The 144,179-nt window shown below is 40.5% G+C and overlaps 3 protein-coding genes across 7 annotated transcripts; 2 read left to right on the plus strand and 1 right to left on the minus strand.

Moving 5' to 3' along the window:
* Positions 1 to 28,581: 28,581 nt before the first annotated feature.
* PLEK (pleckstrin) lies at positions 28,582 to 60,737 on the plus strand. Of its 2 annotated transcripts, XM_089523221.1 has the most exons (10): positions 28,582 to 28,631; positions 31,527 to 31,640; positions 42,841 to 42,996; positions 46,348 to 46,529; positions 47,455 to 47,546; positions 49,084 to 49,268; positions 51,972 to 52,076; positions 54,802 to 54,885; positions 58,096 to 58,165; positions 60,202 to 60,737. In XM_089523221.1, the coding sequence occupies exons 2-10, from the start codon at positions 31,578 to 31,580 to the stop codon at positions 60,339 to 60,341; spliced, it is 1,077 nt and encodes a 358-aa protein (XP_089379347.1). In that variant the 5' UTR covers positions 28,582 to 28,631; positions 31,527 to 31,577; the 3' UTR covers positions 60,342 to 60,737. The 2 variants fall into 2 exon arrangements, with proteins under 2 accessions (XP_089379347.1, XP_089379348.1); XM_089523222.1 differs by lacking the exon at positions 31,527 to 31,640.
* A 9,552-nt stretch (positions 60,738 to 70,289) lies between these two features.
* FBXO48 (F-box protein 48) lies at positions 70,290 to 77,252 on the minus strand. Of its 3 annotated transcripts, none has more exons than XM_089519219.1 (3): positions 77,057 to 77,252; positions 74,549 to 74,904; positions 70,290 to 70,911 (listed from the first exon to the last, which is right to left on the minus strand). In XM_089519219.1, the coding sequence occupies exons 2-3, from the start codon at positions 74,873 to 74,875 to the stop codon at positions 70,717 to 70,719; spliced, it is 522 nt and encodes a 173-aa protein (XP_089375345.1). In that variant the 5' UTR covers positions 74,876 to 74,904; positions 77,057 to 77,252; the 3' UTR covers positions 70,290 to 70,716. The 3 variants fall into 3 exon arrangements, with proteins under 3 accessions (XP_089375345.1, XP_089375346.1, XP_089375347.1); XM_089519220.1 differs by lacking the exon at positions 77,057 to 77,252 and adding an exon at positions 76,877 to 76,927; XM_089519221.1 differs by lacking the exon at positions 77,057 to 77,252 and adding an exon at positions 76,342 to 76,870.
* On the plus strand, positions 77,119 to 117,329 carry APLF (aprataxin and PNKP like factor). Of its 2 annotated transcripts, XM_089519217.1 has the most exons (11): positions 77,123 to 77,402; positions 88,431 to 88,502; positions 90,298 to 90,461; positions 92,072 to 92,243; positions 93,192 to 93,315; positions 98,714 to 98,793; positions 104,113 to 104,519; positions 107,911 to 108,036; positions 108,779 to 108,825; positions 111,826 to 111,867; positions 113,924 to 117,329. In XM_089519217.1, exons 1-11 carry the CDS (start codon positions 77,310 to 77,312, stop codon positions 114,130 to 114,132), a joined length of 1,536 nt encoding a protein of 511 aa, XP_089375343.1. In that variant the 5' UTR covers positions 77,123 to 77,309; the 3' UTR covers positions 114,133 to 117,329. The 2 variants fall into 2 exon arrangements, with proteins under 2 accessions (XP_089375344.1, XP_089375343.1); XM_089519218.1 differs by lacking the exon at positions 111,826 to 111,867 and having other exon boundaries at positions 77,119 to 77,402.
* The last annotated feature ends 26,850 nt before the right edge of the window (positions 117,330 to 144,179 follow it).

A 144,179-nucleotide genomic window follows, 5' to 3' on the forward strand; every position in this document is an offset into this window, starting at 1 on the left:
AATACTCCCAGACTGCGAACTTTGTCCTTTAGGGGGAGCGTAACTCCGTCCAGGACTGGATGACAGATTTTCCTGTCTGGACTTGGGGTACCTATCACAAGTACCTCTGTTTTCTCTGGATTCAGCCTGAGTTTGTTTTCCCTCATCCAGCCCATTACTGACCCCAGGCAGGTATCCAGAGGAGAGATGCCTTCCTTAGTCACTGTATCAGTCGCAAATGATCTTTTGTGAGTTGGGTGTCATCCGCGTACGGATAACACCGTGCTCCATGGTTCCAGATGATCTCTCCCAGCGGCTTCATGTAGATGTTAAACAGCATGGGGGACAGAATGGCGCCCTGAGGGACGCCCGATGTAAGCTCTTTTTTATGAAAGCAACTGTCCCCCAGCCTCACCATCTGGAACCTCCCCGAGAGATAGGACCGGAACCACTGGAGCGCAGTGCCCCCGATACCCAATTCTCTTAGGCGTTCCAGAAGGATACCATGGTTGATGGTATCGAAAGCCGCTGAGATGTCCAAGAGCACTAACAGGGTTTCACTATCCCTGTCAGTAGCCAGACGGAGATCATTGACTAAGGCGACCATAGCAGTCTCAACTCCGTATCCCGCCCTGAAGCCAGTTTGAAATGGGTCCAGATAATCAGTTTCCTCCAAGACAGCCTGGAGTTGAAATACAACCGCCCTCTCGATCACCTTGCCCAAAAATGGTAGCAAGGAAACTGGTCTATAATTGTTTCTCAACAAGGGATCAAGGGAGGGTTTTTTCAGAATTGGTTTTACTATTGCCTGCTTTAAGGCGGTTGGGAATATAAACTCCCAAAGAGATGCATTGAGAATAAGATGTAACGATGTTTTCATTGCATCTCCTCTCTGGACATTATTTTGAATTAAGGTACAGCACTCGCACTGACCCATGGATAAGTCCACCCAGGTTCTTGGGGTCAATTTTTTTTAACTCAAATTTCTAGACTTATACATGAGTATATTCAGTAATTTGTGTTTTGTATTTTAATAAGTTGTATGTTGTCTTGAGCCGAGGTGGGAAAGAAATATTTTATTGTTATTGTTGCTATCATCATCATCATCATCATCCAAGGCCTCCTGCCTAAGCAATCAGTTCTCAAAGGCCCATTGAAACAAAAGAGTCTTTATCTGTGTGCAGAGAGAAAGTAGGGAGGGTGTCAATATAACAGGGAGGGTGTCAATCTGTCCTTTCCAAGAAGTTCAAAATTTTGGGGAAAGTCACTGAGAAGGCCTCTTCTATGTTCCGACCATTCAGGGTGGGGGTTTGAAATTGTGGAAAGTTGGGGGGCAATTTTAACTCTCATAACCCACTAGGATTGGCATCACACACACCCTGCCCCCCATTGACTTCCTTCCATATTGCCTGGGCTATAGCAAAAAGAAGGATGAGGGTGGGAGGTGGATGCCACGGCCGAAGATTTCTGGGTTCACCCAAGCCCAAATCTAGGTGGCATCATGGGATACCAAGAAAAAGCTATTGTACATGGAAACAGTGTTCCTAGGTTTTGTTGCCGCTTGCCATGCAATACATGGAGCCTTCAGGACTTCGATCACATGCAGCACCCTCAAACCATACTGCATTTTAGTTAAAACTGTGGTCCGTGTTCCCTATGTGGTGAATATCCCACATACTCAAGCTTTTATACCTCAGCGTGAATTCAACTGGAATAATTGCACCTTGGCTTTTTGAGGATTTCTTTATAGACTCCAGCCTTGGCAAGAATCCCAACTTCCAACATAGGAAAAGCTGAAAGAATGATGGGGAGGGAGAATGCAAGAAGACCAGGGCCAGCCCTGCCATGAGGTAGAGAGGGGATGAGAACATGGAACTTTCCAGATGTTGGATTACACATCCCATAATCCCTCACCACTGGCCACGCTGGTTTACAGTTGCTGGGAATTCCAGTCTGGCAACATCTTGGAGGGCTGCACTGTCCCTCACACTTGTAGATAGAGACCACTTTCTCATACAACAGGGGATGGATTGTGTGGAGCTGCAGTGAAGGAGAACTGCAATGATACAGGCCAGAGATGTGCGCTTCGTGCAACCCCCTTGCACCCCCATTGTTGTTGTTGTTGTTGGCCTTCAAGTCAATTCCAATTTATGGCGACCCTAAGGTGAACCTATAATGGGTTTTGCTTGGGAAGTTTCTTCTGAGGAGGTTTGCCATTGCCATCCTTTTGAGACTGAGAGACAGTGACTCACCCAAGGCCAACCAGTGGGTTTACATGGCAGATCTAGGATTCAAACCCTGGTCTCTCGAGTCCTAATCCAACACTCCCACCACTACAATTCCTTCCTACCTCTTTAGCTATGTGGCTGTCATTTTTAGGAATTAGAATAGTCAGCTCTGGTCAATTAAGGGATTGATTTTTGGCTGTTTGTGGTGGCATAGAGAAACAGCATTGTAAGACAAAATGTCACCCTCTAAAGACGTATTTTTTCCATCTGTAAACCCATTTTTCCAATCAAAATTTGGCAGAGAGAGACCCGTCGGCGGCATGTGTCCCCTGTACCACATTCAGCCCATGGGCTGCATCATTCCCAGCCTCCTGCCCATAGTCTTATTCTTTGCTTGGTCAGCAAAATAACTTGAGCCAGTCCCACAAGAAGGCATAGCAGCTCTTTATTTTGTATGCATGTGCAAATTAAAGGAATCAGGCCTTGTTCGGCAGTATGCTAAGACATGAATCCTATTGTAAGCTCCAACAAGAGGACAGCCATACAATCAATTAAACTTACATTCAAGTGAATGCACCAATTAACATTGATTCAATAGGTCTGCTACAGTTGGGATTAACAGGATTTAGGCCTAAATCTTCCCTCCCCAAAATCTAGGTTGGGGCTAGTAATATTTGAAGCAGGGAGTTGGAAAATATGGGATTCTTCTGGCCGACTGTCGTCTTCATTCCATCATGCTCTGTTTTGAACAGTATTCTTAATTAGGTGGTGGACTGGTGCAGACGCCTTCTGAGCTGTTATCATATCAGCCTGCAGTAGGAGATAGGTTTTTAACCACACCACCACCAGTGAAATAGTTATTTGCATATAGTAATATGAACATTGGAAGAAAGGGTTAGCATAAATATGTCCTTGTTATGCCAAGAGCTTTTGATGAATAAGACTATACTGATTCTACACACTAACACAGGTATATCTTTTACTACTTGTACTACTAATAATAAATCATAGTTATTTTTATTAAAATAATACTAATTCATTATTGTTATTGCCTGAGTCTAAAAGGTGCTACATGATTTCTCTGCATACTGATTCTACAGAATAACACAGATATATCTTGTAATCAGCATAAGATTAAAAGTAATAAACCACTGATAACACAGGTATATCTTTTAATAAGAATAAGAATAATAAATCATTGTTTTGTAATAATAATAATAATATCATTGATACTAATTCATTAGGGTTATTTCCTCAATCTCAAAGGTTCTGCAAGATCTCTCCCAATACCGAGTCTACAGACTAAATCAGGTATATTTTATAAGAAGACTAAGAAAAAGAATAATAATTAATTGTTGCTGTTATAAAAATACTAATTCATTACTATTATTTCTTCTGTCTTAAAGGTGCTACAAGATATCTCTCAATACTGATTCCACAGACTAACACAGGTATATCTTATAATAAGAATAAGAGTAATAAATCATTGTATTTGTAATAATAATAATAATAATAATAATAATTCATTATTTTTATTTGCTCTGTCTCAAAAGTGCAACAAGATCTGTCTGCATACTGTTTCTACAGACTAACACAGGTACATCTTTAAATAAGAATAAGAGTAATAAATCATTGTTCTTGTTTCAAAATAATAATAATAATAATAATAATTCATTACTGTTACTTCTTCAGTCTCAAAGGTGCGACAAGATATGTCTGCAAACTGATTCTACAGACTAACACAGGTATATCTAATAATAAGCATAAGAAAAAGAATAATTAATTGTTCTTGTTATAATAATACTAATTTATTACTGTTATTTCCTCAGTCTTAAAGGTGATACAAGATATCTCTGCACATTTAATGTACAGAGTAACACAGGTATATCTTATAATAAGAATAACAGTAATAAATAATTGTGTAATAATAATAATAATAATAATAATAATTCATTATTGTTTTTTCCTCAGTCTAAAAGGTGCTACAAGACCGGTCTGCATACTGATTCTACAGACTAAACCAGGTATGTCTTATCATAAGACTAGGAAAAGGAATAGTTAAGGATGGCTCTAGTGTGACTCAAAATATTTAAACATTACCATTCCTTCTTCCCTCTTAGAAGGTGCTACAAGAGATCTCTCCATGCTGATGCTGCAGGAAACAACAGGTACGTCTTATCCTAAGACTGGGCAAAAGAATATTTAAGGATGGCTCTTGTTTGACTCCTAATATTAATGCATTACCGTTCCTTTTTCCCTCTTAGAAGGTGCTACAAGAGATCTCTCCATGCTGATGCTCCAGGCTACACCAGGTACGTCTTATCCAAAGACTGGGCAAAAGATTAGTTAAGGGTAGCCCTTGTTAGACTCCTCACATTAATGCATTACTGTTCCTTCTTCCCCTTTAGAAGGTGCTACAAGAGATCTCTCCATGCTGATGCTCCAGTCTACACCAGGTACGTCTTATCCTAAGAATTGGCAAAATAATAGTTAAGGGTAGCGCTTGTTTGACTCCAAATATTGATGCATTACCATTCCTTTTTCCCTCTTAGAAGGTGCTACAAGAGATTTCTCCATGCTGATGCTCCAGGCTACACCAGGTACGTCTTATCCTAAGACTGGGCAAAAGAATATTTAAGGATGGCTCTTGTTTGACTCCTAATATTAATGCATTACCGTTCCTTTTTTCCTCTTAGAAGGTGCTACAAGAGATTTCTCCATGCTGATGCTCCAGGCTACACCAGGTACGTCTTATCCAAAGACTGGGCAAAACAAAAGTTAAGGATGGCTCTTGTTTCACTCTTCATATTAATGTACTACCATTCCTTCTTCCCCGTTAGAAGGTGCTACAAGAGATCTCTCCATGCTGATGCTCCAGTCTACACCAGGTACGTCTTATGCTAAGAATGGGTAAAAGAATAGTTAAGGGTAGCACTTGTTTGACTCCTAATATTAACGCATTACTGTTCCTTCTTTCCTCTTAGAAGGTGCTAGAAGAGATCTCTCCATGATGATGTTCCAGGCTACACCAGGTATGTCTTACCCTAAGACTGGGCAAAATAATAGTTAAGGGTAGCTCTTGTTAGACTACTCATATTAATGCATTACCGTTCCTTCTTCGCTCTTAGAAGGTGCTACAAGAGATGTCTCCATGCTGATGCTCCAGGCTACACCAGGTACGTCTTATCCTAAGACTGGGCAAAAGAAAAGTTAAAGGTGGCCCTTGTTTGACTCCTAATATTAATTCATTACCGTTCTTTCTTCCCTCTTAGAAGGTGCTACAAGAGATCTCTCCATGCTGATGCTCCAGGAAAAACAGGTACGTCTTATCCTAAGAGTGGGCAAAAGAATAGTTAAGGGTGGCCCTTGTTTTACTCTTCACATTAATGCATTACTGTTGCTTCTTCACTATTAGAAGGTGCTACAAGAGATTTCTCCATGCTGATGCTCCAGGAAAAAACAGGTATGTCTTATCCTAAGACTGGGCAAAAGAATTGTTAAGGGTGGCCCTTGTTTTACTCCTCACATTAATGCATTACCGTTCCTTCTTCGCTCTTAGAAGGTGCTACAAGAGATCTCTCCATGCTGATGCTCCAGGAAACAACAGGTACGTCTTATCCTAAGACTGGGCAAAAGAAAAGTTAAAGGTGAACCTTGTTTGACTCCTAATATTAATTCATTACTGTTCCTTCTTCCCGCTTAGAAGGTGCTACAAGAGATCTCTCCATGCTGATGCTCCAGGAAAAAACAGGTATGTCTTATCCTAAGACTGGGCAAAAGAATTGTTCAGGGTGGCCCTTGTTTTACTCCTCACATTAATGCATTACCGTTCCTTCTTCCCCGTTAGAAGGTGCTACAAGAGATCTCTCCATGGTGATGCTCCAGTCTACACCAGGTACGTCTTATCCTAAGAATGGGTAAAAGAATAGTTAAGGGTAGCGCTTGTTTGACTCCTAATATTAACGCATTACTGTTCCTTCTTTCCTCTTAGAAGGTGCTACAAGAGATCTCTCCATACTGATGCTCCAGGCTACACCAGGTACGTCTTATCATAAGACTGGGCAAAAGATTAGTTAAGGGTAGCCCTTGTTAGACTTCTCACATCAATGCATTACTGTTCCTTCTTCGCTCTTAGAAGGTGCTACAAGAGATTTCTCCATGCTGATGCTCCAGGAAAAAACAGGTATGTCTTATGCTAAGACTGGGCAAAAGAATTGTTCAGGGTGGCCCTTGTTTTACTCCTCACATTAATGCATTATCGTTCCGTCTTCGCTCTTAGAAGATGCTACAAGAGATTTCTCCATGCTGATGCTCCAGGAAACAACAGGTACGTCTTATCCTAAGACTGGGCAAAAGAAAAGTTAAAGGTGGCCCTTGTTTGACTCCTCATATTAACGCATTACCGTTCCTTCTTCCCTGTTAGAAGGTGCTACAAGAGATCTCTCCATGCTGATGCTCCAGTCTACACCAGGTACGTCTTATGCTAAGAATGGGTAAAAGAATAGTTAAGGGTAGCACTTGTTTGACTCCTAATATTAACGCATTACTGTTCCTTCTTTCCTCTTAGAAGGTGCTAGAAGAGATCTCTCCATGATGATGTTCCAGGCTACACCAGGTATGTCTTACCCTAAGACTGGGCAAAATAATAGTTAAGGGTAGCTCTTGTTAGACTACTCATATTAATGCATTACCGTTCCTTCTTCGCTCTTAGAAGGTGCTACAAGAGATGTCTCCATGCTGATGCTCCAGGCTACACCAGGTACGTCTTATCCTAAGACTGGGCAAAAGAAAAGTTAAAGGTGGCCCTTGTTTGACTCCTAATATTAATTCATTACCGTTCTTTCTTCCCTCTTAGAAGGTGCTACAAGAGATCTCTCCATGCTGATGCTCCAGGAAAAACAGGTACGTCTTATCCTAAGAGTGGGCAAAAGAATAGTTAAGGGTGGCCCTTGTTTTACTCTTCACATTAATGCATTACTGTTGCTTCTTCACTATTAGAAGGTGCTACAAGAGATTTCTCCATGCTGATGCTCCAGGAAAAAACAGGTATGTCTTATCCTAAGACTGGGCAAAAGAATTGTTAAGGGTGGCCCTTGTTTTACTCCTCACATTAATGCATTACCATTCCTTCTTCGCTCTTAGAAGGTGCTACAAGAGATCTCTCCATGCTGATGCTCCAGGAAACAACAGGTACGTCTTATCCTAAGACTGGGCAAAAGAAAAGTTAAAGGTGAACCTTGTTTGACTCCTAATATTAATTCATTACTGTTCCTTCTTCCCGCTTAGAAGGTGCTACAAGAGATCTCTCCATGCTGATGCTCCAGGAAAAAACAGGTATGTCTTATCCTAAGACTGGGCAAAAGAATTGTTCAGGGTGGCCCTTGTTTTACTCCTCACATTAATGCATTACCGTTCCTTCTTCCCCGTTAGAAGGTGCTACAAGAGATCTCTCCATGCTGATGCTCCAGTCTACACCAGGTACGTCTTATCCTAAGAATGGGTAAAAGAATAGTTAAGGGTCGCGCTTGTTTGACTCCTAATATTAACGCATTACTGTTCCTTCTTTCCTCTTAGAAGGTGCTACAAGAGATCTCTCCATACTGATGCTCCAGGCTACACCAGGTACGTCTTATCATAAGACTGGGCAAAAGATTAGTTAAGGGTAGCCCTTGTTAGACTTCTCACATCAATGCATTACTGTTCCTTCTTCGCTCTTAGAAGGTGCTACAAGAGATTTCTCCATGCTGATGCTCCAGGAAAAAACAGGTATGTCTTATCCTAAGACTGGGCAAAAGAATTGTTCAGGGTGGCCCTTGTTTTACTCCTCACATTAATGCATTACCGTTCCGTCTTCGCTCTTAGAAGATGCTACAAGAGATTTCTCCATGCTGATGCTCCAGGAAACAACAGGTACGTCTTATCCTAAGACTGGGCAAAAGAAAAGTTAAAGGTGGCCCTTGTTTGACTCCTCATATTAACGCATTACCGTTCCTTCTTCCCCGTTAGAAGGTGCTACAAGAGATCTCTCCATGCTGATGCTCCAGTCTACACCAGGTACGTCTTATCCTAAGAAAGGGTAAAAGAATAGTTAAGGGTAGCGCTTGTTTGACTCCTAATATTAACGCATTACTGTTCCTTCTTTCCTCTTAGAAGGTGCTAGAAGGGATCTCTCCATGATGATGTTCCAGGCTACACCAGGTACGTCTTACCCTAAGACTGGGCAAAATAATAGTTAAGGGTAGCTCTTGTTAGACTCCTCATATTAATGCATTACCGTTCCTTCTTCGCTCTTAGAAGGTGCTACAAGAGATCTCTCCATGCTGATGCTCCAGGCTACACCAGGTACGTCTTATCCTAAGACTGGGCAAAAGAAAAGTTAAAGGTGGCCCTTGTTTTACTCCTCACATTAATGCATTACCGTTTCTTCTTCGCTCTTAGAAGGTGCTACAAGAGATTTCTCCATGCTGATGCTCCAGGCTAGACCGGGTACGTCTTATCCTAAGACTGGGCAAAAGAAAAGTTAAAGGTGAACCTTGTTTGACTCCTAATATTAATTCATTACTGTTCCTTCTTCCCGCTTAGAAGGTGCTACAAGAGATCTCTCCATGCTGATGCTCCAGTCTACACCAGGTACGTCTTATCCTAAGAATGGGCAAAAGAATAGTTAAGGGTAGGGCTTGTTTGACTCCTAATATTGATGCATTACCATTCCTTCTTTACTCTTAGAAGGTGCTACAAGAGATCTCTCCATGCTGATGTTCCAGGAAAAAAAAAGGTACGTCTTATCCTAAGACTGGGCAAAAGAATAGTTAAGGGTGGCCCATGTTTTACTCCTCACATTAATGCATTACCGTTTCTTCTTCGCTCTTAGAAGGTGCTACAAGAGATTTCTCCATGCTGATGCTCCAGGAAAAAACAGGTATGTCTTATCCTAAGACTGGGCAAAAGAATTGTTAAGGATGGCCCTTGTTTTACTCCTCACATTAATGCATTACCGTTCCTTCTTCGCTCTTAGAAGGTGCTACAAGAGATTTCTCCATGCTGATGCTCCAGGAAACAACCGGTACGTCTTATCCTAAGACTGGGCAAAAGAAAAGTTAAAGGTGGCCCTTGTTTGACTCCTCATATGAACGCATTACCGTTCCTTCTTCCCCGTTAGAAGGTGCTACAAGAGATCTCTCCATGCTGATGCTCCAGGCTACACCAGGTACGTCTTATCCTAAGACTGGGCAAAAGATTAGTTAAGGGTAGCCCTTGTTAGACTTCTCACATCAATGCATTACCGTTCCTTCTTCCCCGTTAGAAGGTGCTACAAGAGATCTCTCCATGCTGATGCTCCAGGCTACACCAGGTACGTCTTATCCAAAGACTGGGCAAAAGAATAGTTAAGGGTGGCCCTTGTTTTACTCCTCACATTAATGCATTACCGTTCCTTCTTCGCTCATAGAAGATGCTACAAGAGATTTCTCCATGCTGATGCTCCAGGAAACAACAGGTACGTCTTATCCTAAGACTGGGCAAAAGAAAAGTTAAAGGTGGCCCTTGTTTGACTCCTCATATTAACGCATTACCGTTCCTTCTTCACTGTTAGAAGGTGCTACAAGAGATCTCTCCATGCTGATGCTCCAGGTTACACCAGGTACGTCTTATCCAAAGAATGGGCAAAACAAAAGTTAAGGATGGCTCTTGTTTCACTCTTCATATTAATGTATTACCGTTCCTTCTTCCCCATTAGAAGGTGCTACAAGAGATCTCTCCATGGTGATGCTCCAGTCTACACCAGGTACGTCTTATCCTAAGAATGGGTAAAAGAATAGTTAAGGGTAGCGCTTGTTTGACTCCTAATATTAACGCATTACTGTTCCTTCTTTCCTCTTAGAAGGTGCTAGAAGGGATCTCTCCATGATGATGTTCCAGGCTACACCAGGTACGTCTTACCCTAAGACTGGGCAAATAAAAGTTAAGGGTAGCTCTTGTTAGACTCCTCATATTAATGCATTACCGTTCCTTCTTCGCTCTTAGAAGGTGCTACAAGAGATCTCTCCATGCTGATGCTCCAGGCTACACCAGGTACGTCTTATCCTAAGACTGGGCAAAAGAAAAGTTAAAGGTGGCCCTTGTTTGACTCCTAATATTAATCCATTACCGTTCCTTCTTCCCTCTTAGAAGGTGCTACAAGAGATCTCTTCATGCTGATGCTCCAGGAAAAACAGGTACGTCTTATCCTAAGAGTGGGCAAAAGAATAGTTAAGCGTGGCCCTTGTTTTACTCCTCACATTAATGCATTACCGTTCCTTCTTCGCTCTTAGAATGTGCTACAAGAGATTTCTCCATGCTGATGCTCCAGGAAACAACGGGTACGTCTTACCCTAAGACTGGGCAAAAGAAAAGTTAAAGGTGTCCCTTGTTTGACTCCTCATATGAACGCATTACCGTTCCTTCTTCCCCGTTAGAAGGTGCTACAAGAGATCTCTCCACGCTGATGCTCCAGGCTACACCAGGTACGTCTTATTCTAAGACTGGGCAAAAGATTAGTTAAGGGTAGCCCTTGTTAGACTTCTCACATTAATGCATTACCGTTCCTTCTTCCCCGTTAGAAGGTACTACAAGAGATCTCTCCATGCTGATGCTCCAGTCAACACCAGGTACGTCATATCCTAAGAATTGGCAAAAGAATAGTTAAGGGTAGCGCTTCTTTGACTCCTAATATTGATGCATTACCATTCCTTCTTTACTCTTAGAAGGTGCTACAAGAGATCTCTCCATGCTGATGCTCCAGGAAAAAACAGGTACGTCTTATCCTAAGACTGGGCAAAAGAATATTTAAGAATGGCTCTTGTTTGACTCCTAATATTAATGAATTACCGTTCCTTCTTCCCTCTTAGAAGGTGCTACAAGAGATTTCTCCATGCTGATGCTCCAGGCTACACCAGGTACGTCTTATCCAAAGACGGGGCAAAACAAAAGTTAAGGATGGCTCTTGTTTCACTCTTCATATTAATGCATTACCGTTCCTTCTTCCACGTTAGAAGGTGCTACAAGAGATCTCTCCATGCTGATGCTCCAGTCTACACCAGGTACGTCTTATCCTAAGAATGGGTAAAAGAATTGTTACGGGTAGCGCTTGTTTGACTCCTAATATTAACGCATTACTGTTCCTTCTTTCCTCTTAGAAGGTGCTACAAGAGATCTCTCCATGCTGATGCTCCAGGCTACACCAGGTATGTCTTATCCTAAGACTGGGCAAAAGATTAGTTAAGGTTAGCCCTTGTTAGACTTCTCACATCAATGCATTACCGTTCCTTCTTCCCCGTTAGAAGGTGCTACAAGAGATCTCTCCATGCTGATGCTCCAGGCTACACCAGGTACGTCTTATCCAAAGACTGGGCAAAAGAATAGTTAAGGGTGGCCCTTGTTTTACTCCTCACATTAATGCATTACCGTTCCTTCTTCGCTCTTAGAAGGTGCTACAAGAGATTTCTCCATGCTGATGCTCCAGGAAAAAACAGGTATGTGTTATCCTAAGACTGGGCAAAAGAATTGTTCAGGGTGGCCCTTGTTTTACTCCTCACATTAATGCATTACCGTTCCTTCTTCGCTCTTAGAAGATGCTACAAGAGATTTCTCCATGCTGATGCTCCAGGAAACAACAGGTACGTCTTATCCTAAGACTGGGCAAAAGAAAAGTTAAAGGTGGCCCTTGTTTGACTCCTCATATTAACGCATTACCGTTCCTTCTTCCCTGTTAGAAGGTGCTACAAGAGATCTCTCCATGCTGATGCTCCAGGTTACACCAGGTACGTCTTATCCAAAGAATGGGCAAAACAAAAGTTAAGGATGGCTCTTGTTTCACTCTTCATATTAATGTATTACCGTTCCTTCTTCCCCGTTAGAAGGTGCTACAAGAGATCTCTCCATGGTGATGCTCCAGTTTACACCAGGTACGTCTTATCCTAAGAATGGGTAAAAGAATAGTTAAGGGTAGCGCTTGTTTGACTCCTAATATTAACGCATTACTGTTCCTTCTTTCCTCTTAGAAGGTGCTAGAAGGGATCTCTCCATGATGATGTTCCAGGCTACACCAGGTACGTCTTACCCTAAGACTGGGCAAATAATAGTTAAGGGTAGCTCTTGTTAGACTCCTCATATTAATGCATTACCGTTCCTTCTTCGCTCTTAGAAGGTGCTACAAGAGATCTCTCCATGCTGATGCTCCAGGCTACACCAGGTACGTCTTATCCTAAGACTGGGCAAAAGAAAAGTTAAAGGTGGCCCTTGTTTGACTCCTAATATTAATCCATTACCGTTCCTTCTTCCCTCTTAGAAGGTGCTACAAGAGATCTCTTCATGCTGATGCTCCAGGAAAAACAGGTACGTCTTATCCTAAGAGTGGGCAAAAGAATAGTTAAGCGTGGCCCTTGTTTTACTCCTCACATTAATGCATTACCGTTCCTTCTTCGCTCTTAGAAGGTGCTACAAGAGATTTCTCCATGCTGATGCTCCAGGAAAAAACAGGTATGTCTTATCCTAAGACTGGGCAAAAGAATTGTTAAGGGTGGCCCTTGTTTTACTCCTCACATTAATGCATTACCGTTTCTTCTTCGCTCTTAGAAGGTGCTACAAGAGATCTCTCCATGCTGATGCTCCAGTCTACACCAGGTACGTCTTATCCTAAGAATGGGCAAAAGAATAGTTAAGGGTAGCGCTTGTTTGACTCCTAATATTGATGCATTACCATTCCTTCTTTACTCTTAGAAGGTGCTACAAGAGATCTCTCCATGCTGATGCTCCAGGAAAAAACAGGTACGTCCCAACATCAGGGACAGCCTGAAGGAAGAGGCCCCTCCCTCCTCAACTGTCATCTCGGCCTCAGAGGGAGCCATCAGGCAGACCCAGCAACATCAGGGACTGCCTGAAGGAAGAGGCCCCTCCCTCCTCAACTGTCATCTCGGCCTCAGAGGGAGCCATCAGGCAGACCCAGTAACATCAGGGACTGCCTGAAGGAAGAGGCCCCTCCCTCCTCAACTGTCATCTCGGCCTCAGAGGGAGTCATCAGGCAGACCAGCAACATCTTGGACTGCCTGAAGGAAGAGGCCACTCCCTCCTCAACTGTCATCTCGGCCTCAGAGGGAGCCATCAGGCAGACCAGCAACATCAGGGACAGCCTGAAGGAAGAGGCCCCTCCCTCCTCAACTGTCATCTCGGCCTCAGAGGGAGCCATCAGGCAGACCCAGCAACATCAGGGACAGCCTGAAGGAAGAGGCCCCTCCCTCCTCAACTGTCATCTCGGCCTCAGAGGGAGCCATCAGGCAGACCCAGCAACATCAGGGACTGCCTGAAGGAAGAGGCCCCTCCCTCCTCAACTGTCATCTCGGCCTCAGAGGGAGCCATCAGGCAGACCAGCAACATCAGGGACAGCCTGAAGGAAGAGGCCCCTCCCTACTCAACTGTCATCTCGGCCTCAGAGGGAGCCATCAGGCAGACCCAGCAACATCAGGGACTGCCTGAAGGAAGAGGCCCCTCCCTCCTCAACTGTCATCTCGGCCTCAGAGGGAGCCATCAGGCAGACCAGCAACATCAGGGACAGCCTGAAGGAAGAGGCCCCTCCCTCCTCAACTGTCATCTCGGCCTCAGAGGGAGCCATCAGGCAGACCCAGCAACATCAGGGACAGCCTGAAGGAAGAGGCCCCTCCCTCCTCAACTGTCATCTCGGCCTCAGAGGGAGCCATCAGGCAGACCCAGCAACATCAGGGACTGCCTGAAGGAAGAGGCCCCTCCCTCCTCAACTGTCATCTCGGCCTCAGAGGGAGCCATCAGGCAGACCAGCAACATCAGGGACAGCCTGAAGGAAGAGGCCCCTCCCTCCTCAACTGTCATCTCGGCCTCAGAGGGAGCCATCAGGCAGACCAAGCAACATCAGGGACTGCCTGAAGGAAGAGGCCCCTCCCTCCTCAACTGTCATCTCGGCCTCAGAGGGAGCCATCAGGCAGACCAGCAGCATCTTGGACTGCCTGAAGGAAGAGGCTCCTCCCTCCTTTAACTGTATTTTGTATTGTATTACGATTTTACTGTACACCGCTATGATCATCGCGGAATAGCGTTCTATAAATAAAACATACTATTATTATTATTATTATTATTATTATTATTATTATTATTCTAAGACTGGGCAAAAGAATAGTTAAGGGTGGCCCTTGTTTTACTCCTCACATTAATGCATTACCGTTCCTTCTTCGCTCTTAGAAGGTGCTACAAGGGATTTCTCCATGCTGATGCTCCAGGAAAAAACAGGTACGTCTTAACCTAAGACTGGGCAAAAGAAAAGTTAAAGGTGGCCCTTCTTTGACTCCTCATATGAACGCATTACCGTTCCTTCTTCGCTCTTAGAAGGTGCTACAAGAGATCTCCACATGCTGATGCTCCAGGCTACACCAGGTACGTCTTATCCTAAGACTGGACAAAAGAATAGTTAAGGGTAGCTCTTGTTAGACTCCTCATATTAATGCATTACCATTCGTTCTTCGCTCTTAGAAGGTGCTACAAGAGATCTCTCCATGCTGATGCTCCAGTTCACACCAGGTACGTCTTAGCCTAAGAATGGGCAAAAGAATAGTTAAGGGTAGCGCTTGTTTGACTCCTAATATTGATGCATTACCATTCCTTCTTTCCTCTTAGAAGGTGCTACAAGAGATCTCTCCATGCTGATGCTCCAGGAAAAAACAGGTACGTCCCAACATCAGGGACAGCCTGAAGGAAGAGGCCCCTCCCTCCTCAACTGTCATCTCGGCCTCAGAGGGAGCCATCAGGCAGACCCAGCAACATCAGGGACTGCCTGAAGGAAGAGGCCCCTCCCTCCTCAACTGTCATCTCGGCCTCAGAGGGAGCCATCAGGCAGACCCAGCAACATCAGGGACTGCCTGAAGGAAGAGGCCCCTCCCTCCTCAACTGTCATCTCGGCCTCAGAGGGAGCCATCAGGCAGACCCAGTAACATCAGGGACTGCCTGAAGGAAGAGGCCCCTCCCTCCTCAACTGTCATCTCGGCCTCAGAGGGAGTCATCAGGCAGACCAGCAACATCTTGGACTGCCTGAAGGAAGAGGCCCCTCCCTCCTCAACTGTCATCTCGGCCTCAGAGGGAGCCATCAGGCAGACCAGCAACATCAGGGACAGCCTGAAGGAAGAGGCCCCTCCCTCCTCAACTGTCATCTCGGCCTCAGAGGGAGCCATCAGGCAGACCCAGCAACATCAGGGACAGCCTGAAGGAAGAGGCCCCTCCCTCCTCAACTGTCATCTCGGCCTCAGAGGGAGCCATCAGGCAGACCCAGCAACATCAGGGACTGCCTGAAGGAAGAGGCCCCTCCCTCCTCAACTGTCATCTCGGCCTCAGAGGGAGCCATCAGGCAGACCAGCAACATCAGGGAAAGCCTGAAGGAAGAGGCCCCTCCCTCCTCAACTGTCATCTCGGCCTCAGAGGGAGCCATCAGGCAGACCCAGCAACATCAGTGACTGCCTGAAGGAAGAGGCCCCTCCCTCCTCAACTGTCATCTCGGCCTCAGAGGGAGCCATCAGGCAGACCAGCAACATCAGGGACAGCCTGAAGGAAGAGGCCCCTCCCTCCTCAACTGTCATCTCGGCCTCAGAGGGAGCCATCAGGCAGACCCAGCAACATCAGGGACAGCCTGAAGGAAGAGGCCCCTCCCTCCTCAACTGTCATCTCGGCCTCAGAGGGAGCCATCAGGCAGACCCAGCAACATCAGGGACTGCCTGAAGGAAGAGGCCCCTCCCTCCTCAACTGTCATCTCGGCCTCAGAGGGAGCCATCAGGCAGACCCAGCAACATCAGGGACAGCCTGAAGGAAGAGGCCCCTCCCTCCTCAACTGTCATCTCGGCCTCAGAGGGAGCCATCAGGCAGACCCAGCAACATCAGGGACAGCCTGAAGGAAGAGGCCCCTCCCTCCTCAACTGTCATCTCGGCCTCAGAGGGAGCCATCAGGCAGACCCAGCAACATCAGGGACTGCCTGAAGGAAGAGGCCCCTCCCTCCTCAACTGTCATCTCGGCCTCAGAGGGAGCCATCAGGCAGACCAGCAACATCAGGGACAGCCTGAAGGAAGAGGCCCCTCCCTCCTCAACTGTCATCTCGGCCTCAGAGGGAGCCATCAGGCAGACCCAGCAACATCAGGGACAGCCTGAAGGAAGAGGCCCCTCCCTCCTCAACTGTCATCTCGGCCTCAGAGGGAGCCATCAGGCAGACCCAGCAACATCAGGGACTGCCTGAAGGAAGAGGCCCCTCCCTCCTCAACTGTCATCTCGGCCTCAGAGGGAGCCATCAGGCAGACCAGCAACATCTTGGACTGCCTGAAGGAAGAGACTTCTCCCTCCTTTAACTGTATTTTGTATTGTATTACGATTTTACTGTACACCGCTATGATCATCGCGGAATAGCGGTCTATAAATAAAACATATTATTATTATTATTATTATTATTATTATTATTATTATTATTATTATCCTAAGACTGGGCAAAAGAATAGTTAAGGGTGGCCCTTGTTTTACTCCTCACATTAATGCATTACCGTTCCTTCTTCGCTCTTAGAAGGTGCTACAAGAGATTTCTCCATGCTGATGCTCCAGGAAAAAACAGGTATGTCTTATCCTAAGACTGGGCAAAAGAATTGTTAAGGGTGGCCCTTGTTTTACTCCTCACATTAATGCATTACCGTTCCTTCTTCGCTCTTAGAAGGTGCTACAAGAGATTTCTCCATGCTGATGCTCCAGGAAACAACAGGTACATCTTAACCTAAGACTGGGCAAAAGAAAAGTTAAAGGTGGCCCTTCTTTGACTCCTCATATGAACGCATTACCATTCGTTCTTCGCTCTTAGAAGGTGCTACAAGAGATCTCTCCATACTGATGGTCCATTCTACACCAGGTACGTCTTAGGCTAAGAATGGGCAAAAGAATAGTTAAGGGTAGCGCTTGTTTGACTCCTAATATTAACGCATTACCGTTCCTTCTTTCCTCTTAGAAGGTGCTACAAGAGATCATTCCATGCTGATGCTCCAGGCTACACCAGGTACGTCTTATCCTAAGAATGGGCAAAACAAAAGTTCAGGATGTCTCTTGTTTGACTCCTCATATTAAGGCATTATCCTTCCTTCTTCCCCGTTAGAAGGTGCTACAAGAGATCTCTCCATGCTGATGCTCCCATCTACAGCAGGTACGTCTTATCCTAAGAATGGATGAAAGAATAGTTAAGGGTAGCGCTTGTTTGACTCCTAATAGTAACTCATTACCGTTCCTTCGTTCCTCTTAGAAGGTGATACAAGAGATCTCTCCATGCTGATGCTCCAGGAAACAACAGGTACACTCGTCCCCCGGGTTACGAAATTAATTCGTTCCGGCGCCATTTTCGTAACCCGGGGGACTTTCGTTAGCCGAATCCCCATAGGCGCTAATGGGGAAAAGCCGCGGCTCCGCCGCGGCTCCATTTAAAACAGCGCCGGCTTTTTTTCGCAAGCCGGGGAAACCTTCGTAACCCGGAAATAATTAATTAATTTTTTTTTTTTCGTATCCCGGGATTTTCGTATCGCGGCGCGTTCGTATCCCGGGGTACCAGTGTACGTCTTAGCCTAAGACTGGGCAAAAGAATAGTTAAGGGTGGCCCTTTTTGGACTCCTCATATTAATGCATTACTGTTCCTTCTTAACTCTTAGAAGGTGCTACAAGATATCTCTCCATGCTGATGCTCCAAGCTACACCAGGTACGTCTTATCCTAAGACTGGGCAAAAGAAAAGTTAAAGGTGGCCCTTGTTTGACTCCTAATATTAATTCATTACCGTTCCTTTTTCCCTCTTAGAAGGTGCTACAAGATATCTCACCATGCTGATGCTCCAGGCTACTCCAGGTCCGTCTTATCCTAAGACTGGGCAAAAGAAAAGTTAAAGGTGAACCTTGTTTGACCCCTAATATTAATTCATTACTGTTCATTCTTCCCGCTTAGAAGGTGCTACAAGAGATCTCTTCATGCTGATGCTCCAGGAAAAACAGGTACGTCTTATCCTAAGAGTGGGCAAAAGAATAGTTAAGGGTGGCCCTTGTTTTACTCCTCACATTAATGCATTACCATTCCTCCTTCGCTCTTAGAAGGTGCTACAAGAGATTTCTCCATGCTGATGCTCCAGGAAAAAACAGGTATGTCTTATCCTAAGACTGGGCAAAAGAATTGTTAAGGGTGGCCCTTGTTTTACTCCTCACATTAATGCATTACCGTTTCTTCTTCGCTCTTAGAAGGTGCTACAAGAGATTTCTCCATGATGATGATCCAGTCTACACCAGGTACGTCTTATCCTAAGAATGGGCAAAAGAATAGTTAAGGGTAGCGCTTGTTTGACTCCTAATATTGATGCATTACCATTCCTTCTTTACTCTTAGAAGGTGCTACAAGAGATCTCTCCATGCTGAAGCTCCAGGAAAAAACAGGTACGTCCCAACATCAGGGACAGCCTGAAGGAAGAGGCCCCTCCCTCCTCAACTGTCATCTCGGCCTCAGAGGGAGCCATCAGGCAGACCCAGCAACATCAGGGACTGCCTGAAGGAAGAGGCCCCTCCCTCCTCAACTGTCATCTCGGCCTCAGAGGGAGCCGTCAGGCAGACCCAGTAACATCAGGGACTCCCTGAAGGAAGAGGCCCCTCCCTCCTCAACTGTCATCTCGGCCTCAGAGGGAGTCATCAGGCAGACCAGCAACATCTTGGACTGCCTGAAGGAAGAGGCCCCTCCCTCCTCAACTGTCATCTCGGCCTCAGAGGGAGCCATCAGGCAGACCAGCAACATCAGGGACAGCCTGAAGGAAGAGGCCCCTCCCTCCTCAACTGTCATCTCGGCCTCAGAGGGAGCCATCAGGCAGACCCAGCAACATCAGGGACAGCCTGAAGGAAGAGGCCCCTCCCTCCTCAACTGTCATCTCGGCCTCAGAGGGAGCCATCAGGCAGACCCAGCAACGTCAGGGACTGCCTGAAGGAAGAGGCCCCTCCCTCCTCAACTGTCATCTCGGCCTCAGAGGGAGCCATCAGGCAGAACAGCAACATCAGGGACAGCCTGAAGGAAGAGGCCCCTCCCTCCTCAACTGTCATCTCGGCCTCAGAGGGAGCCATCAGGCAGACCCAGCAACATCAGGGACTGCCTGAAGGAAGAGGCCCCTCCCTCCTAAACTGTCATCTCGGCCTCAGAGGGAGCCATCAGGCAGACCAGCAACATCTTGGACTGCCTGAAGGAAGAGACTTCTCCCTCCTTTAACTGTATTTTGTATTGTATTACGATTTTACTGTACACCGCTATGATCATCGCGGAATAGCGGTCTATAAATAAAACATATTATTATTATTATTATTATTATTATTATCATTATCCTAAGACTGGGCAAAAGAATAGTTAAGGGTGGCCCTTGTTTTACTCCTCACATTAATGCATTACCGTTCCTTCTTCGCTCTTAGAAGGTGCTACAAGAGATTTCTCCATGCTGATGCTCCAGGAAAAAACAGGTATGTCTTTTCCTAAGACTGGGCAAAAGAATTGTTAAGGGTGGCCCTTGTTTTACTCCTCACATTAATGCATTACCGTACCTTCTTCCCCGTTAGAAGGTGCTACAAGAGATCTCTCTATGCTGATGCTCCAGGCTACACCAGGTACGTCTTATTCTAAGACTGGGCAAAAGATTAGTTAAGGGTAGCCCTTGTTAGACTTCTCACATTAATGCATTACCGTTCCTTCTTCCCCGTTAGAAGGTACTAAAAGAGATCTCTCCATGCTGATGCTCCAGGCTACACCAGGTAAGTCTTATCCAAAGACTGGGCAAAAGATTAGTTAAGGGTAGCCCTTGTTAGACTCCTCACATTAATGCATTACTGTTCCTTCTTCCCCGTTAGAAGGTGCTACAAGAGATCTCCACATGCTGATGCTCCAGGCTACACCAGGTACGTCTTATCCTAAGACTGGACAAAAGAATAGTTAAGGGTAGCTCTTGTTAGACTCCTCATATTAATGCATTACCATTCGTTCTTCGCTCTTAGAAGGTGCTACAAGAGATCTCTCCATGCTGATGCTCCAGTTCACACCAGGTACGTCTTAGCCTAAGAATGGGCAAAAGAATAGTTAAGGGTAGCTCTTGTTTGACTCCTAATATTAACGCATTACCGTTCCTTCTTTCCTCTTAGAAGGTGCTACAAGAGATCTCTCCATGCTGATGCTCCAGGCTACACCAGGTACGTCTTATCCTAAGACTGGGCAAAACAACAGTTCAGGATGGCTCTTGTTTGACTCCTCATATTAAGGCATTACCGTTCCTTCTTCCCCGTTAGAAGGTGCTACAAGAGATCTCTCCATGCTGATGCTCCCATCTACAGCAGGTACGTCTTATCCTAAGAATGGATGAAAGAATAGTTAAGGGTAGCGCTTGTTTGAGTCCTAATAGTAACTCATTACCGTTCCTTCGTTCCTCTTAGAAGGTGCTACAAGAGATCTCTCCATGCTGATGCTCCAAGCTACACCAGGTACGTCTTATCCTAAGACTGGGCAAAAGATTAGTTAAGGGTAGCCCTTGTTAGACTCCTCACATTAATGCATTACCGTTCCTTCTTCCCCATTAGAAGGTGCTACAAGAGATGTCTCCATGCTGATGCTCAAGGCTACACCAGGCACGTCTTATCCAAAGACTGGGCAAAAGAATAGTTAAGGATGGCCCTTGTTTGACTCCTGATATTAATGCATTACCGTTCCTTCTTCGCTCTTAGAAGGTGCTACAAGAGATCTCCACATGCTGATGCTCCAGGCTACACCAGGTACGTCTTATCCTAAGACTGGGCAAAAGAATAGTTAAGGGTAGCTCTTGTTAGACTCCTCATACTAATGCATTACCGTTCCTTCTTCGCTTTTAGAAGGTGCTACAAGAGATCTCTCCATGCTGATGCTCCAGTTCACACCAGGTACGTCTTAGCCTAAGAATGGGCAAAAGAATAGTTAAGGTTAGCGCTTGTTAATATTAACGCATTACCGTTCCTTCTTTCCTCTTAGAAGGTGCTACGAGAGATCTCCACATGCTGCTACTCCAGGCTACACCAGGTATGTCTTATCCTAAGAGTGGGCAAAAGAATAGTTAAGGATGGCCCTTGTTTCACTCCTGATATTAATGCATTACCGTTCCTTCTTCGCTCTTAGAAGGTTCTACGAGAGATCTCCACGTGCTGATGCTCCAGGCTACACCCGGTACGTCTTATCCTAAGACTGGGTAAAAGAATAGTTCAGGGTAGCTCTTGTTAGACTCCTGATATTAATGCATTACCGTTCCTTCTTCGCTTTTAGAAGGTGCTACAAGAGATCTCTCCATGCTGATGCTCCAGTCTACACCAGGTACGTCTTAGCCTAAGAATGGGCAAAAGAATAGTTAATGGTAGCGCTTGTTTGACTCCTAATACGCATTACCGTTCCTTCTTTCCTCTTAGAAGGTGCTACAAGAGATTTCTCCATGCTGATGCTCCAGGCTACACCAGGTACGTCTTACCCTAAGACTGGGCAAAATAATAGTTAAGGGTAGCTCTTGTTAGACTCCTCATATTAATGCATTACCGTTCCTTCTTCGCTCTTAGAAGGTGCTACAAGAGATCTCTCCATGCTGATGCTCCAGACTACACCAGGTACATCTTATCCTAAGACTGAGCAAAAGAAAAGTTAAAGGTGGCCCTTGTTTTTACTCCTCACATTAATGCATTACCGTTCCTTCTTTGCTCTTAGAAGGTGCTCCAAGAGATCTCTCCATGCTGATGCTCCAGGAAAAAAAGGTATGTCTTATCCTAAGACTGGGCAAAAGAATTGTTAAGGGTGGCCCTTGTTTTACTCCTCACATTAATGCATTACCGTTCCTTCTTCGCTCTTAGAAGGTGCTACAAGAGATTTCTCCATGCTGATGCTCCAGGCTACACCAGGTACGTCTTATCCTAAGACTGGGCAAAAGAAAAGTTAAAGGTGAACCTTGTTTGACTCCTAATATTAATTCATTACTGATCCTTCTTCCCGCTTAGAAGGTGCTACAAGAGATCTCTCCATGCTGATGCTCCAGTCTACACCAGTTACGTCTTATCCTAAGAATGGGCAAAAGAATAGTTAAGGGTAGCGCTTGTTTGACTCCTAATATTGATGCATTACCATTCCTTCTTTACTCGTAGAAGGTGCTACAAGAGATCTCTCCTTGCTGATGCTCCAGGAAAAAACAGGTACGTCTTATCCTAAGACTGGGCAAAAGAATTGTTAAGGGTGGCCCTTGTTTTACTCCTCACATTAATGCATTACCGTTCCTTCTTCGCTCTTAGAAGGTGCTACAAGAGATTTCTCCATGCTGATGCTCCAGGAAACAACAGGTACGTCTTATCCTAAGACTGGGCAAAACAAAAGTTCAGGATGGCTCTTGTTTGACTCCTCATATTAAGGCATTACCGTTCCTTCTTCCCCGTTAGAAGGTGCTACAAGAGATCTCTCCATGCTGATGCTCCCATCGACAGCAGGTACGTCTTATCCTAAGAATGGATGAAAGAATAGTTAAGGGTAGCGCTTGTTTGACTCCTAATAGTAACTCATTACCGTTCCTTCGTTCCTCTTAGAAGGTGCTACAAGAGATCTCTCCATGCTGATGCTCCAAGCTACACCAGGTACGTCTTATCCTAAGACTGGGCAAAAGATTAGTTAAGGGTAGCCCTTGTTAGACTCCTCACATTAATGCATTACCGTTCCTTCTTCCCCATTAGAAGGTGCTACAAGAGATGTCTCCATGCTGATGCTCAAGGCTACACCAGGCACGTGTTATCCAAAGACTGGGCAAAAGAATAGTTAAGGATGGCCCTTGTTTGACTCCTGATATTAATGCATTACCGTTCCTTCTTCGCTCTTAGAAGGTGCTACAAGAGATCTCCACATGCTGATGCTCCAGGCTACACCAGGTACGTCTTATCCTAAGACTGGGCAAAAGAATAGTTAAGGGTAGCTCTTGTTAGACTCCTCATACTAATGCATTACCGTTCCTTCTTCGCTTTTAGAAGGTGCTACAAGAGATCTCTCCATGCTGATGCTCCAGTTCACACCAGGTACGTCTTAGCCTAAGAATGGGCAAAAGAATAGTTAAGGTTAGCGCTTGTTAATATTAACGCATTACCGTTCCTTCTTTCCTCTTAGAAGGTGCTACGAGAGATCTCCACATGCTGCTACTCCAGGCTACACCAGGTATGTCTTATCCTAAGAGTGGGCAAAAGAATAGTTAAGGATGGCTCTTGTTTGACTCCTAATATTAATGCATTACCGTTCCTTCTTCGCTCTTAGAAGGTTCTACGAGAGATCTCCACATGCTGATGCTCCATGCTACACCCGGTACGTCTTATCCTAAGACTGGGCAAAAGAATAGTACAGGGTAGCTCTTGTTAGACTCCTGATATTAATGCATTACCGTTCCTTCTTCGCTTTTAGAAGGTGCTACAAGAGATCTCTCCATGCTGATGCTCCAGTCTACACCAGGTACGTCTTAGCCTAAGAATGGGCAAAAGAATAGTTAATGGTAGCGCTTGTTTGACTCCTAATACGCATTACCGTTCCTTCTTTCCTCTTAGAAGGTGCTACAAGAGATTTCTCCATGCTGATGCTCCAGGCTACACCAGGTACGTCTTATCCTAAGACTGGGCAAAACAAAAGTTCAGGATGGCTCTTGTTTGACTCCTCATATTAAGGCATTACCGTTCCTTCTTCCCCGTTAGAAGGTGCTACAAGAGATCTCTCCATGCTGATGCTCCCATCGACAGCAGGTACGTCTTATCCTAAGACTGAGCAAAAGAAAAGTTAAAGGTGGCCCTTGTTTTTACTCCTCACATTAATGCATTACCGTTCCTTCTTCGCTCTTAGAAGGTGCTCCAAGAGATCTCTCCATGCTGATGCTCCAGGAAAAAACAGGTATGTCTTATCCTGAGACTGGGCAAAAGAATTGTTAAGGGTGGCCCTTGTTTTACTCCTCACATTAATGCATTACCGTTCCTTCTTCGCTCTTAGAAGGTGCTACAAGAGATTTCTCCATGCTGATGCTCCAGGCTACACCAGGTACGTCTTATCCTAAGACTGGGCAAAAGAAAAGGTAAAGGTGAACCTTGTTTGACTCCTAATATTAATTCATTACTGTTCCTTCTTCCCGCTTAGAAGGTGCTACAAGAGATCTCTCCATGCTGATGCTCCAGTCTACACCAGTTACGTCTTATCCTAAGAATGGGCAAAAGAATAGTTAAGGGTAGCGCTTGTTTGACTCCTAATATTGATGCATTACCATTCCTTCTTTACTCGTAGAAGGTGCTACAAGAGATCTCTCCTTGCTGATGCTCCAGGAAAAAACAGGTACGTCTTATCCTAAGACTGGGCAAAAGAATTGTTAAGGGTGGCCCTTGTTTTACTCCTCACATTAATGCATTACCGTTCCTTCTTCGCTCTTAGAAGGTGCTACAAGAGATTTCTCCATGCTGATGCTCCAGGAAACAACAGGTACGTCTTATCCAAAGACTGGGCAAAAGAAAAGTTAAAGGTGGCCCTTGTTTGACTCCTCATATGAACGCATTACCGTTCCTTCTTCCCCGTTAGAAGGTGCTACAAGAGATCTCTCCATGCTGATGCTCCAGGCTACACCAGGTACGTCTTATTCTAAGACTGGGCAAAAGATTAGTTAAGGGTAGCCCTTGTTAGACTTCTCACATTAATGCATTACCGTTCCTTCTTCCCCGTTAGAAGGTACTACAAGAGATCTCTCCATGCTCATGCTCCAGGCTACACCAGGTACGTCTTATCCAAAGAGTGGGCAAAAGATTAGTTAAGGGTAGCCCTTGTTAGACTCCTCACATTAATGCATTACTGTTCCTTCTTCCCCGTTAGAAGGTGCTACAAGAGATCTCTCCATGCTGATGCTCCAGGCTACACCAGGTACGTCTTATCCTAAGAATTGGCAAAAGAATAGTTAAGGGTAGCTCTTGTTTGACTCCTCATATTAATGCATTACCGTTCCTTCTTCGCTCTTAGAAGGTGCTACAAGAGATCTCCACATGCTGATGCTCCAGGCTACACCAGGTACGTCTTATTCTAAGACTGGGCAAAATAATAGTTAAGGGTAGCTCTTGTTAGACTCCTCGTATTAATGCATTACCGTTCCTTCTTCGCTCTTAGAAGGTGCTACAAGAGATCTCTCCATGCTGATGCTCCAGTCTACATCAGGTACGTCTTGGCCTAAGAATGGGCAAAAGAATAGTTAAGGGTAGCGCTTGTTTGACTCCTAATATTAACGCATTACCGTTCCTTCTTTCCTCTTAGAAGGTGCTACAAGAGATCTCTCTATGCTGATGCTCCAGGCTACACCAGGTACGTCTTATCCTAAGACTGGGCAAAACAAAAGTTAAGGATGGCTCTTGTTTGACTCCTCATATTAAGGTATTACCGTTCCTTCTTCCCTGTTAGAAGGTGCTACAAGAGATCTCTCCATGCTGATGCTCAAGGCTACACCAGGTACGTCTTATCCAAAGACTGGGCAAAAGAATAGTTAAGGATGGCCCTTGTTTGACTCCTGATATTAATGCATTACCGTTCCTTCTTCGCTCTTAGAAGGTGCTACAAGAGATCTCCACATGCTGATGCTCCAGGCTACACCAGGTACGTCTTATCCTAAGACTGGGCAAAAGAATAGTTAAGGGTAGCTCTTGTTAGACTCCTCATACTAATGCATTACCGTTCCTTCTTCGCTTTTAGAAGGTGCTAGAAGAGATCTCTCCATGCTGATGCTCCAGTCCACACCAGGTACGTCTTAGCCTAAGAATGGGCAAAAGAATAGTTAAGGTTAGCCCTTGTTAATATTAACGCATTAGCGTTCCTTCTTTCCTCTTAGAAGGTGTTACGAGAGATCTCCACATGCTGATGCTCCAGGCTACACCAGGTACATCTTATACTAAGAGTGGGCAAAAGAATAGTTAAGGATGGCCCTTGTTTGACTCCTCATACTAATGCATTACCGTTCCTTCTTCGCTCTTAGAAGGTGCTACAAGAGATTTCTCCATGCTGATACTCCAGGCTACACCAGGTACGTCTTATCCTAAGACTGGGCAAAACAAAAGTTAAGGATGGCTCTTGTTTGACTCCTCATATTAAGGCATTACCGTTCCTTCTTCCCCGTTAGAAGGTGCTACAAGAGATCTCTCCATGCTGATGCTCCCACCTACAACAGGTACGTCTTATCCTAAGAATGGACGAAAGAATAGTTAAGGGTAGCGCTTGTTTGACTCCTAATTGTAACGCATTACCGTTCCTTCGTTCCTCTTAGAAGGTGATACAAGAGATCTCTCCATGCTGATCCTCCAGGAAACAACAGGTACGTCTTAGCCTAAGACTGGGCAAAAGAATAGTTAAGGGTGGCCCTTTTTGGACTCCTCATATTAATGCATTACTGTTCCTTCTTAACTCTTAGAAGGTGCTACAAGAGATCTCTCCATGCTGATGCTCCAAGCTACACCAGGTACGTCTTATCCTAAGACTGGGCAAAAGGTTAGTTAAGGGTCGCCCTTGTTAGACTCCTCACATTAATGCATTACCGTTCCTTCTTCCCCGTTAGAAGGTGCTACAAGAGATCTCTCCATGCTGATGCTCAAGGCTACACCAGGTACGTCTTATCCAAAGACTGGGCAAAAGAATAGTTAAGGATGGCCCTTGTTTGACTCCTGATATTAATGCATTACCGTTCCTTCTTCGCTCTTAGAAGGTGCTACAAGAGATCTCCACATGCTGATGCTCCAGGCTACACCAGGTACGTCTTATCCTAAGACTGGGCAAAAGAATAGTTAAGGGTAGCTCTAGTTAGACTCCTCATACTAATGCATTACCGTTCCTTCTTCGCTTTTAGAAGGTGCTACAAGAGATCTGTCCATGCTGATGCTCCAGTCCACACCAGGTACGTCTTAGCCTAAGAATGGGCAAAAGAATAGTTAAGGTTAGCCCTTGTTAATATTAATGCATTACCGTTCCTTCTTTCCTCTTAGAAGGTCCTACGAGAGATCTCCACATGCTGATGCTCCAGGGTACACCAGGTATGTCTTATCCTAAGAGTGGGCAAAAGAATAGTTAAGGATGGCCCTTGTTTGACTCCTGATATTAATGCATTACCGTTCCTTCTTCGCTTTTAGAAGGTGCTACAAGAGATCTCTCCATGCTGATGCTCCAGTCTACACCAGGTACGTCTTAGCCTAAGAATGGGCAAAAGAATAGTTAAGGGTAGCGCTTGTTTGACTCCTAATACGCATTACCGTTCCTTCTTTCCTCTTAGAAGGTGCTACAAGAGATCTCTCCATGCTGATGCTCCAGGCTACACCAGGTACGTCTTATCCTTAGACTGGGCAAAAGAAAAGTTAAGGGTAGCGGTTGTTTGACTCCTAATATTAATGCATTACCGTTCCTTCTTTCCTCTTAGAAGGTGCTACAAGAGATCTCTGCATGCTGATGCTCCAGGCTACTCCAGGTCCGTCTTATCCTAAGACTGGGCAAAAGAAAAGTTAAGGATGGCTCTTGTTTGTCTCCTGATATTAACGCATTACCGTTCCTTCTTTCCTCTTAGAAGGTGCTACAAGAGATCTCTCCATGCTGATGCTCCAGGAAACAAGAGGTACGTCTTATCCTTAGACTGGGCAAAAGAATAGTTAAGGGTAGCTCTTGTTATGCTCCTCATATTAATGCATTACCGTTCTTTCTTCCGTCTTGGAAGGTGCTACAAGAGATCTCTCCATGCTGATGCTCCAGGCTACACCAGGTACATCTTATCCTAAGACTGGGCAAAAGAATAGGCAAGGATAGCTCTTGTTTGACAACTAATATTAATGCATTACCATTCCTTCTTTCCTCTTAGATGGTGCTACAAGAGATCTCTCCATGCTGATGCTCCAGGAAACAACAGGTACGTCTTATCCTAAGACTGGGCAAAAGAATAGTTAAGGCTGGCCCTTTTTGACACCTCATATTAATGCATTGCTGTTCCTTCTTCCCCGTTAGAAGGTGCTACAAGAGATCTCTCCATGCTGATGCTCCAGGCTACACCAGGCACGGCTTATCCTAACACTGGATAAAAGAATAGTTAAGGGTAGCTCTTGTTTGACTCCTAATATTGATGCATTACCGTTCTTTCTTCCCCGTTAGAAGGTGCTAGAAGAGATCTCTCCATGCTGAAACTCCAGGCTACACCAGGTACGTCTTATCCTAAGATTCGGCAAAAGAATAGTTAAGGATGGCTATTGTTTGTCTCCTCATATTAATGCATTACTCTTCCTTCTTCCCCGTTAGAAGGTGCTACAAGAGAACTCTCCATGCTGATGCTCCAGGCTACACGAGGTATGTCTTATCCTAAGACTGGGCAAAAGAATAGTTAAAGGTAGCCCTTGTTTGACTCCTCATATTAATGCATTGCTGTTCCTTCTTCCCTCTTAGAAGGTGCTACAAGAAATCTCTCCATTCTGATGCTCCAAAAAACCTAGCATTCGAAGTTCACAATAGAAATTCACTGGCTGACCTTGGGCAATTGACATGCTCTCAGCTTCAACTCCAACTCCTAGGTATTCTTTCATGGTAGAAGAGCGAGCGTGGTTGGATGGCCCCTTGGAATCCCTTCGAATGCTAGGTTTTATCCATCATGACAGAATTCCTGCCATTGCACCTTACCCTGCCCCTTCTCTTTTTTGAGGGTCACACTCTCTCAGCCTCAGAGGCAGGGCAGGACCAACTCTCTCTATGCACCTCTCCCATGGTGATGCTAAGGTCATGCAATAATAATAATAATAATAATTGGCAAGGAGAGTGCACATTATCTCAGCCTCAGAGGTAGGGCATGACAAACCTCTCTCTCCAGCTCTCTCAAGGTGATGCTAAGGTAAACCTACTTTTTTTTTTTGCATTGTATTTTCGATAGATATATATATTTATTTGGCAAGGAGAGTTCAAAATATCCATGAATAAGAGAGTGTGGTTTATCCAAAAATGGGGTTGGATGAGATGACCCTTGGAATCCCAAGTTCCAATGCTAGGATTTCAGCCTTCTTCTCTTCTGTGAGAATTTGAATGGCAGAGCATGGCATAAAGGGCAGAAGGCCTCCCCGTTTGTTCTCGTTTGTTTTTCAAAGCAAAGCTGTGAGTGAGCAAAGATGGGGGGGGGGGATCACCCTAACAAAGGAAATAGCCTCTGGTAAAACCCAGGATGAATGGCAGCTTTTTTTACGCAAAATACCCAAGTTCTGGCCATCGAATTGTCAGCTGAAAGTCTCGTCTCTTCATTTCATTTGGAAATCATTAAAAATCAAAATTCTTACTCATTGATCGAGAAGTGATCAGAATTTCTTCTCTCTAAAATGCTTTCGAAATTTTCAAATTAGACATATTTCTACTAATTTTCGAATTTTGGAGAATATTCTTTACATCACTAATTGTCCCTGTGACAGCCCATCCCTCATTGAGACTGCTCTGGTTTTTTTGAAAAATTACATAGGATTACATAGGATTGATCCTGGTATGAAGGACATCTGTTTCCAGAAAGAACTGAGATTCAGTGAAGGCTAATAGTGGAGACTGTGTGTGAGTGAGGGACCCACATAGACACATCTCAGGCTGCTCCAGGGGCTTCTTTGGCCCCCAGGACAGCTTTACAGTGGACAATGAGAAGTGCGAAATTGCTTCCCTCCCCTTCTTCTAGCAAAAGCATTATGGTTATGAAGTTGGATGGAACCAGGCCATAATATGTTATGACTTAATGGCCAGAGTTTTACGTTGTTGTACTACTGAGGTATGGGAACACCCATACAGCCTTTCAAAAACAGCAGATAATGTATTTTCATTCTGTAGCCAAGTCTTGTTCATTCCGTGGTTCTCTGATATGTCTAAAAAAAGATAACACCACCACCTACTATTTTTATGGTGCTGTCACCAGAGGATTCAAAGTGCTTCATGCACATCATTATACTGTGATTTTTATAACAACCCACAAAGAGCAAAATCTCTACTCTACTGTTATGTTATTTTCTTCTAGTGTATTGAGTTTCATTGCTATGCTGCATTTCCTGTAGTGGAAACTCTGGCCCTTTGGAAGTTTTGGGACAGCAAACCTACAATCCTATTGGTAGTGCTGGTTAGGGATGATGGGAACAGTAGTCAAAAACATTCAGAGGAGCACTGCTGTCTGTCCCAGCTACATATGCTTGTTGCTGTTGTGTGTATTGTGTGACATTACATCATTTCTAAGTTATGACACGCCTAAGGCCATGGGGTTTCATGGGGATTTCTTGACAAGATTTATTCAGAGGAGATTTGACATCTTCTTGTGAAGCTGAGAGGGTGTGACTTGTCCAAGGTCACCCAGTGAATTTCCATGGCTGAGCAGGAATTGAACCCTGGTCTCCAGAGTCACAGTCCAACATTCAAACCACTACGCCACTGGCTCTCAGTGTTCTGTTGCTGTTATTATATTTCAAACATTGTATTGCAAAATGTTGTAAAAAGGAGGCATACAGATTTTCTAAATAACAAAGGTAAGTTATATAGGGTTAAGAAAATGAGAATAAGATAAGCCATGTTGGCTGAGAAGTGGAGTATAAAGACTCTGAGAGTAGGGTATCACTACTCTTAAGTAAATAAATACATGGGAACATCCGTGTTAGTGTGATACTTCATTATGCAACCATAAGGGTGTAAACAAGTGTGTAAGCTTTCCAGATCCCCAGAGTTCTTCATTAGGCAAGATGTTATAAAGAAAATGAGAGAGGGAGGAGAAGGAAGGAGGGGGAAGAATGATGTTATATTTTTCATAACTGTATTATATAGTGTCCTGAGAATGATGCAGAGATCTGGAGATTTTGAAAGTTTGCATTAATGTATGTACACAAAGTTTGGACTTTCCCCCCTTATGCCTTTCATGACTACCTATGCTTTTCCTTGAAATATATGTTCCTATACATTATTTATTCATTAACAAGAGAATCTCTTTTCTTCCTGAACCCTGGAAGAAATTCAAACATTTAACCAAGTGTTTATTTATTCTTTTCCATTTATTTTCCCCAGATGACTCAGGGCTGATAATATTACTAATATTATGGAGTTTCTTCTAAGATCAAAAAGCACTTAACATTTACATTTAGTTCTGCATTTCCTTCTTCCGGAAAGGGGAAATGAGTGTGCTTTCATGTGATTGACAATCAGAGGAACTTGTGAAAGTGACAACTGTATAAATTCTGCTCGCCACAGCCTGAAGTGTCAGTTGTGTCTGAACTGGGCTGGGCCAGAAAGAAAGGCAGAATGATGAACCAAGAACCCGAGCGAGAACCGAGGCTCATAAGAGAAGGATACCTAGTAAAGAAGGTAAGCATGCACAATTTTCAATTGGCAGAAAATATATTTTACAGCAAACTGAAATGTTGAGCTTGCTGTTCTTGGCTGAACCTGTGAAGCAGAGAGAACCATAACCTTCATGTCGTGGGAAGGTGCATTTATATGGCATTTATTTACGTTGCAGAGCTTTAGAATGTTTAGAACCTGGAGTGATATATATTCTCTGGCAGCTCCCAGTGGTTCAAAGCTGCATCGGTTAAATACAACTATGCTAATGTTATTCCCATCAAGTTTTTTTTAGCATAGATGTTGTAGGAGTAGTGTATGCCTCATGCATTCCATGTTTAGTTTGGCAAGAAATACCTAGAGGTGGTGTGCCATTGCTGCCTTCTGAATATAACCTACAGCACCTGGTGTTTCCTGGCAGTCTCCTTTCCAAACACTAATATTTTTGGCTAAAATTTCTAGACTTACACATGAGTATACAGTATACAGTAAGTAGGAGCAATTAATACTGTTTTACTCTTTGTTAACTGACTGCAGTGGCATCACTAGGGTTGGTGTCACCTGATGTCACTAGGGTTGGTGTCACTCATGATGTCATCTCCCCATGCAACTCCTCCCATACCACACCATACAGAATGCTTAGTAATTTTTTTTGTACTAATGTGACTCATAAATCCTGTATATCACTGAATGTAATGACAATGGTTTAGCCAAGTTAAAGTTGTACATTTAAATTGCAATATCATATGCACAGCCCAAATGAATGTACATGTACATTATTTCATGTGGTTAAAGTGAAGATATGGTAAGGTGAGATGTTTTTTAAAGAAAATGTTAAAATAATTTAAATTTTATATACACACAGACACACACACACACACCCCTGGGACCTCTTCTTTCTCTTTCCACTGAGTCGCACCCTACTCACACCATCTCCTTACTGTTTTCAAGGGATGGAGGCCAACACCACAACTCATTTCTGTCAAAGGACAAATGTTTGAGGAACAGTGGTGTCACCCCCCTTTAGGATGTCACCTGGTGTGGCTCGAACCCCTCTAGTGATGCTCCTAACTGACCTTGAATACCTCAAAGATCCATAATTTCACTGATGTGGGTAGTCCCCTTACCAATGGATCCCACAAGTACTTCATGCTATTCTTGAGTTCATGACTGATCAGTGCCTCACCTGGAAGCCAGCCTTCCAGTGATGAGCCTCTCTCCATTCAACAAGGATGGTCCTTGGATGGCAGACATGAGGCAGGGTGAAAGTAGGATTTTGTAAAGAGCCTATTGCTTCTCAATAAAAATAAGCAAAAAGGAACAACCAAAGTCTGGTTTAAATTGGACATAAATGGTTATTCCTAGGACATATGCTTCTATGATGATTAAGCATTAGATTCTGTGCATTTCTTCATGTGGAATAAACTGAGAGCCTAACTACATGTGACACTGGCAATCAAACCATATGTTTTTCCAAACTGAATAGCAGGCACAATGGGGATGAGTGGGAGGTTATTATAAAGGTTGCTTCACTTTTCAGGCACAGTATCTAGAAAATCACCCCTTCCTTACATGGCAATTATTATTCAAAGAAATAAAACAACTCCAACCTGTACTAATGGGAAACCGCCCCCCCCCCAACACTAGTAGCTGTGGGGAGGGGGGCTCCCATTAGTACAGGCTGGGGTTGTTTTATGGATGTGTGTAATAGAGAGAGTAGCTATAGAGAGAAGGTTTAACTCTCCCCATCCCACACAAACTTTATAACATTTACCTTCCTTCCTTTCATTTCAAAAGACATATATAATTGCTGGTCATATCATTACCATCATCTTGCTGTTGATATCGTATGTGTTTAGACTCTGATATACTCTAATCCTGATAGTTATTAAGTACAGCCAGTGTGAAGTGGTTTGAGCATTGGATTATGACTCTGGAGTAGAGAGTTTGAATCCTGATTTAGCCATGGAAACCCACTGGGTGACCCTGGGCAAGTCACACCTTCTCAGCCTCACAGTATGGCAACAAGAAACCCCCTCTGAAGAAAGTTTCCAAGAAAAATCCATTATAGATTTGCCTTAGGGTTGCCATAAGTCAGAAACGACTTGAAGGTAACAACTACAAAATAAGAAGAATTTTTTCCGCAACTGATGGGGTGAATGCAGCTCTGTTGATCCCAAATTTGTTGACAGGGTTTTGGGTTAAGCACCAGGATTCTGTACAAGTCTCCATCACATGCACTTTCCCACTAGTAATACAAATGATCAGAATCTTGTAGCTGCGATGAAGTTGCTTCCAGGTAGACATATAGCCAAATGTGTCCACAGGTTCTCAGTTATCTTCATTAAGGAGACCATATTTGATATTCCAGGGAACATTTCCCATGGTTTTCATTCTCAAAAGGAGAACATAGGAACCACTGTGTGTACAGAACTCTGAATTGCATTCACTCAATGCAATGAACAGTGAAATTAAAATGAAACCCATTAGTGAGAAATGGGACAATTAAAAATAATATATAAAAATAATATTCCATATCTACAACACAAGATAAATGGAATGTTTGATGAGTAGCCTATATCTAAAAAGGAGCACAGGAAATGCTCACAGAACAAGAGCAACTGCACTGGGCATGGGAGGAACTAAAACAGGGTTCTGAAATACTGCTAAGACACTTCCAAAGCAGAAGCAATTCTGGGTGGAAATTTTAAGATTAGTAAATGAGAGCAAACTATGTGAAAGTCATATCCTTTTTCTCCTCTAAAGTTTTGCTTGTTGGTGCATTTGCTTGTTGGGTAATTACCAACCTTTGCACAATAAAATGAAATTCGTGGCCGCTTGCAGTACAAATTTAAATTACAAAAAGAAAATAACGACAGCAAAAAATAAACAATAAATAAACAATAAACAAACTCTCACAAAATAAATCCAATGATACAGGAAACAGTAGCCAAACAGAATGATAAATACTGTAATAAAAGCTCTATCTCAAACAACAGTAGACTTAAAGCCTATCAAAGGCTCGGCGAAAATAAACTCATAGGAATAAATAACCTTTAAAAGTGGGCAAGACAGAGGAGCTTGTCAAAGAAGGGAAATTGGAAGTATAATTCCTCCCGTGTGATAAACTACCTTTGGGATCTGTTTAGCTGGCATAATGGAAGAAGTCCTCTTCCTTGCACCAGCTAGCTGTACTTCAAGTTAAAAAAAGGAATGATAAGAAGAGCCTTGGTGATGGAGCACAGATCTTGGGCAACTTCATATAGAAATAGGCAGTACCCAAGGGGACTTGGTCTCAGGCTGTTTGGGGTCTTAAACACAAAGTCAACATCTTGAAGTGGGAAAAAAACAACCCTGAAAGTCAATGGGACTGGCACAAAATAAGTCGTGTGTGGTCCACATTTCCAGCCTCAGAAAAAACTGTGTTATTGCAAACCAGTGGCATCATATGGACTGTCTTCAAGGGTTGCTCCACAAAGACTGAATTATAATAAGCCAACCCTGAAGGGACTAATTGTGCAATCCTAGTTATGTCTGCTGAAGTTAGTCTGTTTCAGTGCAGTGGTACTTATTCTCAAGTAACTGGGCATAACACTGCAGCTAAGGCATGAGCGACTGAGGCTAGGTTTTGAGCATAGTTGTCGAAAAGCTTTGGCAGATGTCTCGTGCAACCTGTGGGTTTGACTTAACCAGCAGAATATATGTGGTAAGAATTTCTATGCCCAACAGCTGGGGAAACCATTATTTCTAGGCATGCGGTATAACAGACAGAAAAGAAAGGAGAAGTAGCTTTTTAGGGAAGTTGCATGGCAGCCACTTTATATTCATTCCTCCCACTCTACCTCCCCCTTTGAAAAAGCATCAATTGTGTGGCAAGAAAATTCAAAGAACGTCTGCCATCTTGGCTTTGCTTTTTGACCAAGTTAAAGACTTTGCTTCAGCCTCAAGTGAGAATTCAGTGAAATCTATTCGGTTTCAACTACCTGGAAATTCCCAGAGCAAATTAGAAAAAACCCAAACTAAAACAAAAGCAGCTGTGCTAGTCCAAAGCATCTACAATGTAGAAATAATGCAGTTTGGCACCACTTTAACTGCTGTAGCTCCATTCCAGTGGCATCACTAGGGTTGGTGTGTCACCCAGTGGAGTAACTCCTTGTGTCACTCCCCCATTGACCTCTCCCATTTCACACCATACAGAATCCTTAGTAATGCTTTTTTGTACTAACGTTACTCATAAATTGTAAATCCCATATAGCACTAAATGTAATGCTAATAGTAGTGACATAAACAACTATCAAAATTATAATTATACCTTCAAATTACAATATCGTACGCACAACCTAAATGTATTTACATATACATAGTGAAGGTTTGGTTGAAATGTGTTTTTAAAGAAATTTTTTTAAAAAAAAACTAAATTTTAATTTTGTTTTAAAAAATTAAAATTTTGAAATTTGAAATTTTAATTTTAAAAATTTATGGGGCTTTTCCTTTCTCCTCCCATTGAGCTTCACCCCACCCCCACTATCTCTTAAATGCCCCATCTTGGTATTGATAGTGTGCCATCTGAACTATCCTTTGTTCTGCAGAACTTCAAACCTTCCACACTTTTGTGGCATTTTGGTTGGCCCTAATAGGTTGGCCCTATACTTCTTTACACAGAGCATAGTTAAAACAATGAAATTCAATTCTACAGTATGTGGCAGCGACCACTGACTTTGGGCCAGAATACCCGGTCCTGGGAGAGCAATGTTTATATGCCGCATGCTCCCAAGCTGCCCTGAAGCCATCTGCAAGTCGACCGGCTGGCTGGCCAGACATTGGCAACTTCAAGACACTGTAGCAAGATGGTTTACATGCTGCATGCCACTGGAGCATCTTGAAGCCGGCTTTGGGCTGTGGCAGGGCTGGGAAAGCCACCTATTTACTGGCCCAAAAAGGATCAGATCTTTTCTGTTCATTTTCGGGCTGGGTTCAAAGTGTGTGTTTGCCATGGCCCCAAAGCTCTCAGTAGCTATTTTGTTGATGATGCTAATTGCTCTCAAGTTGACTCCAACTCATGGTCACCTTGTGGATGAGACACCTCCAGTGTCCCCCCCGGTCATCCATTGCTCTGCTTAATTCCTACAAATTCATTCCTGTGACCTCCCTGATTGAATCCATCCATCTCGTGTGTGGTCTTCCTCTATTTCTACTACCCAATGGCATCACTGGGTTTGGTGTCACCTGGTGTGGGGGTGGCTGAGTGGGGTGAACTGCCTTGCATTGGCTTTTTGACCATGAATATTGTTGTCTCAGGTTTAGCTTATGGTCTACTAAAATCCTTTTGACACATACTGCTTTCAAGCCAGGTGTCACTCATCCTATGTTTGCACATTTCATTTTTCATGCCTGGAAAAATGTACCTTATATTTCTCCCTGTTGAAATTCTTTTTCTTAGTTTTGGCTCAGTTCTTCAACGTGTCAAAGTCATTTTGAATCGTCATCCTGTGCCCTGGGTATTAGCAACCCCTTCTAATTTGGTGTCATCGGCACGTTGGATAAGTGTGTCCTCTATTCCATCATTCAAGTCACTTATAAAGATCTTGTATAGCACCAGCCCCAGAGCAGAACCTGAATCGTCTCAGTAACCACTTCTCTCTAATATGACAAAGAACCATTGGGGAGCACTCTTGGAGTTTGGTCAGGTCAGGAGTAGTTGTTGACACTTCTCTGGTTTGTTAGAAGGCAGCTGTGGGCTAGTTGGCTGACCAGTTTGAAATCTCCTGGCCAGAACCTGTGGTTTTGTTTCTTATGGACCAGTCATATTTGTTGAGACATACCCATACCAGACTAATCCAGACAAAGCATCCTTCCTCCCATTATGCAGTCATAATGTAACTCATGGTCTTCCCTCACACTGCAGTTTCCTGAGGAAATGTGATGACAAACCAGTAAATGCACTCTGGTCAATGGCAAAAGGACTAAATGTCAATTGGATAGTCAATTAAAGTCAATCTAAGCCAATTTTATGTTAAATTTTGTATATTGGCCTGACTCCTGTTGTGCAGTTATAATTGCATAACCTAGAGTTACACACTTGTGACAGTTTCATATTTATGATCCTTGCATAGCCCTTGTTTAGGAACTATGTAGTAACTATGAAAGTCTGATCAATACGGGTTTGTTCCACTATCAGGAAGCAGCTGGCTGGCAAGCTGCCCCCATCACGTGGCCAATCTCCACCGCAAGGGACAGTTGCCCCCCCCCCCTGCACTGTATGACACCAACCTCAGGATGTGAGAAACAGTATGTCTTCAAGCCACTGGTATTTTAATATAGATTAAATTAATTTATAGACTACTGCATTTATGCATGTTCAAGGATACCTAGTTTACTGAAAGGGAAGGTGTGAATGAGCTAGCCATTTATTCATACAGGATATGCATCATAATCCACATAGTGGGGGAGTACCTTGTGGTTTTCTTTCTCAGGCACTTCATCAAAATATGCATTACTTTAGATGTGTAGCATGGGGCTGAGATTAGGGTTTCCCCCTCAGAACTCCAGCACTCAGGTGGTGGTGTGCGTTGTGCCTAGCATTTGCAGATGAGGGAGGGTTAAACCAGCAGGATTTCCCCCTATATTTCTTGCACAAGGCACTCTCTCTCTCTCTCTCTCTGTGTGTGTGTGTGTGTGTGTTTGTGTGCGAAATGACTTCACTGATGCCTATGACATTTTGTTCTTTTAAAAATCTCCCATTGGGAGAATGGTTTATTTATTTGGTGGGGGAGAGCCAATTTAAGAAAATTAAGCGTATTATATTTACCCACTTATGTGAAAGTAAAAAAGAAAGCCATTCTCAGCTGCTTGCTGCACATTTTAATATAACTGAGCCCAGAGTTTATATGATGAGGAGTGTGTGGGCTACTGCCTAACCTTGTGGGGAAATAATATTATTTCCTTGTAAATTCTGCTTCTTAATCATATCTAAATACACTTGTGGTCAACCCGAGGTGGGCACTGCATAAACACTTAGAAGCAGTTTTCTGAAAGCATTCCTTAGTGAATAAAAATATTAGAAAGAAAGAAAGAGAGAGAGAGAGAGAGAGAGAAATCATTTCTCAGAACTCCATCCTAGTATTGGAAACTGATCTTGGACATGACATGGAGAGAACATAGACATATCTCTAACTTCTGCCTTTCCCTTCGTTTTAAGTGTTTCGATTAATCAGTAAATCCTCCAATAATGTAAAAGAGTAGTTCTCTTTCAAATGTAGTAATTTATTCTTATCACTGTTTCTCCTGGGCTCTTCTGTTATTCCTTTCACTTCCCTTCTTCTTCTAAATTCCATCCTTTGGAAGTCATTTGAGATAAGCAAATAACGTTTACTATTTACAAGGGTCTCTGAACTGGGCCTATAATATAATTTAAAACCATAATCCTAAATTAAAACTATTATTTACAAAATGCAGTTTGGAAGTCAATGAACTGAGTTTCTTTTTAACTGAGTTCTATTTGTTTTTTAACTGCTTTATGATGTGGTATGATGAAACTGGCCACCTCCACATTGTATGCCAGAGGTGGGCAAGGGTGGCTTTCCAGATCGTGTTGGATTACAACTCACATCAGCCCTCTGAAAAAGGCATGGCTTACCACCCCAATATCTTAGAGTGAGGGATTAATCATCTTTGCCACTTGTCAGATAATTCTGGGTTCTGTCTGGGGTCACCTTTATCAACTTCCGACCTGTGATAATGGTTAAACCAGACAGGTCAGATCAACACTCAAATCTTCTCTAGTCTTGGGGTTCCAGGTTATTTACATGGGAAGGAACAGACTCCTTTGGTACTATTTTAGGGTACTTATTATAAGTATTCATTGATAAATACATACACATACATTCCTTTCAGGGAGAATCAAAGATATATAGAAATTTCTTGACCCCAGAAACCTGAGTCAACTTATCTTTAATGTAAATACTGCACTTTAACTCATATATATATATGAGAATCATCCCCTGGTGAAAGGCAAGAGTGTAATCTATCCTGGAAGCACCGACCCTCCTTCTATTCTCTCATCCATCCAGCCTTTAGGGTGAATGCAAACTGTTATGCCTGCAGCGATTTTGTAAATTTTTTGGCATTGCTTTCCTTTGTTTCATCCTTTAGATCCATGGTTACATGCCCTTAAGTTTTACCCTCAATTTATTCATGGGTCATATCAAAACCCATAATTTTGGTCCCCAAACCTGCCCTTGACTTATACATGAGGTTGATTCATAGTTGAGTATATACAGTAATTACATGGCTCCGCCTTAGCTCTTTTCTTCTCTCCTGACACCTACTCAGTGTATCAGATATTCAATCAGAGGTTTACTACTTATCTTTTTGTTCAGCACACTAGAGTCTAGTGCACACTCCACTTTTAGAATCCCCTACTACCTATTGTCAAGTATCTCTAATATACTAAGTCGCAGGGTAACCTGAGATTAATCTTTGCAGCTTTTGTTTGCTTTCTTTAAAGGAACATTTGGCATTCTTCCCAGATTTGAAATGTGAACAAGCATTTCCCTTCTTTTATTACAGGATAGAATATAGGCAGAGACTATCATGGATCTTAGGCTCTATATTTTACCATTTATAGGTATGAACAAGTTATATGCAATTTAATTATATGATGTATAAACATTTTATACCAACTAGAATTCATCTGGTCTGTAACACCTCACTACTGGCTGTACTGACTAGGACTTCTGGGCATTGCAGTCCAACAAGATCTGGTGATCCATACATTTTTCACCCCTGCTATTGGACCTATAAAAATAGGCCACAAGTGTGTATATGCTAAATTAACCTGATAACACATAATAACCAACTTCTGTCTTAAAAGCAGAATATATGCTGGTTCGAAACCACTACTGTAAAGCTATGGTGCTGAGTGTGCATGTTTCCTTAATATGCCCATGAGAAAGCTCTCATTTCTCTGAGAAAATTCAAGTGCTAGATGGTGTGAGAATTTATGCAGCCAAGCCAATTGCTGCACAGAGCATACAGAACTGTGAAATTGAAGGAGACCACAAACTCTGTTCCAGTACAACACCATATTAACACCCTTCCCCCACCTCCCTCCTCTTTTTTCTTCTGCTGTTCTTCAGACATATTTACTGCATTGAACAATTACAGAAGAAAGTCAAGGAAGAAAGTGCAATGGCAGGTTTACAGTTGAACATTAGGAAAGCAAAAATAATGAGCAAAGATGATTTGTATAACTTTAAAGTAGATGATGAAGAGACATTGAAACACTTCAAGATCGTCCATCTCGTCCAAAATGAAGATTGCAGTCAAGAAACAAAACAAAACAAAAACCCCTAAGGCTGCATCTACACTGAAGAATTAATGCAACTTAACATTGCCTTGGCTCAATGCTGTGGAATTCTGGGATCTGTAGTTTTGTGAGATATGTGGCCTTCTCTATCAAATACCTCTGGTACAACAGCAAATCACAAATTTCAGAATTCCATAGTTAAAGTGATGTCAAACTGTATTAACTGTGCAGTGTAGATGCAGATAGTACTAGGAAGGGAAATTATGATGTAACTAGACAAGATCCTTAAGCTTAAAGATATATAATTAAATTGTAAAGTTAGGCTTCTCCATGCCATTGTATTTCCAGTTTCTATGTAGAGTTGTGAAAGCTGGACAGTGAATAAAGCTAATAGGAAGAATATCAACTCATTTGAAATGTGGTGCTGGAGAAGAGTTCTACAGGTACCATGGATTGGTAAAAGGACAAATAAATGGCTCATAGAGAAAATTAAACCTGAACTCTTCCTAGAAGCCAAGATGACTAAACTGAGACTTTCGTACTTAGGCCAAATCATGAGAAGACATGATTGACTAGAAAAAACAATAATGCTTACTAAAGTAGAAGGCAGTACGAAAAGAGGAAGACCGTATTCCAGATGGACACTCAATCAACGAAGCCACAACCCTGATTCTGCAAGACCTGAGCAGGGCGGTTGGGGATAGGGGGACTTGGAGGTCTCCAATTCATAGGGTCGCCATAAGTCAAAGTCAGCCTGATGGCAATGAACAACAACAACAATTTATTGCAAACATTATGTATTGTTCAAGATCTTAAAATACTGAATGGGTGAAGTTTCTCTTTTAATTTTAGGATAGACAACACATTCTGAATAGTACAGGATTTTTTATCTTTTTCACCAGCACCTGTTAAAATGGAATGCACAGTATAATCTATATGATACAATAGCCCATTCCTGAAAGCTATGGATGTTAAAAATCCTGTAAATTTCTATTTTTGATTTTTCTTTTATTATTTCAGTTTTCTGCTTCAGTGTAATTCACAGTCAGTACTAAGTTCTATTGAGTTCAATGGGACATTACTCGCAAGTAAATTGGTATAAAATTGCAGCCTATACATTTATTTACTTGTAGGATTCTTAAATCCTCTCTTTCTGTATAAAACACCAAGATTACATATATCTGTCTTGCAAGTAAATTGGTATAGAATTGGAGCCTATGCATTTATTTGTTTGTAGGATTCTTAAATCCCCTCTTTCTGTATAAAACACCAAGATTACATATATCTGTCTGTCTGTGTAGCAGACAGCTAACAATAAAAACAACTACATGGAGACATCAACTTCCACAATAAACATCCAATCAACATATTATAGCATAGCAGGGCTACTAAAACATTTTAAAAGACTAAGTTAAAATGACATTTCTTTAAGAGCAGAGAGACTTTGAAGTTCCAAGTCGGAACTGACTATAGTTCTGAGAAGAAACCTTCTTGCATTTATCTCCGAAGTGAGCCTATGCAAGTGATAGTATTTTTAGAAGGAACCCCTCCTCCACAACTTAATAACTAGAGACCCAGGTCCTAAGCCATGTTTTACTTTATAGGTTAAAATCAACATCATAAAACCAATCTAGAAAACAACCAGTGACCAGCGCAGATCTTTCCGTTGGAGTGCTGACACTGGAGAAACTCTCTTTTAGGAGTAGAAAAGTTTGCTTAAGAGATGTTGGGTTTTGCCCTGTATCATTTTTCAGAATCTGTTTTCAAGCCTATTTGGGAGTCCTTTGGGAGTGAAAGGTTATCACTTGGCATGCTATGCATAAATATTTATTTAGATACCATTTCATTTAAAGCTGCTTCCTTTTATGCTATCACAGGATGTGTGGACTGATATTATCCCAATTGTTTTGAATACAGGGAAGCATGTTTAACACCTGGAAACCTATGTGGTTTGTGCTGTCAGAAGATGCCATTGAATTCTTTAAGAAGAAGACTGACAGTAGCCCTAAAGGAATGGTTCCTCTAAAAGGAAGCACTTTGACAAGCCCTTGCCAGGATTTTGGTAAAAGGATGGTGAGTATGCATGTCTTCTATAGAACATTGAAGGAAATAGGCAGACCAAGGCAAGAAAGTGAGAAAAGCTATGCTAGAACAAGCTAGAGAATTCTCTGGCCAAATCTTCTATTGGTTGCTGGGTTGCCCAGGGGAATTCCACAGACGGGACAGAAACACAATAGTAGGTGGTATTGAGAAACATACTGCTCCTGTTATACAGCTCAGAAAGAAAAGAAAACACCTTACCTCTACTGACTAGACACTACAAAACAAACACAGGTAATGTAGGTTATAAAAGCTGTGTCCTCAAGCCAGGGGACCTGGAAGCAGTGGTACATGTGCTGGTAACCTCATGACTTGACTTCTGTAATGCACTCTACATGGGGCTACCCTTTTGCCTAGTCCGGAAACTTCAGTTATAACACCAGTTCTAAAATCTCTTCACTGGCTGCCCATTAGTTTCCAGGCACAGTACAAGGTGTTGGTGATGACTTTTAAAGCCCTTCATGGCCTGGATCCAGCCTACTTGGTGGATCGCCTTCTTCCATATAACCCACACTTAGGTCCTCTGGGAATAATTTACTACAGCCAACAGAGACTAGGTTGACTGTGGTTACCCAGAGGCCCTTTTCATCTGCCGCTCCCAAATTATGGAATGGCCTGTTGGAAGAGATCCAACATATTACCAATCTTGATGGCTTTAAAAAGGCCATCAAGATGGATCTCTTTCGACAGGCCTTCCCTGAAAAATTCACTCGGTCACTCCGCTGATATGGACCATCCTACTGATTACCCCAAGATGTCCTGTTTTTCTGTCTCTAATTGTTTGAATTATTGTTTTAATGATCTTAATTGTATTTTATTTTTGTTATGGTGGAATGATTGTGTAGTTTGTTTAAGGAAGGAGGGGATAGTAGGATTTATTTTTATATTGTATGAATTTTATTATTGCTGTAAGCCGCCTCAATCTTATTGGAGAGGCGGGATAGAAATAAATTATTATTATTATTATTATTATTATTGATAAGCAATACAGTAGACATTATATTGAGGAACAAAATGAGTTGAGATATTGTTTGAAACCAACATGAAACATACATAGAAACAAACTTGCAAAAATTTCAGAGGAAGTGCCCAGCAAAATAGTCCAATTATGAAGCTGTCTTTGGTGTATTTTTAACTATGTGTATTTTTATAATTTTGTTGTAAGCTGTTTTGAAAAAGTCAGGATATATAACACTACTAATACTAATATCAGGTGACAATCAGCTCACATCAATTCTGAACAACACCTCCTGTTCCAACAGAAAGTGTTTCATTAGAGTAATGTTACTGCCATCATCAAACACTGAGCTTTGCAGGCAGGGATGTGCCAAAGTCTTGATCAGGGTCTGAAGCAATCAGAGATGGCACATTCTTGGGCTTTATTCCTTTGTTGGTCATTCTGAACTACCCACAAGCCTCTCTAGAAGACTGGGTGGAGGGAAAGCCAAAGAGAAGGTATAGCAATTCTGTGACTGTCGCTTCCAATAGACTGCAAGGAAAGCACTTTAAGTAACAATGCTACCTGTAAGGCAAGAGTACAGAAAGTGCTGCCATGGACTATATGTGGCCCTTGGATCCTACTTTGTGTCCCCAAAGTGCCCCACTGGTTTTCCAAGGCCTCCCAACTCACCAATATATATATATTGTTGCCACTGTAGTGCCACTGTATTCTGCTCTGGTCAGGCCCCACCTGGAGTATTGTGTCCCGTTCTGGGCACCACAATCCAAAAAGGACATTGAAAAACTGGAGTGTGTCCAAAGGAGGGTGACTAAAATGGTGAAGAGTCTGGAAACTATGCCCTATGAAGAACGACTGAGAGAGGTGGGGATGTTTAGCCTGGAGAAAAGAAGGTTAAGAGGTGATATGATAGCCCTGTTTAAATATTTGAAGGGGTGTCACATTGAGGAGGGAGCAAGCTTGTTTTCTGCTGCTCCAGAGAACAGGACCCAGAACAACGGATACAAGCTCCAAGAAAAGAGATTCCACCTCAACATTAGGAGGAACTTCCTGACAGCAAAGGGCTGTTCGACAGTGGAACAAACTCCCTCGGAGTGTAGTGGAATCTCTTTCCTTGGATGTCTTTAAACAAAGGTTGGATGGCCATCTGTCAGGTATGCTTTGATTGAGAGTTCCTGCATGACAGAACGAGGTTGGACTGGATGACCGTTGTGGTCTCTTCCAACACTCACTCTCTCTCTCTCTCTCTCTCTCTCTCTCTCTATATATATATATATATACATTTGTTTGATTTGGGGTCATTTTTGTCCAGTCTCCACACAGAAAGTACTTGAATGTTCAAAAATGGGTGACACACATCCCCCAATAAATACTACTGTTTTTGTTGGAGTTCCTCTCAAAATGGTGATAGGAACATGTCACTTACAGTCAACTTTTTGAAGGGGACACTGGAAAGAGACATTTTGGCTCCTTGGTCCACATGAGGCCTGGGAGGGGGACCTGAAGCCACACGGTCACTCCTGCTTTAAGATAGTATTTTCCCCCCAGATAATGAAAAATACACATATACATTATTTTTCTAAAAGCACAGTATAAAAATGTTATCTTTTTGATGACAGCACACCAAAGCACCCCCCCCCCCCCAATCATGGCTGGGGGATCCAGTGAGCTGTAGTCCAAACTAGCATGACAATTAAAGTGGTGTCAGATTGGATTATTTCTGCAGTGCAGATTCAGCCTCAATCACCAAGTCTGTTCAAGGTTGCTCCACTGGAACAGACCTGTTACATTCAATATAAGGATCATAGTTTTCTTCAGTAGTGAGTGGATTGTGTTAATTCCCCATGCTAAGGAAATTAAAGCTTCTACCATAAACCCACTTTTTTACATTAATAATGAACAAAATTTAGTGTTTTCTGTTTATTCCAATATCACACATTCAGCACTGAAATAATCTGTTGTGATGTAAAATGTTCTCTCCATATGACTAGACAGTCAGGTCCAATGTTGCTGGTTTGGAAGCTTGTTTCAGGCACTATTATTTTGTTACTTAGACTGCAATCCTCTACCCATCTACCCAGGAATAGTGCTGTAGGCTATATTTCAGAGAAGGGAACTGGCAAAACCATCTCTGAGTATTCCTGGCCTAGGAAAATCCTATGAAATTCATGGGGCTGCCAGAGGTCAACAGCAACTAGAAGGCACATACTCATAGGCACTGTTGAACTCAATTGGACTTAAATCTGAGTAGACATGTGCAGCTTTTCACTGCTAATTACTTGTTGTCATGGCCTATACTATGAACAATATCCCTAGTCACACAAGAAATAAATGCTAACCATTACAGAAATCCATTTCTATTACAGTTTGTCTTCAAACTCACAACCGCCAAACAGCAGGATCACTTCTTCCAAGCCTCTCATCTTGAGGAGAGAGATATGTGGGTGAAAGACATCAAGAAGGCCATTAAGTGCATTTTGGCCGGCCAACGATTTTCCAGGAAATCAACCAGGAAGTCTATCAAGCTTCCCACTACAATCAATCTGAGGTTTGCTAAAACTGTATTGTAGTTAATTCCAGGAGCAGAGAATTGGGCTGTTGGGTTCATAAGTGAACAGGGAAGGAGTGGCATTCTACACTTAGGAGGCAATTACACACAACCTATAACTCTGATGTCTTTGTGGTTGCATTTAATGAAGAGAAGCAACCACAAAGACATCCACAAAAATAGCATCAGAGTTATAGATTGTGTGCACTATTCTAGAACACCACTAGATCATTTCAAATATCCATCTCCTGGAATAGTACTTAATTCCACCCCAACTTCTCTCTTCTAAATCACCTCCAAGCTCTCTCTGTATGTTCAAAATTAATACTGAAACCATATGTAAAGAGAAGCTTAAAAGCCCATACTTTTTCAGTTTCAAATCCCCCATGCCCAAAAGTGGTTCAAAAAGGGGGGAAATTGTTGGAGCAATATTGTCTGTATTTGTATTTCATATGTTTAGCTTTGGCTTCTTTGGGTCCAGGCTACTTGAAGGACCATATTCTCCCATATGAACCTGCCTGTGTTTCGAAATCTTTTTGGGAGGCCCTTCTCTCTATCCCACCTTCTTTCCAAATGCATCTGCTGGGAACATAGTAGTCTGTCTTCTTGGTGCCTCTTCCAAGGCTTTGAAATTCTCTTCCTAGACGGTCATAATTTGCAAGTATGGTTACTGACTTACATAACAGTGAAGAAATTCTATTGTTGGAAGAAAACAATTGCAGGGATTATGCATTTTGCATAATGTCAGTTTTGCTATATTCATTAAGCATTGAAGATGACAGAATCCTTTTGATGCATTTGCAGAAGGAAACTAGATCTTTAAATAATTTGTTAAAATTTGTAGGAATGAGGTCCAATGAGATTTATAATTATTTCCTAATTTAATATTCTTTTACAACTATTCATCATTTCTACCCCTTCACAGTACCTTGTATGTTTCAATGAAAGACCCTGACAAAGGAATACGAGAAATGACATTGGAAAAAGACAAGAAAATTTTCAATCACTGCTTTACAGGTAAAGAACTCTGGGCTGTTTCTTTTAAAAATAATCAACTGAATAACACAGAAAAGTAATGGGATTATCTTTCAAGGTTCCAGTCAGATGCTTTGTGGGATTCATACACATCTGTCCTGACGTATGAGAAAGAAAAATGGAGGGAACTTTCAATTGTCATTACAAAATACTCAAAATTATGGAGGCTTGGAAATTGTAGAAACCCAAAAAGTTGTGTCTATAGATGGGATCATCACTGAATGATGACCAAAGTGACCAAAGAAATGAAACCTCATCTTTATGTTTGGCATGCCATAAAGGAATAAGCTGAGATGCATGATTCTGGTGTCAAAACCTATGCTGTGGGATTCCTAACTTGGCCTAAAACAAAAGACCTGGGAAGAGACTTCACAGTAACTGCTCTCAAGTTGTGGCAATCTCTTCTACAAGGGGCCTAGTTGTCCCCCTGCCTGGTGTTTTTTCTATCAACAGGCTAATACATTATTATTTTTAAAGCCAGGCATTTGGTTTTTACCTTTTGTTTTTGAAGCACATTTTGCCACACTTGGGTGGTCAGTGTACAAGATGTCCTTCCAAAAACAAGCTTGGCCCAAAGGTGGAGCAAAATGAGATATATCGTTATTGATCCTCAACGAATGTGTGTGTCTTTTTTTTGTCCGGATCTGTTCTTGAAGAAATAGGAAAGATTTTCTCACAACCATGTGTTCCAGACCAGTTTTCAATTCCCCATCTTCCAGCATCTCACAATTTCAGTTCTAGCTGCAGAGGTTAGGAATATGATGAGTCTCTGGTGTTTGGCTTTGCTGAAGATTGATAACAATAATAAGGCTGGACAAAACTTCACTGGTTGTTTTATAATGTCAGATATTTGCATAAGCATTGTATTCCAAAAAGCATTGATCCTAGGACATTCAAGCCACATATGTGTGTAAGAACCTTGAACGTTATAGCCTCTCCAACAGAATGGTGAAATATTCTTATGGTAAAAGTAATTCTGCCACAATAACATGGCAGTTAGATTTAAAGATGGATATATCAGAGGAGACCTGGGCAAGCATTTATACATAAATCACGATCGACAGCTGCAAAGGAGAGTGTTTATTTAACACCTGTGAAACTCTCAAAGATATTGCCCCCCCCCTTTTTTTAAAAAAGAACTGCTTTTAAATTTGATGTCTTAAATGTTTTTAATGTCATTGATAGTTTAATTCAGGTTTAATGCTAATCTTTTGTATGTTTCAACTATATTAAATTATTTATTTTAATTTGTAGATTGTAATGAGTCCCAGTTATAGGGAAAAGGCAGGATATAAATAACAAGGATGCTTTGATTGTGATTTCCTGCATGGCAGGGGGTTAGACTGGATGGCCCTTGTGGTCTTTTCCAACTCTACAATTCTATGATTCTATGAAAACAAAATAAAGAAATAAAACTATTGTGAGGATGACAGACAGCAGGCGATTAGTGCTTTCTAATTGATCCTGAGAGATCTACTGCTTTTTGCTGATACTCCTTGCTTTATCTCTTTGCTGCTAGGCAGTTGTGTAATTGACTGGCTTCTGTCCAGTAATACCATCCAAAATCGCCAAGAGGGTGTCATGGTGGCATCTGCCCTCTTGAATGAAGGTTATTTTCAGGCTGCTGGGGATATATCCAAAAGTGCATCCGAAGGCCTGTCGGAAACTCCTTTCCTTGACCACGAGGATGCTTATTATTACTTTGTAAGTGTTGAAGCATAAGGTGTCTCTGCAGCAGAGGTGGGCAACTATGGAGGCGGCAAGGACCAGGAACCCATTTCCTCCACCCCATCCCTCCAGTGGGCCACACCATCACATTTATGCCTTCCCTTCTGGCTGCCACTTTCACTGTTTTTGCAGCTGGAGGCATAATAAACCACTGCATTTGTGACCCATTTAAGCCATTTCCCCCCAGTTTCAGGCAAAAAATTAATTAAAAAATCATACACAAATCAGCACAGGAAAAATGTAAATGGAGATGATTTCAGAGATTCTGGGAGGTTTCAGGAGCTGACCTTTCCCTCAACAGCCTGTGGTCTCTCTTATCCACCCCTGCTTTACAGAGTCACCATAAAATCTGGAAATAAGGTTTTATGGCACAGTGCAGGATTAAGGTCTGATGAAATGTATTGCTATGTATGTTTCTTCTGCTTTTCACCTCTGTGTATATGATAGAACACTGGATATATATCTCTGTATCTTTCCAAGTACCACATATGTGTAGTTTCCACAAACATGTGCCTCAGAGTCCTTGCTTGTTGTTGCTTAATGAAGATGAATTACCCTACACACTGGCCATGTGAGGCCACAGCTGAAGAGTAGCCTGTTTCAGGGAAATTTCCTTGGAAATGGAAGCTTCAAATTGCATTCAAAATTGGCATCATGATGCTGACCTTATGAGCTGTGTTTGCTTTAAATTAACAGTTAAAATCCTTTCTGATATCTCAAAGGGAATATTCATCCAGGAAGAATCTTCTCCTCCATTAGGGATGTACTTTGATTTTGATCTGCTACAGCTTGATCTATTTAAACCCACCACAGTTTAATTCTTAGCTGATCTAGGATGACTTAGGCCTGAGACAGACAGCCGAGAAGCGGTGTGCCTGCACCGATTCTAGGGTTCAGGAATGAGCGGCAACTGCATGCTCCGGAGCCCTAGAATGTGCTGCCGCTGCCATCATACTCGCCTCCTATCCATACAGGGCATACGTCCATGACGCAAGCGTGGCACTGCGTCCGCACCTCAGTGCGCCACACTTGCATCATGGACGTATTACAGTGCACCAATGGCACACTGATGACATCATCTGCACACGCCAAGAAGAACATGGAGGGACACCGCATGGTTTGGCTGCTGTGGCGTCCCTCCGGAGGAAAACTAGGTGCCTCCAGCCCGCCCTTTGGGGGCAGTCTGGAGAGCCCCTTAGGTTGCATCTGCTCTGCAGACTGAATGCAGTTTGACTGCTTTAACTACCATGACTCAGTATTATGGAATCTTAGAATTTGTAGTCTGTCAGAGCTCTCTGACAAAGAAGACTAAATGTCTCACAAAACTACAAATCTCAGGATTCCATAGCATTGAGCCATGGCAGTTAAAATAGTTTCAGACTGCATCATTTCTGCAGTGCAGATTAGGCTTTAGTAACATCTCTAAATTAATCTGTACTTCAAATTGTAAATCTATACATAGTTTCTAAGGAGTAAGGTCCATTGAAAAAGGGAATATTCAATTTCATTCTGAGTAGACACGCACAGGATTATGTAGTTAATCAAATAATCTGTTCTATTTATATGCCATGTAGATGCACTTTCCTGCCTTTGTTTGATCGTAAAGTATTCCATGGCTTCTTCTGGCAAGTCAGTGTCTTGGAAAGTTAGAAACTATGAGTCACTGCAGTATAGAGATTGTCCCAATTAGCTGTCATTGGATAGGAAAATATTTATGTTGATCTATAAATGCCTTATACTTATTCTCTCTCTCTGTGTTTTTGCCCTGGACATTTGACCACATATGAGCCCAAGCCCTTACATAGGCTTCTCAGTAATGTAGCCAGTAAAACCAGCTCTCACATCTTGGTGCATCAGTTTAGAATGCATGCTTTCTTTTCAAGGTCCAAACCAGCTGTATACGTTTGCTAACCACACATTTCCTGGTTTGGCTAAAAAGTGGGGCCATGGGACAAGTTCTATCACAAAATGGAGTAGTCCTCTCATCACTTTGGATTTCAGAGATGGGCAAGGGGTGGGTTAAACCTCAGAGTATGGAGAAAAAATACTCTGTTGATTTTACTTTCATCTCCTACATTAGTGTAACATTTGGATCCTTTGCAACCCCTCTCTTCTGCCAAACCATCAAACACATATTTAGAAAACATGTACACAATTGGTTTGCCCCTAAAATTGTATTTCTCATTGCTCTGCAAGCATTAGCTAAAAAACCTAGTACACAAGCAAATGCTATGTAAGTAAATACTATGGGATAGTATAGATACTATGGGATATGGAAAAATCTATCCTGAGATTCCACCGCCCTTCCCATTATTTGCCACATTTTGTTGCCCTGCTTCTGCCCTCTACCTCACTGTCTTCTCTCCACTATGAGCAGCTACCATGGCTTTGACAGGTCTTCCCCTTCCTCATATCCATCCCATTTCCTCTGACCTTGGCATGCATGCACTTGGAAGCAGCCCAGAAAAGTGAATGTTTTGTCAAAAAAGTGTCTTAAATGCAAAATAAGCCTAAAGTGCAGGAGAATATTTTTTCCATGGGCTGTTAGTTGCCCTTTGCTGCTCTACCAAAATGTATGTTTTTGAACCTTGAGATTCTGGTTTTATTTGCCGGTGTACAATAGCAGGCTGAGCTCAGGAGGTGTTCAGCAATACAAGCTCTTCAATGTCTTTTGAACAGGCAGACAGTGGATTCTTCTGTGAAGGAAATTCCAGTGACGATGACATGGTCTTCAAGGAGGAGTTCAGGGGCGTAGTGATCAAACAGGGATGTCTACTGAAACAGGTCAGTATCTCTTAATCCTGTTCGTTGGGATGGCATGGAAAGGAAACCCATCTAATGCAAATCTATAGATCTATCTAAAGTTAACCGAGGAGAACCAAGCCGAACTTTCTCGTGACTTTCTCTGCTGTGTTTTGCATCTGTGATGGGTCTTTGTGAACTGTGTATACAAGAAAGAATAATTTTGTCATCTTCCACTGGACTGTGGGGATAGTTGTTGGAGTTTTCAAACACTATTTGCAGTTTGAGTCTTATTCTGTGCACAAAAAATGCTCTTTCGTGTGTAGAGAAAATGTTTTTGTATAGAAAACAAATTTCCTGCACAAAAAAACAAGCACTTTTCATGCAGAATAAGTCCTGAATTGCTAAGTTTCTTGCTTGACTTGTATTCTCCTTGTCAGCACATCCAAAGTGCCAGAAGAGCATATTCTTTCCATCCCTGCCCTGTGGCATCACGCTTTGTGTTGCTAGGATGCAGTTGGCTGCTAATAGGTGAGTGCAGCTAAAACACAGTGGAAGCCTTTCCATTTGTCTGGAGCAAACTCACCCAGCCCATTCTTGTCTACAATGCATGTAAAAAAAATACTCAGCACAAAAAAGAGAAAGACTGAAATCCTTGCAGGTTGCTTGAGGCTGGTGTCACACTGCAGAAATAAAAGAATTTGTCACCATTTTAACTGCTATGGCTTAGTGCGATGGAATTTTGGGATTTGTAGTTGTGAGATACTGTATTTAGCTTTCCCTGTCAGAGATTTCATAGCATTGAGCCATGGAAGTTAAACTGGTAGTAAACTGTTTTACTTCTTTATTTCCGCAGTGTGATAGCTTGCACGCATATGTGTCAATATAAGAAGGATGAATATTCCATGTGGACAGTTCTTCATGCAGGGACGTAGCCAAGGGGGGGGGGGGTCCTTGGGGTCCTGACCCCCCCCTTCCATTAGAAAAATGAATGGTGCATGCTTCTGCACCGCCGCACCCAAGCCCCATTATAATGGTGGCATTTAGTCTGGACCCCCCCCCCCCCTTCCTAAAATCCTGGCTACATCCCTGCTTCATGGGCTGCTTCCATGCTGCATTCCCACCCCATTTTTAATTTTTAAATTTACTTTAGTGGAGGAAATTAACTTGTAATGTCCCCTCCATCAACTTATGGTTTACTTCCTGATTTTAAAAAGTCCTTTTTTGGCAAGCCCTCTTGCATTTTTCCCACCCTGATGTATTGTAACCTGCACTGGAGATAGTGTTGGAAAGAAAAGTTGAATAGGACAGAAAGATCAGAAGGTCACATATCTCTGTGTAAGGAATCAAAATGTGCTTCCTGTTATGGCTGTACAAAATATAACATCCTTCAGATGTCTTTTGGTGATCTGTTGATGGATGTGGCTTTGCACAATTCCAGCAGAATGATCACACTGGTATCACGTACAGAGCATACGGAGTGTTTAACATCACACGACTGCTAAAGATTGCCACATGCCGCATGGTAGCCTAGCATGTAACTGAGAAGTGGTATCATTCACAGGAAATGTTACACACTGAACCCACTGCAAAACTTTGATAATCGATTCTGAGTCACCAATTATGGGGAAGTGGGGTACTATTTACTCCTTAATATCAGATAGATCAGTCTGACTCAGAAAAAAAAAAGGAATTTAAGACAAATTATAATAAAAGAATTTAAGACCTGTTATGGCATACAAACATTAACCTCAAACAGGAAACACTATTTCTTTAGAAACTCTGGTACACTCTTCTTCATGTTATCCTTTTTGCTTTTGACTTGCTTCCATCAGGGATGTAGCCAGGATTTTAGGAAGGGGGGGGGGTTCCAGACTAAGTGCCACCATTATAATGGGGTTTGGGCGTGGCGGTGCAGCAGCACGCACCATTCATTTTTCTACGTCCCTGCTTCCATATAAAAACAAGTTTCTTTGGACATTAGTAAGATAGAAGAATGTATCAAAAATAATGTGAAAGAAAGTATGTCAAGCTTGAAATACAGATATCATATGTGGAATGTTCTTATATTTAAAAACAGGATGACTAAAAATAAACATGAGATTTTTACATTAAAACATATTATATTTTTGACAGAGTGAAATTAAATATTCAGTTTTTAACAAATATGGTATCCAGCTTTCTGAAGATTTTGGTTTATAAAGAATAATTCTGAATCTATTTTTTCTCAGAAAAATTATTTGCAAACGTACTGTCAAAATAGTGACACGTGTTGATTGAACAAATGATGTTGAGTTGCTACCTTCTCCTGCTCAAATCTTAATGTCATGGCCAAACTTCTTGTAGTGTGCCTTCAAGTCATTTTCAGTCTATGATGATGCTAAGGTGAACCTGTCATGTTTTTTGGGAGGGGACAAGATTTGCCTTTGCCTTCATCTGAGACTGAGAAATTGTGACCCAGTGGACTTTCATGGCTGAGCAGGGATTTGGACCCTGGCCTCAAGAGCCATAGCCCAATGCTCAAACCACTAGCTCACACCATGAGCAACCTAGATATAATGAATTGTAAGGCCATGTCTTTGCTGAAGCAATAATAGTATTCCATGAATGCGGAGTGACTCCAGTTTAACAAATGTAAACATTGTGATTTACTAGGCAGGTGGATATCATAACAGTCTTACTCAACTTTAACTGTGTAGCTCAGATACTTCTATTTCTGAAAGACAAGAAATTAAACTAATTTATTCATTCATTAAATTAAATGTAGGGGCACAGGAGGAAAAACTGGAAAGTGCGAAAGTTTGTGCTAAGAGAGGACCCTGCCTACATGCACTACTATGACCCTGCTGGGGTAAGCCCATCTCTCTATGGTTTTGCTGGAGCATGTTCTGAAAGAGTTTTAGAAAGGAAATCACCTTCCATAGAATGTTTAAATGACATTGTTGTTGGTATAAGTTGTTTTTCATTGGGCATCTTTAAGTATGCCTGTGCCCTTTCACTGTATTAATGTTGATTCAGTGCTGCCATCATCTTTTCTCCAAAAAAAAGTAGTAGAATAGACTTCATGGTACTGGCATCCATCTATTCCATTGTAGTTGTAGTTCTTACATTTATTTATATCTCACCCTTTCCCCAATCTTGGGCTCCATGTGGCATGTGTGTGCACCTTCAAACTGCCTGTTGACTTATGGTGGCCCCATGAACTTCATAGGGTTTTCTTAGGCAAGGGGTATTCAGAGATGGTTTTGCCAGTTCCTCTGCACTATAACATCTATCACACATAGAATCATAGAATCATAGAGTTGGAAGAGACCACAAGGGTCATCCAGTCCAACCCCCTGCCATGCAGGAACTCTCAATCAAAGCATACCCGACAGATGGCCATCCAGTCTGTTTAAAGACCTCCAAGGAAGGAGACTGCACCACACTCCGAGGGAGTGTGTTCCACTGTCAAACAGCCCTGACTGTCAGGAAGTTCCTCCTGATGTTGAGGTGGAATCTCCTTTCCTGGAACTTGCAGCCGTTGCTCCGGGTCCTAGTCTCTGGAGCATCAGAAAACAAGCTTACTCCCTCCTCAATATGATATCCCTTCAGATATTTAAACAAGGCTATCATATCACCTCTTAACCGTCTCTTCTCCAGGCTAAACATCCCAAGCTCCCTAAGTCATTTCTCATAGGGCATGGTTTCCAGACCCTTCACCATTTTAGTTGCCTTCTTTTGGCCATGCTCCAGTTTCTCATCATCCTTTTTGAGTTGTGGTGCCCAGAACTGGACACAGCATTCCAGGTGGGTTCTAACCAAAGCAGAATAGGGTGACATTATTACTTCCTTTGATCTAGACCCTATATTTCTATTGATGCAGCCTAAAATCGTATTGTCCTTGTTAGCTGCTGCATCGCATTGTTGACTCATGTTCAACTTGTGGTCTACTTGGACTCCTAGATCTCTTTGACATGCCCAGTTCCTAATAGATAGTGGGAGGCAAAAACAACAGTTCTTTAACTTAACAACAACCTGGTTAGCTTCTAGGTTAGGGATGTAAAGAATGTTTACATCCAAAGCAAAGAATGGATGTATTGACCAATAGAACATCTTATTGAGAAAATGTGAACACAGCAAGATTCTTTTGTAGTTTTCCATGCAAATTTCATTTCCCCTTAACCATATGGGTTTTGTTGTTGTTCAAAAAACATGGTTTGCTGTGCAGGAAACATATCTCTATGCAGAAAACACAATTTTATCTGTGCATGCAAACCAAATTTCCTAATATATATATATATATATATATATATATATATATATATATACATACACACACACACACACACACACACACACACACACACACACAAGGTTTCCTACACAGGAAATGACATTTTCTGTGGAAAAAGAGGGTTTTTTTAAATGCCGATATAGGTGCTTTACACACCGCCATTTAGTATGCGCTCCGTGTGTACTAGGGTTAGAAAGAGGTGTGCTAGGGTTAGGAAGGGTCTTACCTTCCTAACCGGCCCTGTCCCTAGTACGCACGGAGCGCATAGTAAATGGCGGTGCCTGTCCACACGGGCGCCACCATATTTACGTCTCGGACGCATAGGAGGAAGTGATGCTGCGAGTGCGTGCCTCGCAGCGCCACTTCTAGGGGCCAAAAAAGGAGCGCCATTTCGGCGCTCCTTTTTAGCTGCGCTGGGAAGCCTCGCGGTCTGGCCGCTGGGGCTTCTCTGCGTAGCTAATGACAGTGGTGGCAGACCGCCCGCTTTAGGGCGGTCTGTAACGTGCCAAAGTGTTCATTTGGAAAAAGTCATTAACCCCCTATACATACCGGCCTTAAAAGCTGGGTTGGGGGCGGAGTTGGGGCGTAGCGTCTATATGTTGTACGACCAGGCTCTGCCCACAGGTTAGCATGATGCTATGCACCGCACCACACAGCATGTGGCGTCATGGTGCTCCTCTGGAACTGCATCTGCATAATATAGCACTGAAGGAGCGCTGCCAAGCCACAGCAACGCAGCTATGGCACCCTTTCCGGGGCACAAAAAGGAGCTGCAAAAAGCAGCTCCTTTTTGCAGTGTGGTTGCCGTGGCCCAGATCTGGGTGAAAAAGGGGCGGCTGCATGCCGCGCCTTTGGGGCTGCCTGTATAGCCCCTCACTGTTAATAATCTTCGAAGTGTGTGCCATTTTCTCCAGCAGAGAGGAGAAAACTGCTGAAATTATTTATATTTGCTTGCAAGAATAAAATAAGTGAAAAATCAACACCCCTTGTCTAGGCAAAGGCTAGGTACCTATGTTTAAAGTACTTCCTTGGCTGGGAGTACCATGCCTTAGGAATCACCTTTCCTGTGACATGGCCACCTGCACTAGTCTGAAATGCATGATGCAATACAGTTCCTCCCTCCTCCGCACCTTAAATCTCTTCTAGTTAAGTCCTGATATGAACTTGCAAGTTTTCTGCAGGCCCAGCCTAGCAGCCCTTCATTGGTTGAAGGTAGGGTATCAGTTGTAAGGTTGAGGGCCTTTTGTGTAATTGTCCACAGTTCCAAAATGATCTCCCAGAGGAGGAGGAGAGGTTATCTTATTCCGTGGCATTTTGAAGCGTGCCTGTCTGTCAAAAAGACACCTATATCAGAAAGAGTTTGACAATGTGTTTCAATCCTGTAACAGAATGTTCCAACCCCTCTTCCATTGTAATTTTTTTTTTTTTGGGGGGGGGAGTTATGTTAACACATTTCCCCCCTTCCCATCTGTCCTGACCTTACTGTTATTACACTTATAACATTTAGTTCTAAAACTGCCAGGGGTGAGGAAATCTGTTCATTTTCTCTCCACAGTTACTAATTTTGTAACTTTCCATCAAACCTCTTTCCCTTTGCCTCTCTTCCCAATTAAGCTGTTTACGTTTCACCTTTTCGTCACTAATTTCCTCACAGTCTTGGTCAACGTACACAACATTGAGCCAACATTCCTTCCAGTTCATTAATTCCAGCTCACAGATAAAAGGAATTTCCAGAAATGAGTTTTTAAAGGAGGTAAACATAGTTGGGTTTGGAATTGCTTTCAGGGAGAAGAACCACTTGGAGCCATTCACTTGAGGGGCTGTGTGGTGACAGCAGTTGAAGATGCACCTGATGGTAAGCACTAAGCAGGAGTACATAGACTATCATACTAACAGTGTGTGTTTATTCATCTGCAAGCATTCATAAACCGTTCACAGCCTGGAAGCAAATGGTCAAACATAGAGCTTTCAGAAGTTATCTTTTGGACTACAACTCCCAACTCCTTGCCAGCTGGAGGATTCTGGAAGTTGTTTTCTAAAACATAATTAAAACATAATAGTCTGAAACATAACTCTAAACTTTACCTACTGATAAGAAATCCACTCTCACCTGAGTAGGCACAGGAGGTTGTTGTAGGAGGCCATAGGATTTATGGCAAGGTGCCTTATACTGTGTCAGACTATTGCTTAATCTACCATAGCGTTGTGTGGCAGAGACTCTCCAGGGTTTTAGGTAGGAGTCTATCCTAATTCTAAATGGAGATCCCTAATATTCTTTGGATCATCTTTCATCCAAGTACGAACCAGAAGGAAGCTGCGGGTGGAGAACAGATCACAAAAAATAAATGGGGTAGGATTTGGAGATTTCTCTGCAACGGTAAATGAGGTTCCTAATAAAGTGATACATTGTTGGTATCTGTGCCCCTTAAGACTATACAGAATTAATAATTTGTCAGAAGGATGTTGGGAATGTTCTAATAATGTTGGTATATTTGAACATATATGGGTTGGCTGCCCTAAAATAATTTCATTTTGGCTGGAAGTTCTTGATTGGATGAACAAAATAACAAATCAAAATACAATTGGGACTTTGTATCTGCGGAGGATCTGTTCCAGATCCCAACCTCCCATGAATATGAAAAAATGTGGGCCTCAAGTGTCGTTGTCCCTAATGGTGGCATGACATGTATGTGCCTCCATTGAGGACAATGGGGCTTGCTGTCTGCAGATGTGCAAATCCACGGATGGCAAGCCTGTGGATGGCAAGGTCCCACTGTATACACTTTCAAAGTACTTTACTGATTTTATCAATTTATGATAAAGAAAATGTAAATATCTTATATCCACCTTGCTGTATGTAGCAAGGATAGAGATAGCAAGGACATGGAAGAACTTACAAGATTTGTCCACTAATTACTGGTTAGACAGAATTTCCACCCTGTCAGAGGTGAAATAGCTGAAGAAACTTTCAAAACTACATGGCATCCATTTATATATGACACATATAAATTCTAGACATGGCCCACTATTGAACTACATGATATTCTATAAGTTTTCATGATGAACACATTTTGGACAATGTTTTGAGAGTAATTGTCTGATTATATTTTGAATCATGGAATGTTGTCTGTGGTTTGGGGAGGATGGGTAAGGGATAATTTACTATTATGCTATGTAAACTCTTAATAAAAATATATATATTTAAAAGAACTAACCAGGCCCAAGTCCTAGCCACAAGACCTTAGCTTTTGAAATAAGACTTGACTATGTTCAGAATAATATGGTGTCATAAAAAGGCAGCAAATTGTTATTTATTTATTATTTTTGCTGTTAGGGAAGGGGAAGAGGCACTTCAGGGATTTTCTCAGCCACCAAAATAACTTGACTGGCCTACCATTTACAGTGGACCCTTTCCATTCATGGGTGTTTATTTGCAGGCCCTTACATGGATGGGAAAAAATATGGATGTCTGCATCCCATATTATCCAGTGGTTGGTGACATGTGCATGTCTGTGTCAGATAATTTGTGTGCACATGCCACCATAAATACTATGGGTCATGGTGATGCATGGATGGTTGAATCCACAAATTGTTAGCCTGATGGCGTGATGGGCCTACTATATCTTGACTTGAGCAGAAGGAGCAGCATCATTCATTGCTCAGTCTCAGGCAGCTGCATGTTTGGGGCTAGTCCTGCCAGTTATTATTCTCAGCTCAGAATGGAGTAGAAGCTTGCACAGGTGTGGGTTTATTAGATGGAAATGGGAAGAGTTCTGTCTTCATTTATCATGTAAAAATGGAAGAGCTTCTTTATTTTGAAAAGGAGGTGGTGAAGCAAGCATTGCCTCCCCCAGTCCTTTATTCACACTCTTTTCTTTCCCTCACGATTAGGCAAGAGAAATGAAGTTGGGGGGAATCTGTTTGAAATCATTACTGCAAATGAAGTTCACTATGTCCTGCAAGCAGCCACCTCTGCAGAACGTACAGACTGGATCAAGGCCATCCAGATGGTTGCCAGGACTGGAAAGTGAAGAACCTCCAACTTCAGAAAATGAAAGTGTCCTTTGTTCAAGAAGGTTTTAAAAAACAAGCAAATGAAGACACCCAGGCAGCTGTTTGTAATGTTGCTAATAGACAGGGCATATCCTGGTGGTTCTTTTAAAAGTTGTTGTTGTTGTTGTTATTGTTGTTGTTGTTGTTGTTCTTCTTCTTCTTCTTCTTCTTCTTCTTCTTCTTTGACAAGAGCATGACTTAGAAGTTATGGCCAGAATTCTGAATACTTAACTCCTGGCCTGCTCCCCCAAAACCTGACAGAAATACCATTCAATTATGCTTTGATCACTGGCAGAATGGACCGCCTTCTCTAGCTGATACCTGGTAAAGCAATTTGTGGGGTAGTTATGATCATGACAACAGTGTCACAATCGTGACTAAGTAGCGATCATGAATATGGAACAGTTACATATATTTACTTATCTGCAACTGCTTCATATTCACAATTGCTACATAGTCATGACTGTGACACTATTATCATGATCTTATCTCCCCTCCCTGCCACTTCACCAGCCAAGTTAAGTACATTTAACTAAGAAATTGATATAGAAAGCCAACGAGACACAAGCATGTAAACATATTGTCCTGAATTATGTATCTGTCTATTATGTAAAAACATGTCAGTTTGTCGTGAAATGAATATTAAATGAGAGTAGAAAAAGATCATATTTAACACCAAATAGAGTTATGCAGAAGCATGAATAAGCATTGTTAGCCTTATGAGTTCTGCATATGAGCATAATGAAAAAAAAATATTTGTGACATTTTTGCATAAAACAGCCTGATCTTTGGCCACTCCATCTCTCAATGGATGTTTGTGCCAACAAGGATGTGCAAGAATCAGAGCCAGAGCTAACCTTGTTATGGAAATATACCCATACAAGTGTGGAGGTGGCAGCGGGGAGGGGGGGGGGCTTGCCATCTTTCACTGTGCCTATATTTGAATGAACCAATAAGAAGGATAATAGTCATGGTTGTTTTCAAACGACTTGGGAGCTTTGAGCCATCACTGCTCCAGTTGCTCCAGTTGCCACAATAAACCACATTCTTCTCAGTATTAGTGCTGTATTAGAAAAATAGCTCAACTACACCAAACTGTAATTTAGTGATGCTGTCTTGCTCCATGGTACTAAAACAAATTTATTTATGAATGGGCGAGGGTGAGAAGCACAAATCAATTAAAGACATTCATATGGTTGGCCTCAATATATATGTTGACGATAACGTTCCCAAATGTGGCATCCTCCACCAGTTGGATTGGGGCCATGGTTGCCATCATCCCATATTTAGAAGCCATAATGCTGAGTACACCTCGCAGAGTTGTTGCTGCGTGCCTTCAAGTCATTTCATGGGGCTTTCTTGGTAAAACTTGTTTGGAGGAGGTTTACCATTGCCTTTCCCTGAGGTTGAGAGCATGTGACTTGCTCAAGGTCACCCAGTGGGTTTCATTGCCAAGTGAGGAACTGAATCCAGGTCTCCAGAGACATAGGCCTGTTACAGACTGGCAAAATAAAGCTGCTTCGGGTCTCTTTGGAGGTATGCTGTTTAAACAATGCATGGGTCCTACGAGTCTGGAGGCTGTGCCAAAGCCACACTCCATTCCTAAGCACTGGAGTGCAGCTTTGGTGCAGCTTCTGGATTCTTAGGATGCATGCATCATTTAAACAGCATACCTCCAAAGAGACCCGAAGCAGCTTTATTTTGGCAGTCTGTAACAGGCCCATAGTCAAATGTTACTCAAATCACTATGTCATGCTGGCTGATTAAGGAAAAGCTTAATCACCACCATATAGGTAGCAAGCTGGCATGTCTTCATTCTTCCCCTCCACCCATATTGACATAGCAGTCGGAAGAGCAACTCAGCCAAAACAAAGCCTGAAGTCCTAGTGATATCTCTAGCCCACACATCAAATGTGATTTCTGTTTGCCAAGCATTCAGGTATCATGGGTAAACTTTAGTGTTAACTGCTTGCTACTACTTGGAAAACCATAGCAATTTCATTGATTGTGAGTACAGTTGGCCCTCCGTTTTCATGGGGGATCTGTTCTGGACTCCACCGCAAAAATGGAGACTAGCCAATATTCAAGCCCCATAGGCTTGAATGGGGTGTGTGCCTGCAAGTACATGCGAGATGTGTGCCGTGGGGGTGTTCCCCCTTTGAAAATAATGGAAGTTGCCCGTAAGTGAATATTCAAGACCATGGACATTAAGTCTGCAAGAACAGAGGGGCGACTGTATACTGTTTTTAAGATACTACATTAATGGCTATGTGACTATACTGGCACTTGTATAAGGAGTGGTCTAAGCTCAGGGCTCTATGTACTTTTCCAAATGTGTGACTGTCTAATATCTGAAGCACATTAATATATTTTATCTCTATGTTTTGAATACACATGCATCTATATGTATTGTATTATTTATCACGTTTGTACATTACTTTCATCAACTACTTTAAAAGGAAAACAAAATTGTCGTAATCATGTAACAATCCAACCATAATCACAGTCCATAAGAAAAACAATAAAGACTACAAAACTGAGTAAGAATAAATTATTACTTTTTTTATTAATTTGTTTTATTCTTACATCTTGCCCTTTCCTCCAAGAAGCACAAACCACCCCAATATGATTCTTATAGGAATCACGTGAGGTAAGTAAGGCTAGTAAGATTCATGACTGAATAGAAAATTGGGTCTTCCAAGTGCTAGTCCTAAACTGTAATAAGTACAACTGGCCATACTTATATTTACTTGGGAAAACATTTGCCTACTTAGGATGAGCTCCCTTCAAAAGAACAAATAATGTACATAAAAAGGACAGATTTCTAGGTAGGGTTATGCAGGCTGTATGAAAGTGGAATGAGTTCAAGTCCTTGTTCTAAGTTTGTATTTTGCAATTTCAGTGTTTGGTTATATTGATCAATCTCAATAGAAAGAAATGGTTGAATCATTAATCCCGAATAAAAGAAAGGCTGACATTTGCTTTATGAATCTGAGAACCATAAGGACAACATTTGTTTTAAACAAAAATTAGGAAACAGAAAGATTGATCTTCAGTAGTCCCCCCCCCCCATGTCTCAAAAAACTTCCAACAAAATTAGCACTAATGTCTCTGCCTACTTTTCTTCCTCATTCCGTCGAAACAACCTTTAAAGAGAAGCAGAAGCCTCTTTGCTCATAGTCTCACAAAAACAGTTATTCTTGAGTGGTAGGAAAGACTGGTAGATCCTTTTGCTTAAAACAATGCTTTAGTCGTTAAGAGTTTTCAATGAAATTTTTGGCAGATGTTAACCATAGATTTGCTCTGGAAGACCTAGAGATTCCTAGAGAAGTGCTTTTTTCAGGTTAAAAAAAGAAGGGGTTTTTATTTGCAGGTTTTCCCACTTTCACGGTGGTCCTGTGTACCTAACTCCAGCAAATGTGGAGGGCCCACTGTAGTACAATAATCAATGCAGAGAAATAGAAGACAACAATAAAAAAGACATAACAAATGACATTTTCCACAAGAGCTGAGGGGTATGTGTGTGTGTGTGTGTGTGCACGCACACACACACACACACACACACACACACACACACGGGGGAGAGAGAGAGAGAGCACATATTCATCTCTGTAGCCATCCACTGTTTTAATAGATAGCCCTCTTATGAATAAAAAAGGCTGTACGCACACTTACTTGGAAATAAGAAAGGGATTTCCCCATTCTTTGCAAAGTATGGGGAAAGTCCAGACCAGGCACAGGATGCCATGATCCGGTATGGGATGCCTCCTGCCTGAGCGTGGAGGTGTGCAATAAACTCTGTATATACTCATGTATAAGGCTAGAAATGTTAGTCAAAAAATTGACCCCCCAAAATCTGAGTTGACTTATCCACTGGTCAATGTAATTCCTGTACTTTAAATCTTTTGATAAGAGGACTCACCCCCTGGTGAAAGGCAAGAGTATAATCTGTTTTAGAAGAACTAATCCCCCCACCCCCTATTTTCTTATCCATCCAGCCTTTAGTATGAGCACAAACAATTATGTTAGCTGGAATTTTTAAATTTCTTTGGGATTGTTTTTCTTTGCTTCATCCTTTAGATTCTTTGTTGCATGCTGCTAATTTCTGCCCTCGACTTATCCAGGGGTCATATCAAAATCCATCATTTTGGCCCCAAAATTATACATGAGGTTGACTCATAATCAAGTATATACGGTACTTTTATCTGTCCTGTATTTCCTATGTTCATTTTCAGTAGATGATCTTAAGTTTTAGGATTATGAGAGATGGCCAATTTCTATCATGCCTCCCCTAACCTGCTTTTTTTCCTAAATTGAGCAGCCTCAAACATAGTTCAGTTGCTTAACTCCTTTGGTTGTTTTGTTTTCCTTTTTCTGGACCTTTTCCAGTTCTACAATATCATTTTTAAGTGCAGTGAGCAGAACTGTACACAGCATTCCAAGAATTTGTATAAGGGCAGTATAGTATTGGCAGTTCCAGTTCCTTTTTAAAATTAAGGTTTTTAAAAATAGCAGCCACACAGTGGGTTGAGATTTGCATAGACATATCAGCCACGATAGGGCCATGCCTGGTTCACACTACATTGCACATTCTGAGAGATGGTGATTTAAGGGCCAGTTGAAGCACACTGAGATTGACACTTGAACAAGGCTCTCCTTGGGTCACAGTTAGATCTTTTGGCTATTATGCCATGTCAGCTTTCAGATGGGATCAAAAGTATTCATTAGGCAGTTACTTTCCTTGAACACAATGGCCCCATACAGACAAGCCAAAATAAAGCTGCTTTGGGTCACTTTGGAGGTATGCTGGTTAAATGACATACACATCTTAAGGGGCCAGAAGTTGCGCAAAAGCCATGCTCCAGTCCTAAGGACTGGAGTGTGGCTTTGGTGCGGCTTCTGGACTCTTAGGACGCATGCATCATTTAAACAGCATACCTCCAAAGTGACCCGAAGCAGCTTTATTTTGGCCTGTCTGTATGGGGCCAATGGGATGTAGTTCTGATTCAACAAGTCACTAACTTCGCTTTTCCTTAGTTTAAGCGAACTGGGTTATTTTCCTGGTTTCTGCATTTTAAATTTCATGAAAGTTCTGATTACAGAGACTCAAGATGTTTCCACACAAGCCACATACTTGCAAAAGTCATGCTACTCAAAATCAAATGGGAAGATACTGCTTTCAAGGCAGTCACTATAGTGCCTCTTCTCATTCATGTGTCTGGGGCTGCTGCCCCCATTGCATTCTCTTCTTGACTCTCCCTTAGCCCTGTCTCCCTCTCTTATGTTCTACTTAGCAAGCCTTTATGGGTTGTTTTTTAAAATTTCCACTTTTAAAGCACAATTCTGGAGCTCTGCTACCATGATTTAAGTCAAAAGAAATGTAATCCAGAATAGCACAGGGAGGATAGACAGGGGAAGAAAGGACACTGAAACCATGTGACTTGCAACAGAACAGGTCATGCCAGGTCATGATTCACACTTGGGGACTTATTCGCTTTCCAAGTCATTGATGGATTCCCCTGTGAATGGAAAGGGACTGGTCTGGGGCAGCAAAACTATGGTACAGAAGTGTTGTTGTGTGATAAGTATGGCCAATGCTGCTTCTTTCCTGGTGCAATCATGGTTTAAAAGCTGTGTGTAGTAATGTCCTAAACAAAACTTTTGGAAATTTGTACAAAAGTATTAACTGGATAATTTTTTTTAAAAGAATCTGATTTACAAGGATACTGTAATGGATTAATCATAGCTCATGCTGAATTACTGGGACTCTCTGTTCTTTTAAAGGCTGTATTAACATTTAAAAAACCCCACCCTGCAACTAGGGTGTGAGTGATGTTAGTAAGCTGTAAATTGATGCTAAAGGGCAAGGCTGGATGTGTCAGGAGATCTCGCCACAGCACAGAAAACTCACAGAGTGTGGTATTTGACCTCAAAATTAGCTTCCCGAGAAGCTTGGTCAGCACAGTTGGGAAGATAAATCTGCAAACATGGGGAACACAACTCTGCTAAAATGGCATCACAAAAAGAACTTGGAAAAAAGTTACTTTGGGGAATGACAGCTCAGTGACCATGATGGCTAGGACATTCTGGGAGTAGTGATCCCCAAAAGTAACCTTTTCAGGCTTTTACTATAATGGTAAGAGGAAACAACATGAACAAAAATTCTCTAATGGGTTTCATTGTCCAGAGGAAATATTTCACTCGATGAACTGTAGGGCTGGAGTTCTTAAGAGGCCAGTGTCCTTCATAACCTCAGTTTAGCTGTTTACAGTAATTTACTTCCCTGACACATTTGTAGTGGTCTTACAACAAAACATATACCATGAAAAGTCATGTTCAAGGACTGGTGTCACTCCTTTATTCTCTTTAATTGGACCCCTTTGCCATTATTTATGAGTAGTAAAAAAAATTGTTCTATAGAAATCTACTCATATCCAGCCTTTCCTGCAAAATCATCATGACTGACAGGGCCACTGATGTTTCAGTCATTGTACAGCTAAAAGGGAAGCCAGGGAGGGTGATAATGCCTACTCACTGAGCTATTGCTTTCTTGATAACTGCTATGTGGTTATTATCACCCAAGTTTACTGCTATAAATAGACCATCATGTTGCAAACCAAGGAAGCAGGAACTCATCTTTAAAGAGAGAAAAAGTGTGAAGTGTCAGAACTAGCCAAGGGTCAATGGGGCTAAAACCTTAAAGATGCAGAATAGTGCTGGTATATGATCAACTAACTGCATCACTGAAAAAGAGAACCAAAAAAAGATGCTAATCTCTATAAAATTGTATGTCATAATTTATATATGTAGGTGCAGATTTGGAAAGAGTAGTTATAATTTAAACAGAAATGTGACACATCTTACTATGGTAGGGAAGACTATGACTGGTGTGCCTACTCAGTCTGCTACGTGTCCTTGATCTTATAGTTCTTGGTTTCTAAACCAAACTTGGGCTAGGCATCTCCTCAAATGGAGGGACCTTTCAAATAGAAGCCTGTCTTCTGACAGCCCTTCCCAGAGTGGGATGTAATAGGACACACAGCAGCTAACAGTGTGTCTGTGTTGGCTAATTTAATTCATTGCTTAAGGGTTTCTGTCTTCATCTTAAATAAAATAATTCAGTGTTTCCTACATCATTAAGATTGGTGTCATGGGGCCTGTACAGACCAGGCCAAAATAAAGCTGCTTTGGGTCACTTTGGAGGAATGCTGTTTAAATGATGCATGATCCTAAGAGGGCAGAAGCTGCACCAAAACTGCATTCCAGTCCTTAGGACTGGAGCATGGCTTTGGCGTGGCTTCCGGCCTCTTAGGACACATGCATCATTTAAACAGCATACCTCCAAAGTGACCCAAAGCAGCTTTATTATGGCCTGTCTGTATGGGCCCATGGTCTCCCCCCCCCCTCCGGCTTGACCTCCTCCCATCCCACATCATACAGAATCCTTAGCAACACTTTTTGTACTAATGTCATAAATCCTAATTCCCATATATCACTGAATGTAATGGTAAATTCCTGTATATCCCTGAATGTTGAATTCAGTGAAAATTGAATTTTTGAAAAACCTGGGGACTCTCCTTTCTCTTCCAATTGATTCTCACCCCACTCACACCACTGTTTAGCATTTTAAAGGGACAGAGGCAAATGCCCCAGCTTGTTTCTGCCAAAAAGCAGATATTTGAGGAACATTGATCTCACTCCCATTTAGGGTGGAATTTACAAAGAATTCTTGATTTGTTGCTACAACCTGCAAAGACAGGCATTTCCTTCATTTCCTTCATCCCTCCCAGTCATTGTGCCACCAGGACTTACCCTCTGCTCTTCTTTGCATCCACCTTCTGGCTACAGGCCAGGAAACTACATTAAATATTCTTTATCCTGTCTCACTAAGTAAGTGGGAAGAAATAATTTCCTCGTTTCATATTGATCTGGCAAAAGCTCCTTCAGTTAAGATTTATGTTTTAACTTCTAAACAGAAAAAGACTTCCCCTCTCTGTGTATGTTTCATTGACAAGCTAGAAGCAACTGTGTTTGGTACATAATGTAGAATATTTAATGACATCCCTAGGTCCTGAGTTTTGGCCTAGAAACATTAAAAGCTGAACTGGAAAAAAAAAGTCAACTAAAGTGCCATCAGAGATGGGTATCTTCTCACCACTTTTGAAAGGGAATTCCACAATTGGGTTGCTGCCCTAGAGAAGATCATCTTGACTTCCCATTAACCAAACCTTTTGCTGACAGTGTTTCTGAAAATATCGGCCACAGGCAGGTTTTACAGAAGGAAGAGGTCTTTTACATATCCTGGCCCTAAATAATTTCAGGCTTCACAGGGAAGTACCAGCAATCTGAAATGGACCTGGAAATGATTTAGAAACCAATGTAATTGATAACATATTGATACAGTATAATGTGATCTAGAAACACATACCCTCCAACACTTCACAAGTGTAAATTACCATGTGTGACCACATAACATTGGTCAAGATAGCAGAAATTATTAATGTGGAAGAACAGAAAGAACAGAAAGCTAGGAAAGGCTGCTGCAGTTTGGTTTTGCCTGAGTCTCCCAGAAAGGGCATGATTCTGCCTCCTTACATTCCCCTCCCCCAAGTGAGTTGAGTGCAAACTACTTTTATACTTTGTACTCAGTTTGCAGCAGTTGAAGTAAGATAGGGGGATAAAGAGGAAAAGTGGGAGGAGGAGAAAGAAACAGAGACATTTTAAAAGCAAATAAAATGTGTGATGACAGAAGAGTAATCAGGACTGCCGTTGTCAGACACTTGGAGGGCATGAAATTGTACACAAGAACAACCTGGGTTTACTGACTACTAATTTTCGAAGTATTCTAAAAAGTATTTTCCCAAGGTCTGAAAGGGTACAAAATTAATGAATAAACCTCTGTCTGTTTTTGATCAATTCATTCTTTCACTGTACAGACTTTACAACACAGTCAGCAGTTTTGTTCAATTTTCCTGATACTCTTGAGAGGCTTTATGGGACAGGATGGCAGAGGCTACAAGAGGAGGAAGGAAAAACAAAGATTTTTTTCCCCCTGCACTATATAATGTAGAAAATGTTGGAGACAAAATCTTGATAGGTTAGCATAGGTCAACTTGCATGTGTGAGATTTGGTAGGGTGGTGATTTCACATCTTCCTGTACACATTACTGTAACCAAAGACCTGCCTTATATATGCCTTAGATGAAAGCTTTCTAAAATAATCCTACTTTGAAACAGAATTCAAAGATATAGCTGTGTTAGTCTGTAGAATCAGTATGCAAAGAGATCTTGTAGCACCTTTGAGGCTAAGTGAAAGAAAGTATTTGGGAATATAAAATAATAAATAATAATAAAGAAAACTTTTATTTATACCCCACTTTTGTGCTACAAGAGCAATCAAAGCGGCTTACATGATTAAAAGGCAGTCAATATACATTACATACAGTCCGTACAATACTATATCTAACCCCTCCCCCTTTAAAAAAGGATTAAACACATTGCAATTTAAAATCAACTGTTAAAATAAGCTTTCGTAGACTTGAGTCTACTTTCTCAGGCTATGAAAGCTCATGCTGCCAACGTATTTCTTTCAGTCTCAAAGGTGCTACAAGATCTCTCTACATAGTACTTTGAAATATTAATTGAAATTAATTTTAATGTGTTAACTGTTTATCTGCAGTCTTGAAACTATTGGCTATTTTCAACTAAGGTCATGTCAGCAGATGCATACCAGCATCTTCCATTTTCATCTTCCCTGGCTTCTAAGGGTTTCTCTGTTTCCCAAACTAATTTTGCACAGTAGGCTACTGAGCAGATGTGGGAAGTCATCAATTTCCTAATTCTGCTGATGAAAGCATTTCTACTAATAGAACACCACTGGATCCTGGAAGGCTACAAGAGATTCTTGTAAAATAAATATGATCACATAAAAAGGGTCTTCAATAGATGTATAGTGATGTCTTCATTTCTCTCACATTCCAAACTATATATTAAATTCCTTCTAATGATTTTATTAATAATGCTTCAGACACTTTCTGCATCCCTCATAACTTTGCTATTATAAGCTTTTCTTACAGCTTATTCCCATAACATATCAAGAAGAAGGAAAATAATATTTAAAATAACTGACATCAATTGCAAAGTGCATTCTGAGACAGTCAGGGAATGGCATACATAAATATACACTGACATACATATACACTTACACATACACAAACATCGTTTCAAGTTTCATTAAAAAAATTAAAATGTTATGAGTTTTGAAAGTGCAAAAGAAAGATATGTCAAGCTGCCCAAGATAATATTAAAAAACAAACAAACTCATATACAGGACAATCTTTTTACAGATGTGAGTTATCTCCAGTTCCTTCGGTGAAACTGGACCTCCTTTCTTTCCAGTTCAGCTTCTAGGATCTCTCCCCAGGTATCAACATCCATAGGATACATGCTCTTTTCAGGCAAACCACTGCAGGAATGAATATTGCTGTATTTTCCAGTCAGCCATTCATACTTGACTTTGCTTTTCCAATAGTTTCTTAGCAGTGTGACCTGGTCATTGTAAATGGGGAAGAAAGAGGAGAGAAGAAAGACGTGAAAACAAGAACAATATTAACATGGTAAATCAGAATTGCCTAACTAAAGCTGTCAACTGCTTATTTCAAAAGTGGTGTTTAAGATAATTTATTATTTTAAAAAAACGACTCTGTTTTTCCATTAAGGAGCCACCTTCATGACAGCTTATTCATGTTATCACACGTGAAAGCAGATATTAACTTTTCTCATACTAGCTGGCATGAAAATATTGTTGGTGCACAATAGAAGATGAGAAGTAAAATTCATTGTAGGTTGTATATTTGCATTGCACCTCACTTTAAACTTTACATACGAAAACACTTTGGAACTGCTTGTTGGAGAAAAAACAATTAAGCTTAATCCAATTGCTAGTTTAAGCCAAAGAGACCCATTAAATCAACTGCTAAATGGTAAGTCAACATTTATATATAAATCTCTCTGATTCAACTGATTTGCTGGAGGTGAAATTAGACAGTTGGATTTAGACCTTAGAGCAGGCTGAGCAGCTATGGGCCTCCAAATGGTGCTGAACTAAGGGTGATGGGAGCTGCAGTCCAATAACATCTGGAGGGCTGTGCTTTATTCATCCATTCCTTAGAATTTAGAATGGCCTCCTATAAACATAATATATTACTGCCCACTAGTGGACTACAGAAACCTTTACACTTTCCTGATGAAAGACTAAAGTCCAAAACATACTGCAGAGATAATAATAATAATAATAATAATTAACCTTTATTTATAAAGCGCTATAAATTTACACAGCGCTGTACATACAATCTTTTAATGCAGCTTGAAACCGCTTTAACTGCTCTGGCTCAGTGCTAGGGAATCCTGGGAACTGTAGTTTATTGTGGCACCAGAGCTCTCTGACAAAGAAGACTAAATGTCTCACAAAACCACAATTCCCGGAATTCCCGTGTATTGAGCCAGAGCAGTTAAAGCGGTCTCAAACTGGATTAATTTCTGCAGTGTATTTTGGATCTAAAGCTCTCTAAGCATTACATGAAAAGCTGATGCCATTAAAACAAAAGCAAAATCAGAAAGCTGTTTTGGGAGTAGGTGAGAAGTGATGGGTAGAGGAGGAGCTTAACTCTTTCTGCTTCCATTAGTTCTCCACTCCAAATCTTCTCTTTCTGAAAAACATATATGACTAAAAACACATTTTCAATCACTACAAAGCAACAACAATCCTAATATAACACAAAAAACTAACAAAAAGTAAGACTTTTCCTCCCCCCACTGCAACCAAAGGTTATATCCCTGTTACTAAACCTCCTTTAATTCATAACACACAAACTGTACAACCGTACAACTGACCCCAGTAGAAATGCATGTAAAAAATAAACATTTCCCAGTCTTTTAAATAGTTCATCAAGGATTTCTCCTTAATCAGTTGTCAACATGGACAAAATTCCTGTCAGCATTTTGAGTGGGACTGAGGAAGGAAAATGGAAGTATTTGGGTACAGTATGGAGCTCTGTATCAGTGGGGATATTTTTGGTTTTTAAAAAACATTTGCAGGCTTTCTGCATAGTCTTGGGGCAAAAACTGTCCCCAAATTGCATCACTTTGAAAAATGGTTGGAGGGCTTTCGTGGGAGGCTTTTGGGAGGCAATAAAAGTGGAGTCCAGGTGCCATGGGCCACAATTTGTCCATCTCTGATTTACTGGGTGGATAAGAGGCAGAAAATGTGTGGCTCTGCAGCAACTGTAATAATCCACGTTAGGGCTGACATGAGTTGCTGTCCAACATCATTTGGAGGATCACAAGTTCTCCAGCCTTGATTTAAAAGTACTTCAGGTGAAAATGGGATGAAGTGGAAAGACATTAAGGCTTTGACTGCAGTGACAGCTGGTGAATCCAGTGTCAATGGAATAGTGAATTTACTTTGTTTTTTTACTCCTGACTTTAAAGGAGTCCAAGGTGCTGGAACTGTTCTGGGTGCTGTATCCACAGTGTTCAACCTGTTATGGGTGGGTTGAGATCTACACCTTGAATAGCTCTTTTAATTTTTGGATTAAAACCCTGACTGGATAAATCATCCCACTGACATCGCTTTCACCAGCCACCACTGCTTGATTGAGAGCACCCTTTTTAAAATTATTATTATTAACCTTTATTTATATAGCGCTGTAAATTTAGACAGCGTGTTTTGCTGTGAAAAAAAGAAAACGGACAAAATTCTTATTTTGCACCTATTTCTGGCTGTTGTAGTCATCAGTAGCTATGCAAGGAAAAACAGTATCAATCCTGTGGGCCACTGGATGTGTAACTGTTACATAAGGACATAGTTTCAATTATTAAAAAAGTAGTTGCAATTGTTGTTATGCTAGTACTGTAGAATTTTCCAGCAAGAGGAAAACATGGTTGAAACTGTTTCCATCTTTTCTTGTAAGAGTCAAGCTCAATACTGTAGGACTAGTTCAGTTTTCTTTACTTCTGAAGCTGAGTTGCAACAATAAAAAGAAGCAGCAGCAGCTTGTGACAGAGGACTGATGCCAACTTCATTGCTTCCCACCTGAAGAGGCAGACTCCCAGCGCCTGAGCAAGGAAAGAAAAGCTATCAGTTCTGGAAGCCTTGATCCTGGCCCTATGTTTAGTTTTGGTCCTCTAAGGCAGATGGTGAGGAATTTTAGATCAGCAAAACATCTGAAGGCCAAAGCTTCCTCAGTTAAGCTGTCAGATCCAGCATCTAGAACAGTGATTCCCAAACTATGATTCTCCAGGTGTTTTGGACTTCAGTTCCCAGAATCCCCAGCCATCTTGGCCAATGGTCTGGGATTCTGGGACTCAAAGTCCAAAACATCTGGGAAGTCAGAGTTTGGGAATCACTGACAGACACTTTCAGAAATCTTGGAAAATACACTCATCCCTCCTTATTTGCGGCTTTGATATTTGTGGATTTGATTATTCACGGTTTTGATTAATATGTTCTCTCTAGGAATATCTAGGTCCTCCGGTGCAACTCTATGGTCAACTTTAACCAAAAGTTGCACAGAAAGACCTAGAGATTCCTAGAGAGAATACTCTACTAGGCCTTTGTAGCTCCTCCAGTGCAGTGCTATGGTCAGTGTCTGTCGGACGTTGACCAGAGTTGCCCTGGCGGACCTAAGAGGTTCCCAGAGAGGTGTCATCTCAGGTAAAAACATGGTGTTTTTGTTATTTGTGGTTTTTCCATATTCACAGGGGTCTTGTGCCCCTAACCCTAGTGAATATAGAGGGACAAGTGTACACTGTTCTCTCTATTTTAGTTGTCACATTTAGGTTTTTTTTAAAAATAAAAAAGCCAAGCTGGAATTCTCTGTGACAAAGTGTCTTGTCAAATAGAAATATTAATTAAGATAAGTGAAAAGTGGCCTGTACCAGATCTTATTTCAAACTAAAGGATCTATCCAAGGTGCTGAACAATATACTAGCCAAAATAAGTTCAGCACTGTGGATCGCTCCTGTAAAGTTCAGCCTAACAGCTGGAACAGATTCACTGTCAAACTGACATCAGAGCCATCAGTCCCAACTGTTTTAGATGACTGACCATAGTGGCAACCAGTTTGGGTGCTACTGTGTATTGGATTGAAGATTGGGATGCAAGAGGCCACCTCACAGCACATACCTTCCATGAATACCCATTTCCTCTGTCACCATCAATTTCTCTCTGACAGACAGTCCTGAGACTTAAGCAATGATGTTTCCATAAATCATCACAGTTCTCAATGATCTGGTTCCAGCTCCTACATGTCATTGAAGCACTGCATAAGCTCTGGATGTCGAGCTCGCGAAAAATCTTTAAGCTGACTTCTAATGGGAATAGCTGGAGAAAATCAATTTGGCTTGTTTTCTTCTGCTGCTCAGAGGATTTAAGGGACAAGTTTTTACAGGCAGCTTCAGCCACAGTCTGTGTGTTTCTTCTGGAAGGTGTCTGCTGAGAGCTTTTCTTCATAGTTTAGATCTTGCTCAAGTATGGGTCATCTGTTGTGAAAAAAAGTAAAATTGTCAACATTAGTGTGTAAACAGAGATGGATTTAGAAATATGTCTGTCCCTTGCCCATATTTTTGGTTTAGAAATAGCAATGTGGAGAGGTGTTCATGCTGCCGTAATTCAGGCAACATTTATGGCTTTGCTTGGGCTGTTTCTTTAGTTGCTTGAAGCAAGTGTTTTTAGCAATCTATGACACACAAATTTAATCCCCTTCATAGGAAATGTCTGTACATTTCTAGAGTATTGTTGCCTCTCAGTTAAGTTGATTAAACATCACATATGAGAGGATTCAGAATCCTGTGGTCCTCCAGATGTCCCTCGACTCTAACACCCATCACCCCCAAGGTACATCTACACCAGCAGTCCCCAAACTGTGCTCTTTATTAAGGTACTTTGGACTACAGCTCCCAGAATCCCAGACTATTGACCAACTTGGCTGATGCTTCTGGGAGCTGAAATCCAAAATCTCTTAATAAAGGGCACCGTTTGGGGAAACCACTGTTCTACACTGTAGAAATAATGCAATTTGACACCTCTTTAACTGCTACAGCTCTATCCTCCAGAACCCTGGGATTTGTAGTACTGTATATACTTATGTATAAGTCTAGGTTAAAAAATTGCCTCAAAAAACATGAGTCGACTTATTCATGGGTCAATGTAAGTACTGTATTTTTACTTGTGTGTGTGTGTGTATACATATATGTATATGTAACTATCCCCTGGTGAATGAAAAAAGTTTAATCTGCCCTGGAAGCACTGATCCTTTTCTACACTCTCATCCATCCAGCCTTTACTATAAGCACAAATACTTATGCCTATTAAATAACCTAGGGTCCCATAAGATGGAGCCACGGCACCAAAAAATGGTGTCAAACCGCATCATTATTTCTACAGTGTAGACACACCTTCAGTCGATATGATGGAGGATGGTGGGAATCTAGCAACATATGGGTTTACTACCCTCCATGTCTTATTTCCACACTTCCCAATTTTATCAAAGCATTAGGATTATCACTGGGTCATGCTTTTTTAGTGTGAGGATTCATGTGTGGTGCAAAGGGGACCTTCTATCTTTGCAGACTTATTTTTTTCCTCCAGACTAACACTGCTACTGTATATTATACATCTGAATTTTAGTTATTCGAGTGATCTTGAAATGGTCCTATAAAAATAAATATCTCTTTTATTTGTATTTGTTGTTTGCTATGTTTCATTATTTTGATGCTAATACAGTAAGTGTATCAATATGTATTATGTTTAATTATTTTGGTATAATGTACGCCCCAGTCAGGTTTATTTTATTTCTATTTTTAACTGGTCCCATGTACAGCTCTGTGTAAAATTTACAGCGCTTTATAAATAAAGCTTAATAATAATAATAATAATAATAATAATAATTTCTTTGCATCCTGATTTTCCAGACTGACACGGCTATATCTTCGAATTCTAGTCATATAAGCCAAGAAAGTGTGTGTTTTCTCTTTGGCCAGTTTGCCTTATTCGAAATCCCGGGGTTCAAAAACCCACTGGAGAAACAACCCAGTTTGAGTCCGCTTTAACTGCCCTCAAGGCTCAGTGCTAGGGAGCCCTGGGAGCTGTAGTTTATTGTGTGGCACTAGAGCTCTCTCTGACAGAGAAGGCTAAAAAGGAGGTGTCACAAAACCAGTTCTCCTCCCAGGACTCCTTAGCATTGAGCCAAAGCAGTTAAAGCAGTCTCAAACTGGGTTGTTTCTGCAGTGTGTCTTGGACTCCAGTTCAACCTGCAAAATGAATGGTTGTCATTTTGTGAGGTGACCTTAACAATTTGACAGAGAGGTGGGGTATAAATAAAATGTATTATGTATTATTATGTATAATGTATTTTTATATATTATTGTTGTTGTTGTTATGGTGTCTCTTTATTCTGTGGCAAAAAATGTGGGGTTTTAAAGGTGCTTTTGTGGACTCTTTCTACCATGATACCTTTTACTTCAGTTGCACATAAAGACTAACTCGCCCCTGCTTTTCTCCACAGGAGACCCCCTCTCCCCTCAGCCGCCCAGCTCCGCCCCATTCTGGGATTGGGCGATGGAGCGCTTACGTCACCACTCAACAATGGCAGGAGGCGGGTGTTAACCGCGCTGTCACTCACTACTCGCCTACCTTTTGACCCGCCGCGACCGTTAACGGCTCTAACGCCTTCGCCATTCGAACCTTGCCCTCTCGCTCCTCCCCCTCCCCGATGATGACGTCACGGACCCGGTGGCGAGGAGCATGCCGGGGGTTGTAGTTTAATAGCTTTGGCCTAGGCCGGAACGTTTAAATCTCAGTTCAGTTTCAAAGGGGGAACAATGTAAGGGAGGGACGGTGCGTCAGCCTTTTCGGTCCCCCAGGAGAAACCAGGCCTCCAGGGACCATGTCAGGGTTTGAGTTAGCGCCGGCGGAGGGGGGCTGTCCTTTGGCGCTGCCGCCTGGGGAGACGGTGCTGGGGAGAGGCGCCCTGCTGGGAGTAAGTGCCAAGGCGGGGCGGGGAACAGGAGGGCGCTCTGAGCCCATGCTACGCCATGCTGGGAAGTGTAGTTTTGTTGCGGCGGTAGAACAGAGCTCTAAGAGGAGAGGAGACGATCCCCATAAAAGGAGACGCTGGAGTTCTGGTGCCACAACGAACTACACTTCCCAGGATTCCATAGCATCGAGCCATGGCAGTTAAAGCTTGCTCAGACAGGATTGTTTCTGCAGTGTGGATGCATACTTGCAGCATTGTTGTGCTGCATAGTATTTAGTATATATATATATATATATATATATATATGTATAGAGAGAGAGTGAGTGAGTCTATATATATATATATAGTGTGTGTGTGTATATATATATATATATATATATGTATTCAGTATATATATCTGAATACACACTATATATACTGCATATATACATATATGTACATACTATATATATATATATTTATATATATGTATGTATGTATAGTGTGTGTTTATATATTATACATATATAGTATATGTAGTGTACATATAGATAGATGTATAGTATATATAGATGTATATGTATATAGTATTGAGAGCCAGGGTGGCATCATGGTTTGAGCCCACTTTGGACTAAAGGTGGGCAAAACAAAAAGCGGGCCCGAACAGACAGGCCAAAATAAAGTTGCTTCAGGTCACTTTGGAGGTATGCTGTTTAAATGACACACGCATCTTAAGAGGCCTGAAGCTGCGCTCTTGCCCTTAGCACCGGAGCATGGCTTTTGCGCGGCTTCCAGCCTCTTAGGACGCATGTATCATTTAAATAGCATACCCCCAATGTGACCCGAAGCAGCTTTATTTTGACCTGTCTGTTTGGGCTCAAGCATTGCATCACCCTGTTGCTCAAGTAGCCATTCGATTTAGGCTAAGAATACTTTTATCAAACTCACCTGAGATCACGACTCGTAGACTTAAATCTAGGAAAGCTCATGCTGCCAAATTCTTTCTTTCAGTTAGCCTCAAAGGTGCTGCAAGATCTTTCTAAACATTTTTGTCAGTGTGTGTGTGCATGTTGTGTGTCTTCCAGGTCTTTCCGACTTACGGCGAACCAAAGGCGAAGCTGGCATGGGGTTTCTTGGCAAGATTTGTTCAGAGAAGTTTTTGACCTTTCTTTGACGCTGAGAGAGTGTGACCAAGGTTACCCAGTGGGTTTCATGGCTGAGCTGGCATTCAAGCCCAGGTCTCCAGAGTCGTATCCAGCTCTCAAACCACTATGCCACATCGGCTGTCTTTTGTCAGCAGCATAAGCAAACTGTGTACGAATGTTGTATGTCCTCCAACTTCTATTTGAACTATTATTTTAATTCCCGCTGTACTTTAGAAGAAAAAAAAAAGCTTTATTGATAATGCGCAATTGCAGGAAACAAAGATTAAAAGATCTTAACAAACATGCACATATCTGCTAGCTAACGAAATACAACAAAAAACTGAGTATACACATAGATACAAAAACAAACACTAAAAACACTATGGTGAGCATAAAAAAGAGGGGAAAAAGCCAATCCTAAATATATTTATGTCGATACATACATTTCAAAAACCAAAAATAAGACCAAGAAGGCAAAGAGGAGAAATAATAGAAGAAATGGAAAACAAGGAAATAAAAAAAGAACCCACATCTTTTATTCTTTTCCAATCTTCCTTCTTCCTCATTGACTCCCTGCCCATCATTTTTTAAATTCCTGCTGTCCTGAAATCTAGCAAAGGAGATTAAAAATGTAGTAGCTGTTTGTGTTGCTAAAGGTTCAAGTCTTAGCTGTGTGTGTGGATGAGAAAGACAATTTACCGTAACTCCTTTTTATTTTCCAGGAGCTAAGTACATGTACACACACACTTCTTCTCATCTTTAGCTCCTGGAAAATAATAAGTTAGATAAATATGGCTTAAATATTAGATAAAGACAAGCCTTTGAAAAACCATAGTTTTCAGATGAAGCTGCCTAGAAAATGTTGAACAAATGTTGCCCATTGTTTTGCTCTCTACTTAGGCTCTTCTCTTAGATTTCTGGCTTTACTTGAGGTGAAGCAACCCATATGGCAATGAGTACTACCAATCAAGTATTGTGAGGTATCCATTTTCACTTCAGCAGGGCTTTCAAGATCAATCCTGGCAGAAGGAAGTGTGAAAGGTCTTCAAAGGTGCCAAGAGGAAAGACTAAGGCCAGGATTCAGGAAAGACATCAACTGAAAGAACTGTTTCTGTCTAAAAAATTGAGAGATGAGGATTTCACATCTCCACTGCAGCCTTTCATTCATCCAAAACACCAGCTACAGAGGTCTGGGAAACATTACAAATAGTTTCCAAGATTTCCAAGGGCTTCATGGTGGCAACACTACACCACACTGATGTTGAAGTACCAATATCACAATGGAATTACGCTAAGAATACTTTTGTCAGTAGCATAAGCAAACTATATATGAATTTATGGCCTGTTACAGACTGCCAAAATAAAGCTGCTTCGGGTCTCTTTGGAGGTATGCTATTTAAATGATGCATGGGTCCTAAGAGTCCGGAGGTCATGCCAAAGCCACACTCCATTCCTAAGCACTGGAGTGCAGCTTTGGTGCAGACCCGAAGCAGCTTTATTTTGGCAGTTTGTAACAGGCCTATGTTTCCAGTTTCCAAAGTCTGCTTTCTGAAATCAGCCCCCAAACCAAACTACTGGATTTGTTTTCAAAGAATCATGGAGTTGGAAGAAGTTGAGGAAATCCAACCTCTACTATTAAGATAACATATTAAGCTAGGGGTTTCCAACCTGGGATAGCTGCGCTCTGAGGTGGTGCCAGATAAAATTTAAAGGTGTGAGACAAATTCACATGTCTCAATACATAGCCAGCTGCCAATGTGCCTTGAGAAGTGGTAGTAGTTGGTTGTGTTGCGTAGACAGTAGTCTCATTGTTTATTCAATCAAAAGGAGAAAATAATAGATTTAATGTATAAGTAAAATTACTGTCAAAGTAGAGGTTTTAAAATCATTATAATGCAACATCTGGCATAATCATTGTAGATTGTTTCACTCATAAGTTCATGATTGTGACAGTTTGTCAAGTATTTCAACTCGTAGGGCCTCTACGTTTTCTCATCACTTCTACTCATATGCAGAGTTCCTTCCTTTGTTAGTTGAATTCATTTGGAAATTAGATATTTTTGTACGGGGTGTGAACATTAATCAGATTTCCTAGCGGTGTGGAACATAGAAAAGGTTGGGAATCATGCCGTTATTCAGTAATGACTGGAGCCTGGTGTAATGGTTTGAATATTGGACTATGACTCTGGAGACCAAAGTTTTAATTCACATTCATCCATGGAAACCCACTGAATGATCTTAGATACATCACACACACTCAACCTCAAGAGGCAAAGGCAAACACCTTCTGAACAAATCTTACCAAGAAAACCATGTGATAGGATCACCGTAGGTCCGAAGCAACTTGAAGGCAAAGAAGTATTGAACACATGACATCCTGTGCACAGAGCCTGACTCTTGGCTCACCAAGCGTGTTATGCTCTAATCCGACCTTTCAACCTTTAATTTCCCCTGACTTTAGTGTCTATAGCCCTACCTACCAATCATGTTTGCCTGAAATTTATTTAACCTGAATTCTGGACAATACTCCCATGTATTTGATGAAATTTGTTTTAGTCCACAGAAAGCTCAGGTTGTAATAAATGTGTTTTTAAGTCTTTAAGGTGCCATGGAATTCTTTGTTGTTTTAGAATCAGTTTATTTTCAACCCACCAATTTGTAGCAAGTAGCAGAGTTAAACTACACAACATTTTTACACAAAAATTCATTCATAGTTATCCTAAGCTTGCTTTGAATGTCAGCTTTGTTGTTAGTAAATGTTTGGGAGACATAGATCATTGCTGTTCTTGTGCAGATTGGCCAGAGATCTACCAGCAGATTAAGATTTACCTTTTGCTGACCTCTTGTTGAATCTGACCTGTGAGGCTTTCCAAGGTGTGGGACAAACAACTCTTTTGCAGTATATATTGTGTGAGATAATTTCCCCTGCTGATGTCAAGGAAATGAATTCAAAGTCTTTACCTTCAAAACATGCATGTTAGCAATGAGACTGGCCTCAATACTTAAATCTGATAAGGAAACATTAGCAAGTGGCACAAATAGTATCCCAGAGTGTCTTATGCATATATATTCAAGTTTGTTAATTCCATAGGATATTTAAGGCAAGGAATACTCAAGAGGTAATCTGTCTGTGGCTTCTTCTGAAATGTAGCCTACAGCACCTGCTATTCCTTGACAGTCTCTCATCCAAGTACTAGTCATGCCTGATTCTGGCTAGCATCCAGGATCAGATAGGATTTGGTACCTTCAGGTTTATGTGAGATCAGTAGAAAAGACAGTTCATTCCTCTGGGCATATATTCTTTTAAAAGGCGCAGAATGAAAGGCATTAGAAGGGAAGACAAACACACAAACCAGTTATACAGGTATACTTATAATGGCCAGCTAGAATGTGAACAGTTTGGGCATGGGAGAAACCAAGTGGAGATGATGGACTGGGCCCAGCTTCCTACCTCTTCCTCTGCTTCATTCAGGAGAGCATCCTGTTAGATCAGGGGTAGGCAACCTGTGGCCCGCGGGCCGGATGTGGCCCAGCGAGGCCTTGGGACCGGCACAAGCCTGGTCCTGTCACCGATTGCCGCCGGGGCCTTTGGGGGGCAATTGTCTATAGAAGCCTCAGAAACATGCATTTATATTAACATTTTTAAAAAAATCAGCAAATTTTTTCACGTGTCCATTTTTTTTTAAAAAGTGTCTTCCATTTGAAAATTTTGTCCTACATTTGTCCTGGTTTATTTATATATTTATTTTTTTTAAAAAATTATTTAATTATTTATTTTTTGGCTTCGGCCCCCCAGTTGTCTGAGGGACAGCAAGCTGGCCCCCGGCTCAAAAAGATTGCCTACCCCTGTGTTAGATGATAGTTCAGGGTGGAAGGGATGCTTTCTTTAGGTACCATCTTTTTAAATCTAAGAATATCAAGTACACTTGTCCCTCCTTATTCACAAGGGTTAGGGGCACAAGACCTCCATGAATATGGAAAAACAAAAAGGACACTTCTCTAGGAATCTCTACTCTGAGGTCAATGTCTGACAGACACTGACCATAGAACTGCACTGGAGGAGCTACAGATGCCTAATAGAGTATTATCTCTAGGAATCTCTAGGTCTTTCAGTAAAACTTTTAGTTAAAGTTGACCATAGAGTTGCACTGGAGGACTTAGATATTCCTAGACAGAACATAACCAAATCCATGAATAATCAAATCCACAATTATCAAAGCACAAATATAGAAGGATGAGTGTATATACATTTTACTCTTTAGTGTGTAGGTGCCCCTCCACATTTTCTGGTGCTAAGAATACAGGACCCCCATGAAAGTGGAAAAGCTGCAAATAAAAAATACTTTTTCAAAAACTTGAGAATAGATATTATTTGTGGATTTGAGTAATATATTATCTCTAGTAATTTCTAGGTCCTCCAGTGCAACATCTGGCAAACGTTAGATATAGAGTCGTGCTGGATGACCTAGAATTTCTTTGAGAGCGCATATGAATCAAATGCGCAAAAGTCAAAGCTGTAAACACGGAGGGCCATTGTAGTTAGTTGGAAGGCATTTAAAAAATCACTGGACTGTGAAGCTGCAGACACCACCTCATCATTTTTATATGAGATCTTCTATATCCAACCCCCGTTTTGCATACTGATAATAAATGTGTTTATTTAATAATTTTTAATTGCTGTTCTATGAGGCAGTATGATGCAAGTCTTAAACGCCAAATGAGTGACCTAGAATTAAGGCCCAAAACACGCTGCAGAAATAATCCAGTTTGGGACTGCTTTGACTGCCCAGGCTCAATGTTAGGGGATTCTGGGAACTGTAGTTTAGTGAGACATTTAGCCTTCTCTGTCAGAGAGCTCTGGTGCCACAATAAACTACAATTCCCAGGATTCCCTAGCATTGAGTCGGCAGTTAAAGCGGTCTCAAACTGGATTATTTCTGCATTGTGTTTTGGACCTTAGTTTCCATTCAGCCATGAAATTCACTGGCTGGCATTGACCAGTTTCTGTCTCTCAAACATAGTCTGGAAAAATAATGTTAACAACTAATAAAAGTGATGACATGAAAGGTAGCATGCACACTTGAAAGAAAAACAAATCTACTTAATTAGAAGAGAGAGGTTTAGAATTGAGTTAGAACAAGATGCATTTAGGATTAGGTTATTCAAGTCTGGTCTGATTGATAACTGTAGTTCTTTCATCCTCTGGAGTAGTTAAGTGGCCCAAAGTGGGGAGAATTACACTGAAGCTGCTTTCCCCTAGAAGGAGTAGCCAGTTCAATTTAAATCAGGCCTTTAATCACTAGGGATGAGGGAGATTAAATCAATGGTTTTTTTTAAAATGCAGATATTCCTTGAGCAGGCATACTGACTTGTTAACAGCAAAACTGAAGAGAAGATTTATAAGAACTTGAAGTATGGTCCAAGATCTTTTGGTCTTCATCTCTGTGAGAATCATGTGGCTTTCTGGATGTTGTTGAACTACAGGTGCAAGCAGCCACTCCTGGCGTTGTCAGTAATGAACAATGCAAGGAAAAGTAGTCCAACATCATCTGGAGGGTCATATGTTTCATAAAGGTGCAGATACCCTTTGTGCTGCAAAATTGTGTATGGTAAGAGACTTTGGCTCTCTTTATATACATGCAAATTAACCAAATAATGGCTAACTGACCATGATGCACCCATATTTGCAGGTACATTCCTTTGAACAAAATGGGACCTTCAAGTACACATCATATGATTTGGCTATAATGAGTGTCCAGATGTTGGATAGGAAGTACTTTGCTGTTTGTTTGGGTACTTGAAGGATGTAAAACAGAGGTAAAAAAAATTGCCAATATGGTTCAGTGATTATTTCTAGTAAAATACACAATACCATCCAAGTATCTTTGATTACTTGCCTTGGTTCATAGGAATCCCACAATAATAAATACTGATATTCACAAAAAGAATACAGTCTTGCAGTTGAAGGTATACTGATATCATTAATGCTTTCCATGTTTCTGATGGCAGGGAAGAATTATACAGTACATTTAAGATATTTCAGTTGTTTTTTTGAACTGAAAACTAAAGACATCAATGAAACTCCACAAGTGGCCATGCATCCACAAGGCTGGATGGCCATCTGTCAGGGATGCTTTGATTTGGATTTCCTGCATGGCAGGGGGTTGGACTGGATGGCCCTAGTGGTCTCTTCCAACTCTATGATTCTATGATTCTAAGTGCTTAAATAATGGAGAACAGCTCCCAGGTGGTTGCTCCCTTTGTGTTTGAATCAAGGCACACACGTCTAAATAATGCAATCCTTCTGAGATGTTCCAGTCCCATTTCTGCTATAGTATCGGCAAAACTGCAGTTAAGAGAAGTGGAGCCCTAGCTGAGAAATTATGTGTCCCATCTCTCTTTTTATGCTGAAGTCTTCAGTAGTGACATGTAGAAATGAGGGCTTGTAAAATTTTCATGTGCCTTTAACTATCCTTTTGTCAGTGAAGGATGGTGTTCCTTGACTGCTGAAAAAATAAAGTGAAAACCTTTGAGTCTCAGGACATACATTAGGAGAGAAATGGGCAATTTTGGATCCTCCAGTTCAGACACTGCTGGACTGCAATTCTCACCAGTCTCAGTCAAAGCTAGTAGTGAGAAATGATGGGAGTTGTAATCCAACAACATCTAAAGAGCCACAAGCTGTTTATCCATGCATTTAATGGTGAACATCCATGGCATTTGGATCCCACTTACCCTGTGTTTTTCCCTGGATCCTTTCAGTGGCAAAGAAGTGCCAATTCTCTGTTCTTAGGTCCTGTAGCATTTTAGGGGGGTGTATGTGTGTGGAAATTAAGCTCTTGGGATATGCAGTATATTCACCTCTGACACTAACCTTTGCAAGGTCACATGGGAAATGCATAGCTTCCTTTAATTTGTCCTTCCTACCTCTTCCTAATACAGTATTGACTTAAACCAAGCAAGCACTTACTTCCTTTATGTTTTACACGTCAGGAAAAATCACAAGAACATCATTAGATATTGAATGCATGCACAAGGACAACTATAAATAAAGGATAATAATAATAATAATAATAATAATAATAAGGAGTTACCCTAGCACTGGTGATAACAAGCAGTGATCATACATGCCACAGCACAGACCATGCAATCGGTTGGATTAATAATAGCCCTTATGTATGTACGGAAAAGTACTGTGGGTACTTTTTCCATGGAAATACCTTTTCCATGGAAGTAAGAATCCTAGTTGACCTGGGATCCATCCTCATTTATGATATTTTATGTATGTATACAATATACAAAACCAGCAGTAGGGTCAATTGTATGTGCGAGTAGAGAGTTCTCTACCCTGACTCCAGACCTCACTGATTCTCCCCACAACCCATTTCCACATTCACTTGTCTACTTGATACTTGACATATTTACTTGGTATTTGACATAATTATTCTACACACTCCCATGCTCATATGTTTTCTGGAGGTTGGCTTGCTGCGCTCTAGTATGCCAGTTGATCTGAAGAAAGGTACTACTCTATTGTAACTTTTGGAACTTGGTCCAATGCTGCAAGATGGCATCCTACACTTTCAATGTTATATGTAATGTTTTTTAAAAAGGTAAAGTAGTCCCTTGACGTGAATGTCTAGTAGTAACTGACTGTAGGGGGTGGTGTTCATCACCATTTCTAAACCAAAGAGCCAGTCTGAGGACTGCTCTGGTGGTCATGTAGCCAGCATGACTCCACTGAATGCTGTTACCTTCCCACCAAAGTGGTACCTGTTTATCTACTTGTATTTGCATGCTTTCAAACTGCTAGGTTGGCAGAAGCTGGGACTAGTGACAGGAGCTGATCCCATCATGCAACACGCGGGCTTGGAACTGCTAACTGTTTAATGCTTTATGATCTTTAAAAACCCAGTGTGCTTCTGTGGTCCACTTTTAATTTTGCTGCCTATTCCCACTATGCATTGGAATCTTAGATTTGATATTAGGTTACATTGTCTTAATTAGTTTGGCAAGGAACATGTGTATTGACCTATTTTATTTTCTTGCTGGTTATATGTTTAATCACATGCAAGTAACTCTCTTGCCCACTAGAGGTCATAATACACTAATAGTGAAATTAAATAGACCCCCCCACCTTTTAATCAATCTTCTTGAAGCCTTTATAGTATCTTAAAGTTATCTATTTGAAAGTAATCAGATGATGTTCATTGAAACCTGCCTATTTACATTTTAAGTATTCCCATCACTTTTATTTTATTTTACTGTGTTTCTTAGGGTTTTGTGATTTCTACACCTGATGTTCTAGTGGTGGTTTTAATGAGCTTTCTTCTTTAATTGTAGCATTGATTTTTTAATTTCTAATGAAAGCCTCTTTATATATTAAATAGATGGCTAGGGTAACTGATAAGGGATTTATGTCTAAAAGATGAACAAGGAGGCTAAAATGACTTAAAGGAGGTGATGTACTCCTGAATGAGTAGCATTTGGCTTCTCACCTCTCTTGAAATCCCAGTTGGAGTTTGACAGAGACACAAACCAGTGCATGAAACACCAGTTCCATCGGTCAGGTTTAGCTCACCAAGACTGCTTGCAAGCTTCGATCTCCTTTTCTTCTTGCAATAGGGAAAGTTCGGAAAGTAGGGCGCTGAGATATAGGAATAGACAAACTGTGGCTATTTAGATGTTGCTGGACTGTGACTCCCACCTTCCTCCCATTTAGTTCTACAGCTGATGGGAGTTACAGCCTAGCAACTTCTGGAGGGTTGTGGCATAGTCCTGCTGAGATAAGGCTTTTCCAGCTCAAGCATTCAGCTGTAAAACACCAAAATTTTCTTCAGCTGCAGCAAAGAATGATGGCTTCAACCAGTGTCATTAGTTTGTCAGTTCAGCTGACAAGTCCTAGCTTGGAGGATATAGTTTAAGAAAATGCTTCATCCTTGGTAAACTGAATCCTACTTTTTGCCCCCAGAACCTTTACTTTCCTTCTTAGTTTTTCCTCTCCTCTTGTGTGTGACTTGTAGAATTTGCAAGTAAACAGGGACAAGAGAAAGCATATCCTGTAGCTTCTATTCATTTCTCTCAGCTGTGGGAAGGAGAATATCAGTAGGGACAGTTATCTTTTGTACAGCTTCTAGATTTTGAAAATGTAGGCTTTGAAGGTAATTTTTGTATGCTAAACAGTTTAGGATGGACTTTACTAGGATGGCCAATGGGGAGGGAGGAAGAAATAGGAAAGAAAAACAGGGCTTCTATACCTCTTATACCAACAGAAGTAACTGTATGCTATTGAAGGGGTAAGAGGCATGTCTCGCTTTTTTGCAGGCCTGCTTGCTTTCCAATGTGTCTGCTTTATTCCTAGAGATTTGATAACCTGACACTTTAAAAACACATACTGTATAACTATCTTCCTTGTATGGGTGGTGGTAGCAGCTTCTGTTATTAGCGGGGGAAGTTGTATGTTTCTGCAATGTGCAAATACTCTGTTTAAAACAGATACTGAAGCAATGCTCTGGGTTCCCAATAAGAAGTCTTATTTTATCTACAAAAATTGAGGTGGATTTCAAATTAGTATATAGATTTTCTCTGGGGCGAGTTACTTAAATGAGGGAGTTGTTTAGAGTTTTAAAAATCTCCTCCTCCTCCCTGCTCCAGCTTTATCCTGAAACATATTTGAAAGGTAGCCTCTCTCAATTCTGATATTTTAAATCCAGATGTAAGTCCTCAGTTTTGAATGTTTTGGCTTTAATGCAAGTTCTAGCATCCTATTCGAACGAACCATGTTTTTGAACAAAAGATAAACACATTTGCTTTAAACATAGTATGGTTTTTGTTTTGTTTTAAAGATCTTGATTCATGATTTTTCACTCTCCATAGAATTTAACACCTAATTGCCCTTTTCTTTTAGATTACAGATAAAAGAGTCTCGAGGAAGCATGCCATTCTGAAGGTAGATGGCAGTCATCTTAGCATCAAACCGGTAACTGGATGTTTCCTGTTTCTCAGTGCAATGAAAAGCTAAAGTGTTTTGCTTTTATAGGTTAGGTTCTGATGTTACATGATTCAGTTTTTATATTTGGGATTCCAAGCAGAGGTGGAAATAAAAGTGGAGGTAAATAGGAGTCTGTTCTGTATTGACATAATCAGGCATGAATCTGATGACAGTCAGTTTTGAATTATAAAGAATATCTTCCTATTTTCTCTGTGTTACTTACATGATTATTCTGGCAGTACGGAGACCTGCAGGATGAAGAGTCATGTAGGATAAGTCTACCTGGTATGGTGGTCCGTGGACTGGTGTAGGTCCACAAACTGTTAGTCCAAGGCAGGTTTCTAGGAAAGAAACAATTATATCCAATATATGTATATATTATACAGAAATAAGGTACCGATGGGAAAAATTGCCGGTCGCACACTTTAGAAAGCTTAGAGACACTGATATAGAGAAAAATAATGTTGTAATTTACTTATAGACTTAGTTCACACTTAACAACTAAATAATGAGTTGGCTGCCAAGAACAGACTTTGTGGTCATTACCTGCTCTCCTTGTATGCTGACTCATTTTTTTCATTTTCAAACCATCATTGGTCTGATTTAATATTACAGCAAGTGATAGCTTGCTTAAGCCAGTGCCTCCAAGTTACTGAGTATGGCAAACAATGGGCTTTCCCTAATTCCATTGCCAAAGTCGCTACATGTATGTTCAAAGTTCCCTAGACATGGAGGAGTGATATGGTTTATATAGCTAATGATGTCCTATGAGCCAGCCATCTAGCATCTAGCACAAATCCTGCCTTCCATTTCAGGGGTTTGTAATACATCTCCCTGTAGATCAGATGTAACTGGACTTCAAGTTCCATAAATTCCTCAACTTTGGGTTATGCTGTCTTTATAGCAATAGCAAGTACATTTCTATACTACTTATCATTGAATTAACCCTCCCTAAGCAGTTTACAATGTGTAAGCCAATTGCCCCCAACAATCTGGGTACTCATTTTACCGTTCTGCGAAAGGATGGTGAGCTGAGTGGACTCTGAAGCCCTGCTTGGGATCAAACTCACAACCTTGTGGCTGTGAGTGGCTACGGTACTGGTATTTAACCACTGCAGCACCATCTTTAGTAGATGGGAATTGCAATTCAGTAACAGCAGGAGGGTACCACATTCCCCACACCTGTTTTGCCATCATGAGGATGGCCAAGCTTGGAGCAGGTAAGTAAAATAACATCTGAGTATTATTTGAAATTTCTGAGATGGCATCCAGAGAATAACAACTTGAGTTCAGTCCAGAAATTTGAAAGCCTGGGGGAAAATAAAATGGAAGATTCAGGGAAAAAATAGTAATTTTTTCTTGAAAAATAGAAAAATAGATTATAGGCAATTTTCTTTTACAATAATGAATAAAACATTTTAATATAAAATTAAACATTACTTCTAAAAACTATGTAGCAAGTAGACTTTTTTATATGACTGTATCTATACTCACGCCATTACAATTCCTAGTCTTGGTTTCCTTTTCTCAGATCTTTTTATGGGAATGAATGCCTTTGTGTCTACTAGACATTATAGGGCTAGAGGAGACAAAATAATTTTATTTTCTTAAAGTTATCTTTTGGGTATATTTGATGTTTCAATCATTTATTGTTCCAATTCATTTCCAGTTGTTTTTGCAGATGTTTATTAGATCTTCCCATTCTTTTTCTTCTTTTTCTGAAGATTTTTTATTTATTGAATATGTTAGCTTGTCCATTTCAATCACTCTTATTCATTGACAGGTGCATGTAAACCCTTGCTTTTATCAGCCAACTGAAAATAGTGAACTCTTGCCATTGGACATAGATAAATGGCATCAACTAAGCCCTGGTGACAGCTTTTCCTTGTTGATAGACAAATATGCCTTCAGGGTTCTCTTCACTCCTTTGGATATGGAAGCTCAAAGGTAATGATATCTGATGTGGAAAGCCACCAGTGGTGTTGATTGTTATGTATTACACTATATATAGTCTGGTATACCCACATAGTAATTGAGTCTAATGATTTATTTTACTGATGATCTGCTGTTTCTTCTGATTATGAATGCTAAAAAATTAAGTTAAGGTATTGTAAAAGTTGTATGTGTGCAGGATGTAATTTGAAAAGTTACAATTTGGAAAGTTACCATATGGATGTACTCATGTGAGCTGTATCAGCACCATCATTCTCTAATCCTCCTATGATCTTAGGCTAATAGAAAAACGAATCTCTTTCTGAGAATGGAAGAATAATCAGAATTGCTAGGCCAGAAATTAAAGTGGAAAAGAGTGAGATAACAGTGTGGTCTGTGAGAGCTGAGGAAATTGCTTTTTTTAAATCAGTGTTTTGATAAATGTATTGCTGGTCCTGTAAAAGTAAGCATGAAGTAAACATTGCTTTCAGTATAAAAACCAATGAAGTGCATTTCATGTAATATAAACTACTCTTCCACTTCCATGAATAGGTTTATATCTCCTGCTAAAATTTTAGTAAAAGAGATGTTGTGATAGTGCATGTAACATTCAGGTATTAGTATTAGTATCTGAGTGGTTGGAAATACATCTCTATATATGATAAATGAGACTATGAACAGATTAGGCTGTGCTGTCATAGAAAGGCTGATGTTAATCTAGTGGCTTGGATAAAGAGCTTGTACATAGAGGAATTTGAAGTTTTACATTATATGTTTGATTCTTTAAAGTTGACATAGGCGGGTTACAAACCGCCATAAAATACGTATTGACTACGTATTAGGGTTAGGAAGGGGCGGTGGTTCCGCACCCCCCTAACCCTAGTACGTAGTCAATACGTATAATATGGCGGTGGCCGTTCCACACGGCTGCCGCCATATTGACGTAGCGGACACTGTACATCCACACGTCACGCAGCGCTTATGACGTCACGAGTACGCCATTGGCGCCTCGCGGTGTCATAAGTGCGCCGCAGGAAGAAGCTCCATTTTGGAGCTTCTTTTTTGCTCCACGAGGGAGTCGCACGGTTTGGCTGCTATGGCTCCCTCGCGGAGCAAACAGCAGCGCCGGCAGACCGCCGCAAAGTGGCGGTCTGTAACAGACCATAGATAGGAGTTGCACCTCTAGGTGGTCTGCCCAGTAAATTGGCAAAATTCCCCAGTAAATTTTAAAAGGAAAATATATTTTCCTTATGTTTTTGAATTCTTATGATTCTGTTTTCTGAAAAATACCTGCAAAATATTTTGTCAGTGTTGAACTATATATATGTTGTCAGTGTGTGAGTATGGAAGCACCTTACTATATTGAAATAATGTACATGTCTGCCTGACCATATTTAAATTTTAATAAAAAAATTTGAAAGTAGGACCTGGTGAAGGTCTTCTATGGGGACAAAGTGAGAATATCAAGGCATACACAGAAGCCTACCTCAGCAGCCATAACTATTTTGGTAACTGAATTGTTATGAAAATATAATAAATTCCCCCATTTTCAGTTTTATTTTACATTGACTAACTCTGACTAATACCATATAAGTACAACTTTCTACTGTATTACTGTACTGTAGAAAAAACTGTCACCTTCATGTAGAAGACAGACTAAATCAAGCTTCTTCAGTGCTTCAGCCAACCAGGATGCCTCACAGCCAGCCTCCAGTGCAGCAAGCAGCCTCTTCCAAGAGGAGCCAACTTCTGGACACACACTTACTACAAGAGAAAGCAGCTGAAATTCCAAAGGAGGTAATTTGCAAGTATTGAGCTCCACAGAACTCAATAAGTTGAGTTTTTGATGGTGAACAAGTTGGTGGAATTTAATGGCAAGGCTACAGTGGGCATACTTCAGAAGTTACTTATATCAGTGTTTATCATTTGAACTATGGCCATTTCAGAAGAGTTGTTTTAAACCTAAGTCTAATTGTGCTTCTGTCATTTCAAGATGAGCAAGCCAGGCTTGTTTTAAAAACTTTTCTTATATTTCTTGAGAAAGACTGAGGAGTTAGAAAGCAATACTATAGAATTCTATTCGACTGAATTTAAAGAGGCTTGTTCCTAGCTAAGCAATTATGGGATTGCAGTCTAAGACCAGGATTGCATTGTTGATATTGAACCCAGTCATCCTGATACCGTATTAGTTGGGACTGAAAGCAGGTATCAACATATAGCCAGAACACATTTATTTTATTTTGCCCTTCCACCAAACCATCATTATCCATGTTTTATCTCTTTTGTTTATTACTTTAGATATTATGCACTTTTCAACTGTCCAAAGCAAATGACTATGTTCGCTGAGCCACCAATTTACATTTTAACAGGATTAGTCAATTTGCTGTTTGACCTCTTGTCCAAATGTTTACACAGTGTAGAAGTGGCAGAATTCAAACACCATGGAATAGTTCCTCTCAGCTTTGTGATAATATGGATGCTATTCTGTTGCTCCCTTCTCTTCCTTCTAGCATAGACAGAGATAATGAAGGGAAAATGAACACCTACATTACTACAGTAAGAAGGAAGAAACTCACTCATCTATATTAGTCTTGAATGTATACCTGACTAGCTTTGTGCATTCATTTACGGAAACAAAGAACATTTTCAAGATCACAGGACAAGGATATTTAGTGAAAACCCTGCCTATTATTTTGTATACGTTTTGTCACCTAACAGGAAAATACATAAAGTGTCTCTTCTCAGTCTTTTGCTAGCATTCCTGAAATTAAAGAACCACAGCCTGCTGAAAGAAAAAGAGTACTTCCAGCATGGATGCTGCAAGAGGATCTTATGGTTCAAAGTCAATCAGCCTCAATCTCTGGAAGAGGTAGAAATCTGATACATTTATTATGGACCTCTTAGTAGTTGTCTTCTATCTTTTAAAAGTCCATACAGTAGTATGAATTCTGAACATATTTTAAGTTTAATATTAGTGTAGCATACCTGCATCATAGTATTTATCAGGCCAGATTGACAATACCCAGTCAGTTTAATACATTATGAGGTTCTAGGACAGAGCCTTAGCATATTTGTATTTTTAATGTAACTTGTGGATATGGAAGATGTAGCAGATTCCTATGTACATATGTGTAATAATGCTCTATTCTTATACTTCAGCAGTGTAAGGGGTATGTTTTTGTGTATCATGTAGATATAGCATCAAACATTTGTAGGTATGCCTAGTCATGAACCTGCCCCCTTGGCTGCTTATCAGGTTTATTCCTTTGCAAATGTGTGCTTCCTACTGTTGTTTTTCTCTTCCATTATGCAGTCCCCAATGGTTTGAAACAAAAGTTTACGCTTGTTACCAAGGTACCCTACAAATCCACAGTTACTTTTAACACAGATGGTCCATCTGTTCTCTCAAGTCCTCTTGCTCTTGCTCTTGTTATTATTGTTGTTGTTGTTGTTGTTGTATGCCTTCAAGTCATTTCCAACTTATGGCAATCTTATCACAGGGTTTTCTTGGTAAGATTTGTTCAGAAGGGGTTTGCCTCTCAGGCTGAGACAGTGTGACTCGCCCAAAGTCTCCAAGTGGATTTCCATGGTTGAGCAGGGATTCACACCCTGGTCTCCAGAGTTGTAGTCCGACACTCAAGCCACTACATCACACACTCAAGTCATTTTTGCTTAATATTTTTATCTTAATGGTGGGGGGTTGGTCTGGATGGTCTTTGTGGTCTCTTCCAACAAAAACATATTCAGTAGTTTGGGTTGTGGGTTGATTTCAGAAAGTAAACTTTGGAAACTGGAAACATAAATTCATATATAGTTTGTTTATGCTACTGATAAAGTATTCTTAGCCTAAATCCAGTGTGACACTGGTACTTCAACATCAGTGTGATGTAGTGTTTTTGCCACCATGAAGCCATCCCTTGGGGTGTCTTGGAAACTGTATTTGTAATGTTTCCCAGACCTCTGGAGCTGGTGTTTGGTGTGAATGGAAGGCTGCAGTGGAGATGTGAGATCCCCATCTCTCAGTTTGTTAGACAGAAGCAGTTCTTTCAGTTTATGTCTTTCCTGAATCCTGGCCTTAGTCTTTTCCTTTCAAAACTTTTTACCCTTCCTCCTGCCAGGATTGATCTTGAAAGCCCTGCTAAAGTAAAAAATAGACATTTCACTACACTTGATTGGTAGTACCCATTGCCACATGGGTTGCTTCACCTCAAGTTAAGCCAGAAACCTAAGAGAAGATGAGCCTAAGTAGAGAGCAAAACAATGGGAAATATTTGCTCAACATTTTCTAGGCGGCTTCATTTGAAAACTATGGTTTTTCAAAGGCTTGTCTTTATCTAATATTTAAGCCATATTTATCTAACTCCTTTTTATTTTCCAGGAGCTAAAGATGAGAAGAAGTGTGCGTGTGTGCATGTGCGTGCGCACACACACGTATGTACACACAAAAAACACACACACTGCTAAGACTTGAAAGTTTGCCAATATAAACAAGTTACTACTTTTAATCTCCTTTGCTAGGTTTCAGAACAGCAGGAATTAAAATAGTTCTTCTAATAATTAAAATAGTTCTTCTATTGGAGCGCATTAAAAAGTGTGCGTTTAGAAACAAAATGCAGCTATTAAGTTTCTCATCACAACATCATTAGTTCTGGTAGATTTTATACATCACAGAATAAAAGATGCAAAGTTAGTGTAGCTTTGTTTTGTTTTTCATTGTGCAGTGATAATGTAAATTCTCTGTGTGATTCCCATTTTCTCAGTAGCTTTGTTTTCTCATTGATTTGGGAATCCAGACTAGAAATACAGGTGTTTGTTCTCCTTTCAGTGAAATGAGCCTAGAGTGTGAGGGGAAGAGGCCTCATATATTAGCAGTAAAATTGGTAGTTTAAAAGTATAATTGATTCCTTTGCATCTGTTGTAAGCTTTGTAATCTCTTAGGAATGAACATTTGGCTTTATGAAGAAGATAAAGGCCGGTTACAGACCGGCACTTTAGTGCATGACTAGCACACACTAGGGTTACAAAAGGGCGGTGCTTCCGCACCGCCCTAACCCTAGTGCGTGCTCATCACACACTAAACGGTGGTGGCCCTTCCATACGGCCACCGCCGTGAGAACGTCACGGCCGCGCCGCCTCTAGACGGGGTGGCGCAGACGTGACGTCCTTGCTCCGCGCCAGGGCGCTTAGTGCGCCCTGAACACGGAGCAGGAAGGAGCTCCGTTTCGGAGCTCCTTCCTGGTTTAGTCTGCTGGGCGCAGCTTTCAGACGGCTGTGCCCAGCGGACTAAAAGAGAAAGGGGCCAAGCGGCCCCTTTCTCCTTCTCCCCGCCGCCGTGGGGTGTCCTTGGGGCTTGAAGCCCCAGGGACACCCCTTTTCAGGCTGCGGGGAAACGGCGTTTTGCTGCTTCCCCGCAGCCTGAAAAGCGGCGGATCGGGGCCTCAGCGGCTGCCGCTCTGCACGCTAAGGCCCCGATACACCGGGGAAAGGGGCGGGTGCAGACCGCCCCAAATGGGCGGTCTATAACCCGCCACAGAGAATAATGACATTGTAGTTGAATACTGAAGTGCAGTTTATTCAATCTAACTTCTGTTGTTCTAGGCACAGCCAGAGTGCATTGCTCAAAATGTAAACAGTAATAGCAGATACAGTGTAGTACAGTATATATAGTATAGTATAGTATAGTATAGTACAGTATTGTATAGATATATATTATACTATACTTTTATATATCCTATTCAGCCAAATGCAAATATCAGGATTTGTCTTCCAAGGTGTCAGATTGTGAATTCCAAACAGATATTAACTTTGTTCCATGCTAATATTCCACTGGGCAACTTTTTTAGTATGCTGTTATCTAACACAGGCTGCCCATTCGCTTCCGGGCTCAATATAAGGTGTTGGTGATGACCTATAAAGCCCTAAATGGCTTGGGCCCAGGATACCTGAAGGACCGCCTCTCCCCATACATTCTGCCCCGCACCCTCAGAACATCTGGGCAGCAACTACTTAGGGTTCCCGGGGCGAGGTTTGTCTCCACTACCAGGAGGACATTTTCCATCGCCGCCCCGGCCCTTTGGAACACGCTGCCCATAGAGCTCCGCTCAGCTACCTCTCTGGCCCAATTTAGACGGGACTTAAAGACCTTCCTGTTCGGAATTGCATTCCCTGAATAAGGTCCTGTAGACCTCCTTCCGCCGCACTGGCAACGGGACTGGCTAACCTGGGGCTTTTTGTTTTTATGTTTCTTGTATTTGTTGTATGATTTTAATGCTTATTGTCCACTGTATTTTAATTGCTGTAAACCGCCCTGATCTGATGGAAGGGCGGTATATAAATAAAATTTTTATTATTTATTATTTAATAAGTCCATCTGTTCTGCTGGATAGGCCTAGTTTTTTTAAAAAATCATTTGTAAAGAGTCTCTTTTCCCACTATAGAAGTGCCAAGTGGTTTCTGGTGTTTGATATGAATTAGTATGCACTCTAAAATACTGAACAAATGAAGATTTATACCTAGCTTCTATTTTGCAATTACTCTCTTAGACAGTTTATATGATATAGCCAATGGTTGATAATTTTGCACCAAATACAAGCTCCTGAATGACTCACTTCTTTAACAATCACCACTTCCCAATGAAATCTGATTAACATTTGGTAACTTTTATCATCACAAAATGTACAAAGATTTGTCCATTATTACAGTAGTGTCTAGGTGTATCTTATGGTTCATATCCACATTTGTGATGCTTTTTCCAACAATATAATATGGCACAAAATTAAAGCATAACAGTGTTATGGAATGAAAATGGTATGCAGACAGCAAAAACATCTGGAAAGAAGTAGACAATGCACAGTAGCAGGCTTTGGTTCCTTTAGCACCATCTGTGCAATTATTGCCATTGTTTTGTGAATAAAACATTGGAAAAACGTTAGATGATTTATAATCCAATCTCACACATGTCTATTCAAAAGTAAATAGTACTGAATTATGTGGGACTTTCCACAGCTAGATGAGAATAGAATTGTGTTGCACTTAAATGATTACAATAAAAACTATATTGTATAATTAAGAAGAAATTATGATAAAATAATAGAAGATACGTTCATTCATAGAGATTCTAAAGAAATGGAAGATAGGTGTCTCATCCGTGAGTCAAGATTGACTTGAGGGCAGATAACAACAACAAACTTCTTGAATAGCAAGCCATCTAGAAGTATGCTGTTTGACACTATTGGTTCCTTGCTAGTGATGGAGCACAGGTAGACTGAGGGGATAAACAGACTGGTGTTATATGTCGGCATGGGGGCATGATATATGCACGCTGGCCGCACCCATGCCACTGTCATGCCTTACACCCAACCACATGGCAGGGGGCGTCACAGCGCTCCGTTGCTGCAGCGTTTAATGTGCTGCACCAAAGGAGTGCCAAAATGCCTCTGTTATTGTGGCAAGGGCACCTTTTTGCCAGCGCTAAAAGGAGTGGCATTTTGCCGTTTCTTTTAGCGATGGCAAATTGCTTGATCGGGGCCACAGCATTTATTTGCTGCGATCCTGATCCGGCGCTGAAAGGGGCAGCAGCAGGCTGCTCCAAATGTGTGGGGTGTTTAGCCCCTGAGTCTGGACCTATCTGCAGGGTTTAAGATTTCTGTTTAATTGGCCCATGAATCAGAAGTGGGGGGTGAATCAGAGGTTGGGGAGATATCCGATGTTATCATTACAGGTTGCCTAATGTTTCCTTTCAGGAATGCATGCTGATCTTGTTCTGAAACACCCCCTGTTCCACACACATATATTGGATAGGTTTTTGCACAGGTTGAATGGGAAAATTAACTGTTATAATTTCAGTAGAATTTCATATGGAGGATATTTACATAGTTTGGAAAGAGATTCTTAAAACCCTCAGTTGAGTTTTAAAGAAATGTGGGTGTGATACATTACCATCAATTATTGGTTTATTTGCCACATTTTGGCTTTGTATTTTGTACTTTATTATTATTTCATTACTTGTTAAGAGTTATTTACACCCCATTTTCAGGATGTAAACCCTTCCAAAGCTACATTAATAAAATGCAATAAACACTATTAAAACATCTCATCCAAAATATCTTCCAAAAAGGCTGTTAGTGTTAACTGCTCTGGGTCAGTGGTGGGACACTCTCTCTGGAGCAGATCCTGAATCGTTCTTGTTCACCTGCCTCCTCCCCTTGTATGAACTGATGCAGCTATTCATATTCATATTTGTATTCAGTGTCCTTTCGTTTTCACAGAAAATGGTGGCAAGATTACAAAAGGCTCAGGAAAAAAACGAAAAATGAGTGAAAGTGAAGATATTTCCCTTGCAATGCAGGTATTGATTACAGTTTTGTTTGCCTTTTTGCTTTTCATTGGTTTCATATTAAACTATGAATTATATGAGACAAGGGAATGAGTTGCTAGGACCATGACCGTGATCTCTATCAGCAAAGAAGCAGCCAGTAAATGTCAGGACTGAAAAACCACTTTTATGCAATTCTGTAACATTGTTCTTGGGAACACTTGCTAGCTTCTTTTCCAGAAGAGGAGAGCAGATATTCATTTACATAGGAGAAGGTAACACAAATGTAACTGACAAGTGTAGGGGCCAAATTTTGTCCCTACTCTGGTGACTTCTCAGAAGAAAGCAGCATTTTTCTGCTTTAAAATGTATTGGCTGAATTTCATTTCAATGGAAAAAAAAATATGTTAGGCCCACAAATAGGTGCACACTCCAATCTGCCTCTCTCCTGATAACCTCGATGTAAAGGGCAGATATTGCTTATTCCATTGGTATCCATGAGATTTATACTTGACATAGTTCCTGATGACTATTTGCATTCACACGAGTAGGAAAAGCAATGCAGTGTTATTGTACTGCGAAGTATGCTGTAAAGCTTGGCAACTCCTCTGGGCAGCCACCATACTGCTCCAGCCCAGTTAATCGTCAGAATCATAAAAATATTTATCTCATTAAAGCAGGGATGGCTAACTTTGGGGCTATCGGGTGAATTGCACCTCTTAATTCAGCAGTATCTACACCTTACCCCTCAGTGCCACTGAATGTGCTGTTACTGCACCATCAGAAAAAACAAAATGGCAAAGGTCTTTTAAAACAAGATGCTCATGGAGCACAGACATTGTTTTCAAGATGAATCATACTTACAGTTTAAAAATAGGCTGCATGCTTCTCTCATGTTTTCTTCTGTGTTTTTTTGCTGCCATATGAGTACAACAACAAACAGGGTGTTGGTGCAAAAATTGGGTGATGGGCTGCATGCTGCCTTTCATAGTTTGTGCGTTGCACACTCCTGTATTAGAGGGAGACTGGGTCTGTTCTTATAAATCAGTCCTGAGTTCCTTTGGGCTCACATCCTCCCACTTTCTCCTCCCCTGACACTTGACAATTTCCTGTTTATGATCTTTGTCTGTAACAAATTATTCTTTGTTCCTTTGAAATGTCAAAGAGTGATTTGCTATAAACAAAGACTGAAATTGTGTATGAAGGATGGGGTAAGCAGAAAACATGTGAGCTCACACTTCTTCAGGGTTTGTTTAATACGAAGCCATGTTTTCTGATGTTTTGATGAGGGGCAGTTGTGATCCTCTACATATTTTTGGCTTACAACTATTAGCAGTCCAAGGATTATGGGCAGAGCAGTCGAACAATCCCTGGAGGGCCATAGTTGTCTGCTCTGGTTTGAGGAGATCCACTCTTTGTTATAAGAGCAACAAAGTCAATGCTATTGACTAGGAGCAAAAGAAGTAATAACCTCTGATTAGTGTGTGGGCCTGACAACAAAGCAAAACAAAATAAAAATATCTATTGCGAGGGTGGCGTTTGAGACCCGCAGAATTGAAGTTGCTTTGAAGGGCACTTGGTTTAGATGAGAGAGATTAGTGTGGTTTCAATTAGAGAAATTATACTGGAGAAATGACACGTCTACAGTTTTTACTGGTGAACAGCTAGTCATGAGAGAGTTTTCTGGATTCAAATGAAGGTGTGTCGAGAGTTTTTTTACTCTGAAATCCAGTATTTTTCTTGGCAAAGTATTTGGAATTTTTCTTGAAACTTGGCCCTTTGCTAATTAAACACTTTGTAGACAAGAGCATTAACATGTATTTAACACATCTGTATCATCAAGCCAACCGCTCAGTTACTTTTTACAGTCTTTCCGCTCTTACAATCTCCAGAGCATTGAGACTGATATAATCTCCTTTAATGCTCTTTCACAGCCAATTTCGCCTTTCGCATTTCAAGTTCTTAACTCTAGGTACTACTCTCTTCTATCAAAACTTTATTTGAGTTTAGTGTAAAAATAACACGTTTGGTTTTTTAAAAATGACAATATAAATACAGTGGGCCCTTGGGATCTACTGAGCTTTGGTTCCAGGACCTCCTGTGGATAACAAAATCTGTGGATCCTCAAGTCCCATTAAATACAAAGGGAAGGTAAAATGGTGTACCTTATATAAAATGGCAAAATCAAGGGTTGCTTTTCAGAATTTATATATATTTTAAATATTTTCAAGCCATGGATGCTTGAATCAATGGATAAAAATCCGTGGATAAGGAGGGTTGACTGTACAACTAAAAGGAAGCTTTGATTAAAATACCTCTTTTAGTTAAATAGTTTCTGAACATTACATCATCCCATGTTACACGGCATATAACTCCCCTGTGGCTTTTCTTAACCCCTCCCCATTTTTCAGGTACCAGCTGGTCTCCCTTCTCTAGACTCTGAAATCTGTAATTCAAGCCACTCTTGACCAGTTTTTCTCCAGCCCTCTCTAATTCCGTCATTTGTCTCCCACTGCTTGCATAGTACTGAACTCCCCCTGCCTTACTCAAAATGCTATTGCTAAAAATCATAGATGATTCTGGATCTAAATCTAAATCCCTGACTTCTTTTTAAATTAAATTTGTTATTAAAATACACAAAAATTAGATACAGCTTGTCTCCCTTATCTAGAATGCTTCATACCAGAAGTGTTTTGTATTTCGGATTGTTTTGTATTTTGAAATATTTGCATATACGTAATAAGAATTCTTGGAGAAGGGACCCAAGTCTAATCATGAAATTCATTCATGCTTCTTGAAGGTAATTTTATACATAACCTTATAAAAATTTTGTGCATGAAACAAAGCTGAACCATCAAAAACAAAAGTGTCACTATCTCAGGCAATCATGTGGACAATTCTGGACTATTTTGGAATTCTGGATAAGGGATACTCAACCATTATATAAAACATAGAAATAACATGAAAGAAAAAGAAAAACCAATAAAAGTCTATAATAAAGAAAGAAAAAAGAAAAGGAGAGCAAATAAAATTAAAAAAATACCAATGATATCCTTCCTCAAGACCTTTGGCTATACTTGAAATTATACACTTACTTCCTACTAACACTAATATAAATCTCCTATTTATTGATCAGTTTTAATTTTTAAACTCAAAAAGTGATAAAACCAACCCCAATCTTAAAAAATAATAATAATCAACATTGTCAACTTATTCATCTCAGCGTACTCAATTAATTTAATTAAACAATATTCCTGAGTTGGTATTCCTGTATCCTACCATTTTTGAGCATAAACAATCCTCACAGCTATAATCATGTACTGCACCATTCTGCTATGCTTTTTCTTCAGTTGATTTTCTAGTTTTCCCAGCAAATACAGTTCTGGTTTATTTTGTATTGAAGTTTTCAATATACAGTCGTTTCTCCATTTTCGAGTCCGCGGTCTCGGTCCTTTGTGGACCAGCAAGCGGAGAGGGTTAAAATGGTACACACACCCATGGTGCATGGCCATTCAAGCCAATGGGGCTTGAATATTTGCAACCATTTTCACCCGGGGGGGGGGGGGTCCACAATGGATTGCTCGTGAAAATAGATGGACAGCTATTTTCCATCAGCAAATTAAACTTGAGTCCAATATTTCTGAGCTTTTTCGCATGTCCACCACATGTGAAAGAAAACCTGAGTTTGTTTGTTTAGACTTCCAATATTTATTTTAGGAATTTTTATACCGATTTGGTGTTAAATACCATCTGTACATCCTCTTGTAATTTTTTTCTTTCAAATCATACCTCAGACTCTTTGCTGCTTCTGATTTAACTGTTATCCCTTTGAGATTAATTGGAAGGAAACTTTCTAGCAGAAGCTTTTGTGGCTGCAGTCCATTGTATCAGATCAGACCTTCATAGTCCATGACATCACTTGTATCTAATGAAGTGGGTTGAATCCACATAAGCTTGTATTAGGAAGTCCTTCTTCCCAATTAGTCTCAAAAATGCTACAAGATTCCTTTATGTATTTTTATGCTAAAATGGTTAAAATTGATCACCCTTTCCTACTTGATTTTTCCACACTATAGTTTTCCATGACTGTTTTAAGTTGCCTTTTTTCCTCTTAGGCGTTCCCCCGCCGGCGCCATTTGCTCCGTGCGGGAGCTGCAGCAGCCAAACCGTGCGGCTCCGCGCGGAGCAAAAAAGAAGCTCCATTTCGGAGCTTCTTTTTGCGGCGTCTCTATGACGTCGCGAGGCGCCACTGGCGCATTCGCGACGTCATAGGCGCCGCGACACGTCTGGACGCTATGCGTCCAGTACGTAAAGATGGTGGCGCCCATGTGGAAGGGGCGCCACCATCTTGTACGTATTGTATACGTACTAGGGTTAGGGGGGTGCAGAAGCACCGCCCCTTCCTAACCCTAGTACGTATACAATACGTACTATATGGTGGTATGTATCCCGCCTTAGATTTCTTGATTAGTGTTCCATAAAGGGGATGGGTGGGAGAAGAAGCATCCTCTCACCATTGCTTTCCATGTTAAGGTTCCTGAGTGTTGTGTTCTTGGTCTTCTGCTATTCTGTTCACTCTTTCTCCTTTGATAACCTAATGATGTCCTATAGCTTCCAATACCACCTACATACTAATGACATTCAATTCAACCTTTGGCCCTCAACTCTCCTTATCTGTCCAGTTCTTTATCTGCCTGTTTGAAGTATATATGTAGAATATCATCGTTGTCACACTCAACACAAATGGCTTATTTTCCCTTCCAAACCATACTTCCCTCATTTGATAACACATTTCATTCTCTTGATCATGCAGGTTTCCTTTGCTTTATCTCTGATTATTCCCTCTCTTTGGCTCCTCACATTCAGCCATGTTCAACAATTTTCCTTCTTTCTGTGCAACATGGCGAAAATCTTTTCATCCCTTAGGTAAAACCTTGTGTTCCATTCTCATCATCTCCAGCTCTTGTTACTGTGACCATCTTCTGTGCTTCTCCTGTCACACCTGAGTCTCTTTATTTAATTTCAAAATACACAACATTGTTCTCTCCCACTCAGAACATATAACAGCCCTTCCTCAACATCTGTGTCCTTCCTTTAAAGGTCTCCTTTGCCTGGCCTCAACCTTTCTTTTGATCTTTGCCCCCACTGCTGTCATCCCTCCATTGCCCCCACTCTTGCTTGTTTTCCTGATTATATCTTTAAATTGTAAACTCCCAAAGGCAGGTGACTGACTTGTTTTTGCTCTCTAAAGTGTTGTATATATGGATGAATTAATCCATTTTCACTAGACCCTTACAGAAAGAGTTGAAAACTAAATATGTTCTGCATCAAATTTTACTCCAATTTCCACAGGATATGCCGGAAATCTCTCAAGAACTTGCGAAAGAACTGGAAAAGAATGAAAGCAAGATGATGCTACAAAGAGCTGGAGGTTCTACAATGCAAAACAATTATTTGCTTGAGAAAGAAGCATTGGACCTCAGCTATCAAGATAGACAGGCTTCTCAGCTCACAGAAACAGATACAAACAGTGCAAGAGAAAACACATTGGAGGATAAAAGCTTTAAAATGGAGCACGTTTCTCAGGACAAGCCATCACAATCTCCGGGTCAAAAGGGTGAGATTCAGGAGCTTACTCAAATTAATCAGACTACCAAAACAGACATTTCTAATTTAACTAGAAGTCAAAATGTACTGCAAAGCTCAAATATATCCAGTCACCAGAGGAGGGCTTGCCAGTATGGGAGAAACTGCTACAGGTAAAAAATCAAATTGTAAATCTCTTGGTGGGCCAGATTCAAATACATGTTGATAACATTACAGTAGCCTGTGGCAGTGGAGACTACTGCCAGCTCTTATATTTGAAAGGATATTTTAGTTAAGCTGGAATAAGCAGGTAAGTTGACTCTTTGGAAGCAAATTTAGGAAATTTTATTTGAGGTAGCTAGCCTAAGGGTGTGATGACACATCATGGCAGAAACAATTGTGCAGGTGTGGTGAATAAAAAATCCTGCTTTTGGCAAAAATTCAACAAGAATTTTATGGAACAATTATAACCTTATAGCCTTATAAGAATAGGCGATTTTGTGGCTTGTTTTGCATTTGTTTCCCTTCATTTTGTTTTGCTTCTGAGGATTTAGGGCAGAAGACAAAATTCAGCTAACAGTGTGATCCTCAGCTTCTTTTTTCTCAGTGCAAGTCCTTTGCTTTTGTATAGGTTGATCGTTATAAGAATTCAGTTTTAGTCTGCAAACATTGTGCTTGCAGCATCAGAACAGTGTCTGTCCATCCTGTTCTAGCCTGCTTAGCATTGAATGGCTGTGATGGTCACACAGAGAACAGGGTATTTTATATAAAATATGATAATGTTTTGGAGCCAGTTGTTTTTAATAGCCAATGTTCAATGTTTTGATAACTGGCCATACTTGTTGTTCCACTTAACATAGGATGGGGCATGTGCGGTCCTTCAGATAACATATATTTTAATCTTGTAAGCCGCCTCGATTGCATTTTGTAGAGAGGTGGGATATAAATAAATGTTATTATTATTATTATTATTATTATTATTAGAACTGCAATTCTCACCAACCCTCACAGTTGGGACAATGGGGACCACATGTTCTCTACTCTTGCTCATAATATTCTCTAAGTAGTGGCAAAAGGTAATCCATTTACTGTGGTATAACATTCATTCATCAAGGAGAATTCTGGATTGGAAGCACTGAATCTTAAGCAATTTAGTTGATCAGTAGATTCTATGTATATTTATAATATTGGAGTTGTCTTATATTGTTAATAGACTGTAGTATGAGTGCCACCATTGTCTCCCCTCTTGGGACCACGGCTTCTCCTGTAATCTTGTCTGCCTCGGACATGCTTGCAGGAGATGGATACTTCTTTCTCTGGACACTTGCCCTGCTTTTGCTCTCTTGGAGCGGGTCCCAAATATTTCAGATAAGGTAGATTCAACCTGTTTATATTTATAATGACTGCCCATTGCTAGATATAAGTAAATAAAAAAGAGAGTTTTAAAAGAATAAATTGTGATACATATCAAGAAAAATGTCAGGCACAGTCTCTTGATCCAAATCTTGCAGATGTTTGTGGCTATATAAATCAGTTTTTGTGGTGGCTATGTAGGTTACATGAGTTGTTCAAGAACAGAATATACATCTTGCTTTCTACAATAAATATTTAGGGATGGGAAATGAGTGAACAAATCTCAGCAATTGAATCAACCTTAATTTGCAGTAGTTTCAGCAGTAACAAATGACTCTGTCACAGTAGGGAGATTCTAGAGAAGGCTCATCCAATTGATTTTTTTAAAAGTAAGGCTGTGAAATTTGTTGTCTAACTGCTAAGCACATAGGAACTAACAGGATTTCTGAAAGCAAAAGTGCATTTTCTGAAGTTGCACTTAAAAGTGGATTTTTAAGAAATGCACAGCATAATTAAAAAACAGGCTTACTTTGTTGAATGGTGCCAGAGTACATTAGGCCTTTAGTTAGCAGATCATTTCCCACTTCTAAGGTGATGAAAAAAATTGTCTCCCACTATGTTTCATCCAGTTTGGAAATAGGTTTCAACCAGTGTTGTCATACCACTGTGGCTGAGCTGGGCTTTCCATAGTATAGCAGGTTGCATTTACCAAGCTGCAAGGCCTAACATCTCCCTTCAAAGGATACGCTATACCTTACTTTAATGCCACACGTTCATTCTTTAATTGGTATGTACTGCTAGAATAGACCTTTACATCTATACTCAGCTATTCTTGCATGATTAGATCTGTCCCTTGTGGGCACTGCTTTTGAAGCTGCTTAGAAAACAGTCCTCATGCCCTGAAAGGCCTTGAATATGACTCTAAAACTGTTGCTAGTGCAAAATGCAGGAGGCGGACTGGAATTCCATTAAGATATCATGTAATTTTTGTTCTCAAAGAATTGCATTGGCTGCTAATGTGTTTACTTTCTGAATTCAGGGTTCTGGCAACAAGATTTAAACCCCTAAATGGCTTGGGACCTCAGTACTTGAGGGAACACCACTCTCTATATGCCTGACTGAGAATTGGGATCTATTGAAGGGGTTCTCCTCCATGTCCCATCAGAAAGGGAAATACATTTTGGGAGGACATCGGTCTTTTCTGGGATGGTCCCCCAGTTGTGGAATTCCCTTCCTCTGGAGGCCCGATGGGTGCCAACATTAAAATCATTTTGGTAACATGATAAAACCTGGCTTTCTATTAAAGTGTTTGGGCCATGCCGATTTTATGCAGCTGCACATGTTTTATAGTTATATCATTCAAGGTTGTTTTAACTAGTTTTCAAGTGAAAAAGTATTTACTAATATTTTAAATCTTTTAAACATTTGTAATTATTTATTGTTTTGAGTTGATTCAGTGTCTCTTCTTGGTCCTTCCTGGATAAGACTTGCTGCCTTCCCCTTTATGAGTAAGAGTGATGGAGAGGGGTTATTTTTCATCCGAACACATCAGATTTCTGTTTTGTGTTTCAACTGCAAAATGCCAAGGGTATTTGTTTCCAAATGCATTTTATTGCATTGGAGACAAAATTATCCCAATGGCAAAATATAGTAGATTTGTTGGGGCAATTTTTGACCAAATGATTGGTTTTTTTCTGCATATGTGTCTGTGTTTGAAATTCCTATATGACAAGTGGCTGAAACATGGACACTGTTTAAAACTTTTGAAGTAAAATTGTCATAAAATACCTCTCTTGTATAAATACTACAAGAATATGTTACCATGGAGTGCTGAAAAGTCTCATATGTGAGGTCTTGTGTGAACCACATGGATTCCCAGTGCTGGAAGAAAATAAGTCAGACAAATATTGTTCTTATTTGAAGCATCCAAAGAGGAAATAGTGAACTTCCACAGGAGTTGAATATGAGCAGTCTTGTGGCTATATGACAGACTGAATTAAAATAAAAATGTGGGTTATTATATGATGATATAGGGTGCCATTGTGCTACTTCATAGGAAAGCAACGTTAGGTGGGCAGGAACATGTGTTTTGAGCATGTGTTTAAAATACACATCCCTGCTTTAGTGTGCTGCATTTTATTTTCCCTCATTCACATCTTTACATGGATCATTTCTTGTCAATACTTTATGGTGTATTTCTCAATTCTACAGGAAGAATCCTACACATTTTCAACAGTTCAGTCACCCTGGTGACAGTGATTATCTTGACACAGAATCTGTAACTGAATCACATAATGATAACAGACCTGAATGTCCTTACGGGACTGCTTGCTACAGGTAAGGAATTTTCCCAACAGTGATTATAAGACAGGAGTGTCATACAAGAGGGACCCCACTACCTGCATTGGAGAACCCCCTTCCTGCCCCCAAATGATTTTCAATTCTGATGAGTGCTTAACTGCAGAGATTTTCAGTAAACTCTGAGAAAGAACCACATGTCACCAGATCAGTAAATCTGTGTTCAGTTAGTCTCAATGGTGCTACAAGATCCCTTTGCATTCAAAACGTTAATTGTGTGAAACCTGAGGCAGGGGAGGGGTTGGCAGATTCAAAGCAGCTTTATACATTTTTAGTTTTTCCATTAAAAAAAGTCAGTGCTTCGTAGCATTTACTCCCTTAATGTGTCTTTTCATATATGTATGTATGTATGTGTGTGTTGGGGGATGTGCACATTACTGGGCAATTTAAATTCATGAAAGGACACTAGGCAAAACCCCTAATAATTCATAGTGAAGTTTTTTTCTTAAAAAGCTGCCAGTTTAATTAAGCCTCCTTTTTAAAGAAAGTATTCCTCTTTTAAACAAAGATAAAAAGCATTTGTCTTTACCATTTATTTGAAGGGCTTAGCTAAACATTTTGAAGTTGGAATGTACTAAAGTATTGATCCGTTTCCTTGAATTTAATTCTCCTACAGCATTATGAGTGGAATAATTTTCAGTGTTCAGAAAATGTTTTTCAAGTTATGAAGAGGATAAAGTGGGAAGTTGAGGTTTCATCTTCCCCTTCTCTTTTGTTGCAGGAAAAATCCACAGCACAAGCTGGAATACAAACACACAGCACCCCCAGGTAATGTATTTTTTTTCTCCAACTTGTGTATCATACAGATCTTTACATCTGCCAATATGACTTCATAAGGATGTCAGAGTGGGAGAGGTAAAGAATGGACCCAGGTGTTACACTGAAAGTTTTATTGATTTATATAACATACACAGTTGTTGTTCAAGGGCATAGAAATGGGCATGATTTGTGGATGTTGAACCCTGCTTGTTGTATTCTGTTTAATGCAGTCATGAAAGTCTTCATACATACTTAGCCACTGAGGATGAATATGTTCCTTAGATTTTCATTGTTAAAAAACTCAGTCAGACAGTACAGTTGGTCTTCCACATCCATGGATTCAATCATCCATAGGTGGAACATATTTTTTTTAAATTCCCTAAACCAAACCTTGGTTTTGCCATTTTATATAAAGGATATCATTTAACTACCCCATTGTATATGATAGGACGTGAGCATCCACAGATTTTGGTATCCACATATCCTCTTACTTTCCCTAGACTTCATGGCACACTGAAGGGAATTTCAAAATGAATTGGTGATAGGGCATAGATATCTGATGTTCAGATAAAATTGGAGCTATTGCAATCTCTTTGTGCAAGTCACTGTCTCACACACCATGTATTAATTTTCAATTAGGGCTGGGGAATACATGCCCCCCTCTGCTGGATGTCATTGCATTAGAACTCTTGTTAGGCCCAGGCAGCATGGCCAGTAGTTAGGGGACATGACAGCTGTAGTCTGTGATGCATACCATGTTCCTATGTTTTAGGAGGCTCTTTACTAAAGAAACAAAACATAACCAAAGTCTGCTCAAGCAGTGACACTGCTACCATATTTCCTTGGCTGTGCCAAGACCAGGCTTGCTTTTTATACCTCAGACATAGCAGGCAAACTTGAGGATAGGATGTTATGAGGGACTTAGGTGTGGGAGGAATCCTCCAATATAGGCAGAGTGACTAGATGCCAAAACAGCAAAGAAAGAAAAGGTACCGCAAAAGAAAGGACATTCAAGAAAAATGTAGAACATTCCTAAATGAAAGCAAAACAACAACAAACAACAACAACAACAACAAACCACTGATATAAATATAAATTAATGCTTCTTAGTCATGCCCAAAATGGAGGACATTTTGAAATTTCTCCTGGACAGTAGATGGAAATGTAGGACATGTCTTGCAAAAGGAGGTCTGGTCACCCTGAATACAGGTGTGGGAACATGTGTCCCTCCAGGTACTGTTGAACTGCAGTTCCCATCATCCCTCACTATTGGTTAAGGCTGGCTATGGCCCATTGGGGTCCAACAACATCTGGAGTATCATGCATTTCCTTTCCATCTCTAAGATCACAATACAGGTTTCCCTGAATGTTCAGGGAACATTTTATTTATTTTTAGAGGGAAAGGGGGTGTGGTTTATAAAGGCCTTCATCAAAGGAAAAAGAAAGAAACTGCTATAGTTCCAGGTTATGCTAATTACAAGCCCTCTGTTATTTAAGAGTAGTAGTATGTGTGTGACAGAGTAGGACTGTTCTCACATTGCACTGAATATGAATTTCCACTTTGTTGTTAACTACCCTCAAGTTGATCCCGACTCATGGCAACTCTATGGATGAGGCATCTCCAAGACACCCTCTCCTCCTCTTCCCAGTTTCTGGTGGCCTCCTTAATTGAGTCTATCCATCTAGCATATGGCCTTCCTCGGTTTCTACTTCCCTCTACCTTTTCTAACATTATTGTCTTTTCTAATGAGTTGTGCCTTGTCATGATGTGTCATTCATATGGCTGTTAGAATGGCTACATGCATTCATACTTGATTTGCATCTATGTGGTACAGTTCTATTCAAACTAGATTGCAGTTCAAGTGTGCAACCATACCTGGACTGAATAAGCACACAAATGGCGGTGTGAATTGATCCACTTATCTTCACTTTGTGTAGTTATGTAGAATGTAGACCACTGCAGGAAGCTTAGAGCATAACCCAAATCGGGCCCAAAGAACAACCATAGGAGTTGTTGAGTGTTTATCCCCTGCCCCATGAAGTAATTATTTTGAAGTGTGGAACATTTAAACAAGGAACGGAGCCAGGATATTCACAGTGGGGTGAGTGAATAAAAATCACTACCCAGAAAAGAAAGCAGAGGGACTGAACTGCAACTGATACCCTCAACTCAGCCTTCTTCTGGCAGTACCTTTGAGCCTTCATGGTGCAGTGGGCACCATGTTGAGAATTAAGTGTATGTACTGGGTGACCAGACAGCCTCCTTTTCCAGGACATATCTGGAAAATAAAGGCTAAAGACACTATTATAAATGTAAATTCCCCCTTCTTAGAAACAAGTCATACTTGAAATTGAGGACATTTTGAAATTCCTCCTGGACAGAATGTGGAAATGTTCTGTCCAGGAGGAATTTCAAAATGTTCTCAAATTCAAGGTGCCTTGTCCTTGGTTAGGACATCCGATTGGCCTGTGTGAGGCTAGCATGCCTTTTGATCCTAACCCTTCCTCTGTGATTGCCTCAGTAGTAGTACATGGCTGAGATCAAGCCTCTTCCAGCCTCTGGTTAAGTGCCTTCCCAAATGCTTCCCAACTGACAAGTCCCAGCTGTTGGCTTCTCTCTCTCTTTCTCCTTGATTCTCTCATCTGACATACATGACCCATCCGACAAAGCTACTTGACCATCTTCCAGCATCTACAGTAAAGCATCCAAAGGACACAGATCCCTCGGTCATCCTTTAAACACTTGGGTATGTGGGGCGGGGGAATTAAAACTAGGAGACAGGCATCCATCCAAATACAGATATGAATCTAGTGGTCCACAGACTGAGGGTTTTTTTGCCTCCCCATTCCACTTTGCAATCTCTTGAAATCCTGCTCTGGGGGCTGGTGTGGAACGTGGTGTGACAAGGGGGCTCCAGTCAGAAGAGAAAGAAAAATGTTCCTCTTCTAGTGTTAATAGCACTTCATTTTTCTTTTTGTCGTCTTGGTAATGTCTTTTTCTTTCTTCAGAATCTGAAAAAAGACAAACGAGGCCGAAGGATACTAAAAAAGGTCAGGAGACTGTATTTTTCCAAATGGAAGAAACAGAATAATTCTTAGTAATTTCTTTATAGGGCATTCAACTGTAAACAAGCACTGTGAAAGGGTAAATCTTTCTCTGCTGCTGTTTGGTGTTCCCCTTTGAAACAGATGTTCTCCTTTTTAATCCAAAATGGTGCTTTTTTGCAGTATTAATGAGGAAAAAATGTGATTGGTATTTTATAAGAAAATAAAAGATTATTTAGTACAGTAATATTCATCTTTTCTTCAGAAAGTGGCTTCTTACATGAGTCTTGGGCTGTCTCCCATCTGGACACTGGGCAGACCTCCTTGTCTTCAGCAAGATGCCTTCAACATATGCCCTGAGATCTCTTTGGCTAATTTAGAAAATCTACAACATTTATGGAGTTAAGAGCTCGTTAAAAGAAAAATTCAGAGCAGCATAGCTAAGCCATACTCTGGTATTTAGTTGTGACATTTAAAAAATAAATATTGGCTTGTTGTAGCCTATTGCAGAATGTCATTCAGCAAATGCACAGTAATTTATATAAACTTTATATAAACACTCTTGACATATGTATAAAAAAGGATGCATGCACAGGGCTGATGCCATGTGATGTGCTCTGCCACCAAGCCCAGTGGATTTACAAACTGGTTGTGACTATGAACTACTTCTAGAAAATGGAAACCTATCTAGGCAATATTGTAAGGTGTGTTACATACAAATTGAAATAACTGCTTTATTTGCCTAAGTGTTTTGATTTCTTTTAGCATAATCTTATCTTTATCCTTAAAAAAAATTGTTCCTTACTGAACAATAATACTCAATGGATTAGGACAAGGACCCATAGTCAAACTTTCAATGACATATTCACTTTCCTAATATAAATATACTCCTGCCTCCCATAAAAATTAGTAACTAAACTACAGTACATATAGCACAAAGCATATATTTTACTGATAACATTTCTTGTACATAGTTTTGCCACCATAATTTTAATTATATGTTGTAAAACCGAAATGCTGGTGAGAAACAGGTATGTGGGGTTCATGCAGTAGTTAGGTGAATCTGATCCAGAATTGATAGTGATTTCCTTCATTATGTACCTTAAGAGGTACAATAGATTGAAGAAGAACAAGAAACTGTTAGATTTCTCAATTTAATTATTCCAGATAAATTGGTGTAAAATCATTAAAACTAGGATTGGTAAATAGAGAACAGCAAATATTACTCAGAAATTGGAATGCCTTTTTGACAAGAGAAGTCCTGCCTTCTCAACCTTTTAGAATTACCTAGAGAAAAAGTACTGATACTACTCATTCTTGCCTTTAATAACACCATAGAAACTATTCCATCACTCACTCAATTATTTTTCAAGGGGAGTTAAGCATATCCTTATTTCCCCCTTGCTTAGATACCTCAGCTATCTTTTTTAAAAAAAATCTTAATCATTCCATATAGATTAACCTTTCTGTAGTCTTACCACTTCTTTAGAAAAATGAGATTAATGTTTTCATCTAGTAATCAGAGTTGGTCTGCAGTTTGTATTACATGTAAAATTCATGCTTGTCTGAGACGGGATTATTGTGTTCCATCAACACTGAGATAGTAATATGAGAAGCTTCATTACACAGATCTGGTGGCTAAGCTGCGGAATTTCCTATCATTTTAGATAGTCTTATTATGATCTGATGAGATGTTGTCCTGTGTTCCACATAAATCTTACGGCAGGTTTGAACTGGCCAAGCTCTGATAATGTCAGGGTTTTTATCAGATTGTTTTATTGAGGGAGGGGGAAACAGGAAAAATTCTGTGCTTGAGGGCAATATTTACACAGTCTCAAATCTTCACTAACATTAAACATGAATGTTAGTCGCATCTGAACAGTTCATATTTTATCTGTTGCTATAGCAAAGCTGTGCTAACTAAGAAGCAACTTGTATATAGAAAATCAATTATTAAATATTACAAATCATATCTTAAGATGGTCCAATAATATTATAATTTTGTACTGTTAATTAAATTTCAGGCTGTATATTTCTTTTAAAATACATTTTTGTTCTCCAGGGAAAGGCAATTTTTTGGAGGATACTGATAATGATGGTGAGCCAAATGAATATGACCAGAATGACAGCTTTATTGATGATGAAGAGGAAGAAGAGTGTGACCCTACTGATGAAGATTCTGACTGGGAGCCAGATTTTCCAGATCAGGATAAAGAGGATGTTGATACACTTTTGAAAGAAGCACAGAATTTTGTGAAAACCAAGAAATAGTTGTATGCACAGATTTGTCAAAATTCAGGAACCATAACAATGCATATTCTACTGATTTACTTACAGTTTCCTGAAGTTAATTTAAATGTTTCATTTTAGAATTGATTTAAACTCTTATTTAATTGTGTGTGAAAGTTCTCTTGGTTGTGGCTCTTGAATTTAAGATGGGAAGACACAGCTGCAAGATTGTTGTGATACTTGCTTAGCACAGATTTATACTCATTTTGAGAACAAATGAAGGGGGGGAAAAGGATACTGACATACAGCCAGAATTTGTTTTGAAGTTCTATCCAGTTGAATGGGTTAAAATATTTAATTCAATCTCCATTGACATGCATGGGATGAAAAATACTTAAAGTTGGCTGAATTTTGCAAGTGAAAAATAATTCCTTTTCTCGAATGGTGGTTTACATACATATAAATGGATTATGTCTGTAAATCATCTTTACCTATGCAGTTTTCCCCGCAGCTGATTATGTCAGTGGAAAGATCTTATGTTCTGGGCAGTGTCACTTAACACCACCAATTAATGTCTGTTGTATTGTGACAGATAAGGCTTTTGAGACTTACATGGAGAATTTTTATTTTCACTACTGAAATTTATCCTGCCTTTTGGATTAACTGAAGGAAACACTAAGTAGCATATATGAGTGAATCATAAAGCTTTTAATTAATAGTTAAAACCATTTACATTCTGGTTCATTTATGCTGTCTGCCTGGTTAACCCAAGCACAAATAATTACTGTCCATCTTTGCTTGTAATATGTCATCCAGCACTACAAATAGGCTTTTCCCCCTTCCTTTGTATTTGTAGAAAACTTCTGCTGAAAGATAATTATCTCCCAAATCTCTTTCTAGGATGGGGGAAGTGGCTGTAGACCATGGCGTTCTTTCTTTTGACTCGTGTTGATGTCTGACTGCCAAATGACTGACTTTGCACTCCATGTTTGTTTGATTTGCATTTTATGATCCCTCTCACAGTAATTGATTTGTAACGGAAAAGATTCTATATGCTATGCATTGAGTCAAAAGAGCAACATCTCACTCAGCAAATTGCTGAGTGGCAACACATGTTCATCCCCAATAATGCAATACTTAAACATTCTGAAAGTGTTGGAAATACAGCAGTGAATCTGTCTTCTTAAAAATATAAGAGTCAACTGTAAACATTCTTCAACAAGGGAACAAGTCTTCCTCTTGTGGCACTATCTCAGCTCCTTTTCCAGAACATTTTGCCCTGAGTTATTTTGTTTTTTTTCCAGCCCAAGAGGGACTAGTGCTTTGCTATTTTTCCTTTCCCCAAACTTAGCAGCAATGCAGGGCAATCCAAGCTTTCTCCCCTATCTTGAAAGAGCTAGAAGAGTGAGAATTGGCATAGGCTGGGGGTGGTCTCAGCTATAATGAAAGGAGTTAAGGGTGGCAAAGATTTGGGGGATTGAAGGTGGACAGGGATAAGGGGGGAGCAGTTGCAGAATAATCCAAAGTATTTGTTACAACATTGTGTTTGTCATGCCACATCTTTGTAAGGAAGCTGCCTTTGTGTCCCCTTGGATACTTTCTGGATCTGTGGAAGATTTGGAAGTTTTCACTTGTCTCCGTAATATTGCATTAAAGGTTTCCTGATTATAAATCATTACAAAAACATGGGTGATCACCCTGTCCTTCCTGACCTTCCTGTTTTCATTTGAATTCATTTGGATTCCATATCATGTGGAAAGAAAGGTTGAATCAAATTGTCAGGAAAGATTTGATTTTTCCCTGGAGGAGTGTGGCCAAGAATTAAGAAGGTAGCAATGCGTAAGTGACAGCTAATCAGAAAGAAAGGAGGGAACAGCTTGACCTTGTTTAAGTAACAGGAATAATAAATTCAAAAGCTTTGTCAGCTGTTATGCTCTTTTAAAATTGGTGCCAGTAATTCAAAGTTGGCCAAATTTTACCTATCATGTGTCAGACACCTCAGAAAGAACAATGCCATATAATTCTGTATTTGTCAGAATTCAACTGTGGAAGCATATAACTAATTAAAAAAAATGAAAATTGCTGTACATTCAAAAATGTTGTATAAATTTTGGAAATATCAGCGTCTTTTAGAAGAAATGCTATCCAATTCAATAATATCATATGGTGTATGCCAGTGGGAAGAGTGGAAAAGAATTTTTTCTAAGAAAAATGAGATATTTTAGTTTAATAGATAGAACTTACAGACTCATTTTGCTTGTTCATTTTTTAATAATTAAAACACGATTTCTTATTCTTATGGGACTGATAATGCATTCTTGGAACTCTGTGTTTCAGTATTACATATAGCTGAGAGCCATTCTGGTGTAGTGGTTAGAGCATTGGATTATGACTCCCTACTTGGCCTTGAAAACTCACTCGGTGACCTTGGGTGAGTCACACATTCTCAGCCCCAGAAAACATTTTAGCATTACCATAAGTCAGAAGAAACTTGAAGGCACACAGTAACAGCTACCCATAGCTATTTTTATAGGTAGCTTGTTTTATTGATTGGAGCTATAATGGCGACATCATAAAACTTCGGTAAGTTTTTTGCTAATATTGTTTATAGGCTTCTTTTCTCTTTCCCATGCCATACTTCAGATAATTCATCATTAATTATGGAATATATTTTATAGGTTATATACATCATGATTGGGTTCTTGATTTTTTTCTGTACATATGTAAAAAGATTTGTCAAAACAAAGACACCACAGCCCTCATAGATAACAGTCTACAAATTGACAAAAGCATTATTCATGGTGGAATTCTAAACTCATAATTAGGAAGGGATTAGAATAACCCAAAAGAAATATAGCTAAAGGGATTCAGGGATAGTAGTAGGTTTTTTTGTTTTTGTTTTGCAGCTAGAGCTTTATCTGAATAGCTTAAATGGCATCTTACTAAAAAGAGATTTATTAGTTGCTAGTAAACTGAATTCTGTTTTTCTTTTGTAATCTATATCACTAATGCCATAAATACAGTGGATTTGCAAATTATAGTTTGGACACCCATTAAAAAATGGAGTAACATGTACACATAATCTTCTGGCTCAGTTTAAGGCATTGATCATAACAATATGAACATTTTTAGTTCGAGGAACTGGAATAGTTTTAACTCTACACGCTTCTTTGCTTCTGTAAAATCAATAGTTCTTTGACTAGATAAGACATGGAGGCTGGGAAAATTAGTCCTTGAGAAACCATTTATGATGAATGAAATATATGATTTTTTTATTAAAAGTACTCTGAAAACAAACCCAACAATTTCTTACTGTGATCAGTTGAACTTTTATTAGTTCTCTTGAACTTGTACAAGGATATAGAAGTCAGTTTAGCATATAACTACCCTGGCTTTCCAATTATGGTTTAGAAAACAAAAATCAAGCAGCCTTTTCACATAGGGACAAAACAGATCGGCAACAATAGCCGGTTTTCCGTTGGCTTGTGGGCATGGCGTATGCATGATGCATGCCCCCAAGATGATGAGAACATGCTGTGAAGCCGCCTCGAGCAACCACATGGCAGTGATTGTAGACACTACACACTGCCGAAATCTGGAAAAACAGCTGCCATGGCATCAAAGGCACCTTTTTCCCGATGCAGAAAGGAGTGATTTTCTGCCATTTCTTTTTGCACAGGGAAAATGCTGGGTTGGAGGTGTTGCCTTATAGTCACCATAAGTCTGAAATGACTTGAAGGCACACAACAGCAATCTTCTTTTACACTACTGCAGAATTTGAAAAATAACATGAAATTCGGAGTGGTTTTGTTTGAGGAGTTCCCCTTTAGAAACTTTTCTTTCTCAATACTATCTAATAATGACCTGTTCCTTCCAGTACTACCTAACATACATAACAATAATGTAGAAATGAGGTGTCTGCATGACATAATTATGTCAATATCACAATACTTAACTGTCATGGATTCATACTGAGGTATTCTGGGATGTATAGTTTGTTGGGATACTTCAAAGGTACCATGGTTTCTGGCAGAATAATGTCCATTAACCCTGATTCTCTTTCAACACTTCATAAAAATGTTGTATGTTTTTACAGCATTGATTCCTTGAACTACTGTGATATGTAAGGAACTAGATAGTATCGATTGTTTGGCACGAAAGAGCCAATGTAGCATGGGACTACAGGTAATCAAAAGCAGGAATGTTTTGTCACTTCCCAATTCATTTTTCCCCATTAAAAAGATTTATAGTCTGCTACAGCTCATTCTAGATGCTTGGTGAAAATTTGGCCCCAAGATGTTGTCCACCTATAGTATAAAAGGGGGATAAATTTAAGAGTGTCAGATTTGGAAGAAGGAAAGATCCAGGTTCAAATCCACACTTGGCCATAACACTGTTGGTTCAGGACCTACCAGTAACCTTACTTACTTGACTATTAGTAGGCTAAAAAGTGTGTGTGTGGAAGGGAGCATTTCTGTCATCTAAATTCCCTGCAGAGAATGCAGAAAATATAATAAACAGAAGATTGGTATAATGTGCATTAGCCAATGTATAGAATCACTTTTCTTATCGAGTTGTACTCTGTCCAGAGAACTCTTTAGAATCAGAGGTGGTTTAAAAATATAATTAATAATGATATGTAATGAATAATTATAAAATAATTTTTAAAAAATCAAATAAGCACTTTTAATTCATTGAATCAAAAAAGAATTGGTACTTGGAAAAATATTAATAAACAATACAGGTAAAAGCCCATTGAGGAGATATGCAGTAGTGGACTGTATCGAACAATGATCTGACTTAGTATCAGGCAGCTTCCTACACTCCTCAGTTTGTTCATGTGAGGCCCAAGAGGAAATGCAAGCTGCGTACGTTTTTAATGTGACGTACAGAGGCAATGTTAGTTATTTCTAAGACATTTGTCCTACCTGTACAGAGTCTGCTTTGGTTTCTGAATTGAAGTGGTGAAGGAAGGTCATTTCTTCTTGCATCTTGCTTCTCCTGTTTATTGTTATGCGCAAATTACTCCTAGCATCAACATCTGCCAACTCTGAGCTGTTGCTTTGCTGGCAGCAAAGTACTGTGCTCACACAATATACCTAGCAAAATTAAACTTGTGATGCCAGCAAAAGAGCCTTGAAGGTCAACTAATAAACCCTATTACACCAGCCTGAAAAGTCTTTGTAGAATATTGAATATCTTCCATAGCTGAAGTAGGAATAGGGAGACCCTGGGCTCCTAAATCTTTGAGGACTATTCTTTAATAACTAAAATGAATACTTCTGGATTGATTTAGCTTCATGAGATGTTTTGAATGCTTCGTTATGAATCTTGCTGTTATCTTTGTGTTTCAAGCTGTAATATTTCCATAGTGACAGTTGAAAGTAGTGATAAGAAAAGAAGTAAAGCATTTGCAGCAACCTTACAAAGTGATAATTTTCAAAGATATGGTCTGTCATAACATAAAATGATGCTGCAGAAAAGGAATCTAGTAGTACTTTTAAGTGTAACTGAGGGCCCAAACAGACAGGCCAAAATAAAGCTGCTTCGGGTCACTTTGGAGGTATGCTATTTAAATGACACATGCATCTTAAGAGGCCAGAAATTGCGCCAAATCTGCACACCAGTCCTTAGGACTGGAGCTTGGGTTTGGTGTGGCTTTTGGACTCTTAGGATGCATGCATCATTTAAACAGCATACCTCCAAAGTGACCCGAAGCAGCTTTATTTTGGCCTGTCTGTTTGGTCCCTGATTTACATCAGTATGGTTTTTCATTGATGTCAGTTCACTTCTTCAGATGCACTGATGGGTATTAGCGTAATTCAAGGAATGGATTGACATCCATAACAATTTATGCTGAAATAAAGGTGGTTTATGTTGCTTTAAAGTCTTTAATTGCATAGATCATTAAAAACTATGGCTAGCTCTTTAAAAATGGTCGTGCCACAACTTTTGATTGTCCTGCTGCATAACCTTTTCTCAGGACAAGAGACTACCATTAGAAGAGAATGCAAAGAAACATAATGGCTTCCAATTGGCAAGAATTAAATTGGCAGAATTATATTCTGATCATTTTAATTAAACCTCTTGTTTTGAGAATACCTAGCCGGAAGGAAAGGATCCTTGAGACAGATAACCAAAAGTTTAAACAGTCCTGCATTTGCTTTGCTGCAGCTGAGCAAATTTAGGTCACCTCCCATATATCAATATAGATATTTCCTGATTGAAAAGCTATGTCTCCCAACACGGATTCTAAGGACACCCAGATAGCTTGAGGGAGCCATAGGGAAATAATAGGGAGGACATAGACATTAATACAGAATAAACAGATGCCATTATAAAGCTTTAAAGCTTTGCTATCTTAATTGTTAAATGTTAGCTATCTTGAGACTCCTTTGGGATAGATGGAACAGACAGAGTATATGAATATATAAATGTTAAGTAAACATATTAACTATATTAAATATTTGGTATTATTTATTTAATATATTATTAAATATTAAATCATATTAAATATTAAATAAATATTCTCCTGAGATAACTGTGATGTCTACATTTCTAATGTATAAATTAGATTCACTTGTATGCACATCTGCCTAATTCTGTTAGTTATTTCTTGTGAAAAGATATTTGATTGGTGAGGAGCCCATACAGAACAAAACAATGTGATTGTCTGCAGTTCTTGTGTATGTAAATGAAACAGATGTTTAGACAAAGTATGATTTTGCAAATTCATAATGAGGATTTTAAGAGCTGCCTCCTGCGGAAGAAGCTTTTGTGACTCAATTGGGAGGGGGGAAAGGAGGAATGAAGATAAAAAACAAGAGAAGTAAATTTGCAAATAGAATGAAAGATTCTTTACTACAAGGAAGAAAAACTGGTATAAGAGAAAGATCCAGGTCAATCTTAACTTAAAAATACATTAATTGACACTGTCTTATATCCAGTGGAGTTCCTTTTGCACTAGAAGAGATAGTCAAGAGGTCAATTATTGGAATTCCCCGTTCTGCCTACAGCCCTCTGTGTCTCCTCTCTCCTGGAAAGTAGCTGGAAAATTTGATTTAAGCTTCTAGAAGGGAAAGAGAGAACTAATATGATTAGTTAGAATGGCCTCCTTCCTACTTTTCCAGTGGAGGCCCTCAACCAGATCTCAGAGCCTTCTTTTTCTGGAGCCTAAGGGCCTGAACAGACAGGCCAAAATAAAGCTGCTTTGGGGCACTTTGGAAGTGTGCTCTTTAAATGACACATGCGTCCTAAGTGGCTGGAAGCCGTGCCAAAGCCGCGCTCCAGTCCTGGGTCAAAGCTTTGGCACAGCTTCTGGCCTCTTAAGATGTGTGTCTCATTGAAATACTATACCTGCAAAGTGACCCAAAGCAGCTTTATTTTGGCCTGTCTGTTCAGGCCCTAAGTCCATAAGGAATGAACCACACATATGTGAGTGAGTCATGTTTTCTTAACCTTACCAGCAGTATTACATCTAGATCTTGTTGTTACTAATTGTCATCAAGTCAACTTTGACTTATGGTGACTCTATGAATGAGTGACCTCCAAATGACCCTGTCATCAACCACCCTTCATGGGCCTTGCAGATTGAGAGCCATGGCTTCTTTGCATCTTTTCTTACTGCCTTCTACCTTACCAATTGTCTTTTTCAGTGAGGCATGTTTCTCATGATATGGTTAAAATTTAGTCCCTTTGGCTTCTTAGGAGAGTTCAGGCTTGGTTTGATCTAGGACCTTTCTATTTGTCCTTTTAGCAGTCAGCAGTATAGAACTCTTCTCCAGCATCACATTTTAAATGAGTTGATTTTTCCCCCATCAGTTTTTCTTTCACTATCTAGTTTTGACAACTACATAAAAATGGGAAGTAAAATGGTATGGACAATCCTAACTTTAGTATTCAATGATCCATCTTTGAACTTCAGGATCTTGTCTAATTTCTTCATAGGTGCCCTTCCAAGCTTTAGTCTTCTGATTTCTTGATTCCACCCTTTGTTCTGATTAATGATTGTGCCAAGGTATGGTAAATTTTAAACTACTTCAATGTCTTCATTGTCAATTTTAAAAATATGCAAATTACATATGATCATTATTTTTGTTTTTTTAGTGTCCAGCTGTAAACCTGCCTTTGCACTTTCTTCCTCGATTTTCTTCAGTAATCTTTCTAAGTCTTTGTTATTTTCTGCTAGGAGTATGATGTTAACTGCGTATCTTAAATTGTTGCTGTTCCTTCTTCCCATTTTCACCCCTCTTTCCTCTAATCCTGCTTTACAGATAGGTTGATAAAGTGCAATTTTGCCTGATCCCCTTGCCAGCTGGAAACCATTCCATTTCTCCATATTCTCTCCTGATGAAAACCTCTTGTCCTGAGAACAGGTTACTCAAGAGGACAATGAAATGTTTGGCATACCATTTCTTTAAGAGCGATCCATAGATTATAATGATCTATACAATCAAAGGCTTCACTATAATCTAAAAAGCCCAGGCTGATTTTCTATTGAAATTCTTTGGACCTTCAACCATGTGCTAAATAGAGAACAAGGGCAGAACAGTCAGCTTGCAAAAGTATATGAATAAACAACACTGAAGATTGTTTTAAACATTTGAAAAGGAACCCTAACCACCTGATGTAGATTTTTATCACTTCTGTGTAATATCTACATTGTAAACATGGTCTTACAAAATATGTTTATGTTATCAGCAATCTAATAGGTCATTTTTAACCTATAATGGAGCAACTGTATCCACATGCATTCCCATAAATGTTCAGGCACAAAAGAAACTTAACTAAGTTGTAAAAACATCTGTGGACATATGTAGTAACCAGAGGTGTGATGTGGTTGCTTTAAAAGCCAATGCAGTCTTAGGTTGCATTAATTAGAAATGTAGTATGCGGTAGTAATAGGTCCATTTGAGGAAGTAGACTGAAGTCTATGAAAGCTTGTGCTGCCAACTTCTTTATTTCAGTTAGCCTCATAGGTGCTACAAGATCTCTCTACATACAGGTAGAGAAAGGTTAGCCAAGCATCCAAACTGGTCTTCAAATAAAAGATTTGCTATCATGTGGTTTTCTTAGGCCCTCTCCAGATGGGCATTATAGCATGTACCGAATACATGCTAGGGTTGCCTCGGGGTGTCTCTTAAAGACGCCCCGTAACCCTAGCACGTATTCTGTACGTAAAATGGTGGCACCCTATACATATGTGCGCCACCATTTTGATCTGACAACTGCGCCATGTCCAAACAGCGCAGTGCAGGCGTGACATCTTCGTGCCGTGTCAGGCATAACCACGCCACAGGAAGGAGCTCCGAAATGGAGCTCCTTTCCGGAGGGCGCCTCGTTCCCCTGGCAACTAAATTGCCACGGGAACGGCACCAGGGGGGAAGGGGCTGAGCGGCTTCTTTCTCCCCTGGCTGCGGCTCCCAGGGTGTCCTGGGGCATGAAGCCCCAAGGACACCCCTTTTTGGGACCAGGGAGAAGCGGCATTTTGCCCCTTCTCCCTGGTCCCGAAAAGTGCCATATTGGGGCAATTGCCGCTGTGGCTGCCCCGGCCCCAATACGTGGCGCAAAGGGGCAGCTGCAGGCCACACCAAAGGGGCGGTCTGTATCCCACCTAAGTTTCTTTGGAAAAGGATAAACTTTGTCCTCAGTATTTTTCACTGATAAATATTGTGTTTTCATCATCATGGACACTTAAACTGATTAAGCAGCAGGGTCGCTCCTTGAGACTGATTGAAAGTGTCTCAAATAAACAATTCCTGTTATGACTTTCATTCTGGAATTTATTCTGAAACAAAACCATTAAAAGGGCTCTTAAAAGGGCTAGCAGTAGTCTAACTGTATATGCTAACAGTTAACAGTTTTATCTCTTTTTACTATCAGTGGTACAAGGATGACCATTGTGTATCCAATTTTCTCTTCTGAAATTGGTGAAATAAGGGTGTTGTGATAATTTGTATGAAAAAAAGCAATCTAGTACTTCAAGTTATTTGAAAGCAGATGAGCTTATGGGATCAATCCTGCTCTCCCTCACAGGTCCATTAGATGTTGCTGTCTTACCTGTCTATAGGTGGAGGTTTCCCTGATGCCATAGCAACATGTTTTGCAGTTGCAGGGCCAACTCATGACATTTTACTGACTGAGGCCAAAGGAAAAGATGGAACATTTCCCTTTCCACATACACTCCATGTACAAAGGCTGGCCAGACTGACAGTTGAGTTTTTCCTCCATGCTGGGTGTGGAAGAACATAGACTATCCCATTCTCTATCTAACATAGAGAGTACAGGGCAGGCTGCATGACTCATATAACTCTGTCTTCTGATATTTAATACTTTATTATTATTCTTTTATTCTTTCCACTGTCAGGTCAATGTCTCTTGCAAGTTCAAACTCAATAGACAAAGTGGCTTAACCATTCTTGCCCCATTGTGAAATGCTTGTAGTTCTTGATGAAATGCTAGCTTGTTGAAACTTCTTTCTGCTTCTACAACAGTCACTGTGATGTGCAAAAACTTTGTAGGGCTATGCTTACTCCACTGAAGTTTAGTTGCACATGTTTTATAGTAATGGGGATTTGTAACCTGAGCCAGGCCTTTCTGGCCCCAGTTTGTGAGCCTAGTGGTGGGACTGAATCAAGGAACTTGGGATGAGCTCCTGTCACTAGTCCTAGCTTCTGCCAACCTAGCAGTTCGAAAGCATGCAAATGCAAGTAGATAAATAGGTACCACTTCATTGGGAAGGTAACAGCATTCAGTGCAGTCATGCTGGCCACATGACCACTGGAATTGTCTTCGGACAATGCTGGCACTCCAGCTTAGTAACAGAGATGAGCACCACCTCCTACAGTTGGTTACTACTAGACATTCATGTCAAGGAAAACCTTTACCTTTCCAGCCTAGTTTCCAATTCTAAACTGGATTTGCCACTTCATTTACACATACAAAGGCTAGTTTCCAATGCCTTTGTTCACCAACTACCATAGTTAAGGAAACACAACCTCCAAACTGACCAAGAAAATCCAGCAAATGTTGTGCTCAGCAAAGAATAGGAGAGACCCTCTCACGGCCACAGGAGTTTACCGCATACCTTACAGCTGCGGACAAGTCTACATTGGGACCACCAAACGCAGTGTTCAAACAAGGAACATGAGAGACACTGCAGACTGGGTCAGCTAGAAAAATCAACAGTAACAGAACATGTTATAAACTATCCTGGGCATTAAATGTTGTTTGAAAATATTGAAATTCTGGATCATGCTAACAGCTATCAGGTCAGAATGCACAGGGAAGCCATTAAAATCCACAAACACCAAGAAAATGTCAACAGTAAAGAACAAACCCTTAAAGTCAGCAAAGTTTGGCTACTAGTCCTGAAAAATAGCAAAATCAGGACTCAGCAAATGCAAATGAGAAACCACCCAGGGTCAGGGGCTTTCCCAGCAGACAATTATCACTAATTAAACAGACATTAATCCTCTACGCCTATCCTCCCACCCTGAGTCCCTGCCATTCAACAATAGAACAATACACAGATTAACATGGAAATCACTCCTCCCTACCCAGGGTCACACAGTATATATATATACCCCATTCTATTCCATGCCAGCCACAGATGCTGGTGAAAAGTCAGGAATAAACTCATCTAGAACATGGCCACATAGCCCCCCCAAAAAAAACCCCAAAACTATAGATGCCGGCCATGAAAGCCTTCGACTTCACATTGGACCAATATTAAAACTGAACTTGCCACTTCATTTCCATACACAAAGGATTTTGAATTTGAATTGATATCCTCACACACCAATGACATAGCCTTTGAAAGCTCATTCTGCCAATGTCTTTCTTTCAGTTATTCTCAAAGGTGCTATAAGATCTACAGACTAACATGACTATATCTTTGAATTCATCAAAGGAGTATCTTTGTAGGGGGAGATTCAAGTGAGATTCCATTGAAGTAAAATATTTCTTGGAGAGGGAAAGAAGAAATTTATGAAGTGGGTGTAAATTCTGACCAGATGGATTCTGTGACATTAGGTAGAGATATTATGGGCTATGTTTCAAAGATATGCACTGTGCTCTTCCCTTACGTGTGTTGCCTGGAAATGCAACAAAGGTATATGAATGCCAGTCCAGAGGAAGCTAGTACTGTTGGGTTTTGTTGGGATGAAGGTATGAACTATATTCCTTAAGAAAGATATTCATCCTTAGGTTTCTTGCTACCTCCTTATAGGCATCTCATGAGCAGATACCTTCTTTTTATACACATCAGCTTCTAACATAAAACTCTACTTTGATCTACTTTATCTTAAGAGTTCATATTTGAGGTTGCAGGCAGTTAGGAGGTGCTCATTAGTTTAGCAAAAATACAAAAAAAATTGGCAAAAGAATATGCTGATAAAGCTGTATGACAGATGCAATAAATAAACATCATGCTAAGTGGCAAGCCATTTCCATTAATGACTTCCTTTCTTCTTGCACCATGAAGCTTTTAGTCTTTCTAATGAAAAGAGTGAATCAGTGACCTCTCTGCAGGGAAACTCTTAGGAGCCAGCGCTTATGAATTCAGATGGAAATGGCAAACGCTTAATACCACCTCATTTCACTGTTTACATTAGTGGGCCTACTAGAATGCAGGGAGCTTAATGGATAAGGTTGTGTGAGTTCTGCTATTTCCACTCCCACTGTGTCTTTTGACATGGGTTATTTGCTGTGATGTGTGCATGCAAATCCAAAAGCCATAGGGCTGGCGATGGAGATATCTCTTACTAGGCGTGAAAGACTAGAAACAGTGGTTCACAAACATTTTACAGTCACTTAAAAATTCTTGGCAGTCTTACTGGATTAGTAAATAAAATCCCACCAGCATTTCTGAAATCAAAACATGTAGCCTAGACTCGCCCCTCAAAAATGATGGCAGCCCCTCTTTTGTTAAGCAACTTTCTGTGAGGGTAGGTAGTAGCTGGCTTAAATAATGTTGCTGCCTAATATGGGGCACAAGAAGGTACAAAAACAAGCTAAATGGGCAGTTGAATTAATTTGCCACTGGAGGCAACAGATTGGTTAATGGATCCCAGGACTAGCTGTGTGTTATACTTAACTCTGTCCTCCAGGAGAGCAGCTGGGGAATTCAGCAGGAGCAGGTAGGAGCTATCACTGCTATTATGCAACATCTGCTATTTGAAGCAACTACTTTACTTTGTCTAATGGTGTGGTCATCGCTGACCTGAGTGCAATGTTTTATGAGCTTTAGCTTCAGGTCAAATTCAACATTCATTCTGCTTCAGTATTTGAAAGTAGACTGGTTGTCATCTTTTATATAAGGGGTAGGTGTCACCTTCTGCCAACTTAGCAGTTTGAAAGCATGCAAGTGCAAGTAGATAAACAGGTACCACTTTGATGGGAAGGTAACAGTGTTCTGTGCAGTTGTACTGGCCACATGACCACAGGAGTCTCTGGCTTAGTAACGGAGATGAGCACTGCCCCTTGCAGTCGGTTATGACTAGACAGTTTAATGCAGTTTGACACCACTTTAACTGTCATGGCTCCATCTTATGGAATCCTGGGATTTGTAATTTGTTGTGGCACCAGAACTCTCTGACAGAGAAGGCTAAATATCTAATGAAACTACAGACCCTAGAAATCCCATAGCAATGAGCCATGGCAGTCAAAGTGGTGTCAAACTGCATTAATTTTGCAATGTAGGTGCAGCCTCTAAGCATGAAAAACTGAGAAAACTGTCAAAGCCAACATTCTGGAATAAATATAAAAAACCAGTAGAAGGGATCCTTCCTCTCCTTTTCCTCATGATTAAACGCTATCAATAAGCATACTATCCTCTTCCCTATCCAATCAGCCAGAGGACCCTTCACACAATAGATTGCACTTAAAACATTCTGGTTTATAAAGGCATGGATGGTGATCCTTTTGTCTGACTCTGAATGAAGCAATCATATAAATGAAGAGCTGAAGTGCCCCAGGCCATCTATGTAGTCTCATATTGTAGATACCCCAATTTCTGAGCTTCTTGGAAAGCACCCACATCATCTACAGTCAATTGAAAAGTTCTTACTCTTGTTCTTGTATCACATTTCAGAATTTGCACCTTTGGAGATTTTAGAATGGAAATAAATTTCAGATCTCAAGACCATCCTTTCAGCAGCCATACAAGAAAAGTAGACTGTCTGAATACCATCTTGGGAACTGGGGTCTATAGTTTCATCACATGGTTTAGTTTTAGACAGTATGAGAAGCCCCCAGAACAACATATACAATGGCTGCGTCCTTGAAAAACCTTTAAATACATTAATAAGATTTAGTTCGTCCTTTCCTGCTCAAATTGCCAGGCTGTAATGGTAGAACTGAAAGCAATCAAATAAGGCTGTTATTTACAGTTCAGTGAAACTCTCAAGGCTGTACCACAGCTGGGGCCATTGATTCGCTGCAGCGTATGGCAGCTGCCACTGCTGTTGGTGGAAATTGCCTTGCTTACTGCTTTTGGTCTACTGAAATCTTTCTAAATCTATTTATTGACTCTAAGCTAAAGCGTGTGAGTTGGTTATTTGCTTGACTCAGAGGACCAGGTGGATAAAATTTTGTGCAAACCCATGGAATACCATTGAAGAGGTGACCATTTTGTTTCACTTTCAGATATCATCTTATAATATGTTCACAGTTCAGGAGTTAGAAAATGAAAACTGCTTTTTGATCCATGAAGCATTTAAAAGTAATATTTGGAGGGCCTCCTGAATTGCGAGCTCAATCCTTTGGAACAAATAGCAAGTATGAATTCAAAACAGGGATAAGTAATATTTTCAGCGGAACTGTGAAGCTATGGTTAAACATAATTGTTTGATGTTGGCTTTAAGAACATGACAAAGCATGCTGGTTTTTGGCTATTTCCTCTGTCAAAGTGTTTAAATATCAGTTGTGGGAGTAGACTGACTTTCATGTGTGATTTGTCAGTTTAAAATCAGAAGGGAAGTGAGTGCTGGAACATCTCAATTTTTCAGGAAAAGATAATGGTGAAATATATAAGAAAATAATGCCAAAATGTGGTTACATTTTAGAAAAAAAAAAAAAACAGTATGCCACAAATGTGCGAAAGCTTGCACAGATTTGTATCATTTTGGTTGGTCATGATAACGCTTGTTTTCTTTTGTTTTTTAGAAACTGTTATTTTCTCTTTAAAAAGCCCTGGATTGGTTCAGCATGTTGGGGAGTAAAAGCAAAGATGGAGAGTAAAGACTGAGAAGCATTGATTATTGTAACTATGTATGCTCAAATTAACACCATTGGTATCCAAATCTCTAGAACTCTGTTTGGACATTCAGCCCTTTCTCTCTTTAGAATTGTCTGAGGAGACAGTGTTCCATGCTCTCATCCATACCTTTCTCTTTCTCCCATGAGTGTTGAGAGCAAAGTGTGAATCAGACAGCTCTATATATGTATACCTGTGGTTATAGCACAGTTATAGCAATTTGATACCACTGCTGTGACTCTATACAATGGAATTCTGGGATTTGTAGTTTTGTGAGTGACTTATTATTCCTTGCCAGAGAGCCAGAGTACTGCTATATTTCAGGGAAGTAGACTAGAGAATTCCAAATGCTTCATCACCAAACTGAAAATTCCAAGAATCTGTAGAAGGGGGTCACAACAGTTAAAGTGTATCAAACTTTGGTAGCTGGAGTATGAATGCAACTTATGTGTTTATAGTGTTATGAGTTATGCTCATAAATATGAATATTACACTTAGATGCATAAGGCAGGAAAGTTATCTGTTGCCAGAATGTGCACAAATTTGTACTGGACAAGTTGGGCTGATGGTGTGGATCCTTGTCCATCCTGGAAAAAAGCCAAGCTTTGCTTTAAAGTACAAAATGGATATTCCATCCAATGTCTGCCCCTCCTGCGGACAAAGAAAGGGTTTTGTTGATAAAAGTAATCACTGTCTTGTTTACCTCCACTGAATGAAGACCTGCCATATTGGCTCAGACTGGTATATCCCCCCCCCTCCCATTGTGAGGCATTATGCAGCTTCCAGGGATGTTGTGCTATCCAGCTGGATTTGAAAGAGGGAAAATAGCTAAACTTGATTGGTTCTGTCTTGTGTAAGCAGCTGCATTCTTCTCTACTGACCATCTAAGACCATCTTATACCATTTAAGACCATGTAAGAGTCATTATCTGTGCCTGAAGGGCAAGTTTACCTCTGCCCTTTGCAAGCACATTTTTTGTCTTTTTTGAACCCTCTATAGAACAACATTAAGGTCATGATTTGTCTCCAGAAGTGTTCCCTTTACTTTTAGGAGACAGCACCCAAGTTAGGAAGAGGTTAAACACACACACACACACACACACACACACACACAGCAGACTCTCTCTCAGATCTGCTTCTCTGCTCTCCTTTTCAGCGATTCTAGACTCCTTTCCCCATCAGAAGGTGAGAAAATTCATGTGTACATTTTAGTCTGTATAACCTGAAGCTTAGCTATACACTTCTAGCCCCTCTTAAATTGGTTAAGAGTAGCTCCAATGCCATTTTCCTCTCTTTTGCATGGACAGACAGCTTGAATTGAATATAGACTGTTCTGTTGGTTTCTACTGCTATCTTTTTCAGTTTTTCTAATAAAGAAATATTTTTGCTGCAATATCTGCTTGTCCTTCTACCTTATTCTCACTTGGAGTCACTCTGGTTAATTGTCCATTTTTAAAACCTTCAGCCTGTAAGGTCCTGCAGTAAGTTAATGCATGACGTAGCTTCCCCCCAAACCCAGTTCATTGCTCTTAAAGATGGGAAGCTTCATGTTTCATACTTTCTTAAATGGTTCACTGGCAGTGGGTCATGACAGCTAATAGAGGGGGGGGGTGGATCAAGAAGGGCAACCCCTCTCTTCTTTCTTCTGCAATTTTAATTGCATGAGGGATTGACCTGCCATATAGGAATAAAGTTTGTTGTTTTAAATAAAAAAAAAATCCCTACCACTGATGCCAGAGAACATTCTGTTAGGACCGTGTTAGTGACATACACAAGGGTAAGTTCATCCTACACTTGCACATGTATTCTTTTTTGTCATTGCTCAGGTCAGGTATTATTTGTGTCCTGCTGCAGTGTCCAAAGCATCGCCCGCTGGACTTACTGTTGCACTGCAGTAGTCCCTCTCATAGCTATTCTGTGGGGGTTGGTCTGTGTTTATGTGGACATAGGCAGATACTCAACCCTTGTGACATGGGGGAGTCATAGAGAAGTCCTACAGTGTAGCATCTCAACCCTTTGTGTACTCCAGAGTCTGGGAGTGTAATATTACTAAATAGGCTGAAACTAAAATAGGAAATTCAATTAATGTGAATTAATATATAGTTATTAAAATATTTTCAAAGTCATACTAACTAAGGCCTGAGACAGATGGGCAGGAGGCAGTGTAACGGTGCTGATTCTAGGGTTTGGGAGTGTGCAGCCACCACATATTTTCAGTAGTGGAGGACGAATGCTTCCTCCTTTCCTGAACCCCACGTTTACATTTAGCAATTCTCAAGGTAAAAGTCTTTGTCGTAGAATTTTAAGCATCACCTTACTTGCATGAGAAATTAATGTAATGGTTTTGTGATTACTTTTATCTCCTTTCTGGGGGATTATATGTACTGAGTGTTTCTAGCCTCTAGACCATTGCTTTATTTTCCAGATTATTGATATGCAGCTCTATTGGTATGCCATCATTTCCAGATGATTTATTTTTTCTCAACTGCTCTGATTGCAGTGCTCATTTCACTTTTTAAAATCTAAGGTTTGTCCTCATATGATGTTTTTTTAAATGAATCTGTCCTCAATTTGTCCTGTTTATACAGTTCATCCATGTATTGTTTCCATCTTTTAAAAACTTATTCTTAGTCATATAATATATTTCCCTGCTGGCCATATAGCATCCCCATTCTTGGCTTAAATTTCCCCTTAATTTTTCAGATCTTTCTGAAGAGGCCTCTTATGCTTCCTTTTTTGTTGTTCGCTTCTATTTCATTACACTGATTATTATAGTAGTTATCTGTATCCTTGCATACACGTCATTGTAACTCAAATGTATTCAGGGTTCTGGTCCTTTTTCTGCCGCCATTCTTTTTTTGCTTCTTATCTCTCCTCAACTGCTTGAAGGATTTTGTCTGTCATCCATTGAGTCTTTTCCTTCTTTTTGGCTACGTACAGTGTATTTCTGCTTTCTTTCTAATAATATCCCTGGCGTCAGTCCAGAGTTCTTCTGGCTCCTGGTTGATTAGGCTTAATAATGCAAATCTGTTTTTCATTTTGTCTTTAAATTCTTCATTGATGTTTTCCAGGTTGTATTTTGGCATTATGGTTGGTTTACTATTCTTCTTTAGCTTTACCCTGACTTTTGCTATTAGTAATTCATGGTCTGTGCCACAGTCTGCTCCTAAACTTGTTTTTGTGGACAGAATGGCATTTCTTATGAAAGCAGGATTAAACTCAAAGGAGAGAGACATGGAAATGGAGAAAGGAACATCAACAATCTAAGAAATGTAGATGATACCATAATACTAGCAGAGCCTGCCTTCCCAGATCCCTTTATAGGTAGCTGAAAGAGGGGTCCTCACAATCTCTAATCATTAATGAGAAAGAGCAGAGATTTTCTTCCATACTTTTGGCTGGATCCCACATATGCTGAGAGAGTGCTTTGCCTTTTCTTCTCCTTGTGGAACAAAGCCTTTGATCAAGGAGAAGTGAAACAGGGTCCACTATGGATGTGCCAGAGATGCAGCAGCTCCACTTGGGATTTCAGCCAGGAACCCAGTGGAGTCAAGGTTGAGACTATATCCCTGATGTTTTCAGGTCTGTGGAGATTTCCTGGGGCAAACTGATCCTTTCTCCATGGCTCCTCATCTTTGCTGGCTTAAATGATAGTGGATAAATGGATAAGTGGCAGTTGTATCATTAAACCTTACATAGTAATGTGAAAGGAAGAATTTTCCAGTAGCAGTTCTGAAAATAAGCAATGATAGTTTCACTAGAAATGCAATTTTGGGAGACAGATAAGGGCACTATGTGATCTCAAAGATCTTTAGTCCAGATTGCCATTTAATGCAATGCGGAGGAGCTCAATTGAGTCTTAAATGAACCTCAAACTGTTTTCACTCTCTGTGACGGCTTTTAGCTTTTAACAATAAAGTTATTGTCTCTCTCCGTAAAGAATCATATCTACTGTGCTAATAAATACCCACTGGTGCTGAATTTTGTAAATATATGTTAAAAACTGAAAACATAACAGTGCAGAGGGGGAAAATGTTATTGCCCCACCTCTTCCAGAAAACTATGGTATATGGTTTTTAAACCATTCTTCTTCAGCTTGTTGACTCTAAATACTAAAATTGCCACCATTTCAGATTGCATGGATGTTGGGCATAGTGGTGTGGTGGTTATACAACTCATTGGAAGGGCACATCTTTTTGGAAGGCTGTTTTAAATAGAGGATTGCTTAAACATTCAAAAAACAGGATGAAAGGTAGCAGTGTCTGATGACAATTAGTAAATACAGAATTTCAGAGAATCATATATTCCTTGTTGTGTTAAACAGAAGAGTGAATGGAATAAATTTAAGACGAATACTTAAAAAGGAAATTATCTGCCAACTACACAACAAAACAGATGATTTTTTTAAATAAAGAAATAACTCAAATATTTCAACCATAGCCCTTCCAACAAAAGTGTTGATTGGGAATGATAAAAGGTACATCTGCACTGTAGAAATAGTGCAGTTTGACATTACTTTATCTGCCATGGCTTCATCCGACAGAATCCTGGATTTCTAATTTTGTGAGGCAGCAGCACTCTTTGACAGAGAAGTTTAAACACTTTGTGAAACTTCAAATCCCAGGATTCGGACGGTGCCACAGTACTTGAAGTCGTGTCAAACTGCATTATATCTACTGTGTTGACTCACCCCTGTTTATAATCCAGCATGCCTGGTATTCATCAAATCAAATAAAGCTAATATAAAGTAAAACCTGAGTAACCTTAAATTACTATTACTGGTTTAAAGATTGTACTATGTGCTGCCCACCCCAGCCACAGTGATCTGTTAAACTTCACTGTCTGTTCAGACAAATATAATACAATATGTACATAAAACATACTTGGAGTTTCAACATAAAGTACTTCACAGGAAGGCTATAAAATTAACGCAGAATGTCACTAGCAGCTGTTACAGTATGTAACATTACATGGACATGGCATAATTTATCTAAGGGGACAGACAGTGACCTTGCACAGTACAAACTTGCACCAGTTAATCTGATAAAGCTAAATAGATTATTTTTTCTGCTTCTCTTTGACCTGTAGTTACTTTCTCTCAGATTAATGGAAAAGCTTAACTAGATTTGCAAAAATAAAATAAAATAATCACGTACACATATACATTGGGGAGAAAAGAGAGATCAGGCAGACCCAGCAACATCAGGGACTGCCTGAAGGAAGAGGCCCCTCCCTCCTCAACTGTCATCTCGGCCTCAGAGGGAGCCATCAGGCAGACCCAGCAACATCAGGGACGGCCTGAAGGAAGAGGCCCCTCCCTCCTCAACTGTCATCTCGGCCTCAGAGGGAGCCATCAGGCAGACCCAGCAACATCAGGGACTGCCTGAAGGAAGAGGCCCCTCCCTCCTCAACTGTCATCTCGGCCTCAGAGGGAGCCATCAGGCAGACCAGCAACATCTTGGACTGCCTGAAGGATGAGACTTCTCCCTCCTTTAACTGTGTTTTTTATTGTATTATGATTTTACTGTACACCGCTATGATCATCGCGGAATAGCGGTATATAAATAAAACATATTATTATTATTATTAAGAGAGGGGGAGTGATGGAGAGAGACTATAAAAGTACACAGGCAGAAATGAAAGTATAAGCCATTCTTTAATAAATTTATACAAGTACCTCATGTACCTAGGTCATGGTTTTTATAACACTAATCTGAAAAGTCCAGTGTGATATGTTGGCTACAACAGTATCCATGTCACTCCTTCCATTGATATGAGCAGATGAGTATTTTAGACTGTTTTCCGATTGCTTGAGTACTTTTGTATCATATGTATATTGTAAATATAATGGGAATGTAAATATACTGACAAATTTTCACCTTGCTATGAGAGAGCACATTTGCACATAGAGATCCTCTCTTGAAATAACTGCTAACTGCTGCAACATTTTTCATTCTTCATTGAGAGCAAAAAGACCAGTACCCCCCTTACCCTGTTTTGTGCCAAGAGTTTTGAACAACAAAAAAATTATCCCTAGTAAGTACAATGTGATATTGGTGACAGGTTAGGTTTATGACCTTGGAACCACCCTTCCTTCCTTCTGCCAGTTATATTCTCCTTGCAAAGTGCTGAAGATTGAAATGAACAAACTCGTCCTTTAATAAATATCAGCAGACATCATTTTGGATTTTACACATGAAATCTTGCCCTGTTCTACCAAATAGGATCCAGACAAAGTTGCCAAGAATCTGAAACCTGAAAGAAACCTGAAAGAACAGCCATTTGGTGAAAGGAGTCAGCTACCTAAGAAGGCAGGATGCCTGGAGTGGCAAAAGGGACTAATTCTTTCCCATCAGGAGGGCCTTTCCTTTTTCTTGGACTCCTTCGCTTTCTTCCTGTGCTCCTTGTAATTCACTTCACTGCCAAGCCCCCATTCTTCCCATCCCCCACATAGCTGCATATCACTGCCTCTTCTTCTTCAAAGTAGCCACCATCTCTTTACACAAAGCCAGTACACCAGGCCAGTGGGCTTTTAAATAACAACAACAACAACAACAACAACAATTTATTTCTTTCCTGCCTCTCTCATGGATCAAGGCAAGGGAGCATAACAATTAACAATTAACAAACAGACAACATCAGTTAAAACACATTAAACACATATCAGTTTAAAAGGACAAATAAAGTATGCACATATTAAAACAATCCACATCTAACATTCACCATTTAAAATTCACAATTTAAAAATCATCTGTGTTAGCCTGCCACAAGAGACTAGACTTTAATGCTCTTTTAAATTTAGACAGTGTATGCCACTGTCGAGTCCCTTCCACCAGGTCACCAGGTCACCTGTCTAGGGGCAGGTGAAGAAAAAGTCCTCTGGATGGCAGTTGCCAATCTAGTCCTAAATGACCAGAATAAATGTTCCCTAAAGGACCTGAATGTATGGGGTGGATTATATGGGAGAAGGTGACCCTGTAGGCACAAAGGTATAGTGAAGAGAAGCAAGAGAAAAAGTTCTTTCACACTACACAGTTATAGATCTATGATTCAACTCTAACTGCCATGGTTCTATCCTGTGCAATCGTGGGATTTGCAGTGTAGAAAGGGGCATTTAGAATATATACTCCACTTTCTTCCATGCCAGCATTCTCTGAAGATGCCAGCCACAGCTGCTAGTGAAACGTCAGGAATAAATCCTTCTAGAACATGGTCTCACATCCCGAACCCCCCCCCCCCACCAAAAAACCCCCAAAACAAAACCCCTAGGCATTTAGAATTCTCTGCCGGAGACCACTAATGCTTCTGAATAGAAACTCCAGGATTACACAGGACTGAGCTGTGGCAATTAAACTGGAATCATATAACTGTGTAGTATGAAAGGCCAGAGATGGAGGTGGTGATGACATGGGCCTCTGCAAAGATGCAAGACTGTGGTTGTGCTTTTGATCCTACTTCTGGTTCTGGGAAAGTTTGGACTGCCACAACTGATGTCCATAATCAGGGCTGGCCTTTCCAGAGACAGAATGATGTCCAAATTGCAGCAGCATATTGGAGGACAGAGCCGTGTGTGCTGTGCAATCTAACCTGAGCCCCATAAGCTAGTCTCCTGCCCTCAGCTACCGTGAAGGATACTACTCAAGATGACAAGAATAAACTCTTCTAGAACATGGCCTGTCCTTTCCAGGAAGCAAAATGTCTCGACCTGGACCTGTGTCAGTTCTGTTTACCCATATAAAATGTACGTATCCCATTGTTTAGCCTTGGGATTGCAGATCAAGTTATGTGCTCTGAATACAGTACCGGGGTGCCAGCTATCATACAGAGTGTTACCCATTATGTTTCTCTTGTTGACAGCTGTGAAGTTCCCCTAGAGATAGCAGGCAGACAAGGCTGGAGAATAAGACAGGCAACACAGCAGGGAAGCAGGAGCCACTGGCCTAAGACTTTGCTTATCTCTGCTCATCTTATCTCTCCCTTAATGCCTAATTATTGCCATGTCTCCTCTCCCACACAGAGACTAGCAACAATTAGTTCCTAAGGGAGATATAAGTCAAGATAAAGAGTCACTAGAGTGTAAGCTCTTGCATACTACTGATCCCTCCCTCCTTGGCTAAATATCAGTTATTAGACAAGCCTAATCTAAATTATTTATTCCAGACTGTACTTTTTGCATATCATTGTCATTTTTATCTCATTACTTATAATTTCGCCCACCCTACAAGATAGATGGAGAGAATATTGTTACCCTTTTCTACTGCCATGCATTTGTGCATAAGAGACTTTATAAGCACAAACAGCCTGTGTGGAAGACGGTGTTTATTCGTCTGTCTGTAATGAGGAGAAGATTTAATTATAGTGAGCTCAATATCTGGAAAAAAGGAAAAAAGATGGGAATCTGCTGCCAAAGGCTACATGGTTGAGAAGAAGTGGCATCATACCATTGGTGTGAAACAAGACAAGAGAAACAGAACAGAACAGGCAGACCTAACTATGGACTTCTAATCCTGTTACCCTCATAGTCACGTGGTCGCTTGTTCATGTGTAGTTGTCTGTTTCTCTACTTCCACCATGTACCACGTACAATATATCTACCAGCTGAGGATTATCATTTTATGCATTGATGCACAATGAAACCACAAAATGCATGCCTACACACACACACACACACACACACACACACACACAGAGAGAGAGAGAGAGAGAGAGAGAGAGAGGTTGGTGTGGTAGTTCGAATGTTGGACTATGATTCTGGAGACCGGGTTCGATTCCCAGCTTGACCATGAAACCCACTGGATGACCTGCTTTCAGCCTCAGGGGAAAGCAATGGCAAATCTTTTCTGAACAAACCTTGCCAAGAAAACCCCTCAGGGTGCTTCCATTGATTCCCTAACTTCCATTAATTTATCTTATCCACACCCCTTTTGAAGCTATCCAAATTGGTAGCCATGGTCTTGTGAAAGGGAATTATATCATTTAACTATGTGCTGTGTTAAAAAGTACATTATTTCATCCATTCTTTGGACAGGATGATTTTTTTTCCTGGTCGGGTCTATCATCACAAAGTAGAAGTGAATATTTGCTGTCTTTTGCCCACCTGGCATGCCTGCTTCACCTTGTTTTCCTCTTCCTTCTGAGATACCACTCCCAGATGTAGCCACATGTGTAAAATCCAGCATTTACAGGCCAAAGTCACATGGTTGATTCCTGGATGGGTGGGAATATCATTCAAGGTGTTGGCCCTCAACAACTTGGGGTCAAGATACCTAAAAGACTGCCTTCTCCTATATGAGTCTGACAGAAATATGAGATCTTCAGAGGAAGCCCTGTTGTGTGTCCCAACGTCTTGTGAAATTAGGTTGGTGCATACATGTAATAGGGTTTTCTTTGTAGCAGCACCTCAACTGTGGAATTCTCAACCCGAGGAAGATAGGTTGACCCCATCTCTTTTAAACTTTCAGCGGGCAGCTAAAATAGTGATGTTCTGCTTGGAGTTCAGTGGTAGAAATGAGTGTTTTAAAACTGGAATCTAAGATTGTTTTTAGACTGCTTATAGGAGTTTTTAAATAGCATTTTAATGTGTTTTTAAAATGTTTTTTTATCTTTGTATACAGTAATTTTAATACAATTTGCAGTTTGTTTATTTGCCTCAGGAGCCCTTGCAGGCTGGAAGTCAATACAAAAAATACTTTAAATAAATAAAATGAATAACTAGTATGATTGTCAATTGCCCTGGAATTTGTGCAAATGATAAATAGTCTAGAATGGATTTCTAATCCATAAATGCCCTAGTCGTCCATTCCCATTAGCAAATGTGACTGACCTGCTAGAACTATGTTTTTGCAGGATCAGCATGAACATTCATTTTTGGTGGCACTGCAGTGCTGCAGCAACCAGAGGGACATTCTCATAAAGCACCTATTGAAATCCCTGGAGCAGCAGATCTCACGTTCAGGTTGTAAATCAGCCATTTGTTACCCTGCAGCAATCTGTCCTTTCTGAATGGCTCTTCTCCTAGCCCCACAGTCTACCTAGCTCTCTTAATTTAATTCACCAGGCACCTCTCTAAGGAAATCAATTAAGTGAACAAAATTGCTGTTTCATTCTTGGCTTGCAAAGGGCTGTAGCTGTCTTTTCTCTGCTTGCATGCATCTTCCATTAATGCCAAAAGACAGATATTGGCTTTTCAGGAGTCTCAAATGATCTCTAATCCCCATTTTGTTAATATATTGCATTACATATGCCCATGGTTGCAAATGCAGGGCATTCATGCCTGCTCCCATTTCACATCCATTTTACTTCTCTATGGATGTATAAATATCAGGGAGGCTAGAAGTAGCAAGAGCAAGCATTTGCCACTCATTTCTCTTTGCACTTTGTGTCTTTGGTATTAATTTCCATGTTTTAGTCAGATGTTTGATCCAGGCTTGTTATTTTCTTTCTTTATTCAGGGTTTGCTTTTCGATGCTTGGACATAGAGATTTTTTTCTGAAGTTCTGTGCAACTTCCCTAAAGTAATCCAATGGGAGGACTGTAATTTCTTCCAGAGTTCTTTCCTGCTACTTCACTGTGGTATATCTATTAGTTAGTGATTATAAATAGAAATACATTTTTTCCTTCAATGATCAGAGGGCAGCATAATGGTTTTCCTCTTCCCCACTCTGTCTTCATGCAACAGCCCTGTGAGGTAGATCACTTTGAGATGATGGCTGACCCAAGGTAACTCATTGAGTTTCATAGCTCACTGGGAACAAGAATGTAGACATCCCAAACCCCAGTTTGACCACTATTCTGACCACTATAAAGTAAGGTCTCCTGTTCAACAATGCATACGGTATAAGAGTTTAACATAATCTGGCACAGAACACAAATTTATGGCACTGAACACAGGATGGAGTAAGAATGCACAGTTTGCTCTTTATTTTATGCAACCCTATTACATGTCTTTTTAAAATATCAATTTCTATTCCTCATGAAAGATTTTAGAAATAATTTGTTAAACTTTTACATAGCATGCATTGCTGAATAAGAGACATTACTTTATAGTGGTCAGAACAGTGGTCAAACTGGGGTTTGGGATGTTTAAATTCTTGTTCCCAGTGATTTGAGCATTGAACTGCAACTCTGAGAACTAGGGTTTGAATCCCTGTTCAGCCATAGAAACCCATTGGGTGACCTTGGGCAAGTCACACTCTCTCAGCCTCAGAGGATGGCAATAGTAAACCCTTTCTAAAAAAACTTGCCAAGAAAACCTTGTGATAGATTTGCCTTATGGTCACCATAAATAAGTAGTGGCTTGAAGACACCCAGCACCACCACCACGAAAGACAAAATACTTATGAGAGAGCCAGCATGGCATAGTGGTTTGACTGTGGCATTGGAGACCAGGATTTGATTTCCCGCTTGGCCATGATACCTACTGGGTAACCGTCCTTGGGCAAGTCATATGCTTTCAGCCTCAGGGGAAGGCAATGGCAACCCCTCTCTGAACAAATCTTGACAAGAAAAACTCCTTGATAAGTTTGCCTTATGGTCACCCTAAGTCAGAAACGACTTGAAGGCACACAACAATAACAACAACAAATTCCTCATGTGTCATATAATATTAGGGTGAAACGTATGTCTGAAAGTGTTTTAAAGCAAATATATTCTTACATGCTTGAAAACATTTTGAATGTGACATTTTCAAGCTTTCTGAAGTTTCTTATCTGATTCCCATAGATTAAAATAATGATTTACATCTGTTCTTTCTATATTTATTGCATTGCATTTTATAATTTATTTCTGTTCTTAGACTTTTTTCTTTGTGTGTTGTGTGTTTTATGTTATTTGTAAACTGATTGTGGGGTTTTTTTTGTGAAGGAAGAGAAGATATTAAACAAATAAAAAAAAAATTCAACTTCCCTTAACACTATTGTCTGAAGCATAATTGAATTTTGTGGGTGGCTAGGCAAGATGAATCAAAGGACCCTATTTGAGTTGCCGACCAAATCTTTTACTCAAAGTTTCAAGTTAAGTTCCAATTTTCTACCTTCAAGTCTCAAGTTGAGTCTCAAGTCTTGGATCCAGCATTAACAGAAAGAAAGGAGGCAAGTGGATTTCTCAGAGGGGAACAGCAAACGTGTTAGGCAATGTGCTTGAGGCTGAGGTTGATATCTGCTCAGCAGCATGTCCCTGCTGCAGATCAGAGGAGTCTTCTAAAGTTTTTCAAAAGCTTTAGAAGGATCCTTCAACCTCAAGCCCATTGCCTAATGCATTTTCTGTTCCTCTGGAAAAAAAATATGCTCCTCTCTCTGAGAGTGGATCTTGCCTGTGGCTCAAAGTGATTGATGGCAGCAAGTTGGTTGCTAAAATATGCAAGTTGTGAGTTGAGTCGAGTCAGGCATCATTTATTGCCAAGTCAAGTCACTGAAGTGATCCGGGCCCGACTTGAGTCCAAGTCAATTGAATCGAGTCTACATCACTGCCAATGGATTCTCCATCTTTGGTGATGCTTAAACAGAAGCACAATGACCATCTTTCAGGAGTGCTTAGTTGTATATTCCTGCATGACAAGTGGTTGGGCTAAATGGCTCTTCCTATCTTATCCAAATCTGTAATTCTAATGTTTGCCTCTCTCCTACTGGAATCAGACCAAACTGAAATAGTTGAGTTTGTTTCAGTTATTAATTCTTTCTTGATAAATCCTTTTCACAAAAAGCTTGTTAATTTGCTTCGTACAAGTATGTGCAACTAATTGATTCCAAATGTCACACTGTTCGACATATGAATCATATGCAAGGGACTGGAAAATGCACTGTGGGGAGTCTGATTCCCTGTGGCCACCATAATGAGTCCCCGGCTTTTTAGTCCATTAAAATTAACAGATCTTTTCCTAGTATGTAGCCTTGTTTTTGTTTTAAAAACTATATTTTTAAAAATTCACAGACAGTTAAGCTCTTTGTGGCTATATGAAGTATGTATGTATGTATGTATGTATGTATGCACATATTCATTCATTCATTCATTCATTCATTCATTCATTCATTCATCCATTCTCTTGTTTGAATAGCAAATGGTTTGCCAGTGTTTTTATAAACCAGTTGCAATTCAAACAAGGGAATAAATCTCCATATTCTTGATGACTGAAGCATTACTGGACTCAGGAGAGCCCACTCTTGAATGGAAAGGCTGGCTTTTTAATGTGACATGTGGGGTGCTATAAGGGGTTTGTCCTTGGAGAAATATCTGACTCAAAGAAGCAGTACTTCTAAATAGCTTTTTTATTTTTACAGAGTGGAGCCAAAGGGGTCCAAGGTTTTCCAGGGAGCTGGTAGCAATAAAAAAGTGAGAAAATAACTAGAAAACTTGGGAGCACATCTGATCATCAAACACAGACTAAAGTTTATCTTAGTTCCTACTCTGTGGCAATAGAGCTAGCAGAGGCATATGCTTTTTTTCTGCCTCTATTATGTCTCCAGGGAGCCAGCTATTTCAAGTGGTCAGGGCAGGGGTCTTTTACACATAGGCCCAAGAGAGGAAAATGTAGATCACTTGACAGTTCACTGTGAGCAACATAACATGCCTGGTACTTTGCAGATGAAATCATTCATCTTTGCTTCAACTTGGATGCTAAAATTGATACAGATCAAGTGGATGAAATATTTGCCTCAGCCCTGATAAGCACTGTTTGTGACAGTGAACAAGGGCAGCTCTGTGTACAGGTATAAGATCAAATGAAAATATTGTAGGCCTGTTGGCCCATATCTGTTTTTATGAGCGTACCAGTGTTTCTGCGACTGAGTTTTGCAAGCTTTCAAAATGCTTTCAAGATTTCAAGATACTGTATCTTAGAACAGAATGTTTCCCAACTTGGCTGATGACCAACTGGTAGTAGTAATACAATCCTTTCCCAAAACCACCCCTCTCCTGAATATATGCACACATCCTAGCAGCCTTTGGTTTTCAGGTTGATGGGTGGAATTAACATGGTAAGGTGTGCAGTCTCTGTGGGTCCTGGACTCTACCTGGGGACAAAAGCCAAAATGTGTCACCCGTTTGCTCTGCAGTTCTAGGGCAATTGGCAATTATAGGCATGTCATTTCTGGTGAGGAACGGGGAAAGCAAACTCCCTGTAGCCACTGCTTCTCTGGGCAAGCAATGAGGCTAGGCTGGTTTTCATCTTTCTTTCAGTTCAGCCTTCCAGTGGCCACACCTTTCCCTTTGGTCTCCTCATTTGAGGCAGAGGCTAGCATGTGCCTCTACTTTGTTCTTCCCATCCTTTTGGAGTGGGGGAAGTCTATCCTAGTGGTACTTCCACAGAGCAAAATTCATGTTTGTGGTGAATGATTTAGGAGGAGTAGTTTTGCTGTCCCATATGGAAGGGACCATATATCTTGATTTACATGTCCCTGTAGCGCCAGACAGTGTCAGACAGAATAATTAGAATGTCGTGCTAGACCTTTGGTCTAAAAAAATATTAAAGGAAATTAAGGAAGTGCAGGATGGTATTAATTAAGGTCTAATAAGCACACAAGGGGGCCATATATCCTTGTGGCATTTGTGGATCCTTAATGAGATTTCTGCACCAAGAAACAGTCCATGAGAGGCAGCTCCAGAGGAGACAGATGCCGGCACTGTTTTTGCCTCCAGCCAAGCTCCTCAGAATACAGTGAAATGTCATAAATATGACCTTGGCATATCCAGATGTCTAGGTATCTATCTGAGGCATAAAGTATGCATGAAGTCTTGCCTTCTCTAAGGGACACTATGTTTTCAGAGGAGTACTCCAGGCTGCAAAAGTGACCTGCCTGACCGAATTGCTTTTCTGTTCCAATCTTGATCCCAAATCACAT

The sequence above is a fragment of the Sceloporus occidentalis genome, unplaced genomic scaffold, assembly GCF_023333645.1.
Source record: "Sceloporus occidentalis isolate IW3139 unplaced genomic scaffold, rSceOcc1.0.p SCAF_4, whole genome shotgun sequence".
Lineage (NCBI taxonomy): Eukaryota > Metazoa > Chordata > Lepidosauria > Squamata > Phrynosomatidae > Sceloporus > Sceloporus occidentalis.

What these genes read in the sequence shown, in the direction of transcription:
- PLEK (XM_089523221.1), top strand. Translation starts at nt 31,578, where the DNA reads ATGATGAACCAAGAACCCGAGCGAGAACCGAGGCTCATAAGAGAAGGA. An exon ending in AAGGATACCTAGTAAAGAAG is followed by an intron (nt 31,641 to 42,840) that starts GTAAGCATGCAC and finishes TTTTGAATACAG; the next exon opens with GGAAGCATGTTTAACACCTG. An exon ending in TTTCAATCACTGCTTTACAG is followed by an intron (nt 47,547 to 49,083) that starts GTAAAGAACTCT and finishes CTTTGCTGCTAG; the next exon opens with GCAGTTGTGTAATTGACTGG.
- FBXO48 (XM_089519219.1), bottom strand. Translation starts at nt 74,875, where the DNA reads ATGAAGAAAAGCTCTCAGCAGACACCTTCCAGAAGAAACACACAGACT. An exon ending in GAAATGGGTATTCATGGAAG is followed by an intron (nt 70,912 to 74,548) that starts GTATGTGCTGTG and finishes TACAATGACCAG; the next exon opens with GTCACACTGCTAAGAAACTA.
- APLF (XM_089519217.1), top strand. Translation starts at nt 77,310, where the DNA reads ATGTCAGGGTTTGAGTTAGCGCCGGCGGAGGGGGGCTGTCCTTTGGCG. An exon ending in TTGGATATGGAAGCTCAAAG is followed by an intron (nt 90,462 to 92,071) that starts GTAATGATATCT and finishes ACTGTACTGTAG; the next exon opens with AAAAAACTGTCACCTTCATG. An exon ending in GCCGAAGGATACTAAAAAAG is followed by an intron (nt 111,868 to 113,923) that starts GTCAGGAGACTG and finishes TTTGTTCTCCAG; the next exon opens with GGAAAGGCAATTTTTTGGAG.